Below are 144,179 nucleotides of genomic sequence, written 5' to 3' on the forward strand. Positions count from 1 at the left end.
TGTTGAAGTTGAAGTCGCTTCTGCAGAGCGATCAAGTAGCGGGAGTGACCAGGGAAAGGCGACTGGCCGCGGAAGGCCAGAAAGGCAGCGGGAGTCGGGAGGCTTGGTGGTGGATTACCCAACGTGAGCGTCCTGGCCTTTGGATGTGGACCAAGTCTCGGGATTGGGATGAGTGTCAGACCGAAGCCAGGGATCGGGAGGTCTCCAGACCTGTGTGGATGTGATTGAAAAGGGCAGCTGCAGTGAGCGTCTCGCCTGCTGCAAAGCCTAGTTGGGAGAAGCAGGTGAGACGCTAGCATATAAAAGCACCAGGCTTGTTGCTGGTTGTTTTTAGAAGACTGCTTCCAGTGTCATTTGAACCCCGTCGATTTTAAAGGATTGTTTTTTCTATTGTTTTTACCTCCACGTGTTTTTCTTGTGGATTATTTATTGAAGAATTTTGAACTACACAGCACTATTTAATTGAACACTTTGTTTTTGTTTGACTATTTTAATAAAAGCGCTTTGCACATTTGTACCATCCCCTTGCTCAGTTGTTGCCTCTACTGTCTAGCACATCTCGGTGACATTATCGACGGTGTTGGGTTAAAGGGCTCCCGAACAGCGATGGGAGCATGGAGCTGAACCTGCATCGTCACATTCACACATTGGTAACCTAATGAAATTTCTATTATGCAATAATAAAGTTTACCTTAAACTTCAATTGGGCATGACTTGACACCAATTTTCTTTCTTCCTAGAAAGGATTTTTCACACACATTAGATTATTGTAGATTGTTTAAAACACACGACAATCCCATATTTTGTAGAGGTGGGTTGAGAAAATCTAGATTTTTTCCATTGTGAAATTTCCTTTAGCTTCCAAACACCAGCTTGAGATCCATTTTGGAAATCACTAACCTAAATAATATTATAGGCTGAAAATTCTCCTGTATAATTTAAAGAAATTAAAGTGCAGAAGAAATTTGATTTGCCACGGTAAAATGAGAAATCTCTCCAACAGGAATAATGGAAGCTACACGGTCTTTCTTTGGTGCAGAATGGGTAGTAAAATTATTTTGAAAATTTTGTAAAGAATGCACACATATTTTATCCTTTTTAATTATATTTATCTGTAAAGGAGATCTAAAATATTAACATCTTTTGAAAAAATGATAAATATCATGGAATATCAGACAGATGTGACGAGCTTCTATTTTTTAGGGTAGTCTGGTCGAAAAATAGAAACAAGCATTATTTGACAAGTGGTGATAAACTGTCATGACAACCATGCTAAAAATTATGCAACGCCAAAACTATCGACATGGATGAGACCAATCTTTTTATCATGTAATACCAGATGGCACACCGTGTTCCTCAAAGGAAAACCTGTCATGAATAAAAAAGGTAAAACAGCACATTGCACTTTTTTTTTAATAACATAGCTGGCAAATAAACTGTGAAAGAGAGAGAGAGGGGGAGAGGGTGAGGAGAAACCTTAAAATACCACCCTATGGCTTTCTTTAAATTACATCTTTCCTAAAAAGTAATAGATAAAATTCTAGATACAAAATAGAGTTTATAAAATGTAAAGCTAATTTTTGTTTCCTGCTTTGTAATAAACACAATACAGCCTCGCAAATTACTTATGTTTTATTAACTTTCCAGCAGTATATTTAAAGAATATTCTCCTGTGCATTTCTTCATCTGATTGCATATACATTCAGCAAAAGCAATCTCATTTTAACATCTGGCTAAAATCTAACTTCTTCAAGTAAAATGCTTCATTACTGGTCTTATAAGTTTTATAATTTTAATATATGCAACTGAATCTGCAGAGTACAATGAAATTCTTAAATAGAAGTTGGGGAGACCGTAAATGCACTGCTGGCATCCTTCTCTGTGTTCACACAATTTTAGGTTCTCAGCTTGTGAGTGGAAGGCATAGGGGATCCTTTTAAGAGTAACGATGAGGAAAAAAATATATAATGGCCACACTGACACTTGAGAATGGAGGCAAATGGGGAATGAAGCACCACCGGAAAAGCAAAGCCTAAAACTTACTGAATGCCATATATACTCACAAATAAGTCGGGTCTTGAAACCTGAAAAATTGATCATAAAATCAGACCCCGACTTATATACCCGTTCAAAAACGTGACACTTAATTGTTTTTTACACCATCTTGCCTCCTCCAATCTCGTATCAGTTTCTCAAACGCATCAAATTTCGTTGCAGAAGTGCCGTTACCAATTTCTTTCGCTAATTAAACAACTTTTAATTTAAAACCAGCTTCATATTTTCTTCTGATCGAACGCTCCATCATACAGTAGATAAGGGATGCTCTTACAATAAAGGTGTTAGATACAAAAAACACAAATCAGTGCAAACGTTTCTTCGGAATAGTTCAGGGGAGTATTTTTCGTACGTGTATTACTTGTTTAACCGGATGTAATTGTTGACGATTTGGCATGATCCTGGATCTGTGGGTTTTTCGAAACTCCTCAAACCTGCTCGGAGCTGGTCTGTTCCATGTAAACAAGGATTAGTTCACACACTTATTCAGTGTCCGTGCATGGAATTCATTCAGTCATGGCTTCGACGTTCATGAGTGAGCGACCAATTAATATCGGTGTGCAAATTATAAGAAGAGAATTCATATAGAGAGGGTTTTGCATGATCAGCAAGATCCTTTAGTGCTCCCTGAGGAAATTTTTTTCGAAAGATAGCCAGGGGGAATATTGTACCTCAAAGATTTATTAGCACCTTATATTTGAAGTCACACTAGGCGAAGTCGGGCTCTCACAACCACACAGACAGTATGCATTGCTTTGGGTTTTTTTGTAAGTGGCAGTTTTTTTTTATACTGTAGATGATGCAGAAAACCTATCTAAAAGTGCAGTTTGCCAGGCAATTCGTAAAGTCTGTTTGGCTCTGAAATATTTACTTCGGGATTTCATAGTGTTTCCTGGACACCTGCGTGTGCAGACAATAAAAGAGGCATTTCATGCCATTGCAGGTAGGTAATAACCAGGCAAAAACACCCATAGTTCCATAAAGAATCTCACAATCAGCCTTACATTCTTATTACCCAGGATTTCCAAATGTGATTGGGGCACATGAGAGTGATCAGAGTAGAGTTTGATCAAACATTATTTGAAAAATTTACCTCACCTCAGACACAGTGTCTTCATCAAATATTTGACCTTCGTCAATATCTCGTTGGTCAGACACAGGTTTTATATTGGTATTTTATATATATGATTCTTTATGTCAACAATTCTTTATATAGTTACTGTATATACCAATATTTACCAATTTGAAGTATATTCTTGTACTTCACTTTAACCTGTTCCCATGTGCTTCTTGTGCTCACATTTGATCTGAAATAATGACATATGAAATAATAATTAATCTGACACATAGGAAATGAAACGCTGCATTCAGTAAGTACAATGCACACTACTTACGTGTTTAATTTGTTGGCCACTGTTTGCCAACCATCTTTTCTGGTTTGGGCTGCTTTTGCAGTGTTATGCCTTGTGCATATTAAATCTTGAAATTCTTCATATCCTTCGAATAACAGGTCCTGCTCAGGTTGTGTGAAAAAATGTGCCCGTTCTTTCATCATTTTGTTGCAGCCTATCAAAGACTTGCTGATCATGTTTTCTAGACTCAATATATATGGGCTTTTCAATCAGCACAGGCGCCCATAATCATCTCAGATGATTAGATCCAGCTAGACTAATCTACTTCACAGCTGCGTTTGAAAAAATGACTTATCCCAGATGAGTTTCAGATGAGGCATCTGATCTTGGATGATTTAAGAGACGTATGGAAAATACCCCCCAGGTATTACCGTGTGGTCATGTAGGCACAATAAAGAGAGAGAGAGAGAGCGAGAGAAAGGTTAGGAGCACACGCTGATACAGCACATTGTCGCAACCACATAGAAAAAAAGGCAGTGTGCTCCATGGTTACTCTCTCAGGTGGGCGTTACCATATCATAATCTCTTGGACCAATAGCGTGAGTTTTCAGCATTCGACTTATACGACCGAATTATATAATACCAGAAATTATACGGTAAAATCAAGTCCCGACTTATCTGCGGGAGAACTTAAAAATGAGTATATACGGTAAGTCCTCTTGAAGTTTTGATACAAGAAAATAAGGCCTTCTGACGCACGGTTTGACAGCAAAGGGAATCTGAAAATGCTCATGTTATTGCATATTCCTGTTTTTCTAGGGACAGGGATATGTTTTCTATTTACTCATGACTAAACAGGTTTAATTCTCTGAGTCTGTCACAGTAGGACATGTCCTTAAATCCCATGATGCACCTGGTTGCTCTCATCTGCACAGCTTCAAGTGCTGCAATGTCTTTCCTGTACTGTGGTGACCAGAGTGGCATACAATACTCCGGATGTGATCTGACTAGTGCATTATATAGTCTGAGCATAACATCCCTTGTCTAACAGTTTTTATGACACAACCTAACAATTTTTTTTTGCCTTTATAAACTCTGATGGACTTCTGTGGACTGGGAGTCAGGCCTATTTCCCTGGCTATTTCTTCTGAAGGCATCACACCACTTTGGCTATTTCATGTGAGTACTCACAATACTGAATATACTGTAAGCACAAAACTCTATTTTTTTGTAATTATTTTTGACTAACAGCCTCTGACAACAAATAACCGAGGGTCTCTTCCTAGCACCCCTCACAATAATGAACCTGAAGTATTCATGAAGAAGTGCTAGTAACAGTGCTTTCTTTTGCCACTTTTGTTGTATATTTTTTACAGTCTGAATCACCAGTGCTACCCCGAGAGAAATTAGAATAAGATTTATGGCTGAAAAACAATGATAAAAGTGGAATCGTAGTATAATACATTAGACAGATTAGTCCTGTAGATCTCTTGGCCAAGCCACCTGGCACAAGGCTAAGGACTCCTTCCTGTGTGACACAGTGTGCTTTATCCAGAGCAACGTTTACGGGCTGTGCATTGTCTTGTCTTATTTATGTTATAAATTAGAGGGTGGCTATTCAATAAATTATTTTATTAATTACCAGAGCAACCACATTTAGAGATTACCCACAGGAAAAAAACATTTTCTGATGTCCATTGCCCCATGTAAAACTAAGCACTGTTCCATCTGGCGGCCCATAGTTCCCCTAAATTACATGAAGAAGTGATCTCTAATAGCCAGGGTTGGTGTATCTCTCCCTCGACCCTTTGTCCAACTCTTAATCTGTCCTGCATGACCATGGCACCACCATATTATGCAGCAATGCAGTGAGTTCATCAAGAACATGTGGACACAGTTGGATACTTATTAAGGGTAAATTTTGCACAAAAATTATGAAGTTTTTCTTCACACAGAAAACCACAGACACATGAAATAAGTGACCAAGTAGTGTGGTAGACAGTGGGACTTTAGGGACTTTAAAATTCAACTTGTTGTTATTTGATGTTATTTTTGAAGAATTAAGTAGATAGGACTAGCGAGCGTTGTTGGGCTTAATAGCCTCTTCTTGTCTCTTCTTTAAACAGAAACTTGGAATAAGTGATCAAGCAGTGAGGTAGTCAGTAGGACTTTAGGGACTTTCAAAACTCAAATTAATGTTATTTTGGAAGAATTCAGTAGATAGGCCTGGCAAGCTTTACTGGGCTGAGTCGTCTGTTCTTTTCTAGATTGTTCTAATATACAGTTGTAACCCAGAGTTGGCTGATAAGTATCCCATTTTGCTGCTATAGATGTAATACTGTGTATGATTCAAAACGTTGTTTATTTCTTATTTTACTTTTGAAAATTATCATGAAGTACTTCCATACCATAAATCAAAAAGAATAAATGAAATAAGAAGATAAAATATACTGCAAATCTGATGCAGAAACTAGCTTTTAAAACACATGTTAAACTGTTAGCACTGTCCTGATTTGCATATTTAGATTTCATTATGCTGAGATTTTTTTTTTAATCAAAGGGTTCTAAGTACCAAAATAATAAGTGGCATTCTCATTCAAAGCACATACGCTGCACAGCCTGTAAAAAAAAAGTAATAATGATGAAAGGTTTACAACGTTCAACTTCACTTCTCTTACTTTGGCTTCTCTTCATCTTTGTAATCACAGCATAAATTGAGGCACTCAAGGCTTCCAGATGATCTTAAATAACACGGGAGGACTTCACAGTATTAACTGTTAAGATCTTCAGCCGGCTAAACGTAATTTGGTGCTGTTTTGAGATATTTCCCTCATTTTATTTCGTTAAAAATTAATTTCATTCATTGCATCCATTCTTTTGCATGATGACATTATGCTGTGCTTCCATATTTTAAATCCAGATGACTACAGCGACTCACAGTGCATGCCTCATTTGCTGATGTTTCAGACTCTGAGGTGTCTGGGTTTTACATTCCAGCTGGATTGCCAGAATTTTGAAGAAATATGTTTCAAATTATGAACACAAATTGAAAGTTCACAGCCACTTTGCCCTACAAGACACGATCTTTTAAGAGAAAGGAATTGAAGCATAGACTTTGTATTTTTTGCAAAAATAAAGGAAAGACTGTCTTTTAGTAAATGAACAAAAGCCAATATTCTTAAGTAAGACATCTGATATTCATTCTTTAATTTTTTGACAGTGAATTCTGGCTTTAAAGTATTCTGGCTTTTTAAAGTATAGTAGATCAGTTGTACAGTAGTAGTAGAGTTCACAGCCTCGGCCATTCACAGATTTCTCCTTAGAACCTAACTAATAATTGTTAACGAAAACTACAAATATCCTCCGCAATTTTTAATAGCTTTTTTGGGGCAATACTGTACTGTAGAGAGAACGGGAAACAACCATAGAGGAAAACGCGACTTGGGATGGTAAAAGTAGCCATCATTTCTCCTTGCTGCTGATTGACTGCTGCCCTGTGAAGCGTCTCCGGCTGAGTGTTCTCCTGTTTTCCATTTTGTTCTTTTTAAAGCCCTGAGATGCCGACGAAATGGCCTGCACCTTCTAAGGCTTCAGGCACTGAACCTAAGCGCCAGAAGAATTTTAAGACACTCCAGGAGAAGGTTGAACTACTGGATTTGCTCCAGGAACTAAAAAGTTATGCCGCAGTAACGCACCATTATGGCATCAATGAAAGCACCGTACGCTATATAAAGAAGAGTTGCAAGCGATGGTTGAAGCTCTCAAAGTTAATAATGGCATTCAGACATACTGTACACAATCATCCTCACCACCATGAAGAAACAATGACAGCAACTTCCCATCACAATGTTCCTCAAACCTATGAAGAAAGGCCAGCACGAAGCCCCACCAGAAGATGACCCGTCTGAAGATACGACTCCTCCTGAAGCGCCAGAAGAAGAGGCGCCACTCAAGAGGATGTAAATTCTCTTCATCGTACTGCACAGCTAATTCATCAGTCAGTCAGTCATTTACCAACCCGCTATATCCTAACACAGGGTCACAGGGGTCTGCTGGAGCCAATCCCAACCAACACAGGGGCTAATTCATCATCATCATCAATATCATTCATTATTGGGGAGTACCCATACATTTTACTATATTTTTATTAAACTAAATTATTATGTATTTACCCTACTTATACCAAAGAAAACGGCAGAGCATACCAAAGAAAACATGCTTGCATGAATTACAGTACATATAGCCATAACATCGGTATTTTACAGTCTAGCACTGTGGGAGATATAGCAGTACAGTACATTCTTTACATTCTTTTTTTAGGTAATGTATTAAGCCGAGTTTGAAATTAAAGTGTCTTGGGGGCATATTTCGGGTATAAACTATAAAAATAGGCATTTATAGGCATTTTTTCAACCACATCCAAAATTTGCGGTTTTTCACAATTTGCGGGTGCTCTAGGAACGTAGTTCCCGAGAATTTCGGGGGTGTACTGTATTCAGACCACTTCACTTTTTTATAATTTGTTATCTTGTAACCTTAGGCTAAAATCATTGACATGATTTTTTTTTTCTCTCATGAAAGCAACACTTCAAACTTCAGAATGAAAACCCTAATTTTAGGAATTGGCACAAGTCATGTTACTGAAACCCTTTTCTGTAACTCTAGGAATGTGGCTCAGGTGCATCCCATTCAATTGGTCAAGGCTCACATGTGTCTACACCTTGTTTGGAGTCCACCTATACTTAGATCTGATTAGGAAAGGCACACCCCTGTCTGTAAAAGGTTCCACAGTATACATGAGAGCAAAAAGTAAAATGTGAGGTTGAAGAAGCAAATAGGAAAGCTACAAAAACACTTCTTTTGCATTATAGCTTCACCAGGACACAGTTGTCTTCATAATTTTTAAAAGAAAGAACTCTTGTTAGGCCAAAGTGAGGAATCATTGAAGATGGATCTTAGTAAGAGAGGTGGCCAAGAACCCAGTGCTCACTCTGGCTAAGCTTAAGAGAACCTGTGTGTGGATTGGAGAATCTTGCCTTGCAGAAGGACAATCACCACTGCAATGCTCCACTAATCTGGCCTTTATGGCAGTATGACCAGGTGACACATGAATGCCTGCTTGGAGTTTGAAAAAAACATGATTCTATGGTCCGATGAATCTAAGAGTGAACATTTCTCCTCAAATCTGAGCATCATGTCTGGAAGAAAGTAGGCAAAGCTAATCATCTATGCAGTACCATTCCAACAGTGAAGCCTGGTGATAGCCTTATCCTGCTGTGTGGTTGTTTCTCAGAGACAAGGACCGGGAGACTAAACAGGTTTGAGGAAAGGAGAATGCTGAAAAGTATAGTGGAATCCTTAATGGGCAGTCTGGACCTCAGACTGAACTGAAGGTTCAACTTCAAACATGACAGTTACCCAAAGCACAAAGCAAAGAATCCACAAGAGTGTCTTTGGGCCAGTTCTGTTAAGCCGCTTTTCCACTGCATAGTACGGCACGACACGGTTCAGTACAGCTCACCTTGGTTCGGCTCAGTTCAGCTCGGTTTGCGTTTCGACTGCAGTTTAGTACCGCTTTAGAGTGGGCGGGATTATTCACGTGTCGTTATAGTTGCGCCGCCTCTACTGCTCGCTCTTCATTTTTTTTAACTTGTCCCTACAGTGTTTGTAAGTCCTATGGTAGCCGTGTGCGGCCAAGAGCTGAGCGACCTCCTGGAAAATTTTTTCATTCGCGTCGCCCCATCCAGCTCTCGCTGGATCCGCTCTCGGCTACCAACGAGAGGAACGTCTGTACTTCCTCAACAGACCACGGAACAGCCATTTTTGGTTAAAACCAGTTCGAACCTTCGCGGGTCTGTTGTGTCTCGTGTCGCAAGTTCAGTGACGCAGTAATGAGGATTTTCTCCGGCCAATCAGTGACCAGCAGAGTTTACACGTCACATTTTGGTAACGGTTCGGCACGCTTGGAACCTCGGCTGAGGTGGTACTAAAAAAAGGACCAGGTACCAGGTACTGTTCCCAGTGGAAAGCCCCGCAAAAGTGAGCTGTACTGAACCGTGTCGTGCCGTACTATGCAGTGGAAAAGCGGCTTTAATGTCTTTGATGTCCTTTGACAGCTCTTGGGTCTTGCCCATGGTGGTGGAGAGGATGGAATAGAAGAAATTCATTCTGTGGACAGGTGTGCTTTACACACATAATGAGTTGCGATCAGGAGTATCTGTAAGTAATTGATTGATTGACTGATTGATTGTAATCTATATGTCACATGAGCACACAGCCAATCTGTGGGAGCCAGAATTCTGGCTGGGTTGTAGGGGATCAAATACCTATTTCACTTAATTACATACAAATCCATTTTTAACTTTTATGTAATGTGTTTTTTTCTTGATTTTTGGTTGATATTCTATCTCTCTCCATTAAAATGAAACTACCATACAAATTAGAGACTGCTTATTTCTTTGTAAGTTAGCAACCTTACCAATGAATTGGAGGATCAAATACTTTTTCCCCCACTCTAGAGTGCAGTGGTGGGACATTTCATACAAAGAATTAGGTAGACCACAGCAGATGATCTACAGGAAAAAAAGTCCAAAAATCCACCCCGCCAATTTAGTGTATAAATAGAATTGACTGACCAGTTTGACGACTAAAGTGTGGAGCTGTATTGCATTAAAAGCTGACAAGAAATCTATAAACAGCAATCTTGTGTAGTTTTTTTGGTCCTTCCAAGTGCTGACACGATAAATTAATAATTGTCGCTGTGGCATCCACCAGTCTCTTCTTTGCTATGCAGACTGGGGCAGGCCCAGATAATACTGGGTTTTGGTAGATAATTTTCTCATAATTAACTCCTCAAAGTATTTCATGATATGAGATGTCAAGGCCACCAGTCTGAAGTCATTTAATGCTTTTGGGTGTGCGATGTTTAACTATTAGAATAAAATTTGCCTGTTTCCAGAGTCTGGGTACCTGCTGTAAATACAGAGACATCTTAAATAAAGAGTGGCATGGAATGCTGAAAGAAAGAGCCATATTACAGCTCTATTCCTGATGGTGTCGTCTATTATGGTGTACACACAACTACAGTGTTTACGGATGGAAGGTCACATGACTCTGTACTTTATTTTGGTTTCCATATGTGTTCCATGTTTCGGTTAATGGCTGTCACTGTATTTGCATAATCATGTTAACTAAGACAAGGTTAATGCCTGCCATAATCATTTATTGGTCAACGTGGAACCACATTTCAGTAAGGTTACAACTAGTCAATGATTTCTCTGACTTTTTATGATATTTACATTTTTAATTTAACTTTAAAAACTTGCTTTAGCCATTAGTAATTATAAGTTTCAAAAAGAGTTGATTTTTTGTCTATGAATGAGTATTTGTGGGCTTAAATATCTCTAGAATGCATATCACACTACAGCGGAAAGACAAGATTCTGTTTATAGCCCACTGGCGATGGTATATATGCATTTAAGGGCGATGTGCATGCAGAAGAAGCTAATTAACATCAACCACTAATTAGTCCCTTAGTATTTAACAATGAAGTATCAGCAGCTGTCTTACATGCCATATGCTAATTAGTATTATTAAACTTCAGAAATAATTGTCTCCATTGTTCTGTGTCACAATACCTCTTCTAATTGTTCTTCAGAGAGCATTGGTTGTAAATGGACTTTGGCATTATAACATGTGTACACTTAATGAGAAGTTCAGCAAATATTGAGACACCATGCAGTGGCCAAACAGGTACTTTTCAAGAATTTCTGAAATGAACCCACACACAAAAGTTGTATTTTTATTAACCACCTAAGCATTTGCTTTCTAATTTAGAATGTAAATAGGCCATGTGTATTTTTTAACAGTTTGCAGCAGTGAAGATAAATTATATATCAAAAGACTGACTAATGTTTACCGTCAGCTTTTACATGACTAATTTATTGCTGGGTGAATTTAAACAATTACATTTATTTCTATTTATTTTTAAACAACACACTTAATATTGAAAAGTCCACAGCACACTTTTACTAAAATAATATAGTCAGAATAAAACATAAAAAGACAGTCGATAAAAGCCAAAAGCACAATGCAGATTCAAATGTTCATATTTACATGTTTTATTTAATTTGTATGTTTACATGAAGTTAGTCTATCTGGCAAAAAGCAGAGAAAAATATAACCTAGTCCATATCCAGATAACAAAAACGGTTATAGACATTAAGAAAAGGCCACTTAGATTGCCAGCTGAGCAACCAGTCTGTCTCTGGTCACTTTACATTATACTTAAGGACATGCCAATGATTACGATTTGAGTGGAATACGATGAAGATCTGATCACATCAATCAAGTGCTTCTTATCCATTTGAACTTCTCAGATTATCCTTCAGCAGGGTTACAATCATCCAACTTTCAAAGAATGTATATTAAACAGGTTTACATTACTGTGGGTAACATGCAAAGAGTGCACAGTGGATTCAGAAAGTATTCAGACCCCTTCAGTTTCTCCACACTTTGTGCTGTGGAATTAGGTTTAATTGAATATGTTTGCCATTCTTCCCATCAGTCGGCACACAACAGCCCAGAATTGTCTGAACATATATTAAAAAATCCTAAACCTAAATTTCTCATTCATATTTGTTTTCAGACCCTTAAATACAGTACTTTGTAGAAGTTTGGTAAGTCTCTGCAATCTTTGCACACCTGAATTTTGGCAGTTTATCCCATTTTGCTTGGCAGATCCTCTCAATGCCCATTAGATTGGATAGGAAATGTCTGTAAACTGCCATCTTCAAATCTCTCCACACATGGAATATGGGGCATCGATTGGGTGCCACTCAAGGACAAGTCAGACCTTTGTCCTGAAGCCACTCCAGCATTGTTTTGGCTGTATGCTTCAGGTCACAGTTGTGCTAAAAGGTGAACTCTCACCCCAGTCTGAGCTTGGATTTTCTTCAAAGATCTCAACCTGCTGAAAAGCACCCTCGATATCATTGTGCTGACACCACCATGCTTTGCTGAATGGATGGTATTAGGCAGGTGATGAGCATTGTCTAGTCTTCTACAGACATAATGCTTGGAGTTCTGCCCAAAAATTTCAATTTTGCTTTAATCAGACCAGAACATGTATTTTTCTTTAGATTCTCTTTGTCCTACACCTTACAGTCAACAGGTGGTTCTACCTTCTCAGTAGAGAACTTCTGAATCTCTGTTAGCATGGCCATTGGGTTCTTCTTCACCACCCTGACCAAGGCCTTTCTTATCCAGTTGCTCAGTTTGGCAGGGCAGCCAACTCTAAGAAGAGTCCCAATGGTTCCACACTTCTTCCTTTTCATAACTATTTGAGACCACTGTGCTCCTGGGAAAACTCAAACCTTTAGAAATGTTTCTATACGTTTGTTCTGAGTTATGCCTCACCACCAATTGGTTGCGGAGGTCTACAGGACTTCATGGCTTTGTTTATTTCTTGATGTGCAGTGTGAATTGTGGGACCTTCTATATAAAGATGTGTGCTTTTATAAACAATGTTTAATCATATCATTTTGCCACAGACACATCTCTAGGAGAATTAAAGCAAACAGAACATACCTGACCACAACTAAATATGCCACAGTAAAGCATCTGAACACTAATCAGTACTGAACACTAATCCTATATATACTGTATATATATATATATATATACTGTATATATATATATATATATATATATATATATATATATATATATATATATATATATATATATATATATATATATAGTGATTGCCAAACAATACAATGATGCATCCTGCCACGATACTGTCTATAGTGCAGTGGTAGAAGTTCATGAGAATTTTGGTTCTTACCCCAAACCATGAGGATACAGGTGGTGTTGACAGACCATGAAAGACAGTCAGTAATATGGGCACCCAGGAACCTGAAGCTGCAAACTTTCTGGACCGAGTAGACATTGAAGCATGATTAGAAGACTCTTTGTCCATTGCCAAGGCAACCAAAGGTTCGGCTTGTCATCCAGTTGAGGTTTGGTCCTAAAAGAGTTCAGAAACCTCACTATATATATATATATATATATATATATATATATATATATATATATATACACTAGCCGACGCACGCTGTAGCATACGGCAGTGTAAGAATAGGAACGTAAAACAGTGAGAAAGGAATTCAGAAATCAAGAAGAAACAAATGCTTCTTGAAAGACGCAGTTGTGAATAGGTGTTTTGCTGGAGACGATTTGTGTCAAGAAATAACCCACTAAGAGGAACAAGCAGTTGCCGGATCCTGGAATACAGATGACGTTGTACAAAATCCCGTTGACAGAGAAGATACTGTTGTTCATTTTATAACAAAGGCTTAGGAAACAACTGTTAGAGCATAATGAAAATAGCAAGGAGCAAAACCAATGTCAATGGTCAAGAGAGTACCTTCCTGTAGCAGGCTACAGAAAAGACTCCCAGGCACAGACATGGCCGAAGTGAAAGGTCACACGGTCAGGCTAGGTATAGGGCAGTGACGTGACACCAATGGGCTCATGATAGAGGAGCGGTAAACGCGGTAGTCCGAAGGAGAAATAGGAATCGAGAAAAGCTGCGTGGGAGTGTATGGGAGGCTGCAGGCAGTGTGGGGAAGGGTTTGGAAGAGGACAAATAGGAATCAACAAATGCTGTGTGGGCTGCATGTGGGCGGGACCGGGTTTGAAGAGGAAGCAGGATGAACCAGAAGGGAAATATAAGAGATAGGATTTGTAATAAAGCCACTGCTGCGTAATGTGTATGGGTGCTGATTTGAAAATGAACTCAATCTGTGACACTGCAGGAACTCTCCAGTATAGCGCAATGTTACTTAATGTAGGAGGAAGCAGGACGAATCAGAAGAGAAATATATATATATATATATATATATATATATATATATATATTTTTTTTTTTTTCTTAAAACATGTTTTCACTTTGTCATTATGGGTTATTGAGTGTAGATTGATGGGTAAAAATGGGAAAGTTATCCATTTAAAATTAGATCTACAACACAATGCAGTGTTTAGAAAGTGAATGGTTCTGAATACTTTTTGAATCCAATATATTTTTAGTAGAACAAAAATGCCTAGAGGGGGCTGGGTGGTCTCTGAACCCCTGCAGATTTCGTTTTTTTTTTTTCTCCAGCCGTCTGGAGTTTTTTTTTTTTTTTCTCTCCTCCCTGTCCATCGGACTTTATTTTTATTCTGTATTAATTAGTATTGCCTAATTTTATTTTTATATTTTTTTCTTTCTTCATCCTGTAAAGCACTTTGAGCTACATTATTTGTAAGAAATTGTGCTATATAAATTGGCATATAAATAAATGTTGTTGTAGACTGATTAATTACTAAAAATATAGAGAAACAGCATACATCTACAAAAGAAAGAAGCCTACCAACATGCAAATAAAAAGCCTACCAAATTGAATTAAAGAAAGAACCTAGTCTATGGTGGCTTCCTTTTGCTTATTGTTTCTGTTCCATTATAATCTAATTGTAGAGAAAAAAAAACCTTTTAAAAGGTGTTACCTGTTTTTTTTTTCTCTAAATGGACTTCTTTAAAATGATTTTACTGCAGAGTGCAAGCAGTCAACATTAAATATCTAAGTCCAAATCATTTTCGTTTTGTAAAGTTCTATTACACTTTTCATTGCAGCAGGGGAGAGACATTTGCTGCTTGTAAAACTAAATATTTGAAAATAATGTAATTCTGAAAGTGCTGCTGCTCCCATTGAATGCATATCTTCAAACTTATATACATTTATATTAGAACAATCTAGACAAGAAGAGGCTATTCAGCCCAACAACGCTCGCTAGTCCTATCTTCTTCAAAAATAACATCAAATAACAACAAGTTGAATTTTAAAGTCCCTAAAGTCCTACTGTCTACCACACTACTTGGTCACTTATTTCACGTGTCTGTGGTTTTCTGTGTGAAGAAAAACTTCCTAATGTTTGTGTCAAATTTACCCTTAACAAGTTTCCAACTGTGTCCACGTGCTCTTGAACTCATTTTAAAGTCACTGGACTAATTCCCTTCATAATTTTAAACACTTGAGTCATGTATCTTCATAATCTTCTTTGTCTTAAACTGTAAAGGCTCAGATCTTTTAATTCTCCCTTATAATTCATCCCCTGTAGCCCTGGAATCAGCCTGGTCGTTCTCCTCTGGACTTTTTCCAGCACTGCTATGTCCACTTTTATGGCCTGGAGACCAAAACTGCACACAGCAGTCCAGATGAGGCCTCACCAGCGTGTTATAAAGCTTGATAATAACTTCCTTGAACTTGCACCCTACACACCAGGGCACTATATGACCTAACAGTCTGGTAGCCTAGTTAATGGCTTCTGAACATTAACATTCTGTCTGGATGTAAATAGTTATGAATCCACTACGATTCCTAAATCCTTCTCATAAGGTGTACCTTCCATTTTCAGACCTCCCATTGTGTATTCAAACCTGACACTTTTATTTCCTGTAATACTTTACTTACATTAAATTTCATCTGTCATAAAACTGCTCCAGTCTGCATGTTGTCCAAGTTCTTCTGTAATAATTGAACATTTTCTTGATTATCTGCCAATCCACCCAACTTGGTATCATCTGCAAAACTTAACCAGCTTGTTACTTATTTTCCTTTCCAAAATCATTTATATTTATTAAAAATAGCAGTGGCCCTACCTCTGACCAATGCTGGACACCACTGTTAACATCATTCATTTCTATTATGTTTCTAATATAAATGATAAGCATCACATTTTCCTTTCATGGTAGTAACAAGACAAATATACTCTAATATTTGTTATAAGAGCCAAAAAGATTGTCGGATTATCATAAATACGGAATAAGTCAAAGAGAGAGATACATATTGCAGAACATATTGATTGCTGATCTTTGCTATTTTTGTAATTATTTCTTAGAATATCAAACCACAATTCTTAACGCAACATTGACTTGACTCACATAGTGTAAAAGGGCTGAAGTATTTGTATCTTCTGTGCTTGGCAATTTCAAATGAGTCTAGGGTGCTTCTACTGTTTGTATTAGCTTTTTGTTGTAGGCACTCTCGGGAGTTGTGATCTTTAATTTGTAGTTTCTCTATTGATATTTCACAATTCTACTACTTATGAAAAATATTGTCTTTTGCACATGCTGGCTTCTACTTGCACAGGCGGTGCCAAGCATGGTCTATTTCACAATTATTGAGTGCTCCTGGGAACACTAAAAGCTTTAGAAATGGTTTTAACCCATACCCCCCATATACGAGGTGTGACAGAAAAGTAATGAAACTGATTTTTTATTTACCAAAGTTTTTATTTTTTTCAAACATCAATGCTACCCCTTCAAAGTAGTTCCCTTGGGCAGCTACACACCGATGGAGACGTTGTTCCCACTGTTGGTAGCAGCGCTGGAAGTCTTCAACCGGTATGGTCTTTAGCATTTCCGTTACACTCTTTTAGATGTTTTCTAAAGTCCCGAAATGACGTCCTTTGAGGACATTTTTCAGTTTAGGAAAAAGGAAAAAGTCACACGGACTGAGGTCAGGTGAATAAGGGGGCTGGGGAACCACAGGAATGCGTTTTTTCGATTGTCCTTCTGCTCAATTGTGAGGTTTTTCGGCACCATTTTGGCACAGACCTTTCGCATGTGCAAATGTTCAGTCAAAATTTGATGAACGGTAAATCTGTTCAAATTTAATTGTTCACTCAACATTCTTAATGTTAAACGATGGTCTGATCTCACAAGAGTGTTCACAAGTTTCGATGTTTTCATTGGTTTTCGAAGTTGAAGGCCTCCCTGAAAAACTTGAGCTTGGGATAAAGAATGTTCCCCATAGGCCTGTTTTAACTTTTCAAACGTCACACTTGCCGATTCTCCAAGCTTAACACAAAATTTAATGGCACAACGTTGCTCCAAATTCCGCTGTTCCATTTTGCGTGACGCACAACCAAAAACACAACTTCGCTAATAGCAGTCACAAAAATCACGTAGTTAACGGAAGGAGTTGAAACTCGCACTGAGCTATGGGAGGGTACTGATACACGGGCTCTATCAAGGACAACAGCGCAGCGTTGCCAGATCGCTTGCAGTGTTGCCAGTCTCATTACTTTTCTGCCCCACCTCGTAATCTATACCGTACCAAAATTTGATAATGGAGGTCTATAGAGAGTTCCTTGGACTACATGGCTTGGTTTTTGTCCTGACATTTTATGTATCATTGGACCTTTTATACACAGGTACACGTGTGACTTTCTAACTGATGTTCAGTCAATTCAGTTTGCCACACTTGGACTCCAATCAGTTCTCAACACATCTCACTAAGCAGGAGCACTTGACCACAATTTGGATTGCCACAACTGAGGGTCTGAATAATTCTATAAATGTGAGATTTAAGCTTTTGATTTTCAATAATTTTGCAAATCTTTCTGAAAATGTTTTCACTGTGACATTATGGGTTATTTAGTGCAGACTGCAAAAATGTCAGCCTTTATTCATTTAGAATTAAATGGGCAACACAATAAATTGTGCAGAAAGTGAAGGGGTCTGAACACTTTCTGAATCCACAGAACATTTAGCCTTTGACTACATTATTCACTTTTGAAAGTGGAGCATCAGCTGTTTTCTAATTCACTGTTGTTTTTTAAATAATGCAACATTTCAAAAAGAATTCTGCATTTTCCATATTACCTTTCTAACTGTGGTTTTTAACTTGTGTCTAACAAAAATAGAACATTTGACAGGTAACCTTTATTTCAGCCCACCATATTTTATTAATGTGAAAAGAAATTGCGTAGCATGGAATTTATATATTGTTTTCTAAGTGATGTGGTATTACTACGATGGCCAATTTATTTCCTTCTCAAGCCACAGATGTTTATAATACAATACAATACAATTTATTTTTATATAGCCCAAAATCACACAAGAAGTGCCACAATGGGCTTTAACAGTTTACTCGGTCTAAACTGAATGTGAATGTGTGTGTGACTATGGAGCCCTCAAAAGACAGGCATCCATTTTGAGGTTGGCTGATGTCCCATGCTGAATTATAGAATGGACTCTAATCTTACATCTGTGTTTTTTAAAAAAAAAAAAAAAAACGGAGATCAAAAATTGACTGAGAGACATTCTTATCTTGACAATGACCTGAAATTTCATAAGCGATGATGATGAGCCTGACTGCAGGATGGAGGTAAAAGACTTAACTGTACGGTGGCATGACACAACCACTCCCGGAATGTCGACAAAAGAAAGGAGGTTATTTTTGACTTCAGGTAGAACAAAGGCAGTCCAACTCCATTTCACATCAACATCTACCCGGTCCAGAGAGATAGCAGCTTCCGGTTCCCATATCACTGGCTGTCTTTCGTGGTCTGTCAACACCACCTGCATCCTCAAATGTTGGGGTAGGAACCAAACTTCTCATGAACTTCAACCACTACACTACTGACAGAATCCTGACAGAATGCATCATGGTATTGTTTGGTAATCTGACTTGCAAGGATTGCAAGTTCCTCCAAACAACTGTCCATACTACTTCTAAAATCATTGGGACTGATCTTTCACTGCTTTGCACAGCTTTACTCCACCCCATGGCTGATTCTTTCATCTCTGAAACCAGCCATCCACTGATTTCACTTTTACCTTCTGATAAATGCTACCAGAGCCTCACCACGTGCTCCACCTGCTTCAGGGACAGCTTCATCCCCAGGCCATAAGGTCTCTGAACTCTCAGTAACTTGATCTTCTCTGATCTGTACTGTGTACTGTACCCACCTGCTGGTTTAAGTGTCATTGTGCTTTATATTACAGCTGTACAGCCATCTGCTCTTTTTTATTACTGTTAAACTGTGTGATCTGTGCAGTGTATCTGTTCTGCACTGTGTACATTAGGCCATTCTTCTGCTACTCTTATTTTTGTATTTATTTATATATACATCATCTTATTGTCTTATTGCCTGTATATACTACACCCCCAATACACCCCACCATGGCAGCTGTGGCACAAGAATTGCACTATGTTCTCGAAGTGTATGTGACAATAAATATCTTGTCTGATGTAATTTTAATTTTAGGCAAATATTCGATTCACTGAAGTAAATGTTTGACTTTTATTCCATGTCTCAGCTGCATGGAAAATATTAAGCTTAAACTAAGTTAAAAGGATTTGTTAATTTACATATTCACTGGAAAATGTCATAATTAAATTAAAAGGTCACTTTATCGTTAAACATTACATTTTCATTGTGTCTAAACCATGCCCCTTTAAATCAGTTATGTTGTAAATACTCTTTTTAACATGTGAAATATGGAAAACCGACAAGCAGTGGAGCTGTCAATCGTGTGAAAGGTCTTCACAGTTACTTGGGCATCTGTAACCACCTACTTGTTGAATATAAATCTATTTATTGATCTGAATGATGGCAGATGCTAGTGACATTGTTGTTTGGTCCCCCACTCACCTCACATTTGTTATATTTTAGCCAGGGTCTCCCCCCCCCAACTTTTAATTCCTTTGTTATGTTCTTTTTGTTCATTTTTGATTATTTTCTTTATGTAGCTACTTATGTTAGTGAGTTTCATTATGCTGTGTTTTTTCTTGATTTTGTGTATTCTAAGTGTCAAATCGTATTCTATTATGTTCTGTGTGTTTTGTGGGTGGTTCTCCACGAGGTGGGGACATATGTCTTCCTCAGTCAAGGGACTGCCTTCAGCCCTATAAAGGATGAGAAAATAAGCAGTCCGTTGTGGTTCATTGAATGCCCTTGGTGGTTATGGTGAGTTCTGTCTTTGATCACTTTGCGCTCTTTGTGAATTTACAGGAACTGTGACCTATATATTGTTTTTTAGACTTCACCGTCTGGATTTGCGCTTTTGGGAAATATTTGCTTTGCCTTGTTGTTTCAAGCAACTCCTTGTGTATCTTTGTGCTTTTTCAGAGACTCCTTATTTTCAGACCATTTTTGAAACTAAATCTTATATTTGTAAAAAATATTTATTTGCATCTGTTTGTTTCAAACCAAAGTAGGACAGATCCTTCCATTTCCATAAACTGTAAACTTTAGTGTTTAGGAACTCCTACAGAAGTTACCAACAGTTTGTAAGGTGCACTTCTGATTACAGCAGCTACTTGAAACTTAATGTAAAAGTCAGCACTTGCCTCAGTTTTATGCTGTGTCATTGTCCCTTGTCAGTGTTAAGAGCTCGTTCCTGCTTCTAAATTGTGATAGGTTATCCTGTATCACATCCTTCCATTTTATACTTGTTTTGAACTAATTCTTTTATCCTAATTTTTTTTTCCCTTTCATTTTGGTCATGAAATTTTTAGGATAATTTTGTCTGTCATTTCACATTTTGGTGGCCAGCACCATTTTGGTACCCTGTTGTTAGGACTAGCGTACCAGTTGTTAGAGGACGTGTTCTCTAAGGTTCTGACCTTTGATCATAACACAACCGAAGAAAAGGTAATCTGTGGAAACACTCCCTTAATTTACTATTAACTTCTCAGGTTTCTTTTCAAATATATATTCCTTTGTTTCTGTGGTGTTTTGACTTTTGCTGTAGTTTCTTGACTATGATTTTTTTATTGAACTATTTGATATTTTTGATCTTCTGGCTTTTGGTAAATCTGTCAAATCGGGTCTGTTTGCAGTGGCCCCACTACATAGCTCTTGTGTTTCTTGCTGTCTTGAGTCTCCATGTTTTGTTCCTTACGTTATGGATTTTTGGTGCTTGTATTTTGGTTTTGTTTGCTGTTTTTGGATTAGTATTGCTGAATTCGCAATTGTTCTTAAAGTAAATACTTAAATTCACTTTTAGAGTTCTGCTTTGGCCTTATAGTTTTGCATTAGATATTAGAGTTTTGTAATTTCCTTTTGGTTATTGTCTGCTCTTTCTGTTTAGTTTATTATTTAAACTTTGGTTTTCTTGTTTTTTACCACTTTTTGGATTGTAAACTGAACTTTTTGTTGTTATTGTGCAGAATTCAAAAATGACAACCGTTTGTCTCAATCAGATAACCTTTTTTTCACAAAACACATTTTTTTAGCTGTCAATTTTAATGAAATATAACATTTTCATTTGATGAATTGTTTAAATATTATGTTTTCTAATATTAAAATCTATGCTTTAAAAACTTTGAAAATCCTCCTAAGAAAATTAACTTCAATGAGCATCATTGGTTGATATGTGGGGACCTGACAGTTCAGTGTATCTTATTGGGTCAGCAGTCTGGACAGACACCATTCCCAGGTTTTCTCAGTGAGTGGGACAGCAGAGTCAGGAACTGACATTATGTTCAGGAGGAATGGCCACTGGAAAAAAGCTACAACTTGGTGCCAAAAACATCATCAGGCCTCGCTTGGTGGATCCAGATAAAGTGCTGCTACCACTGCTTCACATTAAGATTGGTTTAATAAGTCCTATCAAAAAATGGAGCCTGTTTTATGTATCTTGTGCCAAATGTTTCCAAGTTTGTCTGAGGCTGAACTGAAAGAGGACATTTTTGTCAGACCAGATATTAGAAAACTGATTTTTGGTGCAAAATTTGAAGGTGCAATGAACAAACTAAAACAAGAGGCTTGGATATCATTTAAAGAAGTAATTTCTATGTTTTTAGATAATAACTAAGATCCAAATTATAGATAAATTATGAAAAATGTATTTCTTTAGTTTGCGGTGGGCTGGCACCCTGCCCGGGGTTTGTTCCCTGCCTTGCATCCTGTGTTGGCTGGGATTGGCTCCAGCAGAACCCCCGTGACCCTGTAGTTAGGATATAGCGGGTTGGATAATGGATGGATGGATTTCTTTAGTTTAGGAAATTGGGTTACAAAGGTCTTAAGGTTCACTTTTTGGATTTGAATTTGGATGTTCTTCATCTTGGAGCAGTGAGTGACAAGCAGGGTGAGAGAATCCATCAGAATATACCTTTATAACACAGAGGTGAGGCCTCATCTGGAGTCCTGTGTTCAGTTTTGGTCTCCAGGCTACAAAAAGGACATAGCAGCACTAGAAAAAGTCCAGAGAAGATTAACCGGGCTAATTCCAGAGCTACAGGGGATGAGGTTATTGAGAAAAAGATTGAAAGAGCTGAACCTTTACAGTTTAAGCAAAAGAAGATTAAGAGGCGACACGACTGAAGTGTTTAAAATTATGAAGGAATTAGTCCAGTGGATCAAGACTGTTATTTTAAAATGAGTTCTTCAAGAACACGGGGACACAGTTGGAAACTTGTTAAGGGTAAATTTAATGCAAACATTAGGAAGTTATTCTCAAACAGAACAATAAGAATAAGTGACCGAGCAGCATGGTAGACAGTAGGACTTTAGGACTTTAAACTGGATCCAGTCCTGCAAGAAGGAATATTAAGAGTCGGAGGAAGACTCAGCAAATCAGCTATGCCAAAGGAAGCTAAGCATCCTGCAATAGTTCATAAAAACTCGCATATCGCTACACTTTTAATCAGACACCTTCACCAAGAACACAGACACTGTGGACGTTATTATTTGCTAGCAGAACTACGTCAAAAATACTGGATACCTCAGGCAAACGCAGCAATCAGAAAAATTATTTCGAAATGCACTACGTGCAGAAGATACAATGCGAAAGCTGGTGAGCAAAAAATGGCAGATTTGCCAGAAGATCGCCTAGCACCCAACAAAAAGCCTTTCACTAATGTTGGAGTTGATTATTTTGGACCCTTTTTTGTCAAAAGAGGACGAAGCTTAGTCAAAAGGTATGGAGTAATTTTCACCTGTTTAACAACTAGAGCTGCGCACATTGAGATTGCACACAATTTAGACACGGATTCCTGTATCCAAGCGATTCTCAGATTTAAGAGTAGAAGGGGCCGGGTTAAAATCAAAACTTGACTTGATGTTTTTTTAGAAGAATTAAGTTAATAGGACTGGTGAGCTTTGTTGGGCCGAATGGTGTGTTCTTGTCTAGATTGTTCTAATGTTCTAATATCAAGAACAAAAAAAAGAAGGTACCAGGAACGTAGTCGGTGTCTTTTTGTGTTAGGCGCATTGAAAAAGTGATCTGAAAACACAATAAACAGTTGTGAAGAGTGCTTGCCTGTTGGACCAATTTATTAGAACATTCTAACAATTGTGACAAGAAAAGACCACTCATTCTCCCCTATAAGCTTGTCCATCCTTTTCGCCTAGATTGTTGAAAATAACATGGAGTCAGATCCCTAGAGTGCAACACTCTTACTATTTATTTCATGGGTCTGTGGTTCTTTCCATCAAGAAAAACTTTCTAACATTGTGAAAAATCTGCCTTTAACAAGCTTCCAATCATAACCCTGTGCTTTTGTTGCAGTATTTATTTTAAAGTCAAAACTGTGATATCCTGTACTAATTCTCTTCGTAATTTTGCTTAAACTGAAATGATTTAACTCCTTTAATGTCTCCTCATAGCTCATGCCTCTCAGTCCCAGAATCAGCATACTTGTTCTCCTCTGGACCTTCTCTAGTGCCGCTATGTCTTTTTTGTAAATTAGAGACCAAAACCAAGCACAGTACTCAAATAGAGACCTCAATAGTTTGTTCTTCACATGAACAAAACCACCATATAAATATTTTTCTAACTTCAAACTTGTTTCTTCAATAAAACATCTCATATCTGGGCATGTTGCTAGCTTCTTAGGGACAGATTCAGATGGGACAATGGAAACTGATACTGCAGTGACATCGCAGACTTACCCTTTGTCATGTTGTTCTACAGTCGGGAGGGCTGTGACCTAGAAGAGTGGCTCTGAGAATGCTTATGACCGGGTCCGGTAACACCAGCGTTTCTTGTCTTCAGGGTATTTTTCCCTGCTGGATAACAACATAGACACAGCAAGTAATGGAGGCAATCCAGTGTGAAGGAGAAACAAGCATTAATAATTCATTAGTTTTGTATTCATTTTTTCCCTATGGCAATTAAATAAGAACCCCAAACCCTTTTTACCCCATTTGTTGTCTTATGTGTACATCATTTTTTACTGAAAAATGAGGAAAAGAAATTTAATACTTTAACATAAAAGATACATCACAAATTATGGAAGTAAAGAAAGTACAAGAAATTGGAATTATGACAATTTTACTGGAATGCTGATACATGTCTGCCTATAAATAATAAAGAAACATAACCACACACACATACTGTATAAAGAGAAAACAAGTTGAAAATATAATGAACTTACCGTTCTTATCAGTGCAGCATTTGGAAACCTCTGGATAAAATAACACAATTTTTTTTCAATAGCAGAGAAACATAAATTGAGTTATTGGTAGTAAATGTATTCCCTCCTCTGCTGCTGCTCAGATGCTGAGGTTGTCAGCTGCATTACAAACACAAAGCACTTGGTTATTCTCTCAAATAAACCCAATAATGTGCCTGCTGCTTTTTCTGATTTCTATCTGGTTTTTTTACTCCAGTTATGCCTGCATGGCCATTCCTGGAACACGTTGACCGGCACCAGCATGTCATTGCCTTTCGTATCTCTGCTTGTTGCAACAACTACGAAGCAGAGATTTGCACTTACTAACATCGCCATTGATGGAGCTCTTTATCATCGTTAATGTGGCAAACAATTGAATTTTCTGTTTTCTCTGATGCCAGACATCACTACTGTCATTTGCTCTGCACAGTTTTACTTTGCATATTATATAAGAAGCACAGAGCACATCATCGACAAAACTGTAACTGGCATGGCAGGAAGAGTTAAAAGCATAACGGTTAATCACATGTATCAGAATTATTGTGTAACTAAATATTTTTATGTATACAATATTTATTATATTTGTTTTTTTTTTTACCTGGGGGCTAATTATTAGTTTGCAGGAGTTCTTTACTCTTGGACATACTACATATAATTGCCCACGAGTGAAACACTTCTGCTGTAGACCAATTATTGCTTTATCCTAGCGACTTGGCTTTTGTTGATGGTCATTGCAAAATACATTTTCATAAGAAGCTGTATTCTTTTGAATTTAAGCAGGTAATTAGTTAGAATAACGGAAATTTGGGGGATAAATATAATTTCCGCCTTTAACTTATTATATACAGCATTGACATGTACAGGCTGCACATTTATGCAATGTATTGAATGTTATAAGCATTGTACAGGAAACAACTGAGGAAAAGAAATAATATGGTGAGCTATTTGGATTTTCCGCTTCCTCTGTGTTCTGTATGTGGGGGACCCCTTTACTGAGCTGTACAAGCATTAAACTGAACAAGGCGTGCCGATACTCCTGGCTTGTGTTGTACTCAGGACTTGAATAATACTGGCACTTGTCTGTTTGTGATTTGCAAACCTCAACATATACTAGCGGTACATTCCATTCTGGCTTCCAAAACAGGGTTACCATTTTCTATGAAGTAAAAAAGTGGACATCTTATGGAAAATCTATCTATCTATCTATCTATCTATCTATCTATCTATCTATCTATCTATCTATGTGTATGTATGTATGTATGTATGTATGTACAGGGGTGTGAAAAACTATTTGCCCCCTTCCTGATTTCTTATTCTTTTGCATGTTTGTCACACAAAATGTTTCTGATCATCAAACACATTTAACCATTAGTCAAATATAACACAAGTAAACACAAAATGCAGTTTTTAAATGATGGTTTTTATTATTTAGGGAGAAAAAAAAATCCAATCCTACATGGCCCTGTGTGAAAAAGTAATTGCCCCCTGAACCTAATAACTGGTTGGGCCACACTTAGCGGCAATAACTGCAATCAAGCATTTGCGATAACTTGCAATGAGTCTTTTACAGCGCTTTGGAGGAATTTTGGCCCACTCATCTTTGCAGAATTGTTGTAATTCAGCTTTATTTGAGGGTTTTCTAGCATGAACCGCCTTTTTAAGGTCATGCCATAGTATCTCAATTGGATTCAGGTCAGGACTTTGACTAGGCCACTCCAAAGTCTTCATTTTGTTTTTCTTCAGCCATCCAGAGGTGGATTTGCTGGTGTGTTTTGGGTCATTGTCCTGTTGTAGCACCCAAGATCGCTTCAGCTTGATTTGACGAACAGATAGCCGGACATTCTCCTTCAGGATTTTTTGATAGACAGTAGAATTCATAGTTCCATCTATCACAGCAAGCCTTCCAGGTCCTGAAGCAGCAAAACAACCCCAGACCATCACACTACCACCACCATATTTTACTGTTGGTATGATGTTCTTTTTCTGAAATGCTGAGTTCCTTTTACGCCAGATGTAACGGGACATTTGCCTTCCAAAAGTTCAACTTTTGTCTCATCAGTCCACAAGGTATTTTCCCAAAAGTCTTGGCAATCATTGAGATGTTTCTTAGCAAAATTGAGACGAGCGCTAATGTTCTTTTTGCCTAACAGTGGTTTGTGTCTTGGAAATCTGCCATGCAGGCCGTTTTTGCCCAGTCTCTTTCTTATGGTGGAGTCGTGAACACTGACCTTAATTGAGGCAAGTGAGGCCTGCAGTTCTTTAGACGTTGTCCTGGGGTCTTTAGTGACCTCTCGGATGAGTCGTCTCTGCGCTCTTGGGGTAATTTTGGTCGGCCGGCCACTCCTGGGAAGGTTCACCACTGTTCCATGTTTTGCCATTTGTGGATAATGGCTCTCACTGTGGTTCGCTGGAGTCCCAAAGCTTTAGAAATGGCTTTATAACCTTTACCAGACTGATAGATCTCAATTACTTCTGTTCTCATTTGTTCCTGAATTTCTTAGGATCTTGGCATGATGTCTAGCTTTTGAGGTGCTTTTGGTCTACTTCTCTGTGTCAGGCAGCTCCTATTTAAGTGATTTCTTGATTGAAACAGGTGTGGCAGTAATCAGGCCTGGGGGTGGCTACGGAAATTGAACTCAGGTGTGATACACCACAGTTAGGTATTTTTAACAAGGGGCAATTACTTTTCACACAGGGCCATGTAGGTTTGGATTTTTTCTCCTAAATAATAAAACCATCATTTAAAAACTGCATTTTGTGTTTACTTGTGTTATATTTGACTAATGGTTAAATGTGTTTGATGATCAGAAACATTTTGTGTGACAAACATGCAAAAGAATAAGAAATCAGGAAGGGGGCAAATAGTTTTTCACACCACTGTATGTATGTATATATGTATGTATGTATGTATACTGTATTTATGTATATATGCTACAAGTCAAAAGTTTTAGAAAATTCTTTCATTTCCAAGCCAGTCATCCCAGTTTAAAATCCAGCTGAGCAGGCCTTCCATTTGCTGAAGAGACAACTCAGAAGTGGGGTGGGGGGGACTCAGTGCAATTAGGAGCTGAAGATGGCTGCATGTGAGGCTTGGCAGAGCATCACCAGAGAAGACCCTCAGCACCTGGTGGTGTCTATGAATCGCAGACTTCAAGCAGTCCATGCCTGTGAGGGATATGCGACAATGAACTAAATATGACAGCTTTAACAGACCTGCCATTGCTGTGTTATATAGCCCTGAAATGGGGGAACCATGAAGAAAATCTATCTATCTATCTATCTATCTATCTATCTATCTATCTATCTATCTATCTATCATATAGTGCCATTTCTATCTATCTATCTGTCTATTGTCACAGGAGGCTGGGGGTCAGACCCAGCCAGGACACCTGGAAGGACTGGGAGGTGGTCTATACGTCCCCTGGGTCACGAGGGGGCAACCTCCCTGGATGTTGAGGGGACCACGGGGAAGAAGCAAGGAAGCTCAAGCCCAATGGAGCCCGTAGCCACCACCAGGGGGCGCCCTGGTCGTCGTGGAGCCTGGGAGATAGACACTTCCACCACACCTGGGCGGGTGGAGGAAGGGACCTTCCAGGGATGCCCAGAGTGCTTCCAGGTGCAAGGGCAGCACTTCCGCCACACCAGTAAGTGCTGCTGAAAGACTGTCATAAGGCACCTGGAGCACATCCGGGTGGAAGTTAAAGGGGCCGCTTCACTCCAAGAAGAGAACTGGAGTCGGGAGCGGGAGCAGGACGAAGCTCCCGTGAGTAGAGGAAAGGCGGCCCACGGGCACTGAGAGAGAAGCCCGTGAGGAGGGTGATTGGTGCTGGGGGTACTGTGTGCTGTGTGTTTTGTGTAAAGTGCTGGTGTTGGTCTGATGGTGTTTGGACACAAGCTCACACTATCTATCTATCTATCTATCTATCTATCTATCTATCTATCTATCTATCTATCTATCTATCTATCTATCTATCTATCTATCTATCTATCATAAAGTGCCTTATCTATCTATCTATCTATCTATCTATCTATCTATCTATCTATCTATCTATCTATCTATCTATCTATCTATCTATCTATCTATGTGTGATGTGTGTGTGTGTGTGTATTGTATTGTATTGACCCCCTACTTTTGACACCCACTGCACGCCCAACCTACCTGGAAAGGGGTCTCTCTTTGAACTGCCTTTCCCGAGGTTTCTTCCATTTTACCCTACAAGGTTTTTTGGGAGTTTTTCCTTGTCTTCTCAGAGAGTCAAGGCTGGGGGGCTGTCAAAAGGTAGGGCCTGTTAAAGCCCATTGCAGCACTTACTGTGTGATTTTGGGCTATACAAAAATAAACTGTATTGTATTGTATTGTATGAGTATATATATACAGTATATGTATTCTAGAAGTCAAAAGTTTTAGAATTCCTCAGTTTTTATGGAATCATATGCAGTTTAATGTCTTAATGTATCATGAAATCAAGGCATCGAACAAATAAACAATGGCAAATAAAAAAATAAGTCAAGGAATCAGTAAGTGTACACAATTTTATTCAAATGTTTGATTCAACAAAGTAGCCTGTACCTTTTGCTGATATAACAGCCAAACTGTGGTAACCCTTTTGACTCAGAATGCCAGTCACCCAACTCTGCCTCCACCAAAAGAACCCCAGACCATGACACGTCCTCCTCCATGATTGACAGTTGGTGTCAGACTAAGGAATCATCCTTTTGCCAATTTGATGATATACAAACACCCTGTGTGATGAGCTGAAGATTTCAAATTTGGATTAATCGTTCTATAAGACTTTCTTCCAGTCTGCAGTAGTCAACAGCCGGTATTTTGTCCTTTAAGGAATGGCTTTTTACTGCCACTCACCCTGTCAAACCTGCAGCACAGTAGAATAGAGACTAGCTTTTTGACCTGCGCTGTTAAGCTGTGCTTGAAGCTGCTGTGCTGTAAGGCACCTGTGATCACGCAAGCTGGTGACCCTCAGAAACATGTCTTCTGATTGGGTGGTGACTTTAGGTCTGCCAGATCTTTTCCTATCAGAGATTCTTCCAGTTTCCAATTGCCTTTGGATTGTGTAGGACACCACTGGACTCAATGACACTTTGACATTTATTTATTTTTTTTTTGCAATTTCTCTAAATAAAAGGTCTACACTTCTAAGGGTCTCATTTCATTTGTTAATTGCCATTTTCTTGTCATTATCACTGGAATATTGTCCAAGTAGTAAATTGGAGGGTGTAATAACACAGTAGTCTGTTCTAACTCTGCTTTAAGACAGTCAGAAGGGTTTTAAGTAATCAACAGAAGTTGGGACACCTCTACAAATTGTTTGCTTCAACCTCTAAGCCTTAATTTTCTTTAATTGCTGCAGAGCATCTGTAGGTTGTAACCTATTAGTTGTTCTCTGAAGAAGGCTCGTTTATAATATTCTGAAATGTCCCTTTTAAAGTTTTTACTAACCTGAACTTTAAATTTAAACATCTGGAAGTTTACTGCTTACCTTTTCACCATTTTATGTCATTCACTGCAATTTGACTTGCTAAATCTGAAGAAAATCTGGAAAAACCACTAGTGTATATGTACAGTATATATTTTTTATTTACTTTTATACTGCCTGTTTATTTTATTTACAAAATATATTTTGTCACAAACAACATCCGGATGGGATCAATGGTTCTTTACCCAATTGGGATGCCTTTATAATGAAGGGGGCATGGATCCCATCCAATTTGGTTGCTGGTGCCCTTGCCAGCCAGGAGGTGATGATAGTGAAATGACAGAGGAAGCTTGAGCCATGTATTCCCTCAATAATCTGGCAGGGCAGCATTCCCTGGTGGAGTTACCATTTATACACCTGAATTATCACTATCATGATGAAGCTTGTAACTTTTTTCATTTTGAACATTCTTTTTATGTTTTACTGTTTCCACGTGTGCTTCAGGATCTACAGTACTGTTGTTTGTAACTGAAACAAACGTGCCTGGACAGCAAACACTACATTCTGTCTCAAATTTGTTATGGCCATTTAGTACTAGGGTGTTGTACCGTGTTAGCCATTATGAATGTAGTGAGAAGTCAAGCAAAATGACAGCTTTTATTGGCTAACTAAAAAGATTACAATATGCAAGCTTTCAAGGCCACTCAGGCCTCAACTCATCTTGCCTGAAGAAGGGGCCAGAGTTGCCTTGAAAGCTTGCTTAATCTTTTTAGTTAGCCAATAAAAGGTGTCATTTTGCTTGACTTCTTATGGCCATTTAGAAACAGCTATATTTCTTTTTAAGTTTGTCCGTAAATTTCCATTTATATTTTGTTATTTCTACAGAAGACAATCTTGCTATCACTAGCACTCCAAAAGAAGTGTACAGTACCTAAAAGATGCTTAGATCTGTAGTTTATGCTGCATGGATGCTGGCTGCTGTTTGGTTTACCTCCAGTATGTATGGACAGGATCAATTCACACTACTGAGATACAAAGACTGCATCTTTCACAACCTCTTGAAACTGTAATCCAACTCTGAGCACCCATGCTATCTTATCCTCCAGAATTTCATAATTTTTCAATGAAAACCCAGACAATTTTATTGTTTATGAAAATCGGACCAGACGCTTATGTTACTAGTGATAAAGAGGATCTATCTGGGTAAAAGAAGACATACGGTAACGCTACTCCAAGGGATGACTCCAATTCTCTACAATGTTGCATGTATTTTACTACCAAGGGCCCCTGCCTCAACCCCATTCTTTGAATTCTTTATATATAACTGCATGCTTGACAATCCAATCCAGTTTGAACTTCTATGTATTTTATACCACCTAGTGAGGAGTAAGACGAGTAGGAAGTACTGTGTTTACCTTTGGAAGCCTCTTGTTAAAAGCATGTCCTACACTTTCATCAAACTTTCCTTCATCCACTTCACGTCTCATTTTCCATGCAACTTGCCACCCCATCTCTTTTTCCTGTGCATAGCAGCTGCCCTTCTTCACTTGCTGCCAGCCCCATTTCTCTATGCAGTTACAGTCTCAGCTTGGGCAGTGGTTCTCTTCTGCTTGCGGAATTCATTTGCATGAACCGATTGGCTCATTTCTACTTGCCATCACTTGTCAGTAATGAAGCAAAAAAGGAATCTGCTGCCTTAGAATAACCCACTCTGCTACAGCATTATTACAGACAAATATTAAAACAGTGGCTAATCTTTTTTCTATAACATCATCGAATTTAAGTCAAAAGCGTTTTTAACATTTTGGGGTATTTAGTTGGAGGGAAGAGATTATGATTACTCCTAAATATTTATATACAGTATCAACATGTCCTTTCCTAGCAGATACCTACTGCCCTAGATGTACCAATTTTCTAAATTTCAGCTTGTTAACTAAATATAAGTATATAGATTGAAAACCAAAGCAAAGGAAATATCAGAAAGGTTTGCGGTGGCACTTGCTAGCTGGTAAAACAATATTTGTTAGGAATTTAGGTAGATACGCAGGCTCAATGGACACTGATGAGTCTGATTCATGTTCTCCTGACGTACAGACCGTGTCAGACTTGTTGCATCTCTGCTCAGGTGCTACTTCTACCCCTATCAAGTTCCTCCTAGTTAGTCAGCCAGCTACTCTACATTTGCAGATTTGAGTCTTTTGCTATTATGGCTGTGTATTGATTTGACCAATTTCAACCTGACCTTACCTAAACATAATTTTCATTGCAATACATTCTGAATTTTATGTATCACTTCTTTCTAATTTTAAACTCTTGTTTGCATTATATAACTGATATCAGTAATGATGGAAAAGTATATTTTTAACTTTAATTCCCATCTGTTTTCTCTCTCACACACACCATATACAGCACCATTAAACAAAGACAAAATGAAGAACACCCTTTCCTTGCCTTCGTGTAGATGGCTGCCCACAGGGACACAGATTAAATATCCAGGCCTAATTCTGACTTGCACACAAGCTGTTTCTCCTGTTTTCTCATGCATTGATCTTCCCCATCATTCTGGTGAGTACTTACATTTAATTATTTTAATCTGTTTATAAGCCACTGATCACCCAGGGTATACAGAATGATTTACATGAACATTTTGTCTGCATTAGCACTGCACACATTTTTTACATTACATCTGGGTGTAGCTCCTGTGTCAAGGGGATTCACTGCAAATTCGGAACAGTTTTGTGTTTGATTATTTCAGTAGTATATGACTATCATTAAATATTAGGCAGTTAAGGATTAAAGCTTACAAATTTCCAGTTGTTTAAAGTCAAATTTCTTTATGATAACCAAATCATTTTATTGGTTTCACATTTCTAGAAGAATTCTGAAGTTATTAAAACACTCATAAAATGGTAGTTTTTAAATTATGTCTAATCAGAAAAATTAAATTAATGCAATAACAACAGGTAAATGCCTCCGGCAGTGCATTGGTCAGGGCGCATATATATATATACATACAGGCAGTCCCCAGGTTACATACGAGATAGGGACTGTAGGTTTGTACTTAAGTTGAATTTGTATGTAAGTCGGAGCAGGTACATTATTTTAATAAATGCTATTGTTGACCGACTGTAACCAAGTGCTCTACCAATGAATGATGCATCAGATTTGTGTTTCCGAGTCATTCTTGAAGGGTGAAAACAAAAGGTTAAGATGCGCTCTTCTGCACAGCGCTATACAAGCTATTACAGCACAAAGGCTGCTATGTGCATAACAGTACAAGTAGGCTTGCTATTGAGAATGACAGGGGCTGGCGAGGCGGGGTTCATCATTCACCCCCCACACAGTCACCTCCACTACAGTATGCTGCCTGCAGCATCCGTCCACTGATAATGAACACGGTGCGGCCAAAGGTGGGTAGTGAATCGCCCAACCCTAGTTCAACAGGCAGCCATCTGAGGCACACTACAATGTTAGCCCCGCCACCCATTCTCCCTCAATTGACTCCATTCAGTCACAACCAGGTCACCGCTTGCAGCATTACCAGCCGTGTGTGCTGGGTGGGCAGTGAAATGGCCCCCTCCACTCCATCCAGCCTGCATCCAGTCAGGAGCAGTAGCTGCAGCGGTGTAGTGGGCAGGCAGCGAACCATCATCCTGCACACGAGCGATAGCTGTGGCCCCGGTGACTATGGACCACGGGTCACCTCTTGGTGCTGGGAGCCGCCCGAGAGACACTACACTGCATGATCAGTGAAATCGTCCCCCTCCAGCCATCCCTTGCAGGCACATGCGTCGTAGCTGCGTCCTTGTTTGTAAGTCGTAGGTCAGATGTCCGTAACCTGGAGACTACCTGTATATATATATATATATACAAGGGTGGGAAAAAGTAAGTTTACATTTTACAAGTTTATTTTTGTAATATTTATTAATTATTGTATTATGTATTGCTGTGGCATTCTTTTGAGTTACTAAAGTTAATAACACGATTGTAATAATCATAACCTGCATGAATTTTTCCAAGCATCTGTAAACCTATTTTTGCCCACTTTTATTGAGATATGTATAAATATATATTGTGGGGTACAGCCCGGACACAGACAGATAGACATGATGTTGATCGCCACACATGTTTATTTACACTCTATTATTTACAATAAGTGAGCACAACCCAGTGCCACAGCACCAATCACCCCTTAAGTCCAGGCCTCACAGTCCAAAGCCTTTCACTTCTCTGGGCTGCCTCCACTCCTTTCTTTCAAGCTCTGTACTCTTCCACCTGACTCCAGCCATCGAATGGAGGGAGGCAGCCCTTTTTAACCACACCCGGATGAGCTCCAAGTGCTTCCCGACACTCCTCCGCCGACACTCCCCTGTGTGGTGGAAGTGCCAGCTGCGCACCCGGAAGCACCCTGTTCCTCCCTCCCCAGCACTTCTGGGTGTGGCGGAAATGCTGAGGTCCAGGGCTCTCTAGGCATTGGGGTGCCCCCCGGCGGTGACCATGGCCCCTACAGGGTTGAGCTTCCAAGCTCTCTACCCATGGTCCCCAAAGCAACCAGGGTGGTCACCCCCTCGTGGTCCTCCTGGGCATCCCGGCTGGGTAGTAGCACTTGCAGCCGCCCTGGTATGCATGAGGGACAATTGTGGATCCCTGGATGGCAGCAGTTCCACCAAATTTGGAAGTGCTGCCAGAAGGAATTCTAGGGACACCCGGAGTGCTTCCGGGTGCTCATGTGGCACTTCTGCCACACCAGGAAGTGACACTGAAAGATCGACACAGAGCACCTGGAGCACATCTGGGTTATTATAAAAGAGGCTGCCTCCATCTAGTAGAGGAGCCAGAGTCAGGAGGAAGAAGACAGAGCATGGGAGGAAAGGAGTAAAGTTTTGAGAGTGACTGAAGAAATTGGTTGTTTTAGGCATTGTGGTGCTGTTTATTATAATAAATGTGTGTGTTTTGGGACATTCGGTGTCTGTCTGTCTGTGCCCAGGGGCTGTCTTAACACTATATACTGTATATGGACTGCAAATGTCAACACTGAGGTCTACATGGATTACTTATATCTAGAGAACCTGTGTGTTGATGGAAGATCCATACAAATGTCAGAAAAACTGGACTGAATTGCAGCATCTGTGTCAGAGAAATGGAAAAGCAGTGGTTTCTTCTGTATCTGAATATCATCTAGTTTATTATACAGCTGCATGTTAACCAGAAAAATGAAGGGTAGAGAAGGTTGGTTGCAGCTTCAGTGTTTTGTACTCACTTGAATGCCTCCTCTTCATCCTTGTTTCCTTGCTCTCTTTGTCCTGTCATTCCCAGTTGAGCCGTGCCAGTTTTGCTGGTTCTATATATATACTTTTAAAAGAATTTCTTGGTTATAAGTAGTAATCATGGTTAATAGCTCCATAAAAAGCAAAAATAACAAAATTAGAACAAGAAAAAGAAGAAGATATATAATTTCTTTTCACCTGTTCTTTTGTATCCCCAGGGAGATATTTTTACAGGAGCTCATCAGATAGATAGATAGATAGATAGATAGATAGATAGATAGATAGATAGATAGATAGATAGATAGATAGATAGATAGATAGATAGATAGATAGATAGATAGATCTGAAAACACACTCAAATGCCTAAAAAGGAAGAAAACTTAAAAACAGTACCATTGCCAGTGAAGTATTATAATGGTATACTGCTGTTGGTATGTTAGAGCCCCCATTGTATTTCTTGACATACCTTTACTAAATGATTCATTGGCTGAAAGTCCTTAGTTTTAGTGTGTCAGAGAGGGGATGTGCAGCATTGTTCATAATGACACTTTCTTTTGTCTTCATTCTTTCTCTCTCTACTAACTTCAGGATGTGCTAGAGTGTGTCTCATAATTGAGCCTGTCCTTTTCATTAACTTGTTAATCCAGTGGGTCTCTTTGGAATGATGTTAACAGTCCCAAACATACTCCGAGTAGCCAACACTGGCCAACACAGGGCTGTACAAGATGTGAAGGATGTCACTAGCCACACCAAAGGTATGCAGTCTCCTAAGGAAAAATAGCCTGCTCTGCCCTTTCTTATTTAGTTCCTCTGTGTTTCGAGAACAGTCCAGCTCATAATTAATATAAACCCCCAAATACTAGTAGGAGTGGACTACCTCTACATCCGTTCCTTGAATAATGACAGGACATGAAGCTGTTTGGCGTGGCAAAAACCAGTTTCTTGATTTTGCTGATTTTAACATTCAGGCAATTCTTTTTACACCAAAGAACAAAGTACTCCACCTGACTCCTCTCCTCTGTCTCATCCCCCTTATCAATACACCCCATAAGAGCAGAATCATTTGAGATTTTCAAGTTAGAATTTCGGCAAGTGACTTGACCTGGGGCCTCACGTATAACTAAATCTTGCATATAGACAAAAAGAGGCTTGAAATGTGCGTATGCAACTTTCCACTCAAAAATTGGGATTTACAAAAGAAAATCGTGCATATATTTACAGCAACTCTCACCCATGCATACGTAACATTTTGGAGAAAGTGGGAAATGATGACACGTTGATCAGGCAGGAAAATGCAGTCAAACCAAGTAAGTGATAACTCGCACACATAACACAGCAAGACTTTATTGTTATGTGCATTGATGTGACAAACATATTACAGCTCAAAAGTGATGAATATGATGTATTGACTATTTTGGTTTTTAGAGGGTGAATGCTATATATTTGCACTGAGGAACTTTTTTTTTTTTTTGATGGTTTAAATTGGTTACCTGCTATCAGTTCTTAGGCAACTAGTCGACAGGTCAGGAATATCTTAGGCAAGCTTCACTCCATCGTGCCTCCTCAGAGAAGACCCCAACATTGCCTTGTCTCTTTGTTCCCACAAAGTTAAAATTAATTATCTGTTCATTTTTTATTTCAAAATACTTTTCAAAGAAGAACACAGTAGATAGTGCAATTCACAATTTGAATTTTACATAATATTTTGTGAGTGACACAGTGGCACAGTTGTAGCCCTGATGCCTCACGGTTCTCAAGGATTCTCCCGGTGCCCACGTGAGCTTCCTCCAGGTGTTCTGATTTCCTCCCACAGTCTAAAGACATGCAGGTTAGATGGATTGGTTATGCTAATTTGGCCCTGGTCTGGATTAAGTGGTTTAGAAAATGACATAAAATTTAGTTGGTTAAATAGAACAATGGATTACAAATGGAATCTGTGTAAGGGTAAATTGTTCTTAAACATTTGAAAATGTTCTCCATCTTTCAGTCCTTGAAAATCATCTTTACAAATACCACATTAACATGCAGTAACCCAAATCACCAGCAAATTCAATTTAAAATATGTGCATTATTTATGTCGCACATCCTTCAAAAACGTTTTGTTGGCTATCGGGTTGCCTAATGTATCATAAATAACCCTGGACCGTTACTTCACATGTTTCGAAATTTTCCTTTAGTCTTCATTGGTCACTTGTCTCTAATTCTGTTACATTGATTTTTTTTCCACTTGTATTGATTTGTCACTTCTTCTGTGGCTTCAGGTTTTTGTTCCAACCCAGATTCACAATCAGTAATAACAACTGATCTCATTTAATTAACTGGTCTTTTTTTTCTTCTCATATTCTGCATTCATAAAAGTACAGCAGTGTGATTGTTACATTTATAGCACATTTAGAAATATTTCTGTTTACGCTATAGCAACTTACTTTTGTTATTTTATTGTTATTTTGCCCTTTTTCTTTGTAGTGCTCCGTTCATTCTCAGCAGACATAGACAAATTTGTTGAAAGAAGAACCACCAATTGTCTCTGTAATAACGTGAAAGTGACAAAAGTCATTGGGACCCATCATTGTGTATTCTGAATTTACCAAAAATCAGACTTTAGAGTTTTGATTCAATAGAATATTTTTTATAATAATAAAATAAATGAAAATGACATGGGAAAAAATGATGGGACCCTTAATATTTAGTTGCACAATTTTTTGAAGCCATCACTGCACACAAGCGATTCCTGGAGCTCTCTGTGCACCTTTCCACAGGTTGTTTGGCCCAGTCTTCAGAGTAAACTGCTCCAGCTGTGTTAAGTTTGAAGGGGATCTTCTTCAGACTGCATGTTTCAGATCTTTCCTTAGAGGTTTGATGGGACTCAAATCAGGGCTCATAATAGACCACTTCAGAATAGTCCAATGTTTGTTCTTATCCATTCTTTGGTGCTTTTAGCTTTGTGTTTTGGCTCCATGACCTGTGACTGAGACAGAGCTTTCTGACACTGGGCAGGACCATTCACACTACAATGTCTTGATAGTCTTGAGATTTCATTGTTCCCTGCACAAACTCAAAGCTCTCCATGCCAGAGGCAGCAAAGCAACCCCAAGACATAACTGAGCCTCCTCCATGTTTCACAGCAGGTGTGATGTTCTTTCCTTTGAAAGCTTCATTTCATTATCTGTGGACACAGAGCTGATGTGACCTGCCAAAGAGCTCCAGTTTTGTCTCATCTGTCCAAAGGACATTCTTCCCAGAAACATTGTGGTTTGGTAATATGCAAATTTTCCAAATTCCACCAGGTCCAGTGGATTCCTCCAGGTCATCTACCATTGAGCCCACTGTCACTCAAAAAACAATGGATGGTGCGATCAGACACTGATGGACCTTGGTGTTCAGCTTCCATCTCTTCGGAAGTTGTCATTTTCTGTACCATTTTCACTCTCCTTCTGCCTATTCTGGGGTCAGCTTTCTTCTTGCAGCCACATCCAGGGAGGCAGGTTATAGTCCCATTGACCTTAAGCTTAACTTAATAATATTTGCAAGTCTTAACACAGGAAAGTCAAGGTGCTCAGAGATGGTCTTTTAGCCTTTGCCTTTAACATGCTTGTCTATCATTTTCTTTCTGATCTCCTCAGCCAGTTCTCTCCTTTGCTTTCTCTGGTCCATGTTCAGTGTGGGACATACAATGGAACCAAACTGCATAGTGACAAATTTTCTCCATTTAAACTGCTAAATAACTGATTGTACAATTGGAGACAATGAGATACAAGTTCAAGAAAACAGATGGTTTGAAAAATCACTCAAATCCAATTATTTAGTGGTTCCAACAAATATGTACAGGCCATTTTAGAATCTCTTTGTAGAATAAGCACTACTTTTCACTCTTGATTTGCTTTATTCAATGACACATCAAAGGCTTGCACTTATACATCAAATACAACTGCTTTTCATTTCACAATTATTTAGGAGGCAGACGGCACTTCTTCAATGAGCTGTAAGGCGAGCAACAAATTTGTGCACGTCTGCAATAATGATAATTAAAAACAAGCAGAGCAGACACCCAGGAAAACAACAGTGATTGAGGAATGGGTGCAACTACTTCAGCATCAGACCCACTACTTAGTAAATAAGGAATTACATAACCAGAACACCTGAAAAAACAGAAGGAAAATCAGGATGAAATTATTGTTAAATGTCAAAAAGAAAAATCACATTATTCCCCAGAAAAAACAGGTAACACAGTTTATATTTTTTCTCTACTATTAGATTATAATGGAGCAGGAACAGTAAGAAAAATCAAGTCATCAAAAACTATGTTGCTTATTCAAGATGGCAGGCATTTCCTATATATGTTGGTGGGCTTCTTTCTTTTATAAGACATACGCTGTATTTTTATTTCTTAGTATTAACCCTATCTACTAAAAGTACATTGGATTCAAAATTTATTCAGACCTCTTCACTTTCTGTACACTTTATTTTAATGTAGATTTAATTTAAAAGGATAAAGGATCTGCCATTTTTACCCATCAATCTACACCGAACAAGCTACAAAATGAAAACATTTTTTTCAGTAATGTTTGCAAATGTACCTGCAGACCAAACACTGGTAATTCTACCTGGGCACAATGGTGCCATTTCCGGATCAGGGCTTGATGAAATCATTTCCGGTACTGGCCAGATGACATCACTTCCTGTGACTGGCTTTAAAACCCACTATCTTCCTTCTGTTAGGTCAGTTCTGTTTTGGTCTCAAACCTGTAAACAACCTTGCTTCAAACGAACTATTATGCAGCCTTATTCCAAATATACAGGTGGCTGCCCCAAACCCTTTCCTTGTATCAAGGTGTACTCTTTCACTATATACTGTATATAATTATATATATATATATATATATATATATATATATATATATATATATATATATATATATATATATATATATATATATATATATATATATATATATATATATATATAAGCACACTTGGACCCTTTGCTGTGTCACTTCTAATTGTGCTCAGGTTCCTCCTGTTTGCTTCTCCTTGAGATGTGTCCAAAACTTGATTGGAGTCCACCGGTGGCAAACTGAATTGATTGGACATCTTTTAGAAAGTCACACATGTACCTGTGTATAGAAGGTCCCACAATTCACACTGCATGTCGGGACAAAAACAAAGCTATGAAGTCCAAGGACCTCCATGATCAAATTATAGTGGGGTATAGATCAGGGCCCCATAATGGCACATAAATTTTCTGAAAGGCAAGAAAATTTATTTTAAAAAAAATTCCTGTAAGTATTCAGACCCTTTGCTGTGGCACTCCAAATTGTTCTCAGGTGTATCCAGTTTTAAAAGAAGAACATAAGAAATTTGACAAAGAAGAGAAGACCATTCAGTCCATCGTAATAGCTGAGCTCTCCCAATATCTCATTCAGAAACATCTTAAAGGTGTTCAAGGTTTCTACTACATGGTTCAATAATTTGTTCCAGATTCCCACAACTTTTCGCATAATGAAGTGCTTCCTGGATTCAGTCCAAGTTTCGTTCAATTATCCTTGAGATGTGTCGAGAACTTGAGCAGAGTTCACCTGTGACAAACTGAATTGATCGGGCATCAATTTAGAAAGGCACACACCTGTATTATAGAAGGTTCACAATGTCATATTGCATGTCAGGATAAAACCAAGCCATGAAGTCCAAGTAACTCTCTGTATACTGCCATGATCAAGTTGTGGAGAGGGATAGAAAAAAAAAATAAAGTTTTGAGTGTTTCCATAATTGTCAAACAGAAAAAAATGTGGAACCCCCAGGATTCCTCATAGAGTTGTCTGCCTGGCTAAACTGAGTAACCCGGCAAGAAGTGTCTTAGTCAGGGAGATGATGAAAAACCCAATATTCACTCTAACAGAGCTTCAGAAGTCCTGTGCTGAGATGGTAGAACCCGTTGAAAGGACGACTATATCTGTATCCATCCTCAACCAGATGTTTATGGTACAGTGGCTAAATGAAACTATTTCTGAGTGAAAGGCTTTTAAAGGTTTTTTGTGAGCGTAAGGGAAAAGATGCTGTGGTCTGATCAGAGAAAAAAATGAACTCTTCAGACAGATTTCCAGGCGCTATGTCTGATTAAGACCAATAACTGCTCATCACCAGGCTAACACCATACATACGGTAAAGTAAAATGGTGGGAGCCAGAGGCAACCTTAGGGGTGTGCGGGGCCTAGGGTTGATCAACCCCACTTGGGGCCGGTTACATCAAATGCTGTTACCTTTATGTGTAGAGTGTATAAACTTGCATGCGAATTTAATAAAAATAATGTTAACATACAACGGATTTTCTCATTAAAGTATCCAGCTAAATTTTTGCAAGGTAACACATGGACTTTATCAAAATATAACAATATAATCTATTAAAAAAAGTGCAATTCATAATTCATAACAATACCATGACAGTAATGTAATGCGGTGTCATGCAGAAATTACCAGGGCCTCCTCTAGAAAAGGACCCAAACTGCAAGTATACTCTGACTCTGAATTTGACTTTGAAGAGGGATTTTAAAAGCATCTCAAATATATATATATATATACTGGAGAATATAATTTGACAAATGCACTCAAACAGGACACACGGACCTCAACAGCGGGGCCCCCTTAGGAGCGGGGCCTCGGGCAGTCGCCCCACTTGCCACCCCCAAACACCAGTCTTGGTGGGAGCATCATGCTATGGGGTGATTTAAAGCAGGTGGGACAGGGAGACTGGTCAGAATTGAGGGAAGGATGAATACAGCCAAATACAGAGAGGTCCTTAAAGAAAACTTCCTTCATATTGCACCTTACTACAGACTGAGGTGATAGTTCACCTTTAAACACCACAATGACCCGAAGCATACAGCCAAGGCAAAATGGCAAATTTATCTATTTAAAATTAAATCTGAAACATAATCAGAAGGGGCGGCAAGGTGGTGCAGTGGTAGCGCTGCTGCCTCGCAATTAGGAGACCTAGGTTTGGTTCCCGGGTCCTCCCTGCATGGAGTTTGCATATTCTCCCCATGTTTGCATGGGTTTCCTCCCACAGTCCAGAGACATGCAGGTTAGGTGCATTTGCGATTTTAAATTATGCCTAGTGTGTGCTTGGTGTGTGGGTGGGTGTGTGTGTGTGTGTGCCCTGCCCGGGGTTTGTTTCCTGCCTTGCACCCTGTGTTGACTGGGATTGGCTCCAGCAGACCCCCCGTGACCCTGTAGTTAGGATATAGCGGATTGGATAATCAATAGATGGATGGATAATCAGAAGGTGTACAGAAGGTGAAGAGGTCTGAATACTTTCTGTATCCACTGAATCTTGTACAATGGCGTACTTAGTAACAGAGTCTCTTTAACATCTTGTTTTGTCTTTTTTCTCTAAATGTTCCAGCAACATTTAGATAAGAAACCAAATTTCCATTATATAATTGCTTTGTGATTTTCAGGACAAAAAACAATCCAAAGACTCCCTAGCAGTTGTACTATATTGGTGAACTTGCAGAGGTGTCAGTTAATTGGGCCGGGACAGGAAGTACAGTATCTTGTCTGAGATGGACGTATAGCCGAGTACAGCTGTGGCACAAACACAGCGGGACAGGCTGGACTCTGTCTCAGGCAAAATGTACGACAGCTCATTGTGTGAACGTGCAACATGCATGTACCTCAAAGCTGAGTTGGTCTGCTTGGGTTGAATGAGAAGTGAGGTGCATGCAAACATCAAGAAAATGTAAAAGTGCATGCATACACCATCTCACCAAGTACAAGTCACACTTCTATTAGCTCCTACATCTTCCGTAGAATTCACACCAACTCCCATGGCTGTAGTTGAGCGTGAGCAGAGCGGACTGCTCCATACACCCACACCCAAACACACACACGTCTTCCATAGTGAGAACTGAGGTGTTTGCAAGTGCCGAAAAAATGTAAAAGTGCAGGCATGCGCCATCTAGTGGCTATGGCTAAGCATGAACAGAGTGAACTGCTCCACACACACACACACACACACGCACACAGAGGTCTTTATATGTCTAACTATCTGAGTGTAATCATTGGGACAAAAAAACAACCTGAAGACTCCCTAGCAGGTTTATTATATTTGTGAACTTGAAGACTTGTCAGCTAATAACTCTTAAGAATGACCCAGTGCAGAAGACAAAGACCTACTTGTGCTTGCTGCCCCATTGGCTTTCATAAGAAGACACTGGTGATACCGTATCTTATCCGTATCGTTGGCATATGAGTTCTAGTAATATTTGTTTCAAGAAAATACCTCCCGATAGGCAATGTTTTTAGTGATATCTTCAAGCCTTGCCATTTGTTGCTGAGGTGTTTCACTTGCTCGCTGCATTTGCTTTGTTTCGATGTTGTGTCTCTTCATCTCTATCATTATCATGATGTCGTTGCTGCGCAGCAGTGTTTGCCACACACGGCACATTTGTAGAGAGGTGTATGCATGTGCCATCTAGTGGCTGTGGTTGAGTGTGAGCAGAGCGGACTGCTCCATACACACACACACACACACACAAACACACAGGTCTTTTGTTTATATATGTCTAATGCTTACACTCACAAGCCAATATTTACAGAAACATTAACTGTCAGGATATACACAAATTTGATTTCAATAAAGTAACAAATTCAGCATTGTTCTAACACTCACATAATTATTATATTGACATTTCCGAACCCTAGTGACATTTCAGAACATTTCATACACTGCTAATGTGGTCAGGGCTATAAGCTGACATTGTTCAACTCTAATTTTTGCAACCAACCTGTCCGCTAAATTCACAAGCAGCAGCACTGCACTAAACGTAGCTAACAACAATATATTAAATGTAGACATCTGACTGCATAGTTAAGCAAACGTTCATTTACATTAAGCGGAAGTCACTTGGACCATGCATTATAACGCATGTTCGCCTTTAAATTTAAAAGATTCAAATTTCAAAATTCATCACCCACTCTCAGTGCAAAAAAACATATTGTACAGAGATCATTAATACAAACCCCTGCCATCGCTTCAGCACTTACTCATGTGAGTTTTGTGTATTAAATATCTGCAATTGATAGTTACATGCACCAAAATGATGTCCAAGTAATTCATCATCTTTTAAGATTTATTGGTCTGCCACATTTTGAATCAATTAAGTGCGACATGATAGGTTTGTTAAACACGACAACATGGAAATCTGACGTGTGCAGCTCATTACTTGAGAAAAATGTCATTGTCACCCCGGCTATTGTTAACACTGGCCCTGATTAAACTGAGAGCGTTCAATCATACAATGTATGTAAGATTCAAGTGGCATTCGTCTAAAAAATGTTTGAAGGAGTCTTGTGCTAGGATGTCTGGAGGCATGTTTAGAATTCAAATTTGTCTTCCTGGAATACTCTTGAATTGCATTCCTGGTAAAATATTGCGCAGGTTTTCTAGGCGAGAATGCTTTCAGATCATGCATTCACAAAATATACAATATGCTCTTGTGAAGCAGCTACCCTGGTCTGTTTTTTTAAATTATTTATAAGAGGACAGTCGACAAACATTATGGGGGACTGATACCTGAAGAGACCTTGTACACTCTGTGCATTCACAATGGCAAACATGCAATATCTTTGTGAAGCAGCCACTGTGGTCTGACTTTAAAAATTATTTATATAGGGACATCCAACAAACATTATTAAAAAATGTTTGTTAAAATTCTCATTAGAATTTGCACAGCAAATGCAATTATTCATTTATCAGTAAAAAGCAGAACACATTTCTAGTTATTAGTTTCTGCTCAGAAAATACAGAAAGCATATAATAATCGAATGGACAGCATATGAGCAGTACTAGCAGACCATCAGGGTTGGCATACGGGGTGAGGCGACAAGGTGATTGGTCAGGTTGGTATTTTCATACAAGAGTGTTTTTTTCTTTTTAATATTACAGAAGAGTAATACAAAAAATTACAGTTAAGTAAGAGTAACATGAGTTTTATGTATATCACATGCCTATTTATAAACTACTATTAGAAATATTTTTCCATTTAAAAGTTTCAGTTATCTCAGAACTGTAATGCGTGTGCCAAACACAAACTGTTTTACCAAAGAAATTACTTGTCAATGTCAATTTATTTACAGTATATAGCACATTTAAAACAACATAGTAATGCTGAGGCCAAAGTGCTTTACAATAATAGAATAAAAGAAAAACAAAACAATTAACATAAAAGCATAAACAGAAATAAAATATATGAACATAAAATAAGATACATAAGAAATAGAAATAATGTTATATAATCACAAAGAGGAAACCATTACTGAAGGTCACGGAATGCAAGTGAATAGAAATGAATCTTTAATCTCGTTTTGAACAGTTCAGTTGTAGACGACTCCTTTATATGATGAGGTAAAGAGTTTCACTGGCGAGGCGCAGCAGCTGCAAAGGCCCTGTCCCCCTTGATTTTACATTTGGTACGAGGGACAACCAGAGACAACTGACCAGAAGATCTAAGCACTCTGAATGGCTGATGTAAAACACACAATTCAGATAAACAGGCAGGAGCAAGCCCATGTAACGATTTAAAAACTAGCAGCAAGATTTTAAAATCAATTCGAAAACGGACAGGCAGCCAGTGTAAAGAAGCTAAAATAGGAGAAACGGAGTCAGACTTTCTTGCCCCAACCAGAAAGCGAGTGGCAGCATTTTGGACCAACTGTAACCTGTGTATCAGAGCTTTGTTAATCCCAGAATACAGCGAGTTGCAGTAATCAAGGCAGGAAAAATAAAAGCATGAGTAGCTTTCTCAAGATCCCTAGAAGATAAAAAAGGCTTGATCTTACCTAATAGACAAAGTTGGAAAAAGCAACTCTTGACTACAGAATTAACTTGTTTCTCAAAAGAGAGGTTACTGTCAAAGATAACACCAAGATTGCGGACTTGAGGTTTGGAAAAGTCAGAGAAAGAGCTGAGAAGTCCAAGACCAATTTGGGCTTTAGTTGATGGACCCACTATAAGCACCTCCGTTTTATTTTGATTCAGATCAAGAAAATTATTAGCCATCCAGGATCTTAGTTCAGACAGACAGTCGTGGAGTTGTTTTGTTGCAGCTTCTGTTTGGTCCTTCCTAAGTTGTTAATATAACTTTGTCAGGCTGACGAGCTGTGTGTCAGAAATGGTGGGGTGTCCTCAGGTTGAACTGTCCTGTTTCCCTACCTCTTTACTCTCCACACAACAGACCTCCAGGACAATACCAGTGCATGCCATCTACAGAAATCTTCAGATGACTCCTCCATCATTGGCTGCCATAAAAATGGAGATGAGGGAGACAAAGTCAGAGAGACATGATTATGTAGGTTTGGATATGTGCAGAGGAGAAATACTGAGTATATATGGAGAAGGATGTTAAGGATAGATGAATGTGGTGAGAGAGGACATGCAGATGATGGGTGTAACAGAACAAGATGCAGAGAAAAGAAAGATTTGAAAGAAGATGATCCACTGTGGCAACCCCTAACAGGAGTAGCTGAAAGAAGAAGAAGAAGTCAGAGTACAGGAAGGCTGTGGAGGACTTTGTCTTGTGGTGCAGGGTTGGCAACCTGCAACTCAACATCAGCAAAACAAAAGAGCTGGTGGTGGACTTCTGATGTATCAAGGAGCCTCTGAGACCAGTCACCATTCAGGGGGATGGACGTGGAAGTGGTGCAGAGCTGCAAGTACATGGGGGTCCACATAAACAACAAACTGGACTGGTCTGACAACACTGTGGTGCTGCATAAGAATGGCCAGAGCAGACTGGACTTCCTAAGGAGACTTGGGGCTTATGATGTGTGAAGCAAGCTGCTGGAAATGTCCTACCAGTCCATAGTAGTCAGTGTGGTGCTCTCCTGGGGAAGCAACCTGAGAAGCACAATAGCTGAACAAACTTATCAGGAAAGCCTGCACCATCACAGGGCAAACTCTGGAAAACTGTTGTGGAAAAAAGAATTATGGCAAAACTGTATGCCAGTTCCAAAAATTTCCTCCATCACCTCCAGGAGGCGCTCTCTTGGAGCACTTTTAGCCACAGGCTCATTCCACTACAGTGTGCTAAGAAACATCTCTGGGGTCTTTTCTGCCCACTGCTATAAGGATATTTAATGTTTCCACCAAATGTACTTGTTAAGTTCATTTTTTTTATTTATGTACTTATTTGATTGATTGGCTGTTTTATTTGTCCTGTGAGTCTGAATCCTTATTTTATATATTTCTGTTGCTGTATGCATCTGAATTTCCCCATGGGATAAGTAAACTTTATCTAATCTAATCTAATCTAATCCATATTCATTGTTTTAAAACATATAGGATGCATGCTTCACAACCACACATTCACACCCTTCCATATATCTTTTTTTAAATTCCTTTCTTTTTCACACTCCTCATTATAAATTTATTAAAAGTGAAGCAAATTAAAGGCAAACTAAAGCTCAGCAGGGCTACATCCTGTTTATGAGAATAACTTGTGTGCTAAACTCTCTTTAACACCCATGAGAAGAAAAAGTACTAGTAGAGAAAAAAAATTGTGTACACCAGCAATATAAAGTCTGATAATCATTTGCCCATTGGCCACATCTGACTGACTATTGCTAGCAGACCTTTTCCAGCCTTTTCATCTACGGTTCCCTCTATAATGTTTGGCACAAAGGCACATCTCTCCTTGATTTACCCCTCTGCAGGCTCAATACTGGAGTTTTTAAAGGCTAAAACATGGAAAATTCTTGAATGGCCAAGCCAGTCACCCAGTTTAAAATCCAGCTGAGCAGTCCTTCTATTTGCTGACGAGAAAACTCAAGGTTGACAAGTAGGAGCTGAAGATGGCTGAATGAGAGGCTTGGCAGAGCATCACCAGAGAAGTCCCTCAGCACCTGGTGGTATCTATGAATCGCAGACTTCAAGCAGTCGATGCATGTGAGGGATATGCAACAATGAACTAATTATGACAGCTTTAACAGACCTGCCATTGCTGTGTCCAAAACATTATGGTGCCCTGAAATGGGGGAACCATGAAGAAAAAGTGTCTGACCGAAATGTACGTAGATCCCCTTGAATGAAAGTCTACTATGTGCACTTTAATCACAATGTGTAAATTGTTGGATTTACAATTTTAAACTTTGGAGAAGAGAAGTAAATCAATGAAAAAAATGTGTGGGCTTTGTATATTCTGCATGTGCATGTGAGTCAGGAACCAGAAACACATGACTTCTACTTGGCAAAAAATCCTTCTATCCTCTACATAATTGTTTCTTTTATTTTAATTAAATTTAATTGCATTTGAATCATCTGTACTCAAGTGTTATATATATGAGTACTTTTATCTCTACAGTTTCTGTTAAGTTTTAATTTCACTTTGAGGACAAATTAAGCATATCTATCTATCTATTGTATATAGTGTATTATCTATCTATCTATCTATCTATCTATCTGTATATAGTGTATTATCTATCTATCTATCTATATATAGTGTATTATCTATCTGTCTATCTATTATATAGTGCCTTTCATATCTATCTGTCTTTTTGTCACTTTCATGATCCTGTCCTTGACATGCAATACACTTGTCCCTGTTCTTCTCCTATTCTTGGAAAAAATTGCCATATACACACACACAAACACACGCACACACATATACTGTACACACACACAGACATGCACACATCCACCCCAACCACACACGAGGATCACAAAAGCACCTAACCTGTATGTCTTTGGACTGTGGGAGGAAACTGGAGCACCCAGAGGAAACCAACGCAGACATGTTGGATGTTACTGAAAACAAAAACTGTCAAACATGGTCTACACGGTTAAAAGTTGGGTTTTAATTGTTTTGTATTATTATCACTATTTATTTTTGGTTATTGACTGGGTGTTCAGTCTTCCTTTTTGGATTGGGGCTGCACACCCCAGTGAAATATTGAAAATATGTTAAAATTTTAAAATCATGGTAGTTGAGCATACAAGGGGGACCAAGAAATTAACAGAATAATTTAATAGATAGATAGATAGATAGATAGATAGATAGATAGATAGATAGTAGGGTTTAGTTTTTGAACATGTTGCTAGGTATTGTAAACCTACAGTCAGATTCCATCAAGTGGCATTGTCCTGAGTTGAACGAGTGTATTTTTCTAGAGTTTATTCTACAATCATGCTAGTGACTTGTCTAATTTCTTTTCTTCAAACCACCATGGCAGAATTTTTTAAATAGACAATGATTGTCACATTTTCAACAGTGATGGCCTTGTTCATAAAGAGTTTGCTCCAAATAAACAGACTATGAATCAGCAACATTATATTGAACTCTCATGGGGAGTACATCCAGGAAAAAATCTTCCGGAGTATCGCTGCACCCAAAACTGCATGTTGTACCATGAGTACGCACCTGCACACACTGCGCTTCACACCTCCCGTATTCGCCAGATGTCACTCACTGGGTCTTCTTATGTTGGAAAAATCAAAACTGAGATGAAAGGGAAAATGATTTGTTTTTGTGGAAGAAATCCAGGAATGAATACAGCAGGTTCTAGACACAGTATCAAAAGCAGAGAGTACAGGAAATTGTTTGCAGGAATGGAAGAAGCACAGGGACAAGTGTATTGCATGTCAAGGAGAGGATCTTGAAGGTGACGAAAGGGCAATTGCTGTGAGTTTCATAATATTTATAACAATGTAGGGAATTTTTAGGTCTTTCCTCATTCTTAAATCTGAAAGAAATACCACAATTATAGTAGTAGAAACTGGCTGAAAAATCCCCATCGCTTGCAACAGAAATTGGATACCCTGTGGAGTTGTCTAACTGTTAAATCCCTTCTGAAAGTTTTGGATTATCTTACTTAAAAAGCCTGGTGTTCTCTGATCTGCTGCAAAGTTTTGTTTTTTGCCCTTTTGTGTTTAATTTCTGCTCCTTTTCACAAGATGCTGCCTGGAAGGGATGATTTGAAAGCTTCCATATTTTGAATTAACCAACATACTGTAGTATGAGTGCACATGATGGGCCACTTAAATTGAACCCACAGACTGGATTTCGCCCACTAGGGCCTAACAAAGTGTCATGAACTCCATGCATTTCCAAGGTAGACATTTAATTGTTGTGTCTCATGGGGTTCCAGGTAGTCTTTGTTCAAAATGAGCACTTTGTTTTAATTGAAAATTTGGCTCAATTGTTCACACAGTAGATCTTGAAAGAATAACTCATACATTTTAATTAAAAATAATGCTTGTCTTAGACATTTATTGATTTGACAAGCAAAAATAATTATGGGTTTGTGTAACTTTGACAGAAAATCAGTATACTTTTTGCTTCAGGTAAGGATTTTTGCACATTGGTACATTATTTACGGCAGTACTCACTGCAAGCCACTTTTCCTTTTTTTTGGTAAGGTCCCTTCATTTATTAAATTACCAAGATAGGTATATTTACAAGACCCTAAAAAAATAAATGTTTTAATCCAATCTCTAATGAAAATGGTGAGTTCAATGTATTGAGAATTGCTGTACTCTAGTCAATACAATTACTAAAATTTACTTTTAGTCACCTACTAATTTTGCAGTACACATTTATGAATGGTGAGAGCCAAGTCAGAGAAAGTTTAATGGTAATAAAATAAATATGGAAAAAATGCTTAATAAATTGTAAAGAATATATTAGTGGCACAAGGTTTCACTTGTCATAAATGCACATAGGCAGATGCACAGTTGAGTTTAACTGATTTCTCTTCTTTGCTTACATGTAACAGGGCTTGGTATGAACCCACTACATGTGGTACAGCATTGTTGTGACCCTCGAGGAGGAAAATATTGGTTAGGTCAGTAAAGTTTCTCTTAATTTATCAACGCCAAATGGACTATGTACAAACCCCCCCAAATGTTGTGGTCTTCTTGAACACCGTCTTCAACACCATGGTTCTCTGGTCCCAGGTTATGCCAGCCTGCCTGCCTGCAGTTACTGCCAGCTAACTTTGGTCTTCCTAACAATGTCCCATAACTTGCCTTCTTCTCTGCTCTTTCAACAGTTCAAAAAAAAAACAAGCCCCCCAGTCCCACAATCTCCATTTTATCCATATGCAGCCTAACTGGAAATCTGCCGATTTGTCCATCCATATTTTCAGAGCCCTTTCCTCTCCTAGCCTCAAGCCATCCTGAGTTGCATGGGACGTCAGTCACAGTTTCTTTTTTATTTATTAATTATGATTATGAACATTACAGTATAATCATCATCAATATGTTCCCAGGGTCAACAGGACTTTGTTCATGAAGTCAACTTCTTTGATCTTCTACTTTGAGAGGAAAAAATCCATCATGGAACTAAAACTCAGATGAAAAATTGAAGGGAGGAAACAGAAGTGCATTTTATGTACAGCAGATCTAATGTAGATGAGATGATCTGTATTATGAACTTTTTGGTGGGGCAAGATGGTTATACTAATAAAATACATGATTTTCACCTTTCATAGTAAACATTCTTCCTTATTCTTAGGGTAACTACTTAGTTATATGAATACAAATATGTTAAACTATTGTTGGAGAAGACAATAAGAAGGCTAACAGAAAGTCAGGTTATATAGCACCCTGATGTGTAGAGCAGTGTTTCCCAACCTCGGTCCTGGGGGTCCACTGTGGCTGCAGGTTTTTGTTCCAACCAGCTTCCTAATCAGTGACAACACCTGATAACGCTGATCTCATTTAATTAGCTGGGATTATTTTTCTTTTATTCTACAGTACATTCAGAAAAGCACAGCAGCATGATTTTTACATTTATAAGACATTTAGAAATATTTCTGCTTTTGCTATAGATTTAAATGCTTAACTCTTGTTTGTTGATTTCATTCTATTTTGCCCTTTCTCTGTGAGTTTTTCCCCTTTGTTGTATCATATTAATGACAATTAAAAATGAGCAGAGCAGATACGCTGGCAAACAACACAGAATATTCAAAGGCTGTAACTACTTTAGCATCAGACCCACTAATTAGTAAATAATGGGTTAATTAAACAATTAGAACACCTAGAAAAATAGAATAAAAATCAAAGATGAAAACATTGTTAAAAAGAAAAAATACAATATTCCTATATAACTGCTTGGTACATTTTAATAACAACAACAACATTTATTTATATAGCACATTTTCATACAAACAGTAGCTCAAAGTGCTTTACATATTAAAGAATAGAAAAATGAAAGACATAATTATAAAAAATAAATCAACATTAACATCGAATAAGAGTAAGGTTCAATGGCCAGGGGACAGAAAAAACAAAAAAAACTCCAGACGGCTGGAGAAAAAATAAAATCTGTAGGGATTCCAGACCATGAGACCGCCCAGTCCCCTCTGGGCATTCTACCTAACATAAATGAAACAGTCCTCTTTGGATTTAGGGATCTCACGGAAGGGCTTGATGATGATGATGGTCACGTAGACTTCTTCCTTTTAATCCGTCCATCATTGTTGGAGCATCATGAAGCTTTGAGTAGGTGGAGGTGGCGCAGGCCACCACCACAAAGAAACCGGAAAAAGAAACAGAAAAGAGAGTAGGGATCAGTACGGATTTTAGAGCCACCATGAATAGTTGTTATGATGAATTGAACATACAGAGTATCAGGATTAAGTTAAATTACGATTAAAATGAAGTTATAGAAAGGCCATGTTAAAGTAATGTGTTTTCAGCAGTGTTTTAAAGTGCTCTACTGTATCAGCCTGGCGAATTCCTATTGGCAGGCTATTCCAGATTTTAGGTGCATAACAGCAGAAGGCCGCCTCACCACTTCTTTTAAGTTTTGTTCTTGGAATTCTAAGGAGACACTCATTTGAGGATCTGAGGTTACGATTTGGAATATAAGGTGTCAGACATTCCGATATATAAGATGGGGCGAGATTATTTAAGGCTTTATAAACCATAAGCAGAATTTTAAAGTCAATTCTGAATGACACAGGTAACCAGTGTAGTGACATCAAAACTGGAGTAATGTGTTCTGATTTTCTTTTCCTAGTTAGGATTCTAGCAGCTGCATTCTGCACTAGTTGCAAACGATTTATATCTTTTTTGGGTAGTCCTGAGAGGAGTATGTTACAGTAATCTAGTCGACTGAAAACAAACGCGTGAACTAATTTCTCAGCATCTTTCAGTGATAAAAGAGGTCTAACTTTACTTATGTTTCTTAAGTGAAAAATGCTGTCCTAATGATCTGATTAATATGTGATTTAAAATTCAGATTACAGTCAACAATCACCCCTAAGCTTTTTACCTCCGTCTTGACTTTTAATCCTAATGTATCTAGTTTATTTCTAATAGCCTCATTGTATCCATTATTGCTGATCACTAAAATTTCAGTTTTCTCTTTATTTAACTTGAGAAAATTACTATTCATCCATTCTGAGATACTAGTCAGACACTGTGTTAGTGAGTCAATAGAATCGGGGTCATCAGGTGCTATTGATAAGTACAGCTGTGTGTCATCAGCATAGCTGTGGTAGCTCACGTTGTGCCCTGAGATAATCTGACCTAACGGAAGCATGTAGATTGAGAAGAGCAGCGGACCCAGGATAGAGCCTTGTGGAACACCATATTGGATATCATGTGTCTTCGAGTTGTAATTCCCACAACTAACAAAATATTTTCTCCCTGTCAGGTAGGATTCAAACCAATTTAAGACACTGCCAGAGAGGCCCACCCATTGACTAAGGCGATTTCTAAGAATGTTGTGATCAATGGTGTCAAATGCAGCACTCAGATCTAAGAGGATGAGAACAGATAAATGGCCTCTGTCTGCATTTACCCAAAGTCATTTACTACTTTAACGAGTGCAGTTTCTGTGCTGTGATTTGTTCTAAAACCTGACTGAAATTTATCAAGAATAGCATGTTTATTTAGGTGGTCATTTAACTGCATAATGACTGCCTTCTCTAGAACTTTACTTAAGAAGGGCAAGTTAGAGATGGGTCTAAAATTTTCAAGAGCCGAGGGGTCAAGATTATGTTTCTTAAGTAGGGGTTTAACTACAGCAGTCTTAAGACAGTCTGGGAAGACCCCAGTATCTAGTGACGAATTTACTATGTCAAGAACATTATCAATTAGCACGCCTGATACTTCTTTGAAAAACCTTGTTGGTATCGGGTCAAGGACGCAGGTGGAGGGTTTTAATTGAGATATTATTTTTGTAAATCAGGTAAATCTATCCTAGTGAAAGAGTTTAATTTGATTATAACAGGATGTATATATATATATATATATATATATATATTATATATATATTTTATTTTTTATTTTACCAAACTTAGTTTTCTAATTTCTATTTTGTTCCCAAAACACAGAACTTGGGAAATAACACATTACTTAATTAGCCCAGGAGTCCAATTAAAACAGAAGCTGGTTGGAACAGAAAACCTGAAGCCACAGTGTGCCCCCAGGACCGAGGTTGGGAAACACTGGTGTAGAGTACAAGTCCAAGGAGGTTCTGCTCAAATTTTACAACACACTGGCGAGGCCTCATATGAAGTACCATGTGTAGTTTTGGTCTCCACATTACAAAAAGAACACAGCAGTGCTAGAAAATGTCCGGAGAAGAGCAACTAGGCTGATTTCAGGGCTACAGTGGATGAGTTAGGAGAAAAGATTAAAAAGTGTTGAGCCTTTTCAGTTTAATTAAAAGAAGATTAAGAGGTGACATGACTGAAGTGTTTAAAATTATAAAGGGAATTAGTCCAGCAGACTATGAGTTCACAGGGACACAGTAGTCCGACCAACCCCATATTATATATATATATATATATATATATATATATATATATATATATACACATACGCATATATGTATATATCTATACATTTTCACACACATGCCCATGGGAGGCAGCTAGCAGGACCAAAAGAAGGTAGTTCTCCGCATAGGTTCAAATCCTGCTGACTACGCCACTGAGAAATGAATAGACCTTGACACCAAAAGGAGGTTTGGGACAGCTACCTGTAAACTTGAATAAAGCTGCAAATACAATGGTCTTGTACAGGTTGAGTCCAACAGCACAAACGGAGGACAACTGGCTTATAAAACAGGTTGGTGGAAGTGACATCATCTGGGGGTGGAACCGGAAGTGTGTTCTTTGCCCCGGAACTGGAAGTGACACTATTGGAATCAGGCAGAATTTTCTGTGTCTGGTCTGCAGACATAAAAGAGAAAGGTTTACTGCACCCTGCCACACCCCTATATATATTGTCACGCTTGGGTCACAGATTTGCACAGAGACACAGAAGGTCGTAGAAAAAAAGAAGGATTTTTATTCAGACACCGCAAACACATGAGCTTAAATGTGCTCCATGACAAGTCAGAGATGACAGTTCCGCTAGGAGCAGAGAGAAATAAAAGCAAACAATCAATTCCAAAACTGACAGGCGCTGCGCAAAAATAAAAAAAAAATCACGACATCGTCAAGGTATGCCCCAGCATATTCAGAGTGAGGATGTAGGATCTGATCCATCATACGCTGAAAAGTTAGAGGTGCCACGTGAAGACCAAACGGGAGTCTTGTAAATTCATAGAGTCCGTCAGGAGTCGCAAATGCCGTTTTCTCACAACTGCTAGCCTCTAAAGGCACCTGCCAATAGCCTTTCGTGAGATCCAGCGTGGAGATATAGCTCGCCTGACCCAGATTTTCTAACAGTTCATCGACCTTATTCAAGCGTCTGAAATCGATACAGAACCGAACCGAACCGTCTTGCTTTGGGACTAATACGACTGGGCTGCACCAGTCACTTTTACTTTCACGAATTACACCCAGTGTAAGCATCTTTTTTACCTCTTCGCGCACAATATTTCGCGCTTCGGTATCCGAACGGCCGCATCTGTACGCGAACATCGGTTCAGTGGTAATTTTATGTTTTGTAATGTTAGTCTTGCCTGGTAAATCTGAAAAGACATCAGTGTTCCGTTCTATCAAAGATAACAGTTCTGTCTTTTGCGTGTCAGTAAGATCGTTACCAATGGTAACATCGGTCTGAGAAACAGCAGCCAAGGAAGTGTTAACCTCTTGTCGGTCGTGCCATTCCTTCAAGAGGTTAATGTGTAAAATCTGGAATGGTTTGCGCCGGCCCGGTATTCTAACCTTGTAATTTACCGGACTCATACGCTCCTCAATAATGGCGGGGCCCTGCCATTTAGCTAAGAATTTGTGTGGATCCGAGGGAACCAGTACCAAAACACGATCACCAGGTTTGAACTCACGGAGCTTGCTGCGCCTATCGTAAAGACGCTTCTGAGTTTCCTGTTTTGTTGTTGGTGTTCCACAACAATAGAGGAAAGCGTAGAAATTCTGTCTTGCAACGAAATTAGTCGATCTGCAAAGCTTGGACCTTTAGCTGCTCTCTCGTTTCCCTATCCATTCCTCACGCATCCACATCCAGGATGCCTCGCGCGCCTGCCGAATAACAACTCGAAGGGACTCAAGCCAGTGGACGCCTGTGGTGATTCTCGCACGCGCACAAAACAAACGGTAGGACAGTGTTCCATGTTGTGGGATCATTATGAGCAACTCGCCTGATCATCTGTTTCAATGTTTTGTTAAATCGCCGGTTAAACCATTCGTTTGAGGATGGTAAACAGTAGTACTCAATTTCTTAATAGCAAAGCTGTCACACAATTGTTTCATCACGCGAAGTGAAAGGTGTGCCCTGATCAGTTAAGATTTCTCTAGGGATACCAATACGAGTAAAAGTTTCACATAGTGCTTTGGCTACAGCCGAAGAGTTGGCCTTTTTCAGCGCAATCATTTCTGGATATCGTGTCGCATAATCAACCAACACCAGCAAATATTGGTACCCATCCTTAGTCTTAGGTAATGGTCCCACAATATCTAATCCCACACGCTGAAAGGGAACTTCCAATATGGGCATAGGACAAAGGGGAGCCGAGGAGGCTTATAAGCAGAGACGATCTGGCAGTCTGGACATGAAGTACAAAATCGTTCAACATCTTTTCCCATATTAAGCCAATAAAATCGTTTTGATAACCGGTCTCTAGTTTTGTCGGCACCGAGGTGCCCCCCCAAGATGTGTGAATGTGCCAGATGCAAAACAGTTTCCCTATGTGCTTCAGGTACCACCAGTTGTTCAATAAATTCCCTCCAAATGATCTGAGATCACTCTGAAAAGGCAACCGTCCTTTTCTATAAAGTGTGGGGTTTTCACACCCCGAATTACGCTCTTGGTAATAAGAGTCATTAGCAGGGCGAGCCTGTTTAAATGCATATTCTAATGAGCTATCAGTATGCTGCAAACGCACAAAATCTGATTGTTCGTTAACGCCGGTTTGTGTTCGAGGCGTTTGCAATCTGGGAAGATGTAGAAGGACCAGCCCATTCTGGAAGATTGTCGGGGGTGACCTCCTCCGTCTCGCTGGAGAGATCGGGTTCAATATCTAAGTTGGGCTCTAGATTTTCCCGCCGCTACCAGTTCTTCGTCTTGGTTTTCTTCTTCTTCTCCCCCACTAAGTTCATTAGTGGACTGGACTACTGGTCCCTTACATTTATTAATCAGTTTCGAAAAAGGGCATTTCTCCGTCCTATGAGTAATGGCCAAGGGCACGAGTCCAAACGGCAGACCAAACCTTAAAGTGGCGACCCTATAAGTTAAAGGAAGAAGTAAAGTCTGATAATCTTTAACATCACCATGTACACAGCGTATTTTACAGTCTCACAGTCTCTAAGGCATTGTTCATTAAGACAGTCTGTCTCACAATACAAAGGTCACTTCCCGAGTCTAACAATGCTGAGATTTCTCTGTCCCCCAATTTCACCGGGATCAACAAGCCATCTTTTCCATCCGGATATGTAATAGTTGAGCAACAAATCTCGCCAGTCCAATCTCCATTGAATGAGCTGGAGACAAGCGACATTCTCTTGCCAAATGGCCGAGTTGATCACACCGGAAACATCTACGGTCGGCTCCGCTTCGAAATATCCTCTGACGCCCACGCCGACGCGTGCTCTGTAGTCCACGGTCTCGTCGACCGCTGTTGCCGCTGTCTCCCCAGAAACAGGCGCCCATCTATGACTGGATTTCCGGGTCCTACCTGACCCCATTAGATTTTCAGGTCCTGCAGCTTGTCGATCGGCGGCGAGAATGTCCTGGACGTTCGTTCACAGGTTGCGGCAGCACGAAATCCACCGCTTTTCTCCAATGGACTGTGAACCCTCTAATCGTCTGGACATAATCGTTAATGATTTAATATCATGGCGTAGAAATTCATCTCGAAGAACTTCAGGTATGCCGCCAGTAATATATTCACGACAACTGTTTCCATCACGTCTCCTTCAAACCAACAGTGCACTTTATGTATCAAATCTTGAATTTGCGCATTTGGGTCATCCATGTTTAGTTTCCAGTCTTTAAGTGCATAAGTTTTAGACTCTGAAATAAGTCTTCGGCGGCATCCATCTGTGCAACCACTCTGGTACCACTTGTCACGCTTGGGTCACAGATTTGCACAGAGACACAGAAGGTCGTAGAAAAAAAGAAGGATTTTTATTCAGACACCGCAAACACATGAGCTTAAACGTGCTCCATGACAAGTCAGAGATGACAGTTCCGCTAGGAGCAGAGAGAGATAAAAGCAAACAATCAATTCCAAACTGACAGGCGCTGCAAGGCTTATAAGTCGGCGGAGTACCGCGAGGCTTGTATTACGCGTTATAGTGCAAGGATAAGGAGCAATGTGTAGTCAGTGTTTCAGGGTTTGTGGTTTTCCCAGGGCCTGTCTCTATTTGGGGTGCGATCAGCCCTCCAGCTCACAATATATATATATATATATATATATATATATATATATATATATATATATATATATATATATATATATATATATATATAGTTATTATTATAATACTAGAGACTGAGTCTATTTTACACTAAATACTTTTTTCGTGTTTTACCCCATCAAAATTTTCTTTCATGTCAATACAGATTTACATTTTCTGAGCCTGCTAAATATAGCACTGCCTTGTTCCCATCATTGCCAGAACAGAATAAGAGTTAAGAAGAGTTCATTTTTTGGATTATAGACAATATGATATAAAAATATACTATCTATGCATTTGGTGCAATGAAATTCTCTTGATTCTCTACTTATATGCTGGATAGTGCATTTAGCACAAAGCTTATAAATGACTCTTGTTTTATTTCTATTTTATTTGGTGACATCAAATGACATCATTTATTTATGCATAAACATAAGTGTTAATACTGTGTACAAGTCTGTCATTACCTGTACAATTTGACAAGCTGGACTATGTAATTAGCAATTGCAAATGCTGTTCTGTGCAAACACAGAGTGCTTCCATAAATGATTCCTTACTTCTGGCAGTTATGAAATCATACATATCTTTGTCTGTTAAATGAAAAGCATTTATTTATACAGTAACAGAATACTGAGCTGCTCACTAAACTGGAAAATGCACAGCTAAACAATCCAATTAGAGGACAATCAGAGACAAGTACCGAGTTCACAAAGGCTACTCAGACCCCTGCAATATACATGTAAAAGATTTAATTTATCTAAGATATCTTATAAGAACAACACAGAGAAATATGTCTATTCTATGCAGCAAATGTTATGCCAATGTTTCTTTGATTGGCCAAGGCCTTTATAAGGTAACACAATGCTTTATTAACATATATTTGATACCATACAGCATATAGAATATATGAAATATTGGTTGTCACTGTTGTCAATTGGATGACTTTGCCATTGGAGCCAGTATGCTACTGCAGGTGCCGATGGGTTTTGTACAAACCGTATGATTTGCTTCCAGCTGGTTTGATCTTGTGTTATTGCCTCAGCCTCCATTAGGCTGAGTTGATGTCATTTGAGGTTGTGCTCAACTTAACTTGCCCAAGTTTTCTTAGGGTCATTTTGTTGTACCTTCCAAGTTGCTGGGCGTTTTCGCCATAGCAGTTGGCAATTGAGACAGTTTTCATCAATTTTGCACACAAGGCCAAACCAGTTTAGTCTTCTTTACCTCAGCTATACTGGGTTGTTGGAGGCATCTGATCTTTATCATTTAATTTCATGGGTGGTATTTAAGCAAGATTCAGGAGAGTTTCTATTCTGTTGAGGTCTATCTGCAAAAGCATCCAGGTCTTTGAGCCATGGAGGAGAATTGGGACAATTAGTGCTCAGAAAAATTGCATCTTAGTCCTGATTGTATTTTTGCCAAAGGCACCCATCTAGTAACCCAAAGGCAACAGTGGCTTGGCCAATTCATCTGAGAACCTCGGAGGTAGCAGGTGTTTTCTTCTCATGTATGATTGACCCAAGATATTTGTCTTAGTATGAAACACTAAGACAGTCTAATGCACATTTGTTATGTGATAATCTATTGTCTCTTCTTCAAGGACAAGGGCAGCACAGCTGAACTGTAACACAATATTAGCTTATTTAAGACAGTTAAAAAGAGTCCAAAATTCTGAAATACGATAAAAAAACATTTCTCTTACATTACACAGTGAAGTGATCTAATTAAGTGTGGAGAAGAGGGAAGGCCTCACCTAGAGCAGTAGAGGAGAATGACACCCTATAATTATTATATTTATCACTAACAATAGTTTTTTGTGATCATTCAGACTTGATGGTGTGATTTTGTTAAATATGTTGTGGGAGGGTTGTGTTCTACAAATAAACTTCTGAAATAAGGTAATGAATGTATAAGAAATACATATCTTATGTGATGCAATTAATACAAATTTTAAAGGAATAAAAACACATCAGCCTTAAATATTCTTCTTTGTCGTATTAATATTATATATGTTTCATCTGTTTATGAGTTTAGACAGATATGAAATGTCAACTCATACAGCTTTACTTCAGCCCTACCTCCCCTAACCAATGATGGAATATGTTCAGGGGCAACTGGGCGACAGACAACTCGGTGAAAGGACAATTCGGTGACAGACAACTCGGCGAAAACAAACGTGGGCGAAAGACACTTTGGTGAAAGAACAACTTGGCGACATCCTTTCCCAGTTAGGAAATAGGTTCAAAGAGATTTTTTTAATGATATTTAAATGACAACGTAGGGTGCTGGTAAATCCACAGAATCACCTGCTTTATGAGAGTCCAAATAAGTTGAGAGTAAAGATATTCCTTAAGCCGTACTCACAGGTCACATTTTGTATTCTAAATATCGTTATACGATTACAATCAATACAATTTATATAAAGAATTAGCAATTCTGGTTGCAGAAGATAACGCAAGATACAGTTTGTTCCATCTGCAGAATAAAGTTCGTTCATCAATTATATACATTTTTTTTCAATATTTTAAATCACGTTGTCATTTAAATATAATTAAAAAATCTCTTTGAACCTAACTATTACCTAACTGGTAAAGGATGTCGCTGAGTTGTATTTTGCCAAGTTGTTTCTTCGCCAAGTTGTCTTTCACAGAGTTGCCCTTTCGCCGAGTTGATTGTCGCATACTTGCCACCGAACCGATGGAATAGATGTGTGGACCATTAATCTGACACCAGATGATTGCTTTTAGTCAAAAATAAACTATTTTTCTTTACAATATTAATTACTTATAAATTACTGTAATATTGGAGTTAATGTGACTTATCACAGTTTGTAAAGCTTTAGGTTATATTCACCAAAAAAGTAATATGACTATGGATAGTTGTCACCTTTTCATATGTTAACCTCAGAGTTTAAGTGATGTTTAACTAGAGTGTGCGTTATAATAAAACCTCAGGGGCTAAGTAGCTTTCTAAGTGTGTGTCACATTTACTAGATTCAGAAAGTATTCAGACCCCTTCATTCTTTTCACATTTTGCTATGTGGTAAAATTGTTTAAAGTTATTTTCGCCACATCAAACAACACTCAATACCACAACACAACAAAGAAACTACAGGATTTTAGAAATTTATATAAATTTATTGAAAATAAAACATTGAAATACCATACTGACTCTAGTATTCTGACCCTATACCCAATATTTAATTGAAGCAGCTTTGGCAGTGATTATGGCCTGGAGTCTTCCTGAATATGATCTGACAAGCTTTGCACACCTAATTTTGGAGATTGGCTGCCATTCTTCTCTGCATCTCCTCCTGTGCATCATTACTCGAACCCCGTCTATTCACCATATTACTCCGGTCTTGCAGCAGCTTCATTGGCTCCCGATTAAGTTTCAAAATGATTTTAAAATTCTGCTGTTAACATTTAAGGCCATTCATAACCTCGCCCCTCCATACCTGTCAGACCTAATTCATGTTGCCATTCCCCCCTGTAACCTTAGATCCTCTTCCTCCATCCACCTGACCATCTCTCTCACCTGTCTAACCACCATGGGGAGCTGAGCATTCAGCCATTCTGCTCCCAAGCTCTGGAACTCACTACTTATTGAAGTTAGAAATACTGAATCATTCTCAACTTTCAAATGTAAACTTAAAACCCATCTGTTCAAAATGTTTTTTTTTTCTCTATGATCACAATGGCTTTGTTTAGTTTCAACTTTTTATACTTTCTGTATTTTCTGGTACTTTAAGTTTTGTTTATAATGTGCTTTTTATTTATTGTTTGTTTGGTGTCCTTGATTGCTTAGAAAGGCACCTTTGTATAAATAAAATGCATTATTCTCATGTTCTGTCAGGATGAAAGGAGACCGTCGCAGTGACCAGATATTTTCAGGTCTCGCCAGGTTTAAGTTTGGCTGGTCAACTCAAGGATATTCACAGAGCTGTCCCTAAGCCACCCCGATGTTGTCTTTTTTTGTGCTTAGGGTCATTGTCCTCTTGGAAGGTGAACCTTTAGCCCAGTGTGAGGTTCAAATCACCCCGGAGTATGTTTTCATTAAAGATAGCTCTGCTCTACTTTGCTCCATTAATCTTTTCTTCAAACTGGTCTAGTCTCATATCCTTGCCACTGTAAAACAACCCGACAGCTTGATGTTACAACTAGTATACTTTCACCACTGGAATAGTATTGAGCAGCTGATAGCAGTGCCTGGTTTCCTCCAGACAAGATGCTAATCTTTGCTTCATCAGATCAGAGAATCTTGTCCCTCAATGTTCTGAGAGTCCTTCAGGTGCCTTTTTTACAAACTGCAAGTGGGTATCCACATGTTTTCTATTGAGGACTGCCTGCCCATTTTCTCATAAAAGCCCAGATCACTGGGCAGTCAGTGCTCCTCTTTCTACAATATAAAACTTAGATCCTTATTATTTCTTTTACTGTAAATTATTACTAACAATAAATGAAATATCAGCAATAATTTATTATTATGAAATACCATTGATTCAGAAAGTATTCAGATTCCTTTACTTTCTGCACACTTCATTGTGTTTATAGACTTTATAGATTATTGGGCAAAAACTGAAAATTTCTCTGTTTAAAATATAATCTACAGTACAACACAATAACGTGTGTAGAATGTGAATGGGGCTTGAATATTTTCTAAATCCACTGCACATCATTTTCCCAAGCTGCAACAAAACAAAATGTGAATACAGTAATCCCTCGTTATATCGCGCTTCGACTTTCGCGGTTTCACTCTATCGCGGATTTTAAATGTATATCACAGATTTTTCGCTGGTTCGCGGATTTCTGCAGACAGTGGGTCTTTTAATTTATGGTACATGCTTCCTCAGTTTGTTTGCCCAGTTGATTTCATACAAGGGACGCTATTGGCAGATGGCTTAGAAACTACCCAATCAGAGCATGTATTACATATTAACTAAAACTCCTCAATGCTATAAGATATGCATCCCGCGCGGAGCTTGATTGTTTGCTTGTCTCTGCCTCTATCTCACCCTCTCTGACATTCTCTGCGCCTGACGGAGGGCTGTTTGCACAGAGGCAGTTTGCTTAAAAGATACTGACGCTCCTCTAAAAAATGCCACTTTATTGCGGTGCTCGGCATATTTAAAAGCACACGTATTGATTTTTTGATTGTTGCTTTAATCTCGCTCTCTCTCTCTGACGTTCTCTGCCTGACGGAGGAGATGTGAGCAGAGGGCTGTTTGCACAGAGGCTGTTTGCTTAGAAGATACTAACGCTCCTCTAAAAAATGCCGCGGCAAACTTAAAAGCACACGTATTGATTTTTTGATTGTTTGCTTTTCTTTGCGAGTGCTCTCTCTCTCCCTCTGAAATTCTCTGCTCCTGAAGAGAAGAAGATCTATTTGCATTCTTTTAATTGTGAGAAAGAACTGTCATCTCTGTCTTGTCATGGAGGACAGTTTAAACTTTTGACTAAAGGGTGTTATTTCATGTCTAGAGGGCTCTAATAATGTTAACAGTGTGGGAGAGTTTATAAGGGCTTAAAATATATAAAAATAACCATACAAACATATGGTTTCTACTTCGCGGATTTTCGTCTGGAACGCAACCCCCGCGATCGAGGAGGGATTACTGTAAATCAGTTTGAGTACTTTCGGTGGCCACTGTATGTTTGTTCATGTAATGCTAGCTGAAATACCCCGTGTTGCAAGAATACCATATATACTCACATATAAGTCGGGGTCTTGAAACCTGAAAAATCGATCATAAAATCAGACCCCGCCTTATACTCCTGTTCAAAAATACAACACTTAATTTTTTTTACATCTTATTGCCTTCTCCAATCTCGTACCAGTTTCTCAGACATATCGAATTTTGTTGCAGCAGCACAGTTGCCAATTTCTTTCGCTACTTGAACAATATTTAATCTAAAAACAACTTCATATTTTCTTCCGATCGAATGCTCCATCGTAGATAAGAGATGCTTTTACGATAAAGGTGTATGAGGGTGTGAGACACACAAAACAGTGCAAACATCGCTTCGGAATAGGTCGGGTATTATTGTGTGGTCACGTAGGCACAAAACATAGACAAAAAAGGCATTGTGCTCCGTGGTTTCTCTCACAGGTGGCCGTTAGCATATCATAATCTCTTGGACCAATAGCATGATATTTCCACTTTCGACTTATATGACCGACATTATAAAATACCAGAAATTTTATGGTAAAATCAAGCCCCATCTTATCTGTGGGAGAATTTAAACACGAGTATATACGGTAGTTCTGTATAATGGGTTTATGGTAAGAAAGCAAATATTTATGTGTTTTTTAAAAGTTGAGCCTTTTGCCATTGCTGGCTGAAATGCCGTTATTCCATCTGTCATCTACAGCAGTGGTTCTCAACCTTGATTCCTCCAAGGTTGCCCTAGTTCACCACAAGAATATGCAATTTTAATAATAATTATGATTTTTTTATTTATAGGTATGTTCCAAAATACCGAAATACATTATACATTAGTATAAAATATTAAAACATATCATTATACAGTCCAACAGTTGTGATGATGCGGGTCTTGCTCCATGCATGCTGCCACTTCCTTTTTGGGAGCTCTTGAACCCAACACCGTCGGTAATGTAATTGGATGAGCTGGACAATGAGGACACCAAACAAAGCAAGGGGAAGGTGCAAAGTGCAAACAGTACTTTTATCTATATATTGTGGAGGATGGCCGGCTGTTTATCCTGGCCAATACCCCCAAGCCGCCAGGTGGAGCCCTCCTTGCAGCATGGAGGTCCCCAGAAGACCAGCAGGGCATCATGGACAATGGAGTTTTTATGCACCGCCCTGCTGGATGCCATGGGGGCCACGAGAGGGAGCTGCAGGGAGGAGCGAAGAGTTCTTCATGCCCTATGACCCGGAAGTTCGTCATAGGAAGAACGACGGGCTTCCGGGGTGAGAAAAAACATTATTTACCCTGACCCGGAAGGAATAAGGACTTGTGGACTGTTGGGAAGGAACACCTCCGGGTCAGGGAATATAAAAGGACTGTGGGAGCTCCCAGACGATGAGCTGAGTTGGGAGGCAGGGTGGCTAAGCGTCTGGGAGTGGAGGATTGGTTTATTGTATTTGTGATTTATTGTTTATTGAAGAATTGTGGAGAGGAGCGTGCTTTGTGCACTTTATTATTATAATAAAATATCATCATTGGATTTTACCTGGTGTCTGACGTATAGTCTGAGGGTACAAGGGTGCGAGAAGCATCGTAATCTATTACAATATATAAAAGTCAATGTGTGTATGTATGTTCCAGCATCATGTCTGAACGGCTGGAGCGATTTTCATGAAACTTGGTACACATGTTCCTCATTGGTCGACTAAAAATACTGTAGGGTGCAATCAGCCATAACCCACCCCTTCTGGATAGGGTGGCAGGTGATCTTGTGGTCTTGTATGCATATTATCATCCAGTTGACACTCGGAACAACCACCAGAGGGCAAACTAGAGGCGACTGGCAGCATTCTTTATGTTTGAGTGCCACCGTGCCCCTGATGCTTTTGAAATTAAATAGAGTTTTACGCGTGGAAGTGCATTTGTCTGTCCGGCCCGGAAGTGAGACGTAGAGTCCAGCTCCAAGGATACACAAGCGAGGCAAGCACACCAGCAAAAGGAGACCTCCTAAAAAAGACAGTCGCTTAGCTGCTAATACACAAATGATGCGAGCACGTCGGCAGCATGAATCCTTCTAGCAGAGAGATGCCCAGAGTAGTTCTAAAGATTTAAATACTTTGTAGGATCCGCTTACACAGTTAGTATATACCAGGAAACTGCCAGTATTCTTTATTTTTGAGCAGCTCCACACCCCTGTTGCTTTTCAAATTAATAGAGTTGGCCGGTTCCGAGCGTCAACTAGATTATAACATACATACAAGACTGCAAGACAAGGACATTAGTGAGTCTTTGTTTCTTAATTTATTTTTATTTTTAACACTGTGTTTTTTTAATTATGTTTTTCTCAAACAATTAAAAAAAACACGAGGGCGAACTGGAGGTGACTGCCAGCATTCTTTATGTTTAAGCAGCATTGCACCCCTGTTGCTTTTCAGATTAAATACAATAGGCTGGTTCCGAGCGTCAACTGGATGATAACATACATACAACACCGCAAGACAAACACATTAGTGAGTTTTTATCCATCCATTATCCAACCCGCTATATCCTAACTACAGGGTCACGGGGTCTGTTGGAGCCATACTCAGCCAACACAGGGCACAAGGCAGGAAGCAAACCTCGGGCAGGGTGCCAGCCCACCGCAGAACACCCACGCAGACACGGGGAGAACATGCAAACTCCAAGCAGGGAGGACCCGGGGAAGCGAACCCAGGTTTATTGTTTGTTAATTTCTTTTTATTTTTGAAGTTGTGTTTTTTTCCACTATATATATATATATATATATATATATATATATATATATATATATCCTTGTGGCAGTGAGGCATTTCACCTTCTTTTCACTTTTTCCTGTTCCCATTTAAACTACAGGTTTGTAGCTGCAATGTGCTGTGCTAAGAAGGTAAACACGAATGACCACTAAACCCTGGATTGCTTAGCATATCTGGGAAGATTAACCAATCTCAGTCCACTGATTATGTGGACACTGAAAACGCATTACAATGCCAGGTGCAAATTTAATCTAGCTAAACTATATATGGATAAAATCTAAATATGAAACTCACTTTAAAAGGAGTTTAAAAAGGAGTGTGAGGGTTGAAGGAGCGCTGAAGGCAGATGACAGAGATAGGAGGGTGGATGACGGATGATGATGATGATGATGGGAGGAGGGAGAAGGGTTGACAGGATATTCCTGTCGAAGGTAGTAGGACGGATGGCTTTTTTTCGGAGGTATAAGATGTCCTAAAATGGACACTGTACCCCCAGCCTTGACTCTCTAAGAAGACAAGGAAAAACTCCCAAAAAAAATGCTTGCAGGGAAAAAAGTGGAAGAAACCTTGGGAAAGGCAGTTCAAAGAGAGACCCCTCTCCAGGTAGGTTGGTCATGCAGTGAGTGTCAAAAAGAAGGGGGTCAATACAATACAATATAGAGAACAAAACAAATCCTCAATACAGTATAAAAATAAAAATATTACAAGTACGGATCTGCACTGGTAATCAGAAGGTTGCCTGTTCAAATCCTGTAAATGCCAAAAGTGACTCTACTTCGTTGGGCCCTTGACAAGGCCCTTAACCTGCAATTGCTCTGTCCTGGGTATGACGTTAATCTGCACCCAGCCCTGCATGTAGGCCTTCCAACCTACAGGGAAAAACCTGGGTGTTGGTGGCAGAATTGGCACTCCAGCCATCATAAAAAACCTCACACTTTTCCATTCCATTTGAAGTAGTGTGGTGCTGAGGTGTCACCCATTGCTTGGCTGCACTTGGGTGCTAATCTGGGATCCTGAGCTGGTTTGTCATGTGGTGGGTGTGACAATGCGCTGCCTCAACGTGTCCTTCTAACCTTTTTCTCTCTTCCCAGTTAGCTTCAGGTGAATGTTCAACCTGTTTGATTCTCAGCAGGACTGCTATAAATCACAGCACTGATTTGACATCAAAGCCTATAATTATAACTGTCTCATCAAACAATGTTGAATACGTCAACAAAGACTAGAAGTTTTTAAAACTGTCCTCAGTCATTTTCTTTGTGCCATTCTCTTTTTGTCTGAGTGGTGGTTTTGAGGCTAAGGATCTGTGCTGGTATCTGGAAGGTTGCCAGTTCAACTCCTGTTCCTACTCCATTGGGCCCCTGAGCAAGACCCTTGACCTGAAAACTGCTCCATGGGTGCTGTACAATGGCTGGTCCTGCGCTCTGACCTCAAAAACTCACCCAAAAAGACAATTTCCCCTTGGGGATTAACAAAGTGGGTTTGAAAATGGATGGACACTTGAAAGATAATTATTTTAGGTGATACAAGTCAGTCAGTCAGTCAGTCATTATCCAACCCGCTATATCATAACACAGGGCCACGGGGGTCGGCTGGAGCCAATCCCAGCCAACACAGGGCGCAAGGCAGGAACAAACCCCAGGCAGGGCGCCAGTCCACCGCAGGGTGATACAAGTATGCTTTACCAATAAACAATTTCTTGTCTGTGTTTATATTATATTTTAGCTTTTTTTTGTTAGCAATAGAAAGTGTGAGGGACATCCGATTTCATTCTGTAACAACCTGAGAAATGCAAATTTGGAAATATTTTCTTTCAAATTCAAATTGAGAGCTATTTTGAAATTTTGCCATAAGCAGCTTTGCGGGTGTATATGTTGTTTTCTTTTTTTTAATTTTAGTACTACTGAGAATAGCCCACAGAAGTCAGCTGTGAGAATCTGTAACTGAGACTGTAAAATGACAATAAGCCATAATAGTAAGAAATATAGATATCTTGAGGAAACAACTGATATTCACTCAGAGGAGCACTTCACTGTGCAAAAGTCATTCTAGCCGCACAAAGAACAATAAAAAGCAAACAGCTACAAGAGGCCCTTGTTTGGCTCGCAGCATAAGCATTAATCTTCTTGGTGCACCGATGAAGGTGCCCTGGCATCATTATTAGAAGCTCTGCTGAGTTCAGACATATTTCTCATCACTGACACCAATAATCAATACTCTAATATAGTTTTTTATCAGACCTCTAGCTGCACTGTCATTTCTGCATTAAGGGCCAGTGGGGTACAGTCTGCCAGATGTTGCACAAAATAAGCTATAAGCATCTCTTGTAATTGAACTTATTATTAAAACATCCATAACAATCTTCAACGTAATCTTCCTAAGCCTTTTTTTTCCAATTCTCCATCTTATTCAGTATATTTTTTATCTAGAAAAGCTTCGGTTTTTACAGTATGGGAAATTGTCTTTTTGTTGAAGACTGCAAGCCTAGTTCCTGCTCACTCAATTGGCCCTGCAATCTTCTCGATTTCCCCTTGCGTGTGTCAGCGCATGTGCAACCCAAATGTTTCACTACTGCCAGCAAACTGAGCAGTGACAAAAATGTAAACTTCAAGTCTAAGTTTAGGAAAAGGGCTGTAAACCAAAACAAGAATGTAAACCAGGAATATGCAATGATTTGGAGTCTTCTTTGATTTTTCTTCCTAGGGTTTTGTTTACAGATGGAAGTCATGGTTAAAGAAATGCAGAATCTCAAATATGGGGGAATGTTAAGTTGGGGAAACTGAACATAGATAGATAGATAGATAGATAGATAGATAGATAGATAGATAGATAGATAGATAGATAGATAGATAGATAGAGTGGTGTGAAAAACTATTTGCCCCCTTCCTGATTTCTTATTCTTTTGCATGTTTGTCACACAAAATGTTTCTGATTATCAAACACATTTAACCATTAGTCAAATATAACACAAGTAAACACAAAATGCAGTTTTTAAATGATGGTTTTTATTATTTAAGGAGAAAAAAAATCCAAACCTACATGGCCCTGTGTGAAAAAGTAATTGCCCCCTTGTTAAAAAATAACCTACCTGTGGTGTATCACACCTGAGTTCAATTTCTGTAGCCACCCCCAGGCCTGATTACTGCCACACCTGTTTCAATCAAGAAATCACTTAAATAGGAGCTGCCTGACACAGAGAAGTAGACCAAAAGCACTTCAAAAGCTAGACATCATGCCAAGATCCAAAGAAATTCAGGAACAAATGAGAACAGAAGTAATTGAGATCTATCAGTCTGGTAAAGGATATAAAGCCATTTCTAAAGCTTTGGGACTCCAGCGAACCACAGTGAGAGCCATTATCCACAAATGGCAAAAACATGGAACAGTGGTGAACCTTCCCAGGAGTGGCCGGCTGACCGACCAAAATTACCCCAAGAGCGCAGAGACGAATCATCCGAGAGGTCACAAAAGACCCCAGGACAACGTCTAAAGAACTGCAGGCATCACTTGCCTCAATTAAGGTCAGTGTTCACGACTCCACCATCCATCCAACGGCCGGCATGGCAGATTTCCAAGACGCAAACCATTGTTAGGCAAAAAGAACATTAGGGCTTGTCTCAATTTTGCTAAGAAACATCTCAATGATTGCCAAGACTTTTGGGAAAATACCTTGTGGACTGATGAGACAAAAGTTGAACTTTTGGAAGGCAAATGTCCCGTTACATCTGGCGTAAAAGGAACACAGCATTTCAGAAAAAGAACATCATACCAAGAGTAAAATATGGTGGTGGTAGTGTGATGGTCTGGGGTTGTTTTGCTGCTTCAGGACCTGGAAGGCTTGCTGTGATAGATGGAACCATGAATTCTACTGTCTACCAAAAATCCTGAAGGAGAATGTCCGGCCATCTGTTCGTCAACTCAAGCTGAAGCGATCTTGGGTGCTGCAACAGGACAATGACCCAAAACACACCAGCAAATCCACCTCTGAATGGCTGAAGGAAAACAAAATGAAGACTTTGGAGTGGCCTAGTCAAAGTCCTGACCTGAATCCAATTGAGATGCTATGGCATGACCTTAAAAAGGCGGTTAATGCTAGAAAACCCTCAAATAAAGCTGAATTACAACAATTCTGCAAAGACGAGTGGGCCAAAATTCCTCCTGAGCGCTGTAAAAGACTCATTGCAAGTTATCGCAAACGCTTGATTGCAGTTATTGCTGCTAAGGGTGGCCCAACCAGTTATTAGGTTCAGGGGGCAATTACTTTTTCACACAGGGCTATGTAGGTTTGGATTTTTTTTTCTCCCTAAATAATAAAAACCATCATTTAAAAACTGCATTTTGTGTTTACTTGTGTTATATTTGACTAATGGTTAAATGTGTTTGATGATCAGAAACATTTTGTGTGACAAACATGCAAAAGAATAAGAAATCAGGAAGGGGGCAAATAGTTTTTCACACCACTGTAGATAGATAGATAGATAGAACTATCAACCACAGGGGTAAATCTGGCTTTTTAAAGAAGCTCTTTAAACAAATAAATACAATAATAGGTAGATAAGTAAGTACATAGGTAACTATACTTACACTCTATGGTCAGAACACACACCAGAATGTATAAAAAGAAAACGAATAAAACTGCCTTGGTGGTCACATTCACAGTTATACACTGAGCAGGCATATTGCTGTTGGCATTTCTTCACACACTTCTGCTGACTGATTTGTTGTCTGAAAGTCCTGAGTGTTGATTTGTCAGAGAGAGGATGTGCAGCATTGTTCATAATGGCACTCAGCTTGTTTTAATTCTCTCCTTCACTATGACCTCCCAATGGTCTAGAGTGGGTCACATTATGGAGTCTGCCCTTTTAATTAGCTTGCTGATTTAGTGGGCCTCTCTTGAAGTGATGTTACCAATCCAGCACACCACAGCATAGAAAATCGCACTGGTCATCTCAGAGTCAGAGACTTCCCACTTTAAAGGAGCACAGTTTCCTAAGGAAAATGAGCCTGCTCTACTCTTTCTTATGTGGTTTCTCTGTGTTCGGAGACAAGTCATACCTGTCATTGATGCGGACCTCCAAGTACTTGTAGGAGTGGACCACCTCTATTTCCACTCCCTGAATTGTGACTGGACATAGAGGGTCTTTGGTCTGCACCATCTCAATAAGCAGTCCCTTGGTTTTGTTGATGTTAAGTTGAAGACAATTCTCTTTGCACCAAGAAACAAAGTTCTCCACCTGACTCCTCTTTCTCATCCCATGTCAATATATCCCACAGGTAAGGTGCTATGTAAATAAAATGTACTATTATTATTATTATTATTATTACAGAATGAAGAGAAATGTAGACAGGCTTGTTCCATGTGGTGCTCCAGTGTTGCTCTCACAGTCCTTGAGTTTCACAAACTGTGGTCTGCCCCACAGAGAGTCCATGAGTCCACCATCCAGGACACAATTGGCTCATCTACCTGCATATCTCTGACTTTACCTGCTTAATAGGGATGGCTGGATGGTATTGAAGGTTCTGGTAAAATCAAAAAACATAATCCTCACTGTGCTGCCAACTTTGTCCAAGTGAAAATAAGAATAATAACATTTACTGAGAGAATCAAGTGGAAATAAAACTCAAGGTGCTCTCCTTTGTATTGGGGAAATTGGGAACAGGCAGTCAGACACTCTTTAAGAGCTTAATTCAGTTTTTTCTGATTATGATTTTGAGGTATCTCAGTGTCCACCTGACCTGTTCCAAGCACATTAACAATTTGATGAAGAAGGCACAGCAACATCTGTACCACCTCAGATGCCTCAGGGATTTCAGGCTGCTCTGCCAGATACTAAAGAACTTGGTAACACTTTAGTTTAGGTCCTGCAAATATGAAAATATTATTCACATTATAAAACTAGACCTTAACATACACTTCTATGGGTCTTCGTAACATTTACTAATAGTATCACTAAAATGTTTACTCGTCTCTGCAAACTGGCGAGTAAATGTCTGAGACGCATTTCTCTTGATATTCTATATTTAGTATAAGACCTGTGAATCCTTCAAATTAACACATAATATTACCATCATGTCAATATGCCACACTGCACATAAATGAATAACACATGTATTGATGTTTTATAGGCCTTGCTACATGACAACATGACATTAACAAAATAAATCTCACGACAATCAAATACATTAGTGAAAACTGTCTCACCTTACCAATGCTTCAAATCAAGATTAGTTGAATTAAAGCCAAATGAGTACAAATGTTTCCTTCACGTATTCATACAGTATCACACCACTGTGCGCTGTTTTCAATACAAATTATTATAAACCAAATGGACACGTGCAAACCTTTCAAATCTTTAGGAAGACTCGCAAAACAAATAAAGAATTCTACTTCATTCTAAAGGGTTTCCAAGTAAAGTGGTCATCCCTCTGGTGAAGCCCGAGGCACAATGATTACCATTTGTTGTATGTAGCAGGGTTACCAACAAAGGAAACGTCAGGCTCAATGAACCCAAGACGACAAGGTCAAAGTAATATGTTACATCACTTAGAGAATGTTAATGTATAGTGAAGACATTCTCATTTCTGTTATGTTTTACATTAAACACTTTATTTGAATTTTCAGCTTAGTAAGCTTTCATTAGAGACATAAAAGCACACTGCTTATTTTGATAGTAATTTGAAGCAGCAGTGATGATGTGTCTCCCTACCATGAAACTGAAGAGGAGAAAATGCATGTTTTTATTTGTGCAGTGTGAGGTGACCATCAGCCACTTGTAATGGTGTTGCTAGGAGCTATCAAGAGAAATGTCACTCCACACAGCAAGTGATGAAATTTGACATATGGCATCAAAGCATCATTAAGACTGCACCTGCTGCAAGAAGGGTGATGTCTTTCAGGAGATTTTCAACCAGAAAATAAGGTTAGTACAGGAACTCAAAGGGCATGGATCATAATTCAAAACTGGCAATTATTGCACACTATGGAAAAATCATTTTGAAAAAATATGAAGGTAAAAATTCAAGCTACATGGGATAGATATACACATTAAATAAAATAAATGGTCATCCCTTCAGTACCTGTATGGGAAATCAAACAAGCAGTTACATCGACAGACCTTTGCGATTATCCTTCTCTTATGTTAGTGGCACAACTAACAATCTAAGTTCTGTCTGCAATTACCAACATCATGCAAAAAAGAAGAAAAAAACATTAATATGAATGTATTGCATTTTTATAATTAGCTGTTAAAGGACACCAAAGGTGATTTTTCTATATGAATGTCATTACCCCATTATGTAAAAAGAGCGATTGGGCAGATCCAAGCAACTCTAGGACGTGCATCACCGGTACATTAATGGGAGAAATTATTTAAGATAAGATTGAGGAACACATGGCAAGAACAGGAGTTATTCTGAACAGCCAGCATGGGTTCAGAAGAGGGAAGTCGTGTTTTACTAACCTGCTGGAATTCTATAAGGAAGCAACAAAAGGATACGATCAAAGTGGAGCTTATGATATTATTTATTATGGAGTTTTGCCTGTTCTCCTCATGTATACGTGGATTTCCTCTGGGTGCTCCAGTTTCCTTCCACTCTCCAGAGACATGCAGGTTAGGTGAATTGGCAACACTTAAATTGTTTGCTTGGTCTGTGTGTGTTCAGTAGCCCCTCCAGCCTGGATTAAGTGGGTTAGAAAATGACAGGTTTAACCCTGGTGTCTTTATGCGAGGCAGCACTGCTATCACTGCTGCACCGTGCACTCTATGAATGTATATGAAACTTTAATGGTATTCTACTCTACGAATTTTATTTTTTATTTAAAAAAATGCATATATAAGAAAATACAGTGGATGGAGAAATATTCAGATCCCTTCACTTTCTGCATACTTTATTGTCTTGTAGATTTCATTCTAAAATGGGTACATTTGTCATTTTTGTCCACCAATCTGCACTCAATAAACCATTAATGACAAAGCTGAAAGTACATTTCCAGAAAGGTTTCCAAATTTATTAAAAATCAAAAATAGAAATCTCTCATTCTTAGAAGTATTCAGACACTTAATTCAGTACTTTATTGCAGTTTTAAATCTTCTTGGTTAAGTCACTACAAGCTTTGCATGTCTGGATCTGGGTAGTTTAGTAATTGTGTTATTCTTTCTGGCAAATTCTCTCAGGATCCATTAGATTGGATGAGAAGAATCTCTAAACTGCCATCTTCTGGTAGGTTTGTCTGGGTCTCTCAAGGACAATCAGAGACTTGTCCCAGAGCCACTCTAGAGATATGCATAAGGTCATTGTTGTGCTGAAAGGTGAACTGTCACCTCAGTCTGAGATCGCATGCACTCTGAATTTAGCTGCATACACTCTCCCTTTAGTTCTGACCAGTCTCCCTGTCCTTATTGCCATGATGCTGTCTCTACCATGTTTCACTGTTTCTGGAGATGCTTATTAAGAAACAGATATATGAACATAAATGTTATGAGTCTTAAACATAGATAGATAGATAGATAGATAGATAGATAGATAGATAGATAGATAGATAGATAGATAGATAGATAGATAGATAGATAGATAAAAAACCACTATATAATAGATAGATAGTGTGACAAGAAAGGACACCGGATAGATAGATATCCCAAGGGGGAAATTTGGCTGTTTGCAAAAGCTGTTTAAAATAATAATTCATAAATTTATATAATAATAAATACATATATATACACACACTATGGCCTGAACACACACCAGAATGAATATAAAGCAACAAAATTAAAAAAAAAAAAAGAAACCTTGTGACTTAGCTGTCACAGCCCCAGTGAGGCACTTATACAGGTGTATTTGGTATAAAGGAGTCCCCATTATGTTTCTTCACACACTTCTCTTGAATGATTTGTTGGCTGAAAGTCCTCAGTGTTGGTGTTTCAGAGAGATGATGTGCAGCATTGTTCATAATGACAGTTTTGTTTTGGTTCTTGCCTTTGCTAAAACCTGCAGGGAGTCCAATGTGTGTCCCATGCCTGCCCTTTTATTTAGCTTGGTCCTCTCCTGAATTGATGTTGTCAGCAGAGTACACCCTCACCACACCACAGTGCAGCAAATCATAGAGTTGTTGAAGATGTGAAGGATGCCACTTCTCACATTAAATGAATGCAGTCTTCTAAGGAAGAAGAGTGTGTTATGCCCTTTCTTGTATATCTCCTCGGTGTTACCAGACGTCATTGATGTGGAGCCCCAAGTGATTGTAGAAGTGCACCACGTCTAGATCCACTCCTTGAATAGTACTGGTTCATAGAGACTCTTTGCTGCAGCAAAAGTCAATAAATATTTCTTTGGTTTTGCTGATGTTAAGATACACCAAGAAACAAACTTCTCCACCTGAATCTCTCTTTCTCATCCCCCTTATCAATACACCCCAAAAGTGAAGAATGATCAGAGAATTTCTACAAGTGATATGGTGTTATATTTGTGTTATATTTGTAGTCTGAGGTGTACAGAGTGAAGACAGAAGGAGACAGGCCTGTTCTCTGTGGTGCTCCAGTGTTGCCATCACAGTCCTTGAGTTTCACAATCTACTGTCTGCTCATCCACCTGCATATCTCTGAGTTTATCCCTTAACATGGATGGCTGGATGGTACTGGTGGCTCTGGGGAAATAAAAAAACATAATCCTCACAGTGCTGCCAGCTTTGTTCAAGTGAGAATAAGCCTTGTGGAACAGATAGATAACTTCATCCTCCACTCCAATCTGTGTCCGATAGGCAAATTGCAGTGGGTCAAGGTGGTCTACCACAACAGGACTCTGAAAGGTCTTCATGATGTGAGATGTAAGTGCCATTGGTCTGTAGTCATTAGGTGAAGAGGTATCTGCCTTCTTTAGAGTAGGAGCAATGTAGGGTGTTTTCCACAGCAGTGGCACTTACTGGAACCTTAGGGACAGACTGAACAGGTGACAGAGGACACCACAAAGTTGGTGAGCACATGCCTTAAGAACCCGAGGACTGACTCCATCTGGTCTCACAGCTTTCCTTCTGTGTAGCTTCCTCAGTTCTCTTCTTTCTTGTTCTTCAGTTATGGACAGTCCCCCATGGTCAGAGGTGAACTCATCACTGGACATTCCAGTTGACATGTTAGGAGTTGTTGACGTAGTAGGAATAGTGTGGGGAGACTGGTCATGGGAAGAATGTAGCAGTAAGAGGAAAAATCAATTAAAATAGATTTTAAAATAGATAATAGATAACATGGGTAACACTTTACATTAAGTGTCCATAATTACACTGTAACTACTATGTAATTACCTGTATAAGTACAGCGTAATTACGGGTTATTACTCCATACTTACTGTGTAATACAAAGTAACGTTATAATTAATTACTCAGTTGTCATTGTTATTCCACAGTTTATATAATTACAATGTAACAATTTATCACTGATCCGAAAACAAATGTACTTCAATAGTTACATTGTATCTGTACTTTCAAAATGTAATACAAACATCAGGGTATGTAACTATAACTATGTAACAGATGTTCCATGGTCTGGGCAATTGCAATGGAGAATTGCAGTGATAACTGTATAGGTTTTCGATGATATTTCAAGATCTATTTTAAATGGTGAAAACACCTTTGCAAAATAGTTAATAGCGAGCAAGAGAGAGAGAGAGCGACACACACAGGTGCGTGCGAGAGACACACAGGCGTGCGAGAGAGAAACATACACAAGCATAAGGCAGAGAATGCAGTTAAAGAATGCACCGGGCTTGTTTTTGTTTTCACTTCTGTTTACAGCGATCGGTTCATAGCGTGCATTGTTGCAATGTTACTTTTCTTGGTGGTTTATTAAATTACAGATTTTTCAAATGTTCATTTTTTTCCCTGTTCTTAAAACTCATTAAAAAAAAGTGTTTTTAGTGAACAGTTCGCTCTTGCAGTGTTAGTTTTTTCTGTTGTTCAAGGTTTTCTTAGTGTCATTCAATGTTTTTACATTTAGTTTACTATCACGCTGTGCATTCTATGGTATAATTAACTATATTTATGCTTAAAAACTTAAAAAAAAATATATTTACATACTGTTCGTATGGTCTGGAATGGATTAATTGTATTTAAAGAGAGAAAAATAGATCAGATAATGATTCCTGCAGGAATGACAGCCTATGTCCAGACACTTGACATGAAGTCAATGATTACATTGAAAACAGAATGGATAGAAACCAGCGGGGGAACTTTGTGAAGCCTAAGCTGCAAGAGGTGGTGACTTGGGTGAAGAATTCATGGATAAAATCACTGAAAGCTGTCTTGCCAGTGCACTACGAGCAGGTTACCTGGACAAGAAGTGTTCATTTAAGGAGAGCAGTATTGCTGCACATGAGAGATTGGGGCCATTAATTCTAAAGGAATTAGAGTCAAAAGAAATCCAGGAAGGAATTGCAGGTTCAGATACGGAGAGTTAAGATAATATGATTGTATTTGAATAAATGTAGAAGCAGTTAACATATGGTAGTTTGTATAACATGAATACATGTTGATTGTTAAACCATAGTTAACATAGGAGGGGGTGCACAAGGGAGTCTGTGGAAGACGAATGTTCTCTTCGTTCCCTTGTACTAATTCATGTCTGGGAAGTAAGCTTTATGAAACCAAATAATAGCATGCTTTGTTTTAGCAAACAGAAAAATGTTTGTGCAAAGGACTCAAGGTCTGAGCATTCCACACATGAGTCTGCCTTATCACGTTTTCCCTTAGCTTACATCTGAACGCCATAACAAAAGGAGCCAAGAAATCAAGTTGCACAAGGGGCGTTGAAGGGGCTAAAGGTTTGTGTATAATAAACGTGTTGACTGTTACATTTTATAATGATATTAAATCACGCATTCTAGGGGTATAAAACTGGACCCCACCCAACAGACGGGGTTCAGAAGAGCCCTGACGCTGTCATGTATATTTGATTGTCTGCTTTTCTGAAACTCTTCTCACCGTGACTCTGAAAATAAAGCTGCTTTATAACCGCACCTGCTGTCGGGTCTGAGATTTCGTCCACAAGTCCATGATACCGGTAGCGCTGTGCTGGCCGCAGCTTTTGGGGTGCACATTTTTCCTGCTGCGGTGGGTGAGTTTGGAACAGCTTTCAACCTCGTTTTTTGCTTCTTGTTGTTGTTTGTAGTTGGCGCGCGGCTGTGGGCTTTTGTTTCCTGCTGGGGAGGGGTGCTGCGTTTCACCTTTTTTCATTTGGGAAGGGGTGAGGTGCAGCATTTTTCCCCAGCGGGAGGCAGGGGTTCACGGCCACATGCTGGCCGCAGGGATTGAGAACAGTAGGAGACGGGGTTGAAACTTGGGGCACTACCTTGGAATAAGTTGTTCTGTGCTTGCCTGCCATGGCGGGGCAGGTATGTGCTCTGGGGGCTCCGTCCAGCACGGCGTTATTGCAGATTCTTTTGGGTACCCCCTTGTACAGTAGTTTGTAGAACATGAATACCGTACATGTTGATTTGATTGTTGAACAGACGTTAACGTACCAGTAGTTTGTACCGTATAATTGAACAGGAATAAATGTACTTTACTTTTTTGAACTTCAATAAAAATAAGACCTACCCGAAAATAAGCCCTAGTGCATTTTTTGGACCTAAAATTAATATAAGACACTGTCTTATTTTTGGGGAAACATGGTAGTAGTTACAGTGTAATAACATGTTCCGGTCTTTGAAAATAAAATAAAATTTGAAATTAAAAAAGATAAAGTTTCTTTTCTTAAGAAAAGAAATCCATACATGGGAACAAGGAGGTCTGGTGTTCCCTTTTCAGCCTGTTAACACCATATTGTACTTCAAAGTGGGAGAAATGGTTGGAAAATGAGTGAGTGAATGGGTTGGACTGCAATGATTTTGTGATTAAGGCATAAAATAATTGCATGGTTCTTCATTAAGTAATGCTCCTTATATCTAGAATTTCTGAAGTATCGGTAATAACAGAATACAAAGCAATGACTCATCTAAAACAAACTATTTGACACTCAAAGGAAGAAATGAGAATTCTTAAAGACAACCACAATAATCATGTCCTTTTGTCAAAATTATCTACAGTTTAAGCATTAACCTTTGCAGTGAAAGAAAAGCAGCCTTTTTAAACTGCCACTTGGTCTTGTTGACACTGCTATGGGAGGTTATCTGTTAAGTAACTAACTACTCATTATTTGATGATTGCCTAGTGATGAAATTCTTACAGCAATACTAAATCACTCTGTGTGAAGTATCCTTAGATCTGCAAAGTAATGCTATTAACACAATGATGGCACACTGTTGCCAGAAAATGTTGCATAAATAATGGACGTGTATAATCAGCCACCTGCATTATATTGTCTCACACTGGAAGGTATCCTAGCCTGAAGGTAATTTTACTTTGTTTTGATTAATTAGCCTAAATTAACAAATGTGCAGACGTGTGGTACTGGAATATAAGTTAATTATGATAATCTTCTTATTTATATGATAATCATTGCACTTGTAGTACACAGGTATCATTGTCCCCAACTCAAGTTAAGTTTTTTGGCCCTGAGGCAAAAATGATCACATAAAGATAGATGATTATACAAGTGTAAACCGATGAAAGACAACATGAAAAGCATTAAGAAATTTAGTTTTAGTATCTGAGATGGGATCAAACCATCTGGTGACTCACATTCCTACATGCTCAATTCATTTTGTAGTGCTGTTATTCTGAAATGAACTATGTGAAGAGTCTCTAGAAGGCCCCTACAATAAATTCTTTATTCATCCATATCTGACACACAATCAAGCATTGATCTTTTGAAGAAAGTATGGAGATTAATGTGATTGAAGTCCTTATAAATCTATGTTAACACAACTCCAAAAACATAATGAAATGCTTTTTGTGGAATAATAGCATGTTTGTGTTATTGTCTGTCGTACCCTTTACACTTGTCAGGTTCATTATTGGATTGGTCTACTCCAGCACTAATAATAACACACATACACTCAGACCCTAACCACAACAGTGCCCTGTGAATAACACACACACAAAGCTGGTTAACTTCTAGCACTTTAAACTACACAAGTTCTGTAAGAATAACATAACTTGTCACTCTCTTAGCACTTCAAGAGACTTACTTATTATCGGCATGAACAACATACAATGTTTATATATATACTAGCAAAATACCCGCGCTTCGCAGCGGAGAAGTAGTGTGTTAAAGAAGTTATGAAAAAGAAAAGGAAACATTTTAAAAATAACGTAACATGTGTAAGAACTGGAGACCAGAGGCGTGGAAAGGTTTGGGGCAGCCACCTGTTTAATGCGGTTTCCCGGCTGCAAAAGTCTTTGAGGCATTTTTAAACAGTTGTTTACACAACAGAGTCCAAAACAGAACTGCCTGCCTAAGCAAAGGCAGTGAGCTTTATAGCAGAGAGGGCGGAAATGATGTCGTCCTCTGGGCCGGAACTGGAAGTGACATCATCCTTGGGGCCGGAACCGGAAGTGACCTCATTCTTGGGGCCGGAACCGGAAGTGATGTGTCCTTCCTGGAAATGGCGGCTCCTGGTGGGATTTCCGGGTAAGACCTGCAGAGAACTCAGAAAGAGCGCCAGCGCACCCCCCCTGGGCAGATGTATAAACAGTATTGTCTAAGCCCTTCAGCTGCTTCCCATGCACACGTGTGTGACACATGATTGTCAATGTAATCAATTGACACTGTTATGAGTGTTGCTGTCATATATATATACAGTATATACACACACACACACATATATATATATATATATACATATCCACATATATATATACACATATATATATACATATCTACATATATATATACTCATACATACATACATACATATATACACTGTATATAGCAAAATCCCTGCGCTTCGCAGAGACGAAGAACTGCTTTTAAATTTTTATTAAGAAGAAAAGAAAACCTTTTTAAACTGAGGGAAAATATACCAATAACTATCTGTTAAGGATCTCTTTGTATACCACGTTGTCAGTTCAGCAGTCTGGTTGTAATATGACCAAGCTGTGCACTGAGATTACTTTTGAGAATGCAACGTATAGTTTTGTCCAGGAGGAAAGCAATGTTGCCTCAAATCAATGGCAACCTTTTGTAAGGTGTGTCCCTGAGACTTATTAATTGTCATCGCGAAGCAGAGCCTTACTGGAAATATGAGGCATTTGAATTGAAATGGGAGATCAGAGGGTATAACGGTGATGCGAGGAATACATTCAGAGTGTGGCGTTCTGCTGTTTTTTTGTGTAGCTGCCTTCGCACAGCTTCTCCGCTGCTTTATAAATGAACGCCATATAAGGCCGTTGTTTCTCCTTGCTTCTCGGTTCTGTACTGTTTTATTGTTCGTTTATTATGATTCTTATAGTTATTGTGTAGCTATTCGAGATTTACTTTACTGTTCAGGTACCCATGTACGATTATAGATATTTATTGATTCCCTTCTTTAGCTGACTGCCTGCTCATATAAGACGCTCCGCTGGTTTTTTGTGAAGCAGCCTTTACACAGCTTCTCCGCTGTTTTATAAACGAACGACATATAAAGCCATCCTTTTTCCTTGCTTTGCCAAGGAAGCTGCCTTTTTATTTAATCCACGGGTTCTCCGCTGTTTTATTGCTCGTTTATTACGATTATTATAGTTCTCTTTATATATCACATTGTCAGTTCAGCACTCTGGTTGTAATATGACGAAGCTGCGCGAGCTCACTCTTGAGAATGCAACGTATAGTTGTCCAGGAGAAAAGCAATCTTGCCTGAAATCAATGGCAACCTTTTGTTGGGTCTGTCCCTGAGACTTCTTACTTCTCATTGCAAAGCAGAGCCTTACTGGAAATTGGCGGCATCTGAATTGAAATGGGAGATCAGAGGGTGTAACGGGGATGCGAGGAATACATTGAGTGTGGAGAAACTCTAGAGACAGCGTGTGTATTAACTTGTTGATTTTTCTGTGAGTATTTGGTGGCAGCGTAACAAAGCTTCCGCAAGACCGTGTTAGCTGTGGAGCTCAACTCGGAGCATATTCTTTTCTTACCTTGTCAATTGTGTAATGTGTTTTTTGAAAAGGTTTGATGCATGGAAGTGATCACTCGTACTGCGTTCAGTCAGTTCACGTGAGCTGCTCTCTTGTGTGATGATGCGATATCCACGGCTTTATTTAATGTTAGCTAAGACCCGGCACTTAAAAGTTTCTTGCTACAGCAATTTTAACTCTGTTACAAAGTGATCCAAAGTCTTGTTTATACCTCGTGTCTTCTCATTAAACTTGTATCTCGTGAATATAGTATTCAGCATTTTTCTTCAGCACTCTTTGGGAGCTCTTCCTTCTTTTCTACGTACTGCGGTCACAGTCAGTTCATGTGATTACGTAGGTGGCGTGATGATGTCACATGCAACATTACAGTATAAGGAGAAAAATAGGTTCCAGTTATGACCATTACGCGTAGAATTTCGAAATGAAACCTGCCCAACCTTTGTAAGTAAGCTGTTAGGAATGAGCCTGCCAAATTTCAGCCTTCAGTATAGATCAGACCTAAATACTAAGAATATATCTAAACAAACAAAGGCTCAATATCTTTGGTTATACGCCACTTGTCAACAACCAAAGATGTCTTACTTTACATACTGTTCCCTACTATTTGGTAGTGCTCTGACCCTCAGCCTTAATAAACCTCACAGCACAAAGAGTATGGCAAACCTCTGGCTGCTCCAGGTGGTCAAAAAATCTACCTTATTACTTCAATCACTCTAGACATTACAGACAGAGTATAGAAATATGAAAACAAGTTAATATTTATTAAAGAACAATAATATGTAACTGAAAATAAGATCGATAGTAAAGTCTGGATAAATAGTCTTAAAAAAGCTTACTGTAAGGAATTAGTGATGTCAAGGATGAATGTTCCAGGCGGCGTTTGATTTGGCAATTGATGTTCATGAAAATGCTGTTAACTGACAATCAGATGAAAACTGGTCACACGTGTCTTTTGTTCTGTTCTGATGTTGCTCTTCCGTTGTCACTGTTTCTGTTCTGATGAAGTATACTGTATACACTCACATATAAGTTGGGTCTTGAAACCCAAATAAATCGATCATAAAATCAGACACTGACTTGTACGTCCATTCAAAAATGCAACACTTAATTTTTTTTTTTAACATCAGTTTCAGCATCAGTTTCTCAGACACATCAAAGTTTGTTGCAGCAGTGCAGTTACCAATTCTTTCACCACTTCAACAACGTTTAATTTAAAACCAGCTTCATATTTTCTTCTGATCGAACGCTCCATTGTAGGTAAGGGATGCTCTTAGGATAAAGGTGTATGAGGGTGTGAGATACAACAAACACAAATTAGTGCAAACATTGCTTCGGTATAGTTTGGGTATTACCATTTGGTCCCGTAGGCAAGATAGAGAGAGAACGAGAGGTTAGGAGCAGGCACTGATACAGCACATTGCCACACCCACCGCATGACAAACCAACTCAGGATACCAGATTAGGACCCAAGTGTAGCCATGCAATGGGTGATACCTCAGCATCACACTAGTTTAGATGGAATGGAACAGTGTGAGGTTTTTTTTTATGGTGCTGGAGTACCAATTCTGCCAACAACTCCCAGGTTTTCCCTGCAGGATGGACGGCTTACATGCAGTGCTGGATGCAGATTAACGTTATACCCAGGACAGAACAACTGCAGGTTAAAGGCCTTGCTCAAGGACCCAACAAAGTAGTGTCACTTTTGTTGTTTACGGGATTTGAACCGGCAACCCTTTGATTGCCAATGCATATCCCTAGCCTTAGAGCCACCACTCTGCCCCACTATATATATATATATAGTCACAAAAAGCAGATACAAGAGTCATAAAAAGGTTTAGGGCAGCCACCTGTATAATATTCCCTGTCTGTAAATGGGTAGGTTGCTAACACTTATGTGCTCAGAACGGAGACCGAAACATAACTGTTAGGTTAGTCAAATATGGCAGCTTTAAAGACCAAAAATAGGAAGTGAAGTCATCGAGGGTGGAAACGGAAGGGTCCTCTTGCATAGGTTCGGACCCAGATGAGACATCATCAAAATTACCGGAACTGGAAGTGTCTTCGGTCATGGGTTCTTCACTGGAAGTGACATCATCCAAAGGTCCTGACCCGGAAGTGACATCGTCAATGTTGGAAACATAAGTAACGTCATCAGGGCCAGGCAGAATTTCCCATAAACGGTCTACAAAAAAGTGAGAAAAAGGTCAGTATACTCCGCCACCCCTGGTCTGGAGTAAAATTACTCTCATTTAGACCCTTTAGCTGTCTCCCATGCCCACGTGCGTGTGTGACAACATACTGTATATATAAATGAACAATTAGAATGAAACATGCATATGTCTAATTATATACCGCACATGCACACATATATATCACACACATATATAACACACACGCACACATAGATGTTTCTTTCAAAGTGTGTATTTTTTTATTTTGTATGTTGGTGCCTGTTTTTTGGTATTGCATTTACTTTTATAGCTCTGAGGACACATGCAATTATTTACATGAAAATAAGCATAGGCTTGAACTTTAGATGATGTTACCTGCCTTAATTTGTAGCAATATTATTAAGAAACATTCGCTTACAACCATGCATTTAAATCAGTGTAAGAGATTTAATTTCATCTTTTAGATATTCAGTAAAACTCAACCTAGTATGTTATTAGAACATAACACATTTTTGGAAGGTGAAGAACACAAACTGTTATTTGCATATGGAACTGTCAGTGTTTGTTTTGTTTAACCTGTGAATAAAAACTGTGATGGAAACATCTGAACAGTCACTTTTGTGGCCTTCACTGACTCTGTGATCTTAAAAAGCATTGTTTTTATGAAATAAGGCAATCATTCCAAGTCACTTGCCAACACAGGTCTCTGAGTTCAGTGTTTACCACATAAATCTGCTTTTACTCATTCATATTCTCTACAGTTTCTGGCCACACATACGGCTCAAATCAGAACATTTATCACTATTAACAACCTGAATTTATTGATGAGTTTCATTGAGGGAGACTTCTTCTACAGTCACAAATGTAATTATAATCTTCATTTCAACAGAAACATTTAAACATCTGTTCATTCAGAAAACTAAGCAATGTTCAAACTGTAATAATTCATAGGAAGTTTAAACATGCTTCATTCTACTAGCACCATCTGTTGGATAATTATAAAAGTGGAGACATTAGTCTTCATTCAATTCTTGCATAAATCGCTGTCCCGTTTTCTACATTCTTCTCCTTGTATATATTCCTTTTGGTAAACCAGTTTAATCCAGTTTTTGGATTACAGAAATCCGAATCCCATTTTAGTAGCATTGGATGAAAGGTAGGAGGCTACTTTGGATGAGGTGCCAGTGCATTGCAGGGCACAGTTCCTCACACGCCATCTCAAGCGGCCAAATAACCTGACGGATATGTCTTTGGAATGTGGAAAGAAAAGCAGAATGCCTTGAGAAAAGCCCTCCCAAAGAAATCTATAGGGAACATGCTAATTCCTAGCAGACGGTGAAGGGGTCTCATTCTGATGAAGCCCTCTGTTTGATCAGCTCATCATTCATATGGTGGTTATTAAGTGTTTGTAGATGAGTTTTGAAACTGTAGTGTTAGAACATTACAGAGATGGTGTAAATTAATTGAAACGCAGATATGCCTCTATGGTTTACAACAAATGTTTACAGTGTTTTAAAACTTGGAAGTATCATTGTGGGTGCCAGTTGGCATTGTGTTTTTAAATTTTTAATTATTTCATCTGTGTGCATGGTCACACTCCTGTCCCTTCTTGATATTTACTAATTAATTGCACTGCAAACTCCTATGTTGTTGTAACTGTAAAATTCTGTTCAGAAAGCATGACTGATGATATGGTTTGATGCTTTTTTACACAAACCCCCCCCCTTATTTCTACCACAAGTGACACCAATGAATGTTAGTACTTAGGTGTGAAGTTCTGTCTCTCTCCTCTGGCTCAGACTTGACCATATTTGCATAATCTTTTCACTTTGAAAAATCCAATCTAGCTGCCTTTATCAAAGTTACTGAATGTTGCTATTAACTATTAAAATGTGAACTGCTGTCTCTCTTTCCTCCAGAGGACTAAACATTAATCACAGAAAAATAATCATTTATAATAATTTTTTTCAGCAGATGCAATAAAATAACAATAGGCTAATCTGAAAGCTATCAGTGCTTAATTTATTTTATTAAACTTTAAAACAGTATAGAAACTCACCTGAAAATGCATTGTAATATTTTTACAGAATTTGGAGCACAAAGCACATCACCAGCATCGATCTGACATGGGGAAAGGAGAACACACAAAATGGCACATTGTGGACGGAGCAAGCTGCAGCTGAATCAGGTTGCTTTCAGAGTTTTCATACACATGGCAGAACCCGATGCATGCAAATGTGACGATGAACAGTGGAATTTCTTTGTGAATGCAGAAGGACCGATGCAACATGGTACTGGGTCATGAATGAAAAATGATTTGAGTACAGCTAGACTGAAATTCTGACAGATATAGTAAATCACATGCACACATGGTGTTATGGCAGGTACGTACATAAACAAAGAATCCAATCTGTTTATTCTTTCATTTCTATACATTGTCAGGTATGCAGTGTCTGTGGAAAAAGTCACCGACCACTGCTGTGCTCTCTACATGTAGTGTGCTAGTTGCACATTTGTAATACAGAAGAACACAACCAGCAACAAAATGAGAGCAAAATAGCTATCAGTTTATGAAGTACACAGCCAGCTCCAATTTGATGTGAGGAAAGGAGAACACACAAGAAGGCATATCGTGGATGGAGTGAGCTGTGTGTAAACAGCTCAACACACATCTGATTGATGCAGGCTGTTGTGTGGAAACACTGCAATGCACAGACACTGCAAACCCAGCAATGTATGCAAAAGCAAGAAAAAACAGTTGGTGTTCTTTGCTTGTGTACATCTGTGCAAGTATGTATATGCAATTCATTAGCATGACTCAAATCTTTTTTTTTTCCTAAAACTATGTGGATTCTTTGAAACATGTAGGAAAGTGCTAACCAATCAGCACAGTGTCTTAGTGTGGACAGAGAAACGTTGTCTAGACAAGGAGCTTTATGGCCTTTCTGTTTCTGAATGGGTAAACAGATCTTATGCTAAGAGTTGACAGAGGGAGAAGGTAAAGCTGGAGAGTAAGGGAGATAAGTCAGATGGCCCAGTGACTTGAGGGGTGGAGAAGTACTTCACAAACGTACAACGATAACTATTCAACTGATCAGGTGGAGAAGGATAAATCTACAGCCAGGGTGCCAGGGTGGGATTGCATTTGTATCCAGTAATCACAGTAATCAGCATTCTGAATAGGGAAGTCATTGGTGGACAAATTCTTTTCTATCTTTCATCGTGTTATCTTCTTTTGGCATCCTTAACTGAACGTGTCTAACTGTAATTTGTCTTTTTTGAAAACAGCCTTATGTCCACCTTTGCAATCTTCCTCTTTAGCTGTTTGTAACTGTTTGAGGTCTTTGGAAAACCATGCTTTGATACTATTGTATCTGAATTGTATTTGTTGGAATACAGTTTTCCTGGCAGAAACTTACTGAATATAAGACTTAACCCTGTTTGTATACTCATCTAACATGGTGGAGGCTTCTCTGACTACTTTCCAGACAGTTCAGCTCAAGCCATCTTCTGCTCTCTCCAAAAGCCTCACTAGTCTACTTGTGCACTGGTTTGATTTCTGGTTGAGTGGATTCTAGTATATTTGTATATGAGGGGACAAGAAGTATCACAGCATAGTTAGATTTTCCCAAAGGGTCCTGAGAAATAGCATGGTAGTGCTGTAGCAGCTGTCCAGAGTATTTCCCATCTCTAGTTGCACATTTCTGCTGCCATTTAATAGATGAAATAACATTATGCTCCAAAGAAGTGAATTATACATTTTATCACTCTAGGGTAATTCATCAGTATTCGTCCAACTAAAAGCACGATGGCAAATGAACAACCAAAAATGCAGTTTTAGAACAAACTGAAACTGAAGCAACAGTGATGATGATGTGAATTGATCACCAGGCATTAACACAGAAACTGATTCATGATAAACTTTGGTGAATCAAAAGGCCCATTAGAGCCACCATGATCCATAACAAAAGCTTGTTTCCTCAGTTTCCTCCAAAACACAGAGTCCTTGGTTCATAGAGAATAAGGCAAGTGAAAAGCAAGTAGGCCACATTAAAAACAAAAGTAGCAGCCTGTAAAATAATAGTGCCTGTCCAAGCCAGTCCTTTTAATAATCAGTATTTCTGAAACCAATAACAAGGCACATTGATCCTTGATTTAAACTTCAACAATGTCTGAAAATCGAGAGTACACCTTATGAGAAGGATTTAGGAGTCATAGTGGACTCTACGCTGTCAACTTCCAGACAGTGTTCAGAAGCCATTAAGAAGCAAACAGAATGTCAGGTTATATAGCGCCTTGATGTGTGGAGTACAAGTCCAAGGAGGTTCTGCTCAAGCTTTATAACACACTGGTGAGGCCGCATCTGGAGTACTGTGTACAGTTTTGGTCTCCAGGCTACAAAAAGGACATAGCAGCACTAGAAAAGGTCCAGAGAAGAGCGACTAGGCTGATTCCAGGACTGCAGAAGATTAATTATGAAGAAAGATTAGAAGAGCTGAGCCTTTACAGTTTAAGCAAATAAAAGAAGACATGAGTGAAGTGTTTAAAATGATGAAGGGAATTAATATGGTGGTTTGAGGCTGTTACTTTTAAGTGGCTTCATCAAGAACACAGTTGGAAACTTGTAAAGGGTAAATTTCGCACAACCAATTAGGAAGATTTCTTTACAAAGAGAACCTCAGACACATGAAATAAGTGACCAAGTAGTGTGGCAGACAGTAGGACTTTAGGGACCTCTAAAACTCGACTTGATGTTATTAGAATTAAGAATATGAAGAATTAATTGGATAGGACTAGGGAGCTTTGTTTGGCAGAATGGCCTGTTCTCGTCTAGATTGTTCTAATGTTTTAATTATTTGAAATATTCTGTTGAATCAAAACTCTAAAGCAAAGTTTGTTTTTGTTAAAGATGAAATAAATGATGAAGGGCGCCAATTACTTTTATCAGTTATTTCAGAGACAATTGTTGGTTCTTTTTTCACGGAGGTGCATCAAACAAATTTGTCCAGGGTTTCATACACTATGCCATATAACAAGTGTGTTTTGTAAAATAGACAAGTCACTTTGTCTTTATTTTGCTCTGTTGCCTAAAGTTTTTTGTCACTGAAATTAAAGCATCAGACATCAAAGAGAGAAATGTGGTTTGGATAAGATTTCTATTGTAAAAAGATAGCATGCGCTGAAGAATACTAATAAAAGATCTGTGCATTGTGAACTCTCTTGCCATGAAAATGTTTAGACTTTTTGAATCTGAGTTGCAGTCTTTGTGGTCATTTAGCCCCCTGAGTCTTTACCTTATTGAACATGTGAATCGCTCCTCCAAATCTGAGATGCACATTCATTTTTTATCACAGTAACGCATGCGTTTGCCTTCTTTTGCCTCCAAGAACTCCACCTTTCATTTTTTACAATTCCTGTCAATGGGTTACAAAATGTTGGCAAATTTACTGCCTCTAGCTTTGTTTTTTTTCACGCCATAATTCACTCCTATTTCAGGCCTCTGAGCACTTTTATTCAAAATGCTTGTAAACATTGCATGCTGAGTTGTCAGGTATGTTTTGATTTTGATTTCAAGGTAGGAGTTGCCTTAAATACAATTGAAACAATTTTTTATATTAAAGAAAATCTGTCAGAAAAGATAGCATTTGAAAGCAGGATAATGTATAGAAAATCTTAACTGTCACATAATTGCCATTGTCAGGCCTTATACTGGTGCAGTAGGCCCTGGGTTCCTCATGGTGCTGGCCAATGCCCTGCCTCATGTGGCAAGTGTGTAGTCTGTTCCTGGATGCCGAAGGCATTGATGCCATTGACTGGCCTGAATGTTCCCAAGACCTGAATCCAACTGAAATTCACACAAGTTGGATCAGCCCTCGGTTTCAATTTTTGACTTTGATTTTCAATGTGATGTTGAATCCAGCATTTAATGGCTTGGTGATTTTGGTTTCCATTCACTGTTGTTACATCATTTTATTCTCAACAAATTACACACTATAACTCCGTAAAGATTTTCCATGTTTCGTTCATCAAGGTCCAATGTGTGATTTACGTGTTTCCATAATTATATATATACTGTCACACACATGCACTTGGGAGGCAGTCAAAGGGTTTAACCACGCATGAAACAATGAATCAGGGCTGACCTTGTGCAATAACACCTTTCCTGTTTCCTCTAGAAGAGGATGACTAGATGACTAGAACACCTAAGCCCTAAACAGCTTCCTCATTCCTCTCTAGACAACGCCCTCCTCCTGACATCACTTCTACCTCTTCTCTCCTGGACCCGTCTCTTCCTCTCCACCGCCTACAAAAGCCCAACCTCAATCCTTCTGTCTCAGTCTCGTTTTTGGACACAATCTTTTGTTTTGCTTGCATTACATTATATGGGGTGGATTCCCTAAACCTTTTTCCGTCTTTGTGTTCTTGTATTTACAATACATGTATATTTGTATATCATTACACTCACAAATTTCCAATCTTGGGGAACACACTAGCTATGCAGTGGAGCTGTTCTGTTGCTCCATTGTTTGAAATTCTGGCATCGGGTGTTGCTCGAAAGTTGTTTTTGTTTCAAATCTCTATGAGATCCTTTGCACTCTTATCTTCTTTGTTGTCGGGGATGGAGAGCAACTATAAGGCTTGTTTTGTGATTGAAGTTAGGCTCATGGGTAATTTGCATGCAGTGCTGCAGGGCAGCACAGAGATCAGTGCTATATGTCCAGAGGCAGTACTCATAATATTCTTAATATATGCAGGGTGAAAGGCAGTAATACTGATCAGGTGGTGACATCACACATGCCTGAAGCAGCTCCCCAACGATATTATAGTGAAACCAGTTGCTACAGCTCTATGATGTCATGCTGGCATCACAAAGCATCACTGGGTGCTGTGGAAAAAATGTTCACCTAAGCTGGCCGCAGGGTGAGTTTCCAGGAAAATATTCAGTGAACAAGGTGAATACAGCATATTCGCTAAGAAAAATGTTTCTCGAATTTTGCCAATTAATACTGTTTATGAGGTGTGCACACATACAGATATCCAGTAGTTTAACAGCTTTGTTTTTACACATGTTGAATGTGGAATGCCCCAAAATTTTTAGTTTACCATTTAAGGTGTGGTTCTTTATTCTTGGCAGACCATACTTTTGCAGTGGTAAGTTTCATTTTTGATAGTTTTGCCTTTAGTTTGCAGTGTCTACTTGCACTTTCTCTTTCTAGTTAGACAAGCTACTTTTACTGAGATCAAAAGTTCAAGTGAAACAGAACAGCTTGAGAACTTTAACATACAGTTTAAACATCAAGGAGAAAAATGTCTATAATATTTTAACACTTTAAAGCTCATGAAAATGTACCTGAATAAAAGGATGTGTCTGTTTGGTGTGCCCATCAGGTTGTTATGTCTCTGTTTTTCCAAAAGATGGCACATCACAAACATTTTTGGTAATAAAAGCATTGCATTTTTTCATTTCAACAGATGGCACATCACAAACGTTAACACTGCTGTTATGAATACCATATCAAACGAAATATGGCAGAGAGACAATGCAAATGTTAACAATAAGGTCTATGTTTATTTAGATTTCAACCCATCTTAGAAGGGTACCACATAATAAAATCAGCTTCCTCTACATGGCTGAAGGTGTACCAGGGGCCAAAATCCACAGAAGGCTTTCTGTCCAATATGGTGACAGCATTTTATCACAGCAGAGTAAACAGAAACAGATTGAAAAGTTAGAAAAATGGCCAGACAAATGTTAAGCATGAACAGGATTACAGACCAGATCTACAGTGAAAAATACCAACAGACATTAGCAGTACAGACTTTATAAACTTCTTCAATGAGAAAATGAAAAATATAAGATCCCAGATCTCAGCATCACAGTACAAACCGTATACTAGCTTAGCAGACCCTGCTGCACATTGCATTCAGCACTTTAGTAATTTTAATCCTGTAACTGAGCAGGAAGTCTTAACTGTAATTTCTAAAATGAAGCCCACTATTTGTTCCCTAGATCCAGCGCCAACAAAACTAGTAAAAAGTGCAATGGATGTTCTTCTATATTCTAAATATTATCAATAATTCATTATTGCATGGCACAGTACCTGATGCACTAAAAGTGTCAGTCATTAAACCTTTACTTAAAAAGTCAGACATAGACCCACACATACTAAATAATTATAGACCTATTTCAAATGTACCCTTTCTCTCTAAAATACTAGAAAAAGCAGTCGCCAGTCAGCTTCAGTCACACCTTACGCATTACAATTTATTTGAGAAATTCCAGTCTGGTTTCCACGCTGGTATCAGTACAGAAACAGCACTAACGCGGGTTGTAAACGACATTTTGATATCATCTGATGTAATTATGTTGTTAGACTTAAGTGCAGCATTTGACACCATTGACCATTCTATTTGACTCCACAGGCTAGAAAATGATGTTGGGCTTACAGGCACTGTGCTAGCTTGGTTTAGTTCTTATTTATCAAATTGATTCCAATATGTACATAAATGTGCTGACAGTACTCCATCATTATACACAGAAGTGAGATATGGTGTCCCGCAGGGCTCAGTACTGGGACATTTACTGTCTTCACTTGACATGCTCCCAATGGGATCTCTCATTAGGAAACATAATGTTAATTTTCACTCGTATGCAGATGACACCCAGTTATACCTTTCATTTAAATCAAATGAAGTTTCTCTGATGTTGTCTTCAAGTAGTTGTGTTAGAGAATTAAAGGAGTGGATGGATGAGAACTACTAGTCTTTAAATACAGATAAAACAGAGATGTTAATTGTTGGAGGGAATGACGCTGATCACAACAATATTCTGTCATTTAACTCAGTTGGAATCCCAATTAATTTTACTGAATCAGCCCGCAATCTAGTTATCTTTGACTCTTTGACATTTAAAGCACACATTACAAAGTTGCCCAAATCATGTTACTCACTTCCTAAAAATGCTGGGAAATTAAGGCACTTTCTAAATAAATAGGATTCTGAGAAATTAATTAATGCATTTATTTCTAGCAGGATTGACTACTGCAATGCGGTGTTCACTGGATGTTCAAACTGTTCTTTATACAGCCTCCAGTTAATCCAAAATGCCGCTGCAAGAATTATTACAAAAACAAGAAAATATGAACACATAACCCCAGTTCTTAAATCTTTACACTGGCTCCCAGTTAAGTTTAGGGCAGATTTCAAAATCCTCCTTTTAACATATAAAGCATTAAATGGCCATGGTCCAGTTTACTTATCTGAACTTATCATGACTTACAAACCTGAACGCACATTAAGATCTCAAGATGCCGATCTGCTTATGATTCCAAGAATTAATAAAACAGTGGGAGGTCAAGCTTTTAGTTACAGGGCCCCTAAACTGTGGACTGGTCTGCCTGCTACTATAAAAGATGCCCCTTTGGTCTCAGCCTTTAAATCCCAGCTGAAGACTCACTACTTCAGTTTAGCACACCCTGACTAGAGCTGCTGATTAACTGCGCATCTCTGTTGTCAGTCATTAGCACTAAAGCGTAAGTAACATGATTGTTAGAATTTGTTACTAATCCTCACCTATTCTCTTCTCGGTACTCAAATGTGGCACTTTGTGCCACGGTTCACCTGCCAAATTGTTTTGCCTGCCTAAGATAAAGTCATCCTTGATGGAGGATCGCAGGAATCGTGGGGTAAAAGGGTCCATTCATCAGATTGGCTGGCCCAGCGCTGTTTCCGCTGTGGAATGGCCAATTGGGGTAGGCAGCTTGATGGCCGAGGTCTCCAGGGCTCTGAACAAATCCAAATCATATTATGGGATATCATCTACTGTTAAATTCTGCTCTGTACTTGTACATTTTCTATTTTTATGCTGTATTTAGGACTTTTCTTTTCTGTATATTGTATTGACCCCCTTCTTTTTGATATCCACTGCACGCCCAACCTACCTGGAAAGAGGTCTCTCTTTGAACTGCCTTTTCCAAGGTTTCTTCCATTTTTTCTCTACAAGGGTTTGTTTTAAGAGTTTTTCCTTGTCTTCTTAGAGAGTCAAGGCTGGAGGGCTGTCAAGAGGCACGGCCTGTTAAACCCCATTGTGGCACTTCTTGTGTGATTCTGGGCTATACAAAAATAAATTGTATTGTATTGTATCCTCTACCAAAGTCAACACCGAGTATGTCTTGTCCTTGATTCTGATGAACCAATGAGGATTTCAGCTCCTGGTACACCTCCAGCCTATAAAAAAAGATCACTGCTCGCTGCTCTCTCTTAGTGAAGATGGTGAGTGAAGCGACCATGTTAACGCCTAGAAGTCAACAAGACAAACTGACGGATCAAATTTGGAACTTTACCACTGTGACCACACCATGTGTCTTCATGTGCCTGATACAAGCTGTAGAGCCAACCCAAACAAAACTATTACAAAAGCACAAATAATTATTGACTTACCCTCATATAATTCAGAAGTGAAGCTACAAAACATATAAATAGTTATTTTATTTCTACTGAAGCTACTTTACAATTAAATGAAAATTTTATCAATATATTTGTAAAAACTGGGAAATGGTTAGGTTTAAATCTCTGAAAATACCCCAAGAAAAGGGAATAACAAATCCCTGGAGGAACTTCACATCACTGTGGTAAAACACTCCAGGCCAGTATCGTCACAATTCAACAGTTTTTTGTTCATCTCTAATTTAAGCTTTCCACTAACAAACGCTAAAAAAAACATTTTTTTTATTTGCTACTCTGTCTCATATCAGTCAACACATTGCAACACAGCACAAGTTGGCCGGATTGCTTGTTAAATTCCTGTAAGACAGATTTTTGTGTCTATATCCCATTTCAATTAACTGGCAAAATAGCAGGGTTTCTTACTAAAAAAAAAAAAAACAGGTTAAATTTACAGGCCAGCAAAGTTCGTTTTCTATTGATCTATTAAACATTATTTCTCCCTGTCTGCGAACCCACAAGCCTTTTGACAAAAGTGAAGTTACCTACCGTACACACAAGCTGGTTCTTGAATGAAATCTTTTCACCTGAAAAGACTATTCTGTGAGTAAGAGAAGTGCCTTCCAGCTGTGGACGAGTGCTAAAATGATGGACAGCTATCTTCAAGGAATCAATATAAATAAAGATTCTGACATACACTGCCTTTGCTAACCTAATTACCTCTGAAATATTTCAGCTGTCCGCGACTACAATGAACACATTTGCTGAGCTGCAGGCAATGTTGCAAGTGATTCCACAGAGAGGTTTAGAAGGTTCAAATAAATGCAGTAGGAACTGTTGGCAATAGAATGGCTCTGCTGGATTAAACTTTAAAGAAAGTTTGTATTTATGTGTAAATTATTGAAATCAATGGCAGGTTTGCTTGCTGTTGTTGTCAGCTGCAAGCATATGGCTGAAATAATTCAATGAATTTCAGCTAACATTTATCCATCCATTCATTCATTTACTGAAGGGGGGCACAGCCTATCCTTGCGGCATTAGAACATTTTGAATAATCAGGCCATTCAGCCCAAGAAAGTTTGTCAGTCCTATCCACCTAATTCTTCAAAAAATAATATCAAGTTGAGTTTTGAAAGTTCTTAAAGTCCTAATGACTATCACACTACTTGGTCACCCATGAAATGGCACTGCTCTGGTCATGGGTGACTCCACTGAGACCACTGGCACTGACAGGGCTGGCTATGAGAATTGTGTTGGTCCCCATGGGTCTGGCAATTGTGGTAAAAGTGGCTCCGTGTTCCTTCACTTTGCAACAGGTCAAGGGCTGCGGATGACTTTTTGGCATGCTGAAACTTCACTCGACCAAATTTATCAGGGATATCAGGTGGTTCGGTCGACTGCATCCTGGCGCTGAGTGTTCTCATCAAGTGCAGACACGAATATCTACAGAGTTTCTTTGCAGTCTTTATCAATTTTCGTAAAGCGTTTGACTCAGTTGATCGAGCTGCCGTGTGGGACATTCTGGGACTTCAAGGGATCCCCTCAAGGTTGCTGGATATCATGGCTGGCATGCACACTGGTACTGTGAGTATTGTGCAGAGTGGAGGCAAAACCTCTGTGTTTTTCCCAGTTGATTCTGGGGTTCATCAGGGGTGTGTTCTGCTCCTACTCTGTTCTTGCATGGACTGGGTGATAGGGCAAGGTCGTGGGGCCCAGCAGCTGTTTGGCATCTGTTGGTGAAGAAAGTCTCACTGATCTTGACTTTAACGATGATGCGATGATCTTCACGGAGTCAATGGAGGCTCTGATTGGGGCCCTCAAGAGACTGAGTGAGGAGTCTGAGTGTCTGGGCTTGTGAGTGTCCTGATAAAAACAAACATCCAGGCCTTTAATGATCTCTTGTTTGTCTGTCTGAGAAGGGAATGTCGACCTCGTCGATAGGTTTAATTACCTCGGCAGTGACATTCATGTCTCTGGTGACTCTTCCTATGAAGATAGTAGATTGATTGGTAGAGTGGGGGGCAGGGGGGTAATGAGGTCACTGGGAAAGGAGTGTGTGGCTCTCTCAATATCTCTACAAAAGAACAAGAGACATGGATGTTATTCAGTGACCTGAGATAAAGTCTGACCTCCTTCTGTCCTGTTTCTCATCAAAGAATCCTTGGATACCACTGGTTTGACTTTGTGTCAAACAAGCAGGTGCACACAGAGTCCTGAATGAGGCACATTACCTGCATTGTGAGGGAGTGCCAGTTACAGCACTATGGCCATGTGGCGTGATTCCCCAAAGGTGATCCAGCTCGCAGCATCCTCATTGTTGAGGACCTGAGCATCTGGGCCAGGCCAAGAGAATGCCCACATAACACCTGGCTGACGCAGATAGACGGTCATTTACAGAGGGTGGGGCTGGACTGCATGTCTGCCTGGGGGGTTGCCAACCGGGTCTCCGAGCTATTTCGCTGTTTGGTTGGTGTGGCAATGCGCTGTACCAGTTCATGCTGCTCCCCAACCTGACCTGACCTGTGGTTCTCTATGTAAAGAAAAACTTCCTAATGTTTATGCGAAAATGTACCCTTAACAAGTTTCTAACTGTGTCCCAAATGTTCTTGATGAACTCATTTTAAAGTAACAGTCTCAATCCACCATACTAATTCATTTCATTATGTTAAACACTTCAATCATTTCTCCTCTTAGTCTTCTTTAACTTAAACTGTAAAGGCTCGGCTCTTTTAACCTTTTCTCATAACTCATCCCCTGTAACCCTGGAATCAGCCTAGTTGCTCTTCTCTGGGCTTTTTCCAGCATTGCTTTGCTCTTTTGGTAGCCTGGAGACCAGAACTGCACACAGTACTCCAGATGAGGCCTCACCAGTGCATTATAATACTTTAACACAAGGTGGGGAACACCCCAGTTTACAAATCTCAGCCTTAAAAAATATAAGCTGCATTACTTCTAAATAGTGACGAGTAAAACAGGCAAGTTTGGATTCACATATAGTTTTATGAAATTGACACTAAAATTCAATGAGCAGGCAAATTCATAACTGTGAAATGCAAACCTCATAAAAAGAGTTTTGGAAGAATTTAAAGGTTCTTTAAGATGGAATACAAGGATTACTGCTTCCTAATGCCTTGTTCACACCTCCTCTTTTCTCTGTGTTCTACAGCTGTGCAATAGATGTAAATCTGTTTCACACCATCCAGCAACCACTTTTTGTTTCTTGACATCGTTCTGGCACTGCAACGGTAACAAAGAAACATTTAAATAAACAACCAGAAGATGAGATATAAGCCAGAAAAACAAGCACAGATTTATAATTGGAAAGTCAAATAAACGCTAATGTGAAGTCAAAATCAAAAACCCAAAGTAGTAAACAAAAACGCATACAAAAGAAATTGTTTACCAGGAGAACTACCACAGTGCAAAACTTAGAGATTTCCACATTTGACACATACATTGTCAAAAGTGCTTAGGAGGCTAACATCATTCTTGTCCTTCCTTTTGACCACAATCATTTTGACTTTTTGGCATGCTGAAACTTTACATGACCAAATTCATCAGGCATATCATGGTGGTTCAGTCATGCAGTGCAGTATGCATCAGTTTCACTGTCTTTGTTAACGTCTGATGACCAATTCATCCATCCATTATCCAACCCGCTATATCCTAACTACAGGGTCATGGGGGTCTGCCAGAGCCAATCTCAGCCAGCATAGGGTGCAAGGCAGGAAACAAACCCCAGGCAGGGTGCTGACCAATTCACATTGTTAATAATTATCATTTGAATCCACCAATGCTTTAGTTTTAGTTTGTTCTAAAACTGGCTTTACAGCTTTTCATTTGGATGCCATTGCATATTTTGGTTGAAGTCCCCATCACACACATGAATATTGATGATTTTTTTTAGCAGCATGATGTTATTTCATTCAGTAGAATGTCCTAAGTGTTTCGCAACAGCCAACAACTACTCTTTGTTTCTTGATATTGTTCTTTCACCTCAAAGGTGGCAGACAAATTTTAAAGTAAAGAACCATAAGATGAGATGTAAGCCAGAAAAACAAGAAAAGATTCATAACTGGAAAGTCAAAAATAAAAACACTATCATAAAGCCAAAATCAGAAACCCAAATTTGTAGATGAAAATACGTAGATCACAAATCATTGTTTACCATGAGCACTACCACAGGGCAAGGCTTACGGATTTCCACATTTCCCATGACACAAACATTGACAGTTGCTGCATTGTGAACGGAGCTTAGAAGGATAATATGTTTCTTGTCCATAGACTTGATTGCAATAATTTTGCCTTTTTTGCATGTTGAGGCTTCATGCAAATGAATGACAGCGGTCCGGTCATACAGTGCCATAGGCATCAGTTTCACTGTCTTTCTGAACATCTGGTGACCAATTCAGATTGTCATCAATATCACTTGTAAGCACTAGTAGTTACTGTTTCAGTTTGTTCTAAAACTGGCTTTACAGCTTGTGTTCCTTGTTTTTCTATGAGTGGAACCTCAAGAAGCAGTGCCACCATCATGATGCCTTTACCTTCTGGTGACAGACATGGTTTTAATCAGAGTGTCTTTGAGGGTTATTGGAGTTTAGAACTGCGAGTATTGTCTCCATTTGATCTTCTGGTTTTGTGGATATTTTGCTTTTGTTCTTGTTTTTCTGTTCATGTATTTCATATTGGGATTTTTTTGCTCTGGGTTGCCTTTTCTGCTCCTTTTTGCCTCTTTTTTTTATTTATGAAGTTCAAATAAATTCTGCTTCTTTTATAAACTATCCTTGTTGGACTTGTCTTATTAAGCCAAAGTATAAGAATAATATTCTCCTTTGCCAGGCATTTTTTTTGCATTTGCTGAATATAAAGTATTGTTTTGAGATGTTTGCATGCTTCTACCGCTTATCAAGAAACATAATTTTGGACAATGCTGTCTTTTACATCATTAACTCAACCCCTTAAATATTGGCATGATGATTCATTTGCATTTGTGATTTGGATAAAAGCACAAGAGAATGTAATGCAAATTTCTGTGTCTAATTTCTGATTTTCTGGGCTTTCCGTATTTAACCAGTCGAGACAGGCACATGTCACTCCTCTCTTTGGGTCATTACATTGGCTCCCTGTAGCAGCACACATTAAGTTCAAATACCTATTGTTTTCCTACAGAGTAATCAATTGGTTAGCACCTGCATACATGGAGACACTAGTGAAGTGCGATACTCCTTCTTGCCACTCAAATCTGCCCAGGAACAGCTTCTGGTGATACCACCTCTACGTCGCATCAAGTCTCAAACCAGACTCTGTTGGCATGTAGTTCCTAGTTGGTGGAAGGAGCTGCCCACCTCTTTCGAAACTGCTGACTCCCTCAATGTAATTTAGAAGTGATTGAAGACCCATCCATTCCATGAATATCTGTCAAATTGATGAAGTAAAAAAAAATATTGCTCTGAAATATTTTATACTCTTGGTTTAATTGCTTTAGTGATTGAAATCTATGATTGTAAATGTATGAGTAATTACATCGTTTCACTTTTGGCAATCAACTTTTTTTACCCGTCCTATTACACTTGCTGAATGTACAGGCCCTAGCCTAAAATTACTAGATTATTTACCTCTTTTGTAAGTCACTTTGGATAAAAGCGTATGCTAAGCAAGTAAATGTAAATATCTGGCGCCGTTCTGACACTGAATTCTGACTTTGGTGCAAAAGGTTTTGACTTCACAGTTTTGACTTGTCTATGGTTTCGACTACGTTGATTTCCTGCATTTTAGGCAAAATAAGTAGAGTATGAACTAGGATGAGCTATTTAGGCCTCTGCAGGCTGAAGCCTAACTGTGGTAGTTGGGGGCTGGCTGGCGGCCTGGGGTAAGGCCAACTCTAGGCATGCTGGTAAAGGTCCTGGCCTGTTTAGTGCAGCTTTTCTCCATGTTTGTATCACCTATTTATAACTAAATGCCTGAAATGAACAAATGTGATTCAGAATTGCAACGTGATGCCCCAACATGTGACAGTATTTTGAGATTACTGATGACAACACAGTGGTCAATAAGTCAGTACCTCCTTCCTCAGCCGAAGGAAATTACTCATCCAAACCACAACTAAAGTTCACAAAAGCTAATCCTTCAATTCACACATTTTTGATTGCTTTCCCATATTGTATGGACACTCACTGGCAAAAAAAAAAATAATTGGTAACCTTGTTGATTCTAAGTGCTCATTTGTCAGGTTAGTTTCAATCAATTTTATTTTGAAACTGATACATTTTGGATCTGTATAGTTACTTTTTAAGAATTTCACATATATTTAATAAAGGCTTAAGTGCTGTGTACTGAATCCAGAATTAATATTAAGCACACATATTATTGTGATTAAAGGATTTGATAGCAGGCTCACTCTATACAACATAACATAAACCAAAGCATATGTTTTTTTTATTTTCCCATATACTGCTGTCACTCTGGAAAGCTATTTTTATTGCTCCTCTATCTTGAAAGTCAAAGATCAAGCTTATCAAAGAGCCTTCCCTGAGTTAAAAGGAAGCAACTCATGATTAAGGTGTTATTGAAACCTAACATGGGACTGTGCCTCAAACATGTTTTCACACATTTATGCTTCTTTGAATCCAGTTTCCAACAAAAAAAAAAACAAACATTTTCAGGTCCAAGCTTAGTTGAAAAATGTTGTAATGCAATGGAAAGAGATTACAGAAAAAGAAGAGTTAATTAATGAGTGGAACAGAAAATCAGGTTTTGAGTCCTCATCCGCACAGATGGAAGTTCCTGAAGAGAATGCATGTTAAAAATAAACCAATACATGAATATTTTTATAGGTACTGTCTCTCATTCTCTCTCTCTCTCTCTCTATATATATATATACACACACACACACATATCTTACATATAAATGTCTACACGTGGAAGTGTGTGTGTCTGTCCGGCCCGGAAGTCTGAGGCTACTATAGCATGAAGTTAAGAAATCCAGTAAGGCGGCCCCAAGTTAACGAGTCAGAAGAAGAAAGCGACTCTGTTGCCAAAGTAAAACCGCCGAGAAAAGAGAGAAACTCTTACACAAGCGAGACGAGCACATTGGCAAAGTGGTATCCCTTTTACTTTTCCTTCTGCCACTAATGCACAAGAGAGGCGAGCAAGTCAGTACAACAAAACCTAGGAGAGAGACGCCCAGAGTTGTTCCTTTCAATTGCCTGACATCTCTACATTTCCATTTTTTTTCTGACTCCGGACTTTTTACAGCATGGGCTTGCACAGCTAATATCTTTTTTTTTTTTTTTATTTTATTAATTTTATTACAATCCATACATAGCAATCAAGTTTTACAAAAAGAATTATGTTAAGAACAGATCGATCCCCACCCCTGAGAGAGAGAGCAAGCCAAACGGTGTAAGATTTAAGGCTTGTAAAAATACCTAAATCAACAAATTCTCTGTGCTTTATAAACTTATTTTAAAATATTACTGATTAGATCCTGCCATGTTTTGAAAAAGTCTGTACAGATCCTCTAACTGAGTATTTGATTTTTTCCAATTTCAAATAATATAACACATCGGTTTCCCACTGACTTAAAAGAGGAGAGTTTGGGTTCTTCCAGTTTATCAGAATAAGTCTGCGTGCCAAGAATGTAGTGAATGCAATCACGATTTGTTTGTCCTTCTCCACTTTAAACCCCTCTGGAAGAACACCAAACACAGCTGTTAATGGGTTAGGAGGGATTGTGAGTCCAAGGCTGTCTGAGAGGTAATTCAAAATTTTTGTCCTGAATAATGTTAATTTGGTGTACGTGGACCAGAACATGTGACCCAGTGAGGCTGGGACTTGATTGCAGCGTTCGCAGGTTGGATCTCGCCCTGGAAACATTCTGGAGAGTTTTAGACGAGACAGATGTGCTCGATATATAATTTGGAGTTGTATAATTGTATGCTTTGCGCATATGGAGCTCGAGTGAATTCTCTGCATTGCTACTTTCCACTCCTTTTCTGATATTTTAATTGAGAGGTCCTTTTCCCAGTGTCCTCTTGGATCTTTGAAAGGAAGGGATTGTAAAAGGATTTTATATATTGTAGAGATGGAGTCTAATTCCTTAAAATTGAGCAATATTTTTTCCGGCGTGGATGAGGGTGCAAGATGAGAAAAATCTGGAAGGTTCTGTTTAACAAAGTTCCTGATTTGAAGATAGTGTTAAATTTGGAATGTAATTGTTCATTGGATGCAAAGACGTTGTCTATATAAAGATCTCTAAGCAAGTTAATTCCAATTTTTTTCCAGATATTAAAACTGCATATGTTTGTGAAGGTTGAAAGAGGTGGTTCTCTTGCAGAGGTGCCACAGATAGAAGCTTCTCCGTCTTAAAATGCTTTCTACATTGGTTCCAGATTCTAAGTGAGTGGAGCACAATTGGGTTATTAGTGTATTGCCGATAACGTGTGTTTATTGGAGCGCAGAGCAGGGAATACAAAGAAGTACTGCAGGATTTTACTTCTATTGCGGTCCAAGCCTGCGTATGTTCTTCTATTTGTGTCCAGGTGCACAGCTAATATCTTAAATCATTCTTGAGGCAGATTGAATACTTAAGTGCCAGCTTAAGTGAAAAAGTAAGAAAAACTTACTAAGTAATTGCAACACAAACACTGACTTAATCAGTTTTAATGCGAAAAGATGCCAATGAAAGCAGAGAAGAAGCTGGCCGCTAGGGTGGAGAAAAGAAGAGCTGCTCAGGAAACAGCAAGCGCATCAACTTCTGAGCAAATGAATGCTAAACGTACAGAGAAAGAGGATGAGAACTAGGAATGGTCAAGTCAAGTGTATTCACTGCACGTTATCGAGCAGTGCACCGTTACTGGCAAATATATATTTGCTTAGAAAATGTGTTCTTTTTTTGTCTGGGACTGGTGTTATTAAGTTTACAAATCCACTTGCATTTTGGATTTTGTTAGAATTCTGTTATAGCTTTTCCACAAGGGCAAGTCAAAACCTTTTAAAAACTCTCCCAAGCTCAAAGAAAATAATCAATTCACACTTAACTTATTTAATGAAATAAGAAGATGAAAGCAAAAATAGATACCATTTATTTTTATTTGGCTGCTATCTTTATGCAAGGACACATCTGAGATACAATTGGTTATGTTTCTTTTGTTTTTTCCCACTTAGAGCCCTGGCAGGTGAAGTGACCTGCTCGTGGTCACACAATGTCAGTAGTGGGATTTGAACTCACAATCACAGGGTTTCTGGTCCAAAGCCTTAACCACTACAGCATACGTTGCCTGCTGAAACATTAGCTGATAAACAAAATTTAAAAAACGACCCAAGAAACTAGACTTAAATTAGTAAGACAAAAAAATTTGGGGTTGAATGGTGGCTCAGCAGACCCCAGTGACGCTGTAGTTAGGATGTAGTGGGTTGGATAATGGATGGATGGATGGATGGATGGTGGCTCTGAGGCTAGGGATCTGTGCTGGCAATCGGAAGGTTGCCAGTTCAAATCCTGTAAATGCCAAAAGTGATTCCACTCCATCGGGCTCTTGAGCAAAGCCCTTAATCTGTAATTGTTCTGTCCTGGGTATGACATTAATCTGAATCCAGCCCTGCAAGCAGGTCCTCTAACATGCAGTAAGAACTTGGAGATTGGTGGCAGGATTGGCACTCCAGTCACTTTAACAAACCTCACAATGTTCCATTCCATTGATACTAGTGTGGTGCTAAGGTGTCACCCATTGCACAGCTGTACTTGGGTCCTAATCTGGGATCCTTTGGTGGTTTGTCATGTATCAGTGCATGTTCCCAACCTCTCACCCTCTCTAACTAATATCTAATAAGACAAATAGATCCTCCAACTAATCATTTAAATATTATTGGTTAAAAAAAATAATGCAAAAGTGGCACACAATTTAAAAGGGAAAAGACAGACAAAACAAAATGAACAAAAGTGAAACCATTCCCTACCATAGTTAATAGTTTTCTGTTATGGCCACTAGATCTTAATGGTTCAGCCACAGCAGGCCCTAAAATTCTATCCTTTGTAATCAAACACATGAAACATCAAGTTGGGCCACCATAATGATCCCCATATATTGTATGGACAAAAAAAAAAAACAGAAAAAACAAAAAAATTGAAAAATAAGCAGTTTGTCTTGTTCAGACACAAGTCTTCTTCACACTGCCCCAAGATGGTGGGTACAGGAGGGCAGAAACTGGAAGTGACATCAGAGATGGAGGAGCTGTCAATCACAAAGAGAGAAGACAGAAGGCATTAGACAACAGTGCCACCCTCTGGCTCTCCAACACCTTATTATTAGAACATATTAAATCTAGACACGCTTCCCCTCTCATTGGTGCTGTAATATAATGAGTTCTTGTGTTCTGATGTTTGTAAGGCTAGTTCAGTTAAAACACATTTTAAAAACCTGGATTAGGTCCTCACACGGCCTCCTCCTAAACAGGTTTAAATCTCCAAGCCTGTCCTAGTTGTCTCACTAGGCATTATACAGTTTGAGAAGAACGATCTTTGATTTATATTCTACATTTTGTATGATATAACCTAACATTTTATTTGCCTTTTTAATTGCTTCTGTACATTGCTTAGTGGATGAAAATGATGCATGAACATAAAATGATAATTTGTAGGTAAAGATAACTCCACATCCATTCATATTTTTAATGCATTACTTATTTTACCTTTGAGCTAGACATTTCCAACTTACTCTTGTCAGGAATGCCAGGGGCAATGACCCGGCCGGGACGCCGTGAGAGACCGGATGTGGGTCTGCGCCCACCCTGGATCATGTGGGGGCCACCTTCCTGGTTGCTTTGGGGGCCACGGGTCAAGGGCATGGAAGCCCCACCCTGCAGGGGCCCATGGTCACCGCCAGGAGGCGCCCCAATGCCTTGGGGACCTGTTCCCTCAGCACTTCCGCCACACCAGGAAGTGCTGGGGGGAAGATTTAGAAGGGCACCCGGAGAGCTGCCGGGAGAACAGCCGGCACTTCCGCCACGCTGGGGCGTGGCCAACGAGGGAATGCCGGGAGCCACCTGGAGCTCGTCTGGGAGAGGATAAAAGGGGCCGTCTCCCTTCATTCAAGGCTAGTGTCGGGTGGAAGTAGGACGAGGCAGAAGAGGAGTGGAGGCGACCCGAAAAGAAGGCATTTGTGGCCAGGACTGAGATTATTGGGGTTTGTGCACGGGACTGGGTCTAAGTGACCATTATTATATTTGTAAATAGTTATTAAAGAAAACGTGTGGTGGTTGAAGAATAACATGTCCGCCTGTCTGTGTCCGGGTTGGCTCCACATTCCGTACAATTTGTATTTACAGTGAATTCAGAAAGTATTCAGACCCCTTCACTTTCTGCACACTTTATTATATTGTAGATTTCATTTTAAATAGATACATTTGCCTTTTTTAGCTATAAATCTACATTCAATAACCGTTAATGACAAAGTGAAAACATATTTTTTTTAATTTATTGAACATCAAAACCTGAAATCTCTCACTCTTAGACATTTTCAGACCCTTTGCTGTTGCACTCCAAAGTCTTGTCAGGCGTATTCTGATTGCTTTAATTCTCCTCGAGATATGTCAAGAACTTGATTGGAGTCAACTTATGGGGAACTGAATTGATTGGATGTTGCTTAGAAAGGGACCACCTGTGTATATTAGGTTCCACCAACTGACACTGAATGGCGGGACAAAAACCAAGCCATTAAGTCCAGGAAACTCTCCGTAGACCTCCATGATGAAATTATGGTGAATCATTGATCAAGGCAAGGAGGTAAAACCGTTTCTAAAGCGTTGAGCATTCTCAGGAGCACAGTGGCCTCAATAATTGTAACATGGAAGATGTTCAGAACCACCAGGACTGAGTAACCCGTCAAAAAGAGCCTCCCTCGGTCAGGGAGGTAACCAAGAAACCAAGGGTCACTCTAACAGACCTTCAGAAGTCCTCTGCTTAGGTGGGAGAACCTGTCAGAAGGACATGCATCTCCACAGCACTCCATCAGTCAAGTTCTTATGGTAGAGAGGCTATAGAGAGTAAAAGGCATATGACAGTTAAATCAACAACAGCAACATTTATTTATATAACACATTTTCATACAAAGTGCTTTACAAGATGAACAAAGTAAAGTTTATATGAAACAAAAATAAGATTAGCTAATACTAAGTAACAAAGAATAATGTAAGGTCACAAGGCCGGGAGTACAGAAAAAACAACAACAACAACAAAAAACCTCCGGAGGGCTGGAGGAAAAAAAAAAAACAAAATCTGCAGGGGTTCCAAGGCCAAAAGACCAAACAGAGCCCACTGGGCATTCTGCCTAACATAAATGTCCTAAATAAGTCCTTATGGCTTTCAGGCTTCACATGAAAGAATTTTATGATGATAGTCATGTGAACATTTGGAGTACTGCTTTCAATCCATTAACGTAGCGACTGCATGGTGACATGATCAGGTGGTGGTGGTGAAGAACACCATGATAGAAAATTGGAAAAATATCAGCAGACTCTGGTCTAATGAGGAAAAACTGAACTACATGAGTAGAACTCCAACCACCTGCCTAATATCATCCTTACAGTGAAGCGTGGTTGTGGAAGCATCATGCTATGGTGGTGCTTCGTAGCGACAGGGTCAGAATCGAGGGAAAGACAAATGCAGATGTCCTTGAAGAAAACCTGTTTCAGAATGCATGAAACCTCTGACAGCAACATTGGCTGACCATTTATCATGACAACTACCCAAAGCATTCAGCCAAGACAACGCTGGAGTGACTTCAAGACAAGTTTCTAACTGTCCTTGAGTAGCACAGCCAAAGCCCAGACTCAAACCCCTTATAACATCTGTGGAGAGACCTAAAGATAACACCTTACAGAACCTTCCCATCTAATCCAACAGAGCTTCATAGGACCTCCCAGGAAGATCTACCAAACCCAGGTGTGCAAAGCTTGTAGCGTCTACACCAAAATGACTCAAAGCTGGAATTGCTGCCAAAGAGGCTTTTACAAAATGCTGAATTAAGCAGGTGAATACTTATATGAATAAGATTTTTAAAGTTAAATAATTGTACAAATGTTTTTGAAAACAGGTTTTCGTTTGTTATTACGGGTTACTGAGTGAAGATCAATGGGCAAAAGTGGCAAATTTACCCAATTAAAAGTAAAATGTGCAGAACACGAAGAGGTCTGACTACCTTCTGAATCCATGGCACATCTTCTTCTAATTCCGAAAGCTGTACGTGATAGGAACGAGAGTTTCAACCGCTTGAGTTTATAGTGTTATTGCAGTTAACAAAGTCTCCCTACAGCTTTAGTTTACAAGTCATTTTACTTCTGGCTTTTTGCAAGGAACAGCATTCTTCTTTGCAAGCCAATAAGGGAATTAAACTCCAGAGAGAAGTGAATTTAATTGCTTTAGCATTGCCTGGTTGTTAACAGAGGCTGCTATTTCCTTGTGTGCTGGGTTGTTGAGGGTCAGTAACTGTGCCTGACATTTCGGTTCATTTAGGTGTGCATTCAGTTGCTTTCAAAAAATAAAATAGAAAAGAAAAAGCTACCATGGGAGTCCTCATTAAACCATTCATGAAACAGCTAGCTTCTAAAAATTGTTTATAATCATACTTCCCACCCGTTCATTTTTTTTTTCTTTCTCATGAGTTGTAAAATATCAGCATCTTATTTAAGGGCTAAAAAGTCAAGGCTCCATAAAGGAGCAGAGGTTTCCAGCAGAGAAGATGAGTCAATCAAACACCTTAGCTCTCAGCATGGAAAATCCAGTGCAATCTCAGTAACTGTTATGATTTTTTTTCTTCTTGGAACTATTGCTTTTACTCCAGTAGAAGGCCATTATGTTTGATACATTTATTTGTAAGACAGGTCAAGCAGTGAGCTCTTGTGTGTGTATCATATTGGCCATGTTATATGTATACAATAATAATGGTGTTATAGGTGTAGGGAATGGTCTAAGATTCACTTGAGAAATGATCAGCTGGAGTACACAATAAGTTCAACATTTCATATTTAAACAAAGAAAAATAACAATTTACTAATTTATCTAATTTTATTTCTTACTAGCCAAAGCACCATAGTTGCCTGGGTGAATGTGTGAATCGGCTTAAGGAAATAAAGCAAAGGTTGGTGTGTTTTTTAAATGGTGACCCCCCTTGCTATTGCTAGTTGTCCCATCTGTCATCCACACTGCCTCTCTATCAATGTCTCCGCTGTTGTGAATCGAGAATTTGCTCTTTTTGGGTCCAAATGAAATCCAGAATTGTGGTAACTCTAAGTATGAACGCTGTCATGTCCTGACTCGTCCTGTTTGTTCAAGGTGGACTATTCTTAGTGCTTAAATTATGAAGAAAAGCTGAAAAGGCAGGACTTAAACAACAATGTGATTACGCTGCACTTCCAGTCTTGACCAAGCATCACCCAACACCCCCTGCAACAACAACAACAATATTTATTTATATAGCACATTTCCATGCAAATGATGTAGCTCGAATTGCTTTAGAGGATGAAGGAAGACAAAAAAGACAAAATATAATAATAAAATTAGGCAGTACTAATTAACATAGAATAAAAGTAAGGTGCAATGGCAAGGGAGGACAAAAAAAAAAAAAAACTCCAGATGGCTGGAGAAAAAAAAAAAAAAATCTGCAGGGGTCCCAAGGCCACGAGATCGCCCAGCTCCCTCTTGGCATTCTACCTAACATAAATGATCTCAATCAGTCCTCATTGTATTCAGGGTTCACATGGAAGAACTTGATGATGATGTGAACCTCTGGCCTTCAATCCATCAGTGTAAGGACAGCGTGATGCCCTGATCAGGTGGTGGTGAAGCAGATTGCCACCACAGGAAAAGAACAGCAGAGAAAATAGGGGTTAGTATGGATTTCAGAGCCAATGTGAATGATAATGATAATTAAATGCATATGCAGAATATCAGGGTTAAACTAAAATGAAGCTATGAGAAGGTCATGTTAAAATAATAGATAGATAGATAGATAGATCTTTATTGCCATTGTCACTTTTACAAAGGAACAACGAAATTGAAGGTGGCATCGACTCAGTGTGATGCATGAGTTAAAAGACAAGAAGAGAGAAAATAATAACAAACCGATTAGTAATAAAAGTACTTTACAAAATATACAAATTGCACTGGTTGACTTAAGGTCTATATTGCACATTTAGAGAATGATATGGAGCAGTTTTATCTGAGGGTTAGGTTAGGGTTAATGGAGATTTAATGCACCCCAAATTTGGGGTACACCAAATGCACTGGTACACTAATGACGAGTGATACTTCTATCGTACTTCCCCGGCCCATCACTTATCCCTATAAAAGCCATCAAGCATTTAAACACCCCATAAATAATTTAAGATAGACCCCTCCCTACAACTATAAAAAAGACCATAAATAGGTGTATAAATTAATTTTTATAAATTTTAAAACTACCTCATTCCTAGTCTTAACAATAGTTTGTAAAAACGGTCACTAAAAAATATATACAAGAGGGTTAAAGATCAATGCTAAAATTTGGCTCTAAAATCATACAAAGGGTTATAAAATTTAGATAAGAACTAGGATTAAAGGATCAAATTTAAAATAAGGAATTTATAGGGCTAAAAGAAACACACAGATTAAATTAAAATAACTAGGCCTATAGTGGAGAGGACATCATTAAATCTAATTTTCCTGCCCTCCCCACTATCTTAACATCAGGGCTCTAGTTAAAAAATATAGACCCACCCCCACTGACTTTAAGTTTAGAATTTGCAGTAGGGGTAGGCCAATCTAAAAACAGGAAGTAAAATTAATGTTAGGACAGTGGCCATCATGATTCCAAGTTTTAGCCCTCGTCCACGATCTTAAGTTTAGGTGTCGGGTTGTAGACTAGCCACCCCCCCACTGACTTTAAGATTAGTCATGGGGGAGGGTAGGCCCATCTACACCCGAGACCCCCAGGAGTCAACCAACCTCACCGCCGATTCCTTGGTTAAAACTGCCTTGGCCGAAGATGTTCTTTTTAAATTTAGATGAGCACATGGGAAAATGCCATCAACCAATTTACAATGTTTTTGAATGGCCAAATTGAATTGTTCTATTTTTTCTCCCACGTGCCCATCATATACTGGCGGAAGCAGGGAAAGATAATGATCCGCCACAGGAAAACAATGCTTCATGTTGGAAAAATGCTGGTAAACGATTTTATCAAATTCAGAGGTGGAGCCTCGAATAATGTGGTTGAGGCCTAAAAAGGCCACCACCACCTCGGCTGTCACCTCTTTTGAACGTTTTACCCAGCCCATACATTGCTCAATTGTCTGTCCCGTGGCGAAATTAATTATCCAACCCGGTCTCCCCGTATTTTTTAAGGATGACAGAGTATCATCCGTCAAGATGACCCTAATATCTTGCTCAATGCCCATTCCCTCCAATAATTCAGGGTGAACTAATAATTTTGGTTTATTTAAATTAGATGTTAAAATTTGTAGAGCATCAGTGTTGACAAGTTTGTCAGTCATCATCTGCTCAGACTGTTTGTTTTTGGATTTTTGTTTAGATTTTTTAGGAGGACTGGCAGAGCTTCGGACTCCCTCCGATATAATAGGAGGGGCAGAGTCAACCTGAGTAGACGAAACCTGTGCTCCTACCGGCTCAAGGGTTTGTATCTCCGGTGAGGCAGGTCGAGTCCTGGCTTTCCTCCTCCTCTGGGTAACGCTCGGGGGTGCATCAATCAATGTTTGTAATCCTCCCGGCGGCTCAGTGGAGTGAGGTTCTTCCTGTTGTGTAATTGGGTTGGAGGATGTCGATCCATCATCCCGCTCCAGAAAGTTGTTATAAACTATTTTTCTAAAAACAAGTAAAGAGGAATCTGTTACTTTACGTTTATACCTCTTTTTAATATAGGCCATAGCTTTACCCAAGGCCACTTCATCAAAAGGGTTAGGGTTAGGGCCATGATTGCTTTTGGATAAAAGCTGTTTTGAAGGCGGTTTCTCCTGGTTTTCATTGCTCTTGTCCGATGGCAAAAGCTGGAAGAGGCAATGACCGGGATGTGATGAATCCTGTGAAATGTCTATTGCTTTTTTTGCAGCATCGGGAGGTGTAGATTTGTTCCAGAGTGGGGAGGGTACAACCAATTGTTTTCTCGGTTGTCCTGACGACCCTGTGGAGCGCTTTCCTTTCTGAGGAAGTGCAGCTGCCGTACCACACACACAGTCCGTACATGAGCACACTCTCGATGGAACAGTGATAAAAGGCTAAGAGCAGATTTTTGGGGAGATGGTTCTTTCTGAGGATTCTCAGAAAATACAGTCTCTGCTGTGCCTTCTTCAGCAGCTCCTTGGTGTTGGCGCTCCAGGTCAGGTCATCCTTCAGCTCAATGCCCAGAAACCTGAACACCAGGACCCGCCAATGATGAGTGGCTGGATGTCAGTTTTGTTTTTTCTAAAGTCAATAACAAGCTCCTTCATTTTTGTGGTGTTGAGGAGCAGGTAATTGACTGTGCACCATTCTAATGGCCGCTCCACCTCGTCCCTGTATGCCAGCTCACCCTTCTTGCCCAAGATGAGTCCGACCATCGCTGTGTCATCCGCGAACTTTATAAACTTGTTGCTATGGTGAGTGGGGACACAGTCATATGTGTAGAGGGTGTAGAGGAGAGGGCTGAGCACACATCCCTGTGGCGTCACGGTGTTGAGGCTGAGAGCAGTGAATGTGTGGAGACCCAGCCTGACCATCTGGGAGCAATGAGACAGGAGGTCCAGTATCCAACTGCAGGTGAGTGATGGAAGTCCCAGATCTGCCAGTTTGGACACCAGTCATTGTGGGAGGATGCTGTTAAACGCTGAGCTGAAGTCTACAAAGAGCAGTCTGGCGTAACTCCCCTGCTGCTCCAGGTGGGTCAGGGCAGCATGAAGGGCTGTGGCCACAGCATCCTCCGTGGATCTCTTTGCTTTGTAAATAAATTGAAACGGGTCCAGGTCTGCTGGTGGACAGGCGATGACATGACTCCACACCAGTTTCTCAAAGCTACGTGTTTTTAGCAGTTTTTTAAAGTGCTCCAGCGTATTAGCCTGGAAAACTTCTATTGGTAAGCTATTCCAGATTTTAGGTGCATAACAGCAGAAGGCCGCTTCACCACTTCTTTAAAGTTTAGCTCTTGGAATTATAAGCGGGCACTCATTTGAAGATCTAAGATTATGATTTGGAGTGCAAGTTTACAGATATTTTGAAATATAGGATGAAGTGAGATTATTTAATGCTTTGTAAACCATAAGTAGTATTTTAAAGTCAATTCCAAATGGCACAGGTAACCAATGTAGTTACATCAAAACTGGTGTGATGTGCTTGGATTTCCTTTTCCTAGTTAAAATTCTAGCAGCTGCATTCTGCACTCATTGCAATTGGTTGGTGTCTTTTTTGGGTAGTCCTGAGAGGAGTGCATTACAGTAATCTAGTCAACTGAAAACAAAAGCGTGAACTAAATTCTCAGCATCTTGCAAAGTTATAAGAGGTCTAACTTTTGCTATATTTCTTAAGTGAAAAAATGCTGTCTTAGTAAACTGATTAATATGCGATTTAAAATTTAGGTCAGAGTCAATAATTACCCTTAAATTCTTTACCTCCATCTTGAATTTTATCCTAATGGATCAAGTTTATTTGTAATACCCTCATTATATCCATTTTTGCCAATCACTAAAATTTCAGTTTTCTTCTTATTTAGTTTGAGTACTCATCCATTTAGAAACACAAGTAAGCTATTGGGTCAGTGAACCAAGAGAGTTGGAATCATCAAGTGCTATTAATAAAACGCAAAGCATAAGATACTCCTTTGTATTGTACTGTATATTACAGTAGATCGAAGCAGCATGGGATGTTTCAGAAATTTGTTTGTCTCTGCTCTGATTTTATTCCAGAATTGTGGGTAGTCCTTGCTGGGTTTTACCCATGAATGCTGTCACATCTACTCGTCCTATTTGTTCAAGACGAACAGTTTGTAGCACAGAAGAAAAGTTGACAAAGCAGGAGTTAAACAACAACCCTTCGATTCTATTTTGTGTTGCACTCACTGCACTTGCACTTATGATTAAGCAGATACTCCTTTTTATATTACAACACAAAGAAGCAACATTTTAAGAATTTAAACAACAACCCTTTAATTTTCCTTTGTGCTGTTCCACCCTCAATCAAACTTCACCTAACACCCTGCTACTAAAGCGCATAATACTCCTTCATATATTACAGTAGACAGAAGCATCACGTGGTGATGCCTGGGTAAGTAATGTTAAGCTCTGGTCATGTTGTCTGCTAGTCTAGCTTCAGTCTGTTCAGATGTTTCATAGCAGGTGGCACTGCTTTGCAAAGTGTAGCACTCAGTGAAAAAATACCCACTGAGATACCCCAGAGTCAAACCTGTGGGTTCCAAAGTAGACTATCTTGTCTTTATCGTCCTGGAGGGCAACTAGGCAAAATTTGGTCCAAGCGCATACACAATATATACATAATGAGAATTTCTCCTTGGGATTAATAAAGTTTACTTTATCTAATCTAATCTAATATACTCAGTCATGACACTCTACTGCGGTTGCTTTATATCTACAGCAATACTCCTTCATACCCCTAAATGTGACTAATCTAGTATATTTAGCCAAATCAAAAGTTACCTTCTTATTTTATAATTATATTGCGTATTTGGGGTTGGGGATCTATTGTTGTTTGTTATAATAGTTCTGAGCCTCTGTAAAAAGTGCTGTCTATCTATCTAAGAACATCAATGTCCACGACTGGTGGTGATAAAGTAATAGTTTTGGGATACACGACTACATTAGGGCTTGAAGGACTTTGCACAAATGAAGGACATATAATCCTGCTATTATATTATTCATGTATGATTTGACAGATAGGTCACAGATCAAGTCAATGGTCTGAAAAACACAAAAGGAACTATACATTAAAATGGTTAAACAAAATGACCTTTTGAGTTTTAAGAGTGATCCAATCAATGATCATATTGGAACTATATTGAGATGCCAATGCAGGATATGAAGCAGGCAGTTTGCTTGAAAGGTTATACGAGTCACCTATTGTGAGTTGAAGCAGTGCTGTAACTGTAAAGAGGAATGGACAAACGCTTCTCCAGTATACTATAGGAAGCTGATCAAAGCCAACTGGAAATGTTTATTGAATTTATTTTACCTTTCCTGGGTTCCTTCTGCTCTACCATCACCAAGCTACAGGCAGGTTCCATCAAGTGGCATTGTGATGATTTGATCGACCGCATTTTTCTACAGTCTATTCTACAATCATCCTGGTGACTTATCCAATTTACTTTTTAAACCACCATGCCACATTTTTTTGTAAAGAGATAATGATGATCACATTTTCAACAGAGTGGTGGCCTTATTCATAAAGTATCTATCTATCTATCTATCTATCTATCTATCTATCTATCTATCTATCTATCTATCTATCTATCTATCTATCTATCTATCTATCTATCTATCCCTATAGCTTCTGGCTGGAGTGAAGGAAGGGACATTGGGAGGAAACACTGAACTACCTAATGGCAGCAGGCATAAAAGATCATTGAAGATCCTCCTTGGTACACCTTGGGGAGATGATCCAGTGACTTAACTCTTTTAGGGCTGAATTTTATACTCCAAAACAACACATTTTTTTGAAAAGCACCTGAAGCAATGGTTTCACACATGAATCAACATAAAACGTCTGTTTCTTCATGTGGTGGCCGCCATTTTGGTGTCTCTTGTGGCTTGGGCCACTCACAAGTAGCAGGCTGGCTGCCAGGCTGTCTTCACGTGGTGGTGGTTTTAGCAGTGGCAGTCCCAGTGCAACGCAGTCTGGTTTGACCCTGTATCATTGTAAGTGGTGGTCCTCCCAGGCTGTAGGCATGTCAGCTACACAAACCTGTTCAGTACCACAGTCAGCTGAAGATCGATCAGATGATGCCGGTACCTCACCTTCGCTTTCGATCACTGGTATCAACATCGGAGTTCAACAGGTCAGATTCTGATGTAGAGATAATATGCAAAAAAAATCGTCCGCAGAGTATTTTTGTTTACGCATTCGCTTCAGTCTCTCGCCAGATGTCGATGCCATTTTCGCCGTCATTTAGTCTTTGTTGCTCATGCCAGCGCAGAGCATCTCGGTCAAAGCAACACAGCGAATGTTCCCTTCTACCCAAAAGAGTGGAACAAAAACATAATAGCGAGGTTTGTCACCGTTTACAGTTGATTATCACCGTCAACTCCTCCTGTTGACAAAAGTCGACATCTACCCTGAAAGAGTTAAAGTACACCAAGAAAGCATCCCCTGGAGGGAACAGGCAGGACTGTTCATAATGGCGTCTAATGTTTCCATCATCCTGTTTTTCACAGCAGCCTCCAGAGTCAGTCCTGTGATGGAGCTGGATTTTCTGAAAATTTTGTTCAAATATTTCCCATCACCTCAAATTGCTTTCCCAGAAGACCACCAGAGAGAACAATATGCTGAATACGATGGACTGGTAAAACATTTCCAAACTTGCCTGTCCATTTTTATCGGATTAGAACTGACAAATGATTGTCTTTTACTCTTCAGTAGCTTTAGATGGGGGAGTATTATTTTCATTTAGATACACTCAAAGTTATATATGGTCATTTTTGAATAAACCTTTTTTTTCAAAGTGCATATTTCATTTTGCTCTCCACATTTAAAATTAATGTTGCATAAAAGTTCAATTTTACAAAATTCCTTCGGGTGACTTTTATTATGAAATGAAATATTTGAACAAAAAGTATTACATTAATAATCTGAAAACAGCTGGGGAGAACTAAACTGAAACTATTCTTAATTAATAAATTAATGGACTTCATTCACCACATGCATATGCCATGCTTGTAACATAATAAATAATAATCACATTTCAGAACAAAATGTATAATTCTGACTGGAAGCCAGCCGATTGATTACATTTGGAATAATATGTAATACATTTAAATAATACATTCAAACACATGCTTTCAGAACTATCCAAAAATGGTTTAAATACGTCAGTATATTTTGCTAACTGCTTCAATTAAATTTTCTACTTTATAATTAAAACAGTGGATAACAAATCTGCAACCCCTAAAATGCAAACACATGCTTTAAAAGGTTTGGAAAAAAAAAGTATTCCACATTTATACACAGAATTAACATAACATTGCTTCTGCTCTGTAAATTGCATATTGATGGTCCATTTGACATTTACTTTAGCATTAATTATAGTAATTATTTCAAAATACATTTTCAGGGACATTCAATCCTGATGCAAATAGTGAAATTTCATATGCAAGAAAATTAAGGCAATTTAATATACTGGGTTAGAATGTGCTGAAGAAGAAAATGGTTTGCTGTAAAATGAGAAATAAACTTAAGTACAGTAAATTATAATAAGGATTCTTAATGAAATTGTCACAGATTTGTCACCAATATGTTAATGCTAAATATATTCTGTGATTAGGAAGGCCACCACTGAATGCTTGGAATGAACACGGCTATAAGAGGCCTTTGGTATCAGCTAGATCTGTAAATGTAGGTGTCCTTGTAAAATAAAATAAAAGCCTAATGTGATCAATCAAATACAGTAACAGTCCCTCGGTTTCAGGAATATATTGCTGCCAAACTAAATTACTGAAAAACAAACACAATTAAAATGCCTGATCATTTAAATATCTCAATCTTACTTTTTACTCCATTCTAAGAGACATACAGATAAACAAAATTACATTTACATTACAGTATATGTTCAGTAATAAATTGAAATGTTTGGCTTTATACTTACTCACATACAGAAATAAGAAAAGATAAATCACATAATTTTGTTTTTAAAGCTATGGGAATTAACAACTGTATATTAACACCGTAGAATCAGTGCTTCTCGAGCAGTTCTTGTATATAATAATAGTGTGCCGTGGTAGGTTGTTAGGTAATCGCGGCTAATCACTGCCTTGACGATCACGCTCAAATCTCCAAGACGGAGCTCCACTCGCCCGCTAATCTCCAAGAGGAGATCCCACCCGCCCATTGTTAAGACTGCACTTCAATTATCAAGAGACAGTTGTAGCCAAATCACCACTGGGGACCAGCCCTGCTCTGACAACCACATTTGAATCACAAAGGGGTACCTCAGTGTGTCACAAAAATAACTAACATGGGAAACGGTGGGTTGTGACACTTCAAAGGTCGAGAAACACTGCAGTAGATAACACAGTAGAAAGTTGACTAAGAGGTGGTGCCCAAGTGTCTGGTGTTAGAATCTGAGGAAGACAAACTGTTTTTCATCAAGAATTCTTACACAAATTAGGACAAAGCAGGAAAGGAAATCATTACAGCGGATTCACCAAGTATTTAGACACCTTCACTTTTTTACATTTTGATATTAGAACATTAGAACAATGTAGACAGGAGGAGGCCATTCAGCAAAAACAGGGCACTCCAGTCATTCACTTATCATCAAGTCCAGTTTTAAAAGTCTCTGAAATTCTACTGTATACTACAGTTATTATTCACTTATTCATTGTGTCTAAGAAATACTACCAAATATTTGTGTAAAATTTACCCTTAACAAGTTTCCAAATGTATCCCCATGTTCTTGAATTCATTTTAAAATAACAGTCTCGAGCCACTGGACTAATTCACTTCATAATTTAAACACTTCAGTCATGTCTCCTCTTAATCTCATTTTGCTTAATCTGTAAAGGCTGAGTTCTTTTAATCTTTCCTCATAATTCATTCTCTGTATCCCTGGAATCAGCCTAGTTGCTCTTCTCTGGACCTTCTCTAGTGCTGCTACAGTACGTCCTTTTTGTGGCCTGGAGACCAAAACTGCACACAGTACTCCAGATGAGGCCTCACCAGTGTGTTATAAAGCTTGAGATAACCTCCTTGGACTTGTACTCCACACATCAAGGCGCTATATAACCTGACATTCTGTTAGCCTTCTTAATGGCTTCTGAACACTGTCTGGCAGTGTCCAATACGACTATTAAATCATTCTCATAAGGTGTACTTTTGATTTTCAGGCCTAGCACTATGCATTCAAACCCAACATTTTTACTTCCTATGTGTTATATTTTACATTTAGTTACACTAAATTGCATCTGCCACAAATCTGCCCAAGCCTTTGTGGTGTTTAATCCCTCTGTAATGATTCAACAGGTTTATCTGCCAATCCACCTTTCTTGGTATCATCTGCAAACTTAACCAGCTTGGTAATTATATTCCTATCCAAATCATTTATATATATTGAAAATAGCAGTGGCCCTAGCACTGACCCTAGAGGGACACCACTCTTAACGTTAGCCCATTCTGATGAGGTTCATCACACCAACAAGCATCACCCTGAACTCCCACTTCTTTTAGTTTGTTGCCCAACCTCTCATATGGCACCTTATCAAATGCTTTCTAAAGTCAAGATAAAAAATATCATATGCTCTACTTTGATCATATTCTTTTGTTGCTTCCTTATAGACTTCCAGCATGTTGAAAAAACATGACCTTCCTCCTCTGAACCCATGCTGACTTTTCATTAAAACTCCTGTCCTCGCCACGTGTTGCTCAATCTTATCCTTAATAATTCCTTCCAATAATTTTCCTGTGATGCATGTTAAGCTTACTGGTGTATAGTTGCTTGGATCTGCCCGGTCACCCTTTTTATATAATGGAATGATGTTTGCTATTTCCCAGTCCTTCAGTATTTCCACAGTGCACAGTGGCTTCCTAAAATATGTGTCAAGGGTTTATACAGTATATGAACTCACTAACCTCCTTAGGAACTCAAGTTTAAATATTATTTGGTTTCATTGATTTGTTTGATTTTAGCCTATTTAATTTGAGCAATAATTCTCTGTCTGTAATTTCCAAATCACTGAGTACTTCCATAGTAGTCACTTTTAATTGTGGGAAGTTATCCACTTCTCACATGTGAAGACCTCAGAAAAATGAGAGTTTACAGCATCTGTTTCACTGAAGATGCACTTCACCTTCTCCTTGACTGTTCTTTTACCATTTAAAATACTGAAAGAATCTCTTTGGGTTGTCTTTCACCTTATCTGATATATTCCTCTCTAACTACCCTGTAGCTTCCCTAATATCCTTCTTAATGGCTCATGTTCTCAAACATCCTACGATTCACAATGGAGTTACTAGTCTTATCCACCTGCTTCGTCTGTGTTATCCTAATAATTTCTTTATTTAAAAAGAATTAATTCTTTATTTTTAGATTTCTGAAAAATTCCAAATGTTGGTATGAACCTGTCCTGCATTACATGTAAAGCATTTTTAAACCTGATCTACTGCTCCTCTCCACTCTTAAAAGCTTATCCCAGTCTATTCTCTTTAGAAATGCTCCATTTGCTCAAAATTTGCCCTTCCAAAATTAAATTAACAGTTTTAGTCTTTGCATCCACACTCTTCTAAAACATTGAGAATTGTATTATATTTTGGTCACTTGAGTCTAGAGGTTCAGTCACCTCCATATGCTCAATTCTATCTTTATTATTATGAAATACTAAATCCAGACAGGCTTCACCTCATGTTGGTGCTTTAACATATTTTGCTAAAAACAGTCACTGATTACTTCTATAAACTCCTGCCCTTGTGTTCCGCTGTTTGCAAGGTTATCCCAGTTAACATTTGGGTAATTAAAGTCCCCCATGACTATAATATCTCCCTGTAAACTTGCTCTTTAATATTACTAAAAAATATGCCAATTGAAATTACTTTCTGCATTAGGTGGTCTATAACACACTCCTAAAATAAGACCTCTTTCCCTAATGCTTTCCAGGTGAAGCCAGATGTCCTCACTAAGATGGGGCTCATTGTCCAACTGAAGACAACTTCCATTTAAATTCTATCTGACATAAGCAAAAACCCCACCTTCTTTTCTGTTCTGTCTATCCTTCCTAAAAATGTGTTCCCTTCTATGTTACATTAATCGCCATATTTGTTATTTAGCTTGGTTTCTGTTATTGATCTAATATCATTATTATGTTCCTCTATATACAGTACAACTCCATCTCACTTTTATTGTTTTAGATACTTTCAGCATTAAGGCAAGAAATTTTTTAATGCTTTCTTAATTTTACTTTAACATTTAAATTTTGGGTTAGAATTCACGTTACTATGCATTTTTATTTTTACACTTCAGCATTTTTTCCTTGACTAATCTACTCATATGCCTTCCCAAAACATTGGTCCCCCTCCAGTTCTGATGTAACCCATCTGTTCCAAAAAGTCCTAATGTCCCATAAACCTATACCCTTCGACTCTGCACCAAGGTTTGAACCATGTGTTAAACCTTCTAATCTTCTCAGTCTTACCTGGACTGGTGTGAGGCATAGGCAGAACTTTAGAAATAACTACCTTGTCAGTTCTGCTCCTCAGCTTGGCACCTAACTCATTAAATTTGGATTACAGAACATACAGACTACCCTTATGTATGTCATTTATTTCAACATGGAAAATGATCATTGGATCCACCCTGTCTCTAGCCAAGAGCCTATCAGCCCTTCCAGGGAGGTCTCCCATCTGTGCACCCAGACAGCAATATATCGTGTGAGATTCTCTGTCTCAGGAGCAAACCTGCTCTTTAATCCCTCAATGATTGAATCCCTAACTATTACTATGTCTCTCTTTCTGGGAAATGGTATTGAGGTGGCCCGTTGGGGCTCCTCATGCCTGCCTACCACCTCAAAATCTTCAGAGACACCATCCAACTCCACAAGGACCTGAAAACAGTTTGGCACTTCTAATTCTGGGGTTAATGACCTATCTCCACCTGTCTGGTCTAGAACATCTCATGGCACCTTAGGGGTGCAGAGTATCTTTCTAAAGGATACCTAGGTCATTACATCTTAGTCTTCATACCCCCGCGTCTCGTAGGAGCGACGCCGCTGCTGACCTCGGTGGATTTCAGCTATGCAGGCGGGGTTCAAGGCCAGAGCACCTCCATCGGCACAGGCGAGCATTTTATCTCAGAACCGGTTTGACCCTCTACGCGTCCCCATTTCGCCTTCAGCACCTGGTCATGTATTAGTGGTAGGTGATTCCATCGTTAGAAACCTTAATGTCGCATGCCCTAATGCAAAATCGTTTGTTTCTTGTTTTCCCGGTGCTCGTGTCCGAGATGTAATGAAACGCGCCAGCAGTCTACGAAACACAAGGAGAGGGCAATTGGATCAATCGTCTTGCATGCCGGCGTAAACGATATAAGGCACCGACAATCAGAAATCCTGAAGGCTGACTTCGCAGCTCTGATTAGAGACACGAAGGAGAGGACCCCATCGGCAAAGATTTTCGTCTCGGGTCCACTACCTCTCGTCAGACGATCCAACGAGTACTACAGTCGTCTGCTAGGGTTGAACAACTGGCTACAGGGTTTCTGCAAGAAGAAGGATGTCGGCTTCATCAACAATTGGAATCTCTTTTTGGAAAGGCCGCGTCTCTTCAAGCGTGATGGCCTGGATCCGAACAGTTTCGCGCCGGGTCCTCTCCGAAAACATATCGAAGGTAATTCGTTTTTCTTGACTATCTATCTCTGCTCTTAACCCCTTCCGAAATAATACTGCTGTGCCAGGACATGATGAATGTTTAATAGAGTCTTCCGTTAAAGTTCACACCATTAATACTGTAATAAGCAATCTCAATGCACGTAGAAAACCTAGGAAATACGGCATAAACTCCAATAATCTAATTAAAATCACTATTTTAGAGGAACAATGTATTAAAACTATAAAACAGATCACAGATTAAACAAAAATATACACAGAGCGCTAATAATAATAATTTAGTTCCTATTCCAAATAACAATAACGCACATAGTACTCATCTCTGCACCTCCAAACATTAAATATGGCACTATTAAATGTCAGAGCTTTAACTAACAAAACGTTTTTATCAACGATCTTATTAGTGATAAAAATAGATCTTATTGCACTAAATGAAACATGGCTGAATTCAGATGCGCGCAGTTTTAATCGAATCTGCCTCCGGATTACAGTTTTACTCATTCAAACCGCCAGGGAAAAGGGGGCGGATTGGCTAACATTTACTCGAGCGATTAAAATGTAAAGATGTCAGTTTTGGTAAGTTCAAGTCCTTTGAGTATCTCGCCGTTGTTATTCATGGAGATTCTCAAGTTCTAATACTATCCGTGTATAGACCTCCTAAATATCAACGCGCCTTTTTTTGAGGAATTCTCTGACTTAATGTCAATTTTAATTACTAACTATGACACACTCCTAATAGTTGGCGACTTTAATTTTCATATAGATAATCAGTGTGATCTAAAAGTAAAAGAATTTATGAACCTCCTGGATTCTTTTGATTTGAGACAACTCATAAATCAGCCTACACATAAAGCAGGTCATACATTAGACTTAGTGATTACTAAAGGACTGAAAGTTGATATAAAACAGATCATTGATATTGGTCTATCAGACCATTTTCTTCTACTTTTTAATATAGAAATAATGATAAAAAACACTCATGAGAAGCATATTGTTAAAAAACGCTTCTTTGATTCGCAGCAGCTTTAAAACTTACAAACATTTTAAGCAATCAGTCCGTTTATAGTGCCAGCTATAATAGCGAGGACAATGTAAATAGTAAGGTGGAAAGATTTAATTCTAAAGTGAGAGCTGCTGTTGACATAGTTGCACCTGAAAAGACAGTGAAAAAATCTTCTAGCATTGGTATACCATGGAAGACCCAAAGAGTGTCTGATTTAAAGAGAACATGCCGTAGAGCTGAGCGTCAATGGAGGAAGAGTAAACTTACTATCCACCACGAAATATTAAAAGTCAAAATAACAGAATACAATAACACTGTCCGTCTTGAGAGACGCTGCTATTTCTCTAATATTATAAATAACAATGCTAGTAATCCTAGAGTCTTATTTTCAACAATTGATCACCTACTAAACCCAGGTAGCTCAAAGGAATGCCTCCTAAGTGCTTCCAGTGAAACCTGTGAGGCTGTCGCTGTATTTTCAATCAAAAATTAATGATATTAGAAATAACATAGTATATCTCCCCAACACTAAGGATCCCCTAAACCCCAACATCCTGTTATAAACAAATTAAACTCTTTCACTAGGATAGATTTACCTGATTTACAAAAATAATATCTCAATTAAAACCCTCCACCTGTCCTTGACCCGATACCAACAAGGTTTTTCAAAGAAGTATCAGGCGTGCTAATTGATAATGTTCTTGACATAGTAAATTCGTCACTAGATACTGGGGTCTTCCCAGACTGTCTTAAGACTGCTGTAGTTAAACCCCTACTTAAGAAACATAATCTTGACCCTCGCTCTTGAAAATTTTAGACCCATCTCTAACCTGCCTTCTTAAGTAAAGTTCTAGAGAAGGCAGTCATTATGCAGTTAAATGACCACCTAAATAAACATGCTATTCTTGATAAATTTCAGTCAGGTTTTAGAACAAATCACAGCACAGAAACTGCACTCGTTAAAGTAGTAAATGACTTGCGGGTAAATGCAGACAGAGGCCATTTATCTGTTCTCATCCTCTTAGATCTGAGTGCTGCATTTGACACCATTGATCACAACATTCTTAGAAATCGCCTTAGTCAATGGGTGGGCCTCTCTGGCAGTGTCTTAAATTGGTTTGAATCCTACCTGACAGGGAGAAAATATTTTGTTAGTTGTGGGAATTACAACTCGAAGACACATGATATCCAATATGGTGTTCCACAAGGCTCTATCCTGGGTCCGCTGTTATTCTCAATCTACATGCTTCCGTTAGGTCAGATTATCTCAGGGCACAACGTGAGCTACCACAGCTATGCTGATGACACACAGCTGTACTTATCAATAGCACCTGATGACCCGATTCTATTGATTCACTAACACAATGTCTGACTAGTATCTCAGAATGGATGAATAGTAATTTTCTCAAGTTAAATAAAGAGAAAACTGAAATTTTAGTGATCAGCAATAATGGATACAATGAGGCTATTAGAAATAAACTGGATACATTAGGATTAAAAGTCAAGACGGAGGTAAAAAGCTTAGGGGTGATTGTTGACTGTAATCTGAATTTTAAATCACATATTAATCAGATCATTAGGACAGCATTTTTCACTTAAGAAACATAAGCTAAAGTTAGACCTCTTATATCACTGAAAGATGCTGAGAAATTAGTTCACGCGTTTGTGCCTGCGCCACCTCCACCTACTCAAAGCTTCATGATGCTCCAACAATGATGGACGGATTAAAAGGAAGAAGTCTACGTGACCATCATCATCATCAAGCCCTTCCGTGAGAACCCTAAATCCAAAGAGGACTGTTTCATTTATATTAGGTAGAATGTCCAGAGGGGACTGGGCGGTCTCATGGTCTGGAATCCCTACAGATTTTATTTTTTCTCCAGCCGCCTGGAGTTTTTGTTTTTCTGTCCCCTGGCCATTGAACCTTACTCTTATTCGATGTTAATGTTGATTTATTTTTTTATAATTATGTCTTTCATTTTTCTATTCTTTAATATGTAAAGCACTTTGAGCTACTGTTTGTATGAAAATGTGCTATATAAATAAATGTTGTTGTTGTTGTTGTTCATTCAGAGCTCCCACGTTTGTGAATGTTGTGCTAAAATCATTTCCATTCATTTTTTACTCTCATCAAGCAACACTTAATACCCCCAGAATGTGAAAGCATAATTTAAGAAATTTTGAAATGATAGTTGAAATTCTGGAATTTTCTGCCATCTCCACACAAGTTCTCTGGAGCTCAGCCAGAATGACCATCAGGCTATTGCATGTATCTTATTATGGCACTTCTCCCATGATTGTTAAGTTTGACCAGGTGGCCCACTCAACCAAAGTCATGGTTCTTCCATTTAAGAATTATGGAGGCCACTGTGATCTTGGAAATGCAGCAGGAATTTTTTGTAGTATTCCTCAGATCTTTGCCTCGGCACAATCCTGTCTCAAAGCTCTGCAGGCAATTCCTTTGACTTCATGGCTTGACTTTTATTCTGATACATGCTGTCAGCTGTGGGACCTTCTGTAGACAGGTGTGTGCCTTTCCTGATTATGTCCAATCAATTAAATTGACTACAAGTGGACTACAAACAAGTTGGAGAAACATCTCAGTGAAGAAGAACAGGATGCACTTGAGCCAAACTGCAAGTGTCATACAGTAGCAAAGACTCTGAATACTTGTATTAAAAAAATTTCCATTTTTATTTTTAATACATTTCCAGTCCTGTTAATAAAGTCCTGCTTTCATTTTTTTTTCATTTTGGAGTATTGAATGCTGCTTGATGTAAAGAAAAAATGAATTTAAATGATTTTAGCACAAGGCTGCAACATAACAATGTAACAAAATGAAAACATGAAGGTGTCTGAATACTTTCAGAATCCCCTGTATATTGGTGAGTAGACACTGGAGTAATGTCCAGGGTTGGCTCCTGTCTACATGGATGCTTGAATAGGCTCTTTACCTCCATGATACTAAACTGGAGTGAGTTGTTTGAGAATGGCATGGTACAATGGTGCATAGATTAGTGTTGTTGCCTTGCTGCTCTAAAAGACTAGTTTTGAAGTTTAGCCTGGATGCCTTCTTACAAAATCTCCTGTTGGCTGCATAATTTTACTTTGTGGGTACTCCAGTTTTCCTCCCACATCCCAAAAATGAACATGTTAGTTTAACTGGTGACTCTTATCTCCAAGAGTAAGAGTGTACAACTGAATGTACCCTGCATTTGACTAGTTCTCTATTTAATGATGATTCCTAATTTGCATTAAATAGGACCTCATTCCTGTAATAAAAAAGCACATAATACAATACAATACAATACAGTTTATTTTAATAATACTTAGCCTTCTCTTCTATCTCTCAATTCCTTCCCCAAGCAAGCTTTCTTGCCTTTCTCCCACCTCTGGCTCCTGGAGCAGTGTCAGCTGACTCATTTTATGTTATCCCTGGGAGTACTTTCGGTGTCCCATAGGAATGGTCCAGAAGCACTTACAGGTAAGGTGGGAGCCCGATGACAAAGGGCTCAGGATTCCTTGCAGCACCCTTTAGCGTCACTCTCGGAACCCAAAAGGGCTGAGCCACCAAACTACAATTCACAATGTACCCTGTGAGAAACTGTGGTACCGTAGCAACCCGGAGGGTCTGCAGCCACAACAGATAATGCCCCGACCACACACTCTCCCTCAGTCCTTCCACTTTGGAGGTGTCCTGGCCGAACTGTATACTATATATATATATATATATATATATATATATATATATATATATATATATATATATATATCCATCCATCCATCCATTGTCTAACCCGCTGAATCCGAATACAGGGTCACGGGGGTCTGCTATATATATATATATACTGCTCAAAAGAATTAAAGGAACACTTTTTAATCAGAGTATAGCATAAAGTCAGTGAAACTTATGGGATATTAATCTGGTCAGTTAAGTAGCAGAGGGGGTTGTTAATCATTTTCAGCTGTTTTGGTGTTAATGAAATTAACAACAGATGCACTAGAGGGGCAACAAACAGGAATGGTTTAAAAGGTAGAGGCCACTGACATTTTTCCCTCCTCGTCTTTTCTGACTGTTTCTTCACTAGTTTTGCATTTGGCTACAGTCAGTGTCACTACTGGTAGCATGAGGCGATACCTGGACCCTACAGAGGTTGCACAGGTAGTCCAACTTCTCCAGGATGGCACATCAATACGTGTCATTGCCAGAAGGTTTGCTGTGTCTCCCTGCACAGTCTCAAGGGCATGGAGGAGATTCTAGGAGACAAGCAGTTACTCTAGGAGAGCTGGAGAGGGCTATAGAAGGTCCATAACCCATCAGCAGGATGAGTATCTGCTCCTTTGTGCAAGGAGGAACAGGATGAGCACTGCCAGAGCCCTACAAAATGACCTCCAGCAGGCCACTGGTGTGAATGTCTCTGACCAAACAACCAGAAAGACTTCATGAGGGTGACCCAAGGGCCCCATGTCCTCTAATGGGCCCTGAGCTCACTGCCCAGAAGCATGCAGCTCGATTGGCATTCACCATAGAATACCAGAATTGGCAGATGCACCACTGGTGCCCTGTGCTTTTTACAGATGAGAGCAGGTTCACCCTGAGCATGTGACAGAAGTGAAAGGGTCTGGAGAAGCCATGGAGAACATTATGCTGCCTGTAACATCATTCAGCATGAGCAGTTTGGTGGTGGGTTAATGATTGTCTGGGGAGGCATATCCATGGAGGGTCACACAGACCGCTACAGGCTTGACAAAGGCACCTTGGCTGCCATTAGGTATCAGGATGAAATCCTTGGACCCATTGTCAGACCCTATGCTGGTACAGTGGCTCCTGGTGCACGACAATTCCTGGCCTCATGTGGTGAGAGTATGCAGGCAGTTCCTGGAGGATGAAGGAATTGATACCATTGACTGGCCACACACTTTCCTGACCTAAATCCAATAGAACACCTCTGGGACATTATGTTTTGGTCCATCCAATGCCACCAGGTTGCACCTCAGACTGTCCAGGAGCTCAGTGATGCCCTGGTCGAGATCTGGGAGGAGATCCCCCACAACACCATCTGTCATCTCATTAGAAGCATGCACCGATGTTGTCAGGCATGTTTACAAGAACACAGGGGCCATACAAAGTGCTGCATAATTTTGAGTTGCTGCAATTAAATTTTGGTAAAATGGACTAGCCTGCCACATAATTTTTCACTCTGATTTTTGGGATGTCTTTGAATTCAGGGCTCTGTAGGTTGATCATTTTCATTTCCATCAAACGATGTGGCATCCTTTCGTTCCTAACACATTACCCAGTCTATATCAGTATAGATATCCAGGAGGATTTCTTTTTCCCATTGAGATCTGATGTGTTTTCAAAGTGTTCCTTTAATTTTTTGAGAAGTTTTATATATATATATATATATATATATATATATATATATATATATATATATATACACAGTGTATCTATCTATTATATAAAAAAAGTTTGGGTCAAGACATGATCATCTTGGAGTGACACTTTGAAGTCCTGCGAGATGGATCAGCTGCTGGCTTGCTGCTAGCTGCTACCGAGCTGCATGATCTGCATGTCGCACTGCGCGTCGATCATTTAAAAGCCTGTACAGCAGCTGCTGCCGTGCTGCGTGACCTGCTTGTCGCACTGCACGTCGATCATTTAAAAGCCTGTACAGCAGCTGTCCTTTGGTCTAACTGCTTTGTCTTACGGGATGTTAAACCGTCTCTCACGGGACATCTGGGCTGATTATTACTTTCCTTATTTTCTAAATTTGCGCATATATTATTATTAACCAGGTTTCCATCCAAGGAGTTTTTGTGGAAAAATATTTAGCGCTTCAAATTTTAGCTGATGGAAATGCTAATTATCGATAAAATGTACATGTCGACATAATATTTTTCCGTTTAACTTTAGCGCATAAATTCCATATCGATACTTCAGATGTCGCAAAAACTACATTGGAAACACTTTTTGTCGGAAAAAAGGGCTTTAACGCAAATAAATGTGTCACATGATACATTTTCATCACGTGCAATCAAAACGAGAATAGCGGAGCGGTTCGCATGGTCTGATTAAGAGACTCGTTATTTCTCGTGATGAGGCAATGCAGTAGCGGATAGGCTGGGTCTCCTGCTACTAAAAGGGGTACCTGAACTCCATCCACATCAACTGTAGCCTGGGGGTGTCTCTCAGGATGTCTAAATAATACAAAAACCGCAAAGGTAATTTACTGTGCCAGTCAAAATATTTAATAAACACATGTTCATTAAACATTTTTTTCTTATTATTAAATGGCAGATGTTTTAGCATATATGAATTAGTTTTAATTAAAAACCTTAAGGGAAGCAGGTTACAGTACTAATTCAGTTGTTATCGCACTGAGAAGGGATATTGAAAGGTAGGCTCACCTGTACAGATCCGATGCTGCAAACACAGCTGCATCGTGGGCACTTCCAGGAGTGCCAACGCAAATGTCTCGTATCATGCACCTGTCATCAACAAGGGCCTGGAGAACAATAGATGGCCATCCTTTGTGATTAATGTAATTGCAGTAGCCTTCCGTCGGGGGAAGAATAGGCACATGCGTGCCATCCAGCGCACCGTAAATCTGTGGCACAAGATGCAACCAAGGAATTGCGGCATGCAATTTCATTGGCCACCGCTACAGTCGGAAGTCTAATATAACGCCGCATTAATATTTCTTTAATAGCGGTGCACACAGCATATACACATCGATGGACGGTAGTTTTATTAACCCCGAAAGTTTCTCCAACTACTCTATGCTCGGCGCAGGTTGCCAGCTTGTAAAGGGCGATGGCAATCCGCTTTTGGGTTGGAACCGGTGGTCGGTGGCAACCTGTGATGGGTGCAACATAAGGACTGATGAATCCACACAACATCTCAAACATTGGCCGTGTCATTCTAAAATGTTGCAGCCAGAGATTTTCTGTGAAGTGTCTCTCCACCACCTCCTCCCAGAAGGTCTTATTTCGCCGTCTCTCCCATACCCGTGGGTTTCGTCGCACTGGGGTACTTTCTTCGAGCTCTAGGGCTATTGGACAAGCAACTGCTTCATTCTGCTGTCATCTTCGGATATTATGTACAATTCCAATTATTTGTGAAAGTGAAGTAACAGTAAGCTGGCAAATTTCAAAAAACTGTCTGAATAATCTCTACATTTCTTTGTTTCTTTGTTTAGTGGAGGGGGTGTAACGTGGAAAACAAAAGGTAGATAATTTGCGACATACACAAAATTATGTACGGAAACGGCTCAAGGGCAGATTTTTTTCGCGATACAACAAAACTTATGCGACAGTTCGTTTTTGGGGTGACGTCATCACGCACACCGTTTTATCGATAAAAAGCCAGTTGGATGGAAACAGGCTTGTGACAGCAAATTTCGCACATTTTTTTTACATATATTCTGTTTGTCGATAACAAAACGTCGCAAAAAACTGGATGGAAACTTGGCTATTGTTCTCTTGTGCATCCTTTTTTGCTTTCATTTCGCTCCAGCACTTTCGTGTCTCTTTTTGACGCACTGCTCTTTCTTTTTCATTTAGTCGTTCACGTGCCATCTAGAACGTATAACATTTTTAAGAGCTGGGAGCACATGGAGATGTCCGTGAACTTGTTTTAAATTGTTTGTAAGTAGGGCATGACATGCAAAAGTCACCGCCTCACGGGTCTTGCTTCCTAAGGTTGAAATGTCTAGTCTTGCATGATTCAAAGTGTCTCTCCGTGATGATCACGTCTCCACCCAAGATTTTTTTATGTAATAGATGTATACAGGTATATATATTGTCACACACGTGCGCATGGGAGGCAGCTAAAGGGCTTGAAAGAAGGCAGTTCTGAGGCATGCCGGGATGTGGCAGAGTGCACGGACTCTTTTTCTCCCTTTACTGTAGACCATTCCCAAGAGATTCCACCTGGCTCTCTTGACATCACTTCCGGGATCGAGCCAATGGAAGTAGACCTTACCAGCTCCGGCCCCTCTGATGTCACATCCGGGCTCGATCCAATGATTGAAGAACTCATGCCCGATCCTTATGACCTCACTTCCTGTCTTCCCCTTTAAAAGCCTGCCCTTTTTCCCTTTTCCTTCAGTCATGTTTTGGACTCAATGGTATGCACATCAGTGCTGTTTATTGTGTGAAATAACCACTTTTGCAGCCAGGATACCAGAATATATGGGTGGCTGCCCCAAACCTTCATCTGAGTATGTCTCATCTTTGTGACAATATATATTCATATAACTGCTGGTAAAAAAAAATCATGCTGAATATCTGTACTTATATGGACTGGTAACGTGTTAGGAATGAAAGGATGCCACATTGTTTGACGGAAATGAAAATTATCAACCTACAGAGGACTTAATTCAAAGACACCCTGAAAATCAAACTGAAAAAATGATGCAGCAGGCAGGCTAATCCATTTGCCGAAATTTCATTACAGCAACTCCAAATTGTACTCATTAGTTTGTATGACCCCCACATGCTTGTATGCATGCCTGGCAATGTCGAGGCATTGAGACAACAGATGGTACCCTAGAGTATCTCCTCCCAGATCTGGACCAGGGCATCACTGAGCTCCTAGACAGTATGAATTCCAACCTGGCGGCGTCGGATGGTACCGAAACATAATGTCACACCCAGAGGTATTCTATTGGATTTAGGACAGGAGAGTGTGGGGACCAGTCAATGGTATCAATTCCTTCATCCTCTCGCCACATGAGGCCGGGCATTGTCGTGCACCAAGAAGAACCCAGGACTCACTGCACTAGCAAAGGGTCTGACAATGGGTCCAAGGATTTCATCACGATACCTAATGGCAGTCAAGTTGCCGTTGTCTACCCTGTAGACATCTGTGCGTCCCTCCATGGATATGCCTCCCCAGACCACTAGAGGACATCAGGCCATCACGTCACCCTCATGAAGTCTGTTTCTGATTGTTAGGTCAGAGACATTCACACCAGTGGTCTGCCTGTTGGAGGTCATTTTGTAGGCTCTGGCAGTGCTCATCCTGGTCCTCCTTGCCCAAAGGAGCAGATGTGTGTCAGTCCTGTCGGTGGATTAAAGATCTTCTATGGCCCTGTCAAGCTCTCCTAGAGTAACTGTCTGTCTCTTGGAATCTCCTCCATGCCCTTGAGACTGTGCTGGGAGACACAGCAAACCTTCTGGCAATGGCACGTATTGATGTGCCATCCTGGGGAAGTTGGACTACCTGTGCAACCTCTATAGGGTCCAGGTATCGCCTCATGCTACCACTAGTGACACTGACCATAGCCAAATGCAAAACAAGTGACAAAACAGATGAGGAGGGAAAAATGTTAGTGGCCTTTCTCCACCTGTTAAACTATTCCTGTTTTGGGGGTTGTCTCATTGTTGCCCCTCTAATGCACCAAAACAGCTGAAAATGATTAACAACCCCCTCTGCTACTTAACTGACCAGATTAATATCCCATAAGTTTCATTGACTTTATGCTATACTCTGATTAAAAAGTGTTCCTTTAATTCTCTTGAGCAGTATATATACATATATATATGCACAAGGCATAGTGGATAAATAGGAACATCAAAAAACACTCTTTAGTTCAGTACTGTATTCTTTATGCATTCAAAAACAATGTTACCCTTGGCCCTATGTTAGATCTGGTATTTGTTATGCAGCTCACTTATATGGAAAATTAAACTTAAAAAAAATCTTCTTGCATTATTGCGGTTTGTTGTTATGCCACAAAACCTCAACACTAACACAAGATGCATTTTTTATTCATGTATGTTCTTTGTAAATACATAACATTTTTAATAAAACATGAATATTTAATAATACTATTAAATTGTATTCATTGGCATAAAAGTACATTTTCATTGCTGGCCACAATATACTGTACATTAAAGTATGGAATATTGCACTTAAATTAAGTGTCTAGTTAAATAACTCAGTATTTTGATCAAAATAATGAAGCACAAATAATATATATTTTAACGTATGTAAACATCTAGGAATAAGATTTTAAAGCAAAGCAAAATAAAGCAATACTATTTATTCATCCCTTATCTGCCACTTATTCAGATCCGGGTCCGCGTCGCAGAGGCAAAAGTCTAAGCAAAGATTCCCAGACAGCCATTTTCCCCACCACCTCCTCCAAATCCTCCTCTGGGTGGATATCAAGACATTCCAAGGCCAGATGAGAGATACAATCTCTCCAGCAATAATATGCCATGCTTAAAACAGTTATTCAAGTTAATCCAGATGTTAAGAGACACAAATATTGCTGCAAGATATAAAAGTTACATGGACCTCATTTATAAAACTTTATGTGAATTTGGGTGGTGAAATATGTGCATGCTAAAACAAAGAAAAATGCTTATGCCAAAAAAAAATTCAGATTTATAAAACCTGGCATACGCAGGTTTACGTTAACAACAAGCCAGGTTTTTACACAATTTACCATTTTTAAATCCCAATCACCCTGTAAATATGCATTCAGGAGGGCAAATTAAGAATGGAACGAGGATGTCAAAACAAAATCCATCAGCAAAAATAAAATCAGACACTGGGGTGCCTTCTTGGAAATAAATGCTAGAGATCATGCTGCATATCGACTGAGGGATAATATAAAATGAACCTTCCAGCATGTTTATAAGGTTGCTTCCTCAACGTCATCAATGCGACGATTTCGGTCACACGACACATCTAATGCATACTGTAAAGAAGGAAATGTAAAAAAACAAATTGAAATTAAAAATAAACTTCAGAAACCTCCTGATAGTAGCCAAACCCCAAAATACATGTATAGAATATAACCAGAATCTTCCAGGTTTAACACAAAATGTACATGTGATTGAGGGTCTGAGATATAAAGCGCTAGTATCTTTGGCATATTTTCTGTTCCTGGCCTTCCCTTATGACTCCTCTTTATCTGTGATTGTTTACAGAGGTGAATTGCTAATGGTTCAAAGGGAATTGCAAAAAGTATTGGTGATAGTGGACACCCTCGTCAGGTTCCTCATTCTAAAATGGATTAATTAGAGTTACTTTTATTATTGTGGGTTAAGGTTTCCAGACTGGTTAGAGTATTATGATCAAAGTTAATATATGAGAGCCAAACTCAGATGTGCATAGTGAGGTAAACAGATATCCGCATTCCACTCGTCATCTAAAGGTAGTAAGATCTCTGGACAGTCAGAGTTACAGTGTTCTAGGAAATCTTTCGGCTGCTTCTGTTAGGGGTTGTCACAGCAGATCATCTTATTCCATATCTTCCTGTCCTCTAAATCTTGTTCTGTCACACCCATCACCTGCATGTCCTTTCTCACCACATCCATAAACCTTCTCTTAGGTCTTCCTCTTTTCCTCTTCCCTGGCAGCTCTATCCTTAATATCCTTTTCCAAATATACCCAGCATTTCTCCTCTGCACATGTCCAAACCATCGTAATCTTGCCTCTCTGATTTTGTCTCCCAACCTGCTAATGTACTCATTTCTTATCCTGTCCATCCTTGTCACATCCAATGCAAATCTTAGCATCTTTAACTCTTCCACCTCCAGTTCTGTCTACCGTCTCCAAACCATATAACATAGCTGGTCTTACTACCATCTTGTAGACCTTCCCTTTCACTCTTGCTGCTACTCGTCTGTCACAAATTACTCCTGACACTCTTCTCCACCCATTCCACCCTGCCTGCACTCTCTTTTTTGCCTCTCTTCCACAATCCCAATTACTCTGTACTGTTGATTCCAAGTATTTAAACTCATCCACCTTCACCATCTCTACTTCTTGCATCCTCACCATTCCACTGACCTCCCTCTCATTTACACACATGTATTCTGTCTTGTTCCTATTGACCTTCATTCCTCTCCTCTCTAGAGCATATCTCCACCTTTCCTGGGTCTCCTCAAACTGCTCCCTACTCTCGCTACAGATCACATCATCTGAAAACATCATAGTCCACAGGGACTCCTGTCTAATCTCGTTTGCCAACCTGTCCATCACCATTGCAAATAAGAAAGGACTCAGAGCTGATCCCTGATGTAACACCTTATTCACGTTGAATGCATCTGTCACTTCTACTGCAGACCTCACCAATGTCACACTTCCTCGTACATATCCTGTACCATTCTTACATACTTCTCTGCCACTCCCGACTTCCTCATACAATACCACAGCTCCTCTCAAGGCACCCTGTCATATGCCTTCTCCAGGGCCGCAAAGACACAATGCAACTCCTTCTGGCCTTCTCCATCAACACACTCAGAGCAAACATCGCATTTGTGGTGCTCTTTCTTGGCATGAAACCATACTGCTGCTCGCTAATCATTACCTCACTTCTTAAACTAGCTTCCACTACTCTTTCCCATAACTTCATGCTGTGGCTCATCAATTTTATCTCCTTGTAGTTACTAAAGTTCTGCACATCTCCCTTATTCTTAAAAATTGGTACCAGTACACTTCTCCACTGCTCAGGCATCCTCTCACTTTCCAAGATTGCATTAAATAATCTGGTTAAAAACTCCACTGCCATCTGTCCTAAACACCTCCATGCTTCCACAGGTATGTCATCTGGACCAACGAACTTTTCCATTCTTTATCCTCTTCATAGCTGTCCTTACTTCCTCCTTGTTAATCCGTTGCACTTCCTGATTCACTATCTCCACTTCATCCAGCCTTCTCTCTCTCTCTTTCTCTTCATTCAGCAGCCTTTCAAAGTACTCTTTCCATACACTCAACACACTCATCTCGCTTGTGAGTATGTTTCCATCTTTATCCTTTATGACCCTAACCTGCTGCACATCTTTCCCAGCTCAATGCCTCTGTCTAGCCAATTGGTACAGGTCCTTTTCTCCCTCCTTAATATCCAACCTCTCATACAACTCATCAAACACCTTTTCTGTAGCCTTCGCCGCCTCTCTTTTCACCTAGCGCCTTATCTTCTTGTACTCTTGTCTACTTTCTGCATCTCTCTGACTATCCCACTTCTTTTTCGCCATCTACTTCTTCTCTATAATCTCCTGCATTTCCCCATTCCTCAACCAGGTTACTCTTTCCTCCTTCCTCTGCCCAGATGTCATACCAAGCACATTCTTGCTGTCAACCTTATTACTTCTGCTGTAGTTTCCCAACTGTCTGGTAATTCTTCACTACCACCCAGTGTCTCTCTTACCTCCTCCCTAAACCCAACCTTGCAGTGTTCATTTTTCAACTTCCACCATTTGATCCTTGGCTCTGCCCTCACTCTCCTCCTCTTTCATCCTACAGACTACCATCTTATCCTGCCATACTATATTTTCCCCTGCCACCACTTTGCAGTCTTTAATTTCCTTCAGATTGACTCATCTACATAGGATATAATCTACCTGTGTGCATCATCCTCCACTCTTGTATGTCACCCTATGTTCCTTCCTCTTCTTAAAATACATATTCACCACAGCCATGTCCATCCTTTTGGAAAAATCCACTATCATCTGACATTCTTCATTCCTCTCCCTGACACCATACCTACCCATCACCTCCTCGTCTCCTCTGTTCCTTTCATCCAACATGTCCATTGATATCTGCTCCAATCACCACTCTCTATCCCTTGGGTACACTATCCATTACTTTATACAAAACACTCCAGAAATCTTTTTTCTCGTCCATCGCACACCCAACTTGGGGGGCATATACACTAACAACATTCATCATTGCACCTTCAGTTTCCATCTTCATAATCATTACTCTGTCTGACACTTTTTTCACATCCAAAACACACTTCACATGATGTTCCTTCAGAATAACCCCTACCAAAATTCTCCTCCCAATTAAGCATAATAGAACAATTTGAATCCCCCTCTGATCCACCTGGTCTTACTCCTCTTCCATTTAGTCTCTTCCATGCACAATATATCAACCTTCTTTCTCTCCATCATATCTGTTAACTCTCTCCCCTTACCAGTCATACTGCCAACATTCAAAGTTCCTACCCTCATTTCCACTCCCTTTACCTTCCTCCTCTCCTCCTGCTTTCAGACACATCTCCCCCATTTCTTCTCCTTCTTCGGCCAACATTAGCCCAATTTCTACCAGCACTCCTAACAGTACTGGTGGAGGCTATTGTTAACCAGGGCCTCAACCGATCCGGAATGGAAATCTGTACTGTTGTCCACATATTGATCTGGCAAAATTTTACACTGGATGGCTTTCCTGATGTAACTCTCCCCATTTATCTGGGCTTGGGACCGGCGCAAAGAAACACACTGTGATGAGTGATGCAATTTACAATATATTCAAACAAGGGGGTTACCCCCTGCTCGCTTTGCTTGCCAACCCCCTGGCCTGCGCTACATGCCAGCTACTTCACGTCTCTGCCACTCGCGTTGTGAAGAGGGGGGCTGAACACACCCCAAGGAGATGCAGTTGTTCCTCTGAAACCCCCTCTTAAATGGTGATACAGTGGGAAAGAAATACAGTCATGCTTTAGAGAACCTTATTTGCTCATGTGGCATGGCTACACTGGCCAGTTGTAATAAAGCACATCCATTTTGGAGTTCATTTGTAATGATGACTCAAGAATCGTTCTTTGTCTGCAATAATAGGGATGAAATTGAACTAAACAGACCAGAATACCGTATAGGATCTGTTCTTGGAGACCTATAGTAGTTGCATGTGGAACAACCAGAGTGCCCTGTCTGTGCGGTGGGTCTTGGCTGTGAACAGAGCAGAAGTTTTGTAGGTGAGGTGAACAACACTGCATGATTATAATCACAGCACTGCAAAATTATACTTAAAAAAATTGTTTTAATTGTGATTAGCTATTTTTATTTGTATTCATGAACACAATAAAAAAAATATATATAATTAGAATGCTTCTATCACATCATATTTAATTACAAAACTGAAAAGAGACTTAATTAAGATTTAACAAATTACACAGATTATTCATGGATTTGGTATCATTACAGATAATCATTATTACCTACATCAATTTAACATGAAAATATTTAGCCACTTTAATATTTTTATACATATTTATAAAGAAAACAACAATACTTATTCTTACTTACATACTGTATATATAACTTGCATATCCAGTAACATATTTAGTTTTTGTTTTTCCATTTTGTGGCCTGTCATTTTTTTCCGTTTTTCTGGTGTGGTCTACCATCATCCTGACACCCCAATTTCCTTGGTACCTTCTTTTCAAGACCTTGATATCCAGATGGAATCTTTCATTCTGCTCATCACTTAACATTCCAAGATTTTCAGGGAAAAATTCCAAATGCCAAAAAATGAACTTTGAGACTCTTGTTGCAACCCAGTTCCTTAAAATGAACTAAAAATGTTTCAGGATTTGTTATAACTTCGGATCTTTATTGTTACCTAAAAACTACCCCTATGAATGATACCCAAGCCTCTTGTTTCAGGTCATTACATCAAATTTGACATCAGAACTCAATTTTTTTAATACAAGGTACAGCAAACATGCCCTCTTTCAGTCTATCCTCAGACAAACCTAGAAACTTTCAGCACAAAGACTTAAAACAGGCTCCATCTTTTGACGGCTTTGACAAACTGCTTCATTAAACCAAACTAAATATGATGGGCTGGTAGCAGCACTTCCGAGCCAAAGATAACTCCTAGATTGCAGGCTGATTCTGAAAAATTAATGGTGATTCCAAATGAGTTAAATGATGTCAGAATATTGTTGTGATCAGCGTCATTCCCTAAAACAATTAACATCTCTGTTTTATCTGTGTTTAAAGACAAGTAGTTCTCATCCATCCACTCCTGTAATTCATTAACACAACATCAGATAAACTTCATTTGATCTAAATGAAAGGTATAACTGGCTAATTCTACAAGTGAAAATTAACATTATGTTTCCTAATGATAGATCCCAGTGGAAGCCTGTAAAGTAAAAACAGTAAAGGTCCCAGTACTGAGCCCTGTGGGACACCATATCTCACTTCTGTGTGTAATGATGGAGTACTGTCAGTTCATTTCTGTACATATTGGAATCGATTTGATCAATAAGAACTAAACCAAGTGAGCACAGTGCCTGTAAGCCCAACATCATTTTCTAGCCAGTGTAGTAATAGGATGGTCAATGGTGTTGGGCATTGCAAGTGTGGGATTTGCACTTTCTGTCTGTCTACAGGAATACTCACTGTCCTCCTACGACCATAAACTAGATAGATGGTGTGGATGGCTGGAAGGAACATTTACAAAGTCTTGGGCTGCAAGCCAAGTCGCCCCCTATGTTCTCTGAGTGACAAAGTAAATAGACATTCAATGGCACTAAAATATACAGAAATCGCCTCTATGGCTAAGTTAATTGAAGTCTCCGTCTTTATCAAAAACTTAGGGAGCTTCACTTTTGTCTATGGTTAGGGTCTAAACGAGACACTGACATTCAGGGGCATCTCCATTTTATAGCAGTCCCACCCAAAGGGGCATGGGTAGTTACTGTCAGTATCACCTTCTCCAGACTGAGGAAGAAAAAAAAAGAGGCCAGGCTGTTAGCGGCAGTGCCCCCTCTAACCCTGGCATGGTATTGCATACCTGGGATGAGTCCTTGAGTTATCCCTTGGACACATAATGGATATCTTTAAACTGTGTAATTAGGCAGAGTTTGAAATAAAATCAATGGCTGAACTTTCTAAACAAACCAATTCAATGCAATTTTTGATATGCCTCGTGGCTATCATGTTATTTACAAACTGTAAGCGATCAACGTTTTTTGGCAAGTAGAGCTATCTATTTGGTCAGGGAAAGTTATCAGAAAGTGAAAGGATGCACAATGTGAATAAAACACCTTCAGCAGATAAAGAATAAATGGAGTATCCATTTAACTTACATTTAGTGCTTTGTTCTATACGTCGTACTCAGCAAGATAAATCTACATGTAATTAGGCATTTTCAAGCATGCAAGAAGCAATGCTTATATTTCACTCACAGCAGGAACAATCACATATATATATATATTTATATTAATAGTCCTGCTGTCCATTTTATGTTACTAACTGTAAACAAGATTTGTTGTCTCATATTTCATACCTGTTGATGTAAAATTTCAGGCAATGCACTCCTCGTCAGCTTGCTTTAATGCTCTGGCATGACAACCCCACCAAACAAGATTTATGGAACTTAGAATTTTCTTAGAAATGTAAATTTACCATTTAGAAATCCTTTTAGTTTTTGAGAGTTTAAAATTTTCTATTACATTGACTTTTTGCCATATTCTTGAAAAAAACACACATGGTTTTTAAAGTATAACCATGCATTTTAATACATTCTCAAGTACCTAGAATTCACATTTCAATAAATATTCAAGCTACAGTAATCATTACTGGTGCGCTTTGCAATTCTGAATCTTTTTAGTGCTCTAGTGATGTATTTTACATGCAAATGAAATGTTATGAAGATTATTCTTCAACCAGGCATATAAGTGTCCAATAAGTTTCACTTCAGTGATACAGCATAAGAAAGTGAAATGTAATATAAATTAATAAATCATCCAGTAATCCAAATTATATATTTGGTTATATTTTGAAAATGCACTTTTTTACATGTTTATGACTGCTCAGCCTTCCATGTCTCCTGTGTGAGGCGATTTATTGCATCCTGACGATTTTTAAAAGTTTAGTCTGGCCTCATAACGAGAGCCTTGGAAATGTTGTCAGCTGACAATCTCTGCCGTGACTCACTTCACCTGCCTCAAGTCCAGTCACAGCGCCTTCAGAAAGTATTCAGACCTCTTCAGTTTCTAAAAATTTGTTATGTTGCAGCCATGCGCAAAAATAATTTAGGATCTGTATTTTCCCCACATCAAACAATACTCAATACTACAAATTTATTAAATAGTAAAAATATGGAATTATCCCAGTGACACAACTATTCAGACCCTTTACTCTTTAGTTAGATGAAGCACCTTTGGTATCTATTTCAGACCTGGAATCTTTCTGAAGCAACAATTTGGGGATTTTCTGCCATTCTTCTCTGCATGCCCTCTCAAGCTCTGTCAGGTTGGATGGAGACCATCAGTGTGCAGCTTTTTTCACGTCTCACCGGAGCAATGGGAGGGCAAGCTTCTAGTTACAGGGCCCTGATGCAATGGAACAATCTACCTGCTAATTTAAGAGATGACCCTTTGGTCTCAGGTTGAAGACTCACAACTTCAGTTTAGCATACCTTGACTAGAGCTGCTGATTATATATGTATATTGCATTTCTGTTTGTTAGTAATTTGTACAGAAATGCAAGTATCATACATTTTTTAAACTGTTACTAACCCTCCTGTATTCTGTTTCTCTTTTCGGTATCTGAAAGTGGCAGTTTTTGCCATTGCTCAACTGCCCAGCTGCTCTCCTGTGTTTGGAAAAAGTACCATTGGAATCATCAGAGGGAAAGGTTCTCTCATCATATTGGACAGCCAGCACAGACTCCACTTTAGAAAACCCAGGAGGGGGTAGGTGGACAGTTGGTGTTTCTTACTCATAACTGGTATAAAGAGAAGACAAAGCAACACCATGCTGGTGACCCAGCAGAATTACAAAAGCTGTAGCACTAAATACACGCAACAGGTTGCAGAAGCATCTTTTTCAGAGGAGAGCTCAAAATAAAACTAGTTGAAAATAGCCTAACTTCCGTTCATATATATACCAAGCAGGGAGGGGCAGGTCCAGGAAGGACAACGGAAATGGCATCAATTGTAGAAATTGTGGCCGTCAATCCTACATTCTTCAGAGGGAAGGCATTGGAACACATCACCAACCCCTGGTTTGGAAAGAACCTTTAAGAACCCAAGAATAAAACTGAATAAAAAAACTGTTCAAATGAAATGTTCATATGAATGTCTGTGTGTAAGGAAAAGTAACATCTTTTACAAGTACCATAAATTTACACAGGATGTTACAGACTCACATCAAATGTATGTTTTTGTTATATGATAATAATAATAGCAGCTCACTACTCAAAGCGTTAAATACAGAGAAGACGCAGGATTTGAACCTATTTGAACCATTGCTAAATGGTAGCTTATCCACTGCGCCATCTGTGACAGAGCAACATCACCAATGTGACAACTGGTTGAAAATGAAATGCGCAAAAACACACTTATTCGAACATCTTTTATTTTGTACCGACTGATAGCTGGGCTTCAGCAACATGTCAATTGAGCAATTTCTTTTTCTTTGGTTTTATTCTTGGATAAAAACATGCTTGTTTTGTTACACTTTTTGTTCCTTATAAACGAGTTAAACCAGTTAAACGTTTCAACTCAGACTTCAGCTATGAGGATTTCAGCAGGGCGATGCCTTCATCTGACTGAATGGGGTGTGGGGGGTGTAGCAGTCTGCGTTCTGCTAACCCATAAATTTGCAAAACAAAAGTAGGCTATTAGTGCAGTGATAAA

The sequence above is a fragment of the Polypterus senegalus genome, chromosome 5, assembly GCF_016835505.1.
Source record: "Polypterus senegalus isolate Bchr_013 chromosome 5, ASM1683550v1, whole genome shotgun sequence".
NCBI lineage: Eukaryota > Metazoa > Chordata > Cladistia > Polypteriformes > Polypteridae > Polypterus > Polypterus senegalus.